This window comes from Hibiscus syriacus, unplaced genomic scaffold, assembly GCF_006381635.1.
Source record: "Hibiscus syriacus cultivar Baekdansim isolate YM2019G1 unplaced genomic scaffold, ASM638163v2 tig00111678_pilon, whole genome shotgun sequence".
NCBI lineage: Eukaryota > Viridiplantae > Streptophyta > Magnoliopsida > Malvales > Malvaceae > Hibiscus > Hibiscus syriacus.
Genome location: NW_024063153.1, coordinates 52,366 through 196,544, shown reverse-complemented (window position 1 = coordinate 196,544; position 144,179 = coordinate 52,366). Strand labels below are relative to the sequence as shown.

Below are 144,179 nucleotides of genomic sequence, written 5' to 3'. Positions count from 1 at the left end.
TTTTGCTGCGCTTGTTGTTGTTGGGTAAGAGGCGCGGGAGGTGGAGACAAAATTTGCGAGATTTGCTGTTGACTTTGAAGCGAAGGGTCAATGGAAGGAGAAGGGTTGTTATTTTGAGGAATGATCGAGGAATTCGTCGAAGGTGTTGGTGTCAACGTTCTAGTTGCCATCGTCATCGTCTCCGCCGTGAGAGGCGGCAGTGTTGGATTCGCTGTCGATAATGGTGGTTGAGTTGCGGTTGCCGATAAAGGATCCATCATCATGGGAATCGGAGATGATGATGTAGTAGGAATAGTGTTAGTAGTTTCAGCCATTCTTCTCGAGTTTCTTTTTTAGGTGAATTTTATTTTAATGGCTGCTTATATTGAAGTTGAATTTTACTAATTCAAAGGACTCAAATTCTCTTTAAAAAAAACGGTATATATATACATACATATATATACTTAAATCTGATTTGAAAGAACGATTTGAGACGATAACAAATTTAATATATATATATATATATATATATATATAAATGATAAATTCGATGGGATAATGTGGTAAAAAATAGGATAAAGTATAGTAATGGTCATTGAATTTTTTTAAAGCTTTCGTTTTGGTCGCCCAATTTTTAAAACTTACAATACAGTCCTCTAATATTTAGTTCGTTTGCAATATGGTCCCCGTCGTTACACTATCGTTAGTACGTTTGTAATATGGTCACTAAACTTTTCAGGTACTTGCATTTAGGTCCCCCAACTTTTAAAACTTACAACACAGTCCTCAATTTCATTATAAACCCCAAATTCTTTTTCGATCTCAAATTTCATTTTTCACTCCTCTCTTCTCATTTCTGTCATAACTTTTCAGTTGTGGATGCATAAAAAATTCTAATCTAACTTTGAATTATATGGAGGTGTTGACTTGAATAAGGGTATATTAAGAGAAGACCCGACGAAGGGACTATTGGGACAGTCAACGATTCAAGGTGTAATGTTAGATACAGGTCATCTCATGTGAAGCATAGATGTTCGACGAAATGCTTGTGAGAAAAAAATGGGTTAGAAATGCATAGTTGATAAATACTACTAAGATGAACTAAGTATCATTGTTGAAAGTCACCAACAAAGCTGGAATTATTTTGTATAAATGGCATATGATAATTTCTTCGTTTAATCCTTGTGGTTAAAGATTTTCCAATAGATGATCAAATATAATGAAATCCCAAACAGCGCATTCACCTCTCAGTCTCTTTCGCAACTTGAAAGGCATCATGACAGGGTCAAGTAGCTGCTCCAAATATATTACCCTGTCATGATGTCTTTCGAGTTGCGTGCATGCATAATTGTCTTCTAAAGCTATAATTCAATAAAATTCAAATGTAAAATTTCCAAAACATGTAAAAGATCCAATTCGTTCACGATATATCAGTCCCATAATCAACATTAACTTATTAAAAAGAATACGAGCTCACAAGACGCCGAAAACCATAGGTTGAATCAATACAATTCCTAGTAAACTAGAACCAATAGTCTCTCAGATTGAGCCTTGCAATTTCACTATGTCGATACTCACAATCAATTCCCTGATTTAAAGAAAAACCAAATAAGAAGATCAAAAAAATTTAGCCTAAGACCCTCTTTCATTTCTATTCCGATGGACTGAATATCTTTCATACGGAGTACTAAAAGTTTTGATTAAGAAGAACGAAAGAAAATTAGATGGTTTTGGTTCAAAACTAACACTGAATATCCAGATCATTGACATGCGGTTCCAAAACCATAAAAATTTCAACAAAAAACACACAAGCGAGCTGAAAACGGGAAGGAAAAACTAACTTCCGGATAGCCTAAAAGATAAAATAAATACCTTCTTGTAAGTGAGGGGAGAGGCTAATAAATAAACGCAGTCGGTGTTGCGTTCCAGCAATTCTTCCTCCATTTTTTCTTTGTAAATAAAAAGCTGAAAGACAGAGCACTGCTTGGGTTTACAATTTTACATGGCAGAAAATTGAAGAACAAAATCCAAACGAGACTGCATGTGAGCAAAAAAGATTGAAGGGTGAATGTGTTGTTTGGGATTTCATTATATTTGTTCATCTGTTGGAAAATCTTTAACCACGAGGATCAAACAAAGAAATTATTATATGTCATTTATACAAAATAATTCCAGCTTTGTTTGTGACTTTCAACAATGATACTTAGTTCATATTAGTAGTATTTATCAACTCTACATTTCTAACCCCATTTTTTTCTCATAAGCATTTCATCGAACATCTATGCTTCACCTAAGATGACTTGTATCTAACATTACACCTTGAATCGTTGATGGTCCCGATAGTCCATTGGTCGGGTTTTCTCTCAATGAACCCTTATTCAAGTCAACACCTCCACATAATTCTAAGTTAGATTAGAATTTTCCATGCATCCCCTACTGAAAAAGTTACGCTGGAAATGAGAAGAGAGGAGCGAAAAAGGAAATTCGAGATCGAAAAGGAATTTGGAGTTTAGAATGAAATTGAGGACTGTGTTGCAAGTTTTAAAAGTCGGGGGACCTAAATACAAGCGCCTAAAAAGTTTAGTGACCATATTGCAAATATACTAACGGCAGTGTAACGGTAGGGATTATATTGCAAACAGACTAAATATTGGAGGACTGCATTGCAAGTTTTAAAAATTGAGGGACCTAAATTAAAACTTTAGAAAAGTTCAGTGACCATTACTATATTTTACACTAAAAAATATAGTTCGTACGAATTATTAAAGAATTTGTTTTTAGATTAGAATGAAATAAATAATGAATGAAGAAAACAATTAAATCATTTAACGTTTTTAAGAGAATTACTTGGAAGATAATTTTTTTAATAGAAGTTGCTAGTATTATTAAAAAAGTGAAAATATCTGAAATTATAATAAGAGTTTACAACTATCATCGTAAACTAAATACATAATTTGAACTTTTTCTATAACATTGAAACTAACCATTTTAGATCATATAAGGACCATACATGGAAAATATTAAAAAAAACCCAACCAATAGACTAAAATAGATACGAATAAAACTGATTGCACCAGCAAACGAACCACAAAAAAAATTAAGTTTTTGAAAGACCACAGAGAACTACATATCAGAGCCGACACAACCTCTTTTTTAGAATGTATATATTGTGAATGTCAATATTAACATTGTATTAATCTAAAAATAATATTTATGTCTTTCTGACGTCTTTTTAAAGTTTTCCCACCATATTTTTTCTCACTTATTTCATAGTATTAACGTCGTTCCCACCATATTTTTTCCATGGACATGGTTCCCCTCAAATCCCCTGGTTGGGACGGCTTACATGCAGAGTTATTTTAAAAATAATGGTCTATTTTCGGTTCCTCCATTTGTCGAATGATCCAAGGTATTTTTGTGGTAATCCTATTGAACCTGATCTCAACAAGATAGTCTTAGTTCTTACTACGGCATACATTAAGGGATTTGGTTGAAATTGACAGAGATTGATTTCTTGCATTGCAATATTGGTGATATATTATATTTAAGGCATAATTTTTAGTTGCTTGTTTTAATTCGAATGGTACTGTATATATATATTTTTCTATGAAGAACAATAAAACATAGACTTTTCCAAGTATTATCATGGTATCAAGAGCCAACAACTAAAAATGACTATTACTAATGCAACATAGCCATTTTTTTAGGTCCGCAAGATCGTCCGAGAGATTTTATCACTTCGGTGTGACTCCGACTTGATAACTTTGATGATTGGGCACACGTTGTTCAAGTGGCTTTGTCTTCTCGGCGCAAGTTTGATTTTCTTGGTGGTACAATCACTGAAATACAACTACCATGCACGAAGGAGGATTGGGTTTGCATACAGTGTATGCTTGTTTCATGGCTTATGAATATAATTGATCCAGAGGTAAGATCTATGCTTTCGAATTACAACAATGCAAAATTACTGTGGGATGATTTGAATGAACGGTTCGCGGTTGTCAAAGGTCCAAGAATACAAAAATTAAAAATGATATTTCTCGTTGCGAACAGTCTAAATCGATGTCAGTTGTGACATATTATAGCAAATTGAAGGTTCGTTGGGATGAACTGAGTAATTACGAACTATCTTATGTTGTCATTGTGGTCAATGTATATGTAATCTTGGCAAGGCTCACGAAAAAAAGACTAGAGGAATAACAACTTCACCAATTTTTGATAGGATTGGACTTCGAATATTACAATCAGATTCGCTCAACTTTGTTATCTCAAGATCCTTTGCCTAACCTTAATTGTGCATTCCAACAGGTTGTTGAAGATGAAAGGATACCTGGAGTGACTCGTTTTAAGGATGAGAATTAAGAAATTATGGGGTTTGTTGTTTGCACAGATGGTCGTGGACGTGGCTGTATTGAGAAAGTCGACAAGTCAAGCTTGGTTTATTCGCGCTGCAACGCTCTGGCCATGATGTTAAAAGTTATTTCCTGGTTATTGGTTACCCTAATTGGTGGGAGCAGTGATATGGTCTGCCACCGAAATTGTACACTAAAATTTCCAATGGTTCTCGTGGAAAGCCACCAGCTTATCGTCGGGATCGAGGGGGTTCGCGCAAATGCTAGAGCTGCAACGACCACTAATAGTCCGATCAATGCATTATCTTTGCCTTCGATAAGTAAGGCTGCTTCTGGTTTTAGTGCCGCACAGTGGCAAGCCTTGGTTGCTTCTTTTGATAACCCTAAAACTCAAACAAATCGATTGAATGGTGAGTTTGATAATACATCTTGGATAATTGACACTGGTGCTTCTAATCACGTAACGGGAAATATTTATTTTCTGACCAATATTCAAGATGTGATTGCTTGTCCTGTGGGTCTTCCAGATGGACAAAATGTTGTAGCAACTAAGCAAGGCACTTTAAAACTGACGAACAAAATTCATCTTCATAATGTTCTTTATGTGCCAAAAGTACATTGCAATTTAATTTCGGTTTTGCAACTAGATGATGATATGAATTGTTTTGTCCATTTTTCTTCAAACATGTGCGCTATAAATGACCTACATTCAAGGGAGTTGATTGGAACGAGTGAGAGAAGGGATGTAATTTATTATTTTCAGCGGATGTCAGACGTTCAAGCAGTTTTGGTTGTGGGATCTTCTTCGGTAGATCTATGGCATAAACGTTTGGGATATCCTTCTGAGAAGGTCTTAAAATCACTTCCTTTTATCAGTAGTTGTAAGAAACATTTGAATAAACATGTGAAGTCTGTCATCGTGCAAAGCAGGCTAGAGATTATTTTCCTTTGAGTACCAACAAAGCATCAAGAATTGTTGAATTAATACATTGTGATTTATGGGGTCCTTATAATACTTCTTCATCTTGTAGAGCAAAATGTTTTTTGACATTGGTTGATGATTTCTCTCATGCCATTTGGGTGTTTTTATTGATTGATAAAACAAAGATTTTCAGATGTTTTATGTCCTTTATTTCTATGATTGAACGTCATTTTTCACAGACCATCAAGATAGTGCAAAGTGATAATGGTACCAAGTTTAATTGCATGACGGATTATTTCTTGGCTAATGGCATTTTATTCCACACATCTTGTGTTGGCACACCTCAACAAAATGGGCGAGTTGAGCGAAAACATCGACACATTTTATGTGTTGCTCGTGCTTTATGTTTTCAAGGAAATTTGTCAATTTTCTTTTGGGGGAGTGTGTTTTAGCGGCAGGACATTTGATTAATAGAACTCCCTCAAGCGTGCTTCATAAGGAAACCCCCTATGAAATTTTATTTAGTTCTCCACCCTTGTATAATGTTACATGTCTTTGGTTGTTTATGCTTTGCTTATAATCAAAGAACAAAAGGTGATAAATTTGCAAGTCGCAGTCGAAAGTGCGTTTTTGTTGGTTATCCTTTTGGGAAAAAGGGTTGGCGGTTATATGATTTAGACACAAGTTTTTCTCGTCGCTAGGGATGTTCGTTTCTATGAAGATAATTTTCCTTATTTACAGGATAATCCCCTACGACTGTTCATCTTGAAACCTTGGAGGTTGAACCTTTTTTGCCAATTTTTAGTGATAATGGAGAGATGCAAACACAATTGCCTTCTATGACTGAGGCTATTAGTGAGCTCAATTCGTCTTTTTCATCTCTAACAAAGTTGTCTTCTCCCTCAGTCGATGAGGTTATTCCATCAGATCATGATCCGCAAGACTCGTCTTTAGTTTCTATTGATTCCCTTGATTCCACTCTGGGTCGAGGTATGAGAACTAAAATTCCTTCTTCGAAATTGAAAGATTTTGTGACACATACAATGATTAAGAAAAGTCCATCTCTCATATCACATGTTTCCTCTCCTCCATCAGGTACACCTTTTCCTATAGCACATTATGTTAATTGTGACAAATTTATTGCGAAACATATAAATTTTCTTGCAGCCATAATTGTTGGGGTGAAGCCACAATCTTTTAAGGAGGCTTTGAAAGATGTTGGTTGATATAGTGCTATGCAAAAGGAGATTCGGGCTTTGAAAGATAATGGGACATGGACAATGGCTTCTCTTCTCATGGAAAGAAAGTGCTTGGTAGTAAATGAGTGTACAAGATCAAGAACCACTCTGATGGTACCATTGAGAGATTAAAGGCACGATTAGTTGTTCTCGGTAATCATCAGGTTGAAGGAATTGATTATAATGAGATTTTTGCACCAGTAGCTAAAATGGTAACTGTTCGGACTTTCTTGTCTGTTACTGCATCAAAGAATTGTGAGCTTCATCAAATGGATGTTCACAATGCTTTTATGCATGGTGATCTACATGATTATGTATATATGAAACTTCCTCCTGGGTTTGAAACCTCTGATTCGAACATTGTGTATCGGCTTCGAAAATCTTTATACAGATTAAAACAGGCTCCTCGTTATTGGCTTGCAAAATTGTTTCAGCTTTGAAGAGCTATGGTTTTCTCCAATCATATTTAGACTGTGTAGATTAATGTTCTTATCTATGTTGAATATTTTTAAGACTTATCTCAATAATTGTTTTCACATGAAGGACTTTGGCGCACTAAAATATTTTTTAGGTTTAAGGTTGCTCGAAGTTCTCATGGCTTATTTTGTGTTAACGTAAGTACGATATTGATATTATTTCAGAGGTTGGTCTATTGGGAGCTAAGATAATTGGTTCTCCAATTAAAAAAAAATCACATACTAACTCATGCTAAAGGAGAATTAATTGCAAATCCTAAATCCTATCGACGATTGATGGGTTATCTCATTTATTTGGCTGTCACACGTTCAGATTTATCTTACTTTGTTCATGTTTTATCTCAATTTATGCAACATCCTAAGTAGGAGTATTGGGACGCAGTTATCCAAGTTTTTCTTACTAAATTTGTCCGAACAATGGAATTTAGGGACTAAATTGTAAATTTTGTAAAATTTCAAGGACAAAATTGGAAGATGAGAAATTGTTGTGCAGCGATGATGTAAGGAATGATTAAAGCATGGTAATTTAGAAATTATCATGAAATTCAAGGGTAAATTAGTAAAGATATGTTATGTTAAGGGTAAATTGATAATTTTTCATTAAATTAATTAAAAATTCATTTATTTAACAATGAAAGATGCACAAGAATCAGGAGATTTCTTCATCTTTTCCAAGCTTTGCCGTGAGCTATACTCAAAAAGGTAAGAATAGCATATCTTCTTATGGCAAAGTTAGATTTATATTTTAGGCATGAAATTACATATTAAAATATGTTTTCATTTGAATTTCGATGGGTGGTACTTCTTTCTACTACTGCTTAAATTTTATGGGATTGATGGATTCTTGCTCGTCTAAAATTTCAAATAAGATATTACAGTCTATTTTTGCTTTATTTTCAATTCTTAGAAATGAAATGTTAGAAAACTGCACCATTAGCTATGTTATAAAACTTATCCTTTTATCAATTAGAAAACATTGTTCTTGTCTGGTGGTTGACGTTGGGCAGAAACTAAACCCACATCATAAGCTTTGATGACATTTTGAGTTTTCTTTATGGTGAATTAAATTTGAATGGTATGAGTTCATTTGATAAGTTAACAAAAATTAGTGAATAAGCTAAGAATTATAAATTAGTAAAATTTGTTTAAATTGGTAATTCAAACAGTAAGTTTATAAATTCACTATAAATTTTAAAAGAATGATTAGCATATGATTTTTATACTTTTGGATTTGTATATCAATATGGGATCAATTTCAAGGTGTATAAAAAAATATATGAATTTTTAACCGAGGAAATGTCAGAAAAAACGGGCAGCAAATTCTGCACAAAACAGATTCTGTCAGTCAACTTTAAAAATTCACCGTAAATTGTACAGATTGAATTAGAAGGATTTCTTTATATAGATAGATTCGTATTCGAATCTAGTATTCAACGGAATAAACGGAATTAAATTCCAGTGAGTGTATCAATACAGAATATTGATTCTTTAAAGGTAGTGCAAGTTGTCTGAATATGGAAATTTTAGAATTTAAGTTGAAATGGATTAGAAAATGAAGAGTAATTTTTAAATGTAAAAGTACCATTTGGGTGAGTTAGAATAATTCTGGAAATTCTGGAAAGTGTGCTGATTTTGGAGTTTAAGTATTAAGTTGGGATTGAATTTTAAGTTTATCAAGTTGTAAGGTTGAAATTGAAAACAATCTAAGTAGGATGAAATTGTAAGCTTTTGAGTGTTGAAGTATTGATTTGAACTTTTATTTTAGTTTCTGGAAATTTTATATATTTAATGGGAAATGATCATAATAGTGAAGAGCTATTATGAAATTAAAGGAAAAGTTGAGTTTAATTCTAGAAAGAATTTAAAATATGTGGTTTGATTTTATAATTGGTAAAAGTTGAAGATCATGTTGGGAATAATTATTTGTGGAATTGAATAAGTGTTTTGAGAAATTTGAAGTTTTAATGGAATTATGAGTTAGGTTGATATCGATTTAGTTATCAATTTTATTTTATAGATTTTCAAATGTCAAAAATGAGCTTATGTTAGAACGATACTAATATGTAGTTTAAACATTTTGTGTTATAATTTGGTATTGTCATATTACAATAAAACTAGCAATCCAAACAATCTAAAAGGAAAGGATAAAGCTTCTAACTAGTATTATCGTATACAAGTTCTGTAGTGAGGCAAATGTGAGTGCAGTTTATTTATTTAATTATTTTGATCGAGGATGACTTGCGATAAGTCAACCTCACATTAGTTATTTCAAATATATGAATTATGTTTTAACTATGGAAGTATATTCGTAATATTGTTAATAAGTTTTATGAATGATTTTGGACATGAACTGTCCATGTCACATTTTACGAATGTGAATTAAATATATTTTCGACTCTGATATGATGTTTATCAAATGGTTAAGAAATGAACTAAAAGCCCACTGTATGTTATATTGAGAGTCAAAGGTACAATTGGCATGCTATGAGGTGGAGTGATTATCTGTTCTGATTTTGATATAATGTGGTGTACCGGAGTGTACACTAGTATATATATATATATATATATATATATATATTCTGATCTGAATGCACTTGGTGTGCATATTGTTATTCCCGATGTGATAGCACTGTGTGTGCTTATCTGTTTCGACTGATGATCTGATATCTGTATTGCGCACACTCGTCTGACTCACGTATCTTATATTCTCTTAAAATATACTTTGGGCTATAAAAATGAAATAAGAAAGTTCTGAAAAGTGTCTGACTACAAAGAAGTATGAACTGATTATTCTGTCTGATCTGATTATTTATGATCTTGTGAAAATTATCAGATGATTATTTTTAGGTTTATTCTAAAGTTCAACCTGAGATATCTGGTTTGAATGTTCTGAAGAATTTCAGTCTGTTTTATTTTAATGATTTTATATATTTTGATATTTTATTTAATTATTCTCACCTTTAGTATTACTGCCTCACTAAGTTATACTTAGCGCGTGATGATTTTCATGCGTAGGTTCTAGTAAGGATAAGTACGATCAGTAAGGAGCTATCGGAGCATCTTTTGGAAAACGTACATATCATCAGTATCAGTAAGACATCTATGATGTTTCTTTTGACTTATAGTGGCATGTATAATTATGTCAATAGTTTCTAATTATCGTATTTATTTTAAATAAATTGTAATAGTAAACTAGAACTATTTTAGTTTATTTTACTTAGTTTAGTTTTATTGGTAACTATGCATGACAAGAATTTATTACATTATTATGTTTTTAAAAGGTTTTATGAAAAGACATGGTTTAGTAAAATTACTGAATAAATAATGAATTTATTTTCCTGTAATAAAGAAATAAATTATAATTTGAAATATACTTTAAAAATAGATTTTTAAAGTTAGAACAAGAGTATTTTCAAAAGAAATAAATTTTTACGGAAATTTCACTTCAGTAAATGTTTTTGTTTGATATGACATCTTTAACTCGTATATCGAGACATATACAGGTTAAGGGTGTTACAGTCTATCATCAACATCTGCTCCCCAACTCGCATCAGCAAAGCCTGTTAAAGACAATCGAGAAGAGGCCAAGAAATGCAAACCAAAATCAATCGTTTCTTGTAAATACCTTAAGATGCGTTTCACTGCTGAAAATGAGTGTCAATAGGAGCTTGCATAAATTAACACACGATTTACAGCAAAAGCAATGTCTGTGTGAGTGATCACAACATATTGTAACGCTCCCACAATGTTGTGATATTGCGAAACATTCTCAACAGGATTTCCATCCTTGGCAGAATGCTTGTAGTTAGTAACCATAGGTGTAGGAAGACCATTTGCATTTTGAAAGCCATTGCGATGTAATAGCTCATTAATATTTTGCTGACTTAATATAACACCACCAGTGTCATAACTAACTTCAATGCCTAAGAAATAATCGAGAGAACCCAGATCTTTTAAGGTAAACCTTTCATGCAACTTGTCAATGACCACCTGCACCTACTTGTTTTACTACCAGTGAGTATCATATCATAAACGTATACAAGTAAATAAACCAAACAATCCTCATTCTTTCGAATAAAAAGAGAAGAATTAGATTTTGCTATCACAAATCCTTCAGATTCTAGATAGCTCCGCAGGCTATCAAACCAAGCACGTGGTGCTTGTTTCAATCCATAAATGGCCTTATGTAATTTGCAAACCAGTTGATTTACACCAAACTCAAACCCTGGAGGCTGAGTCATATAAACTTCTTCTTCAAGCACATCATTTAGGAAGGCATTGTTAATGCCTACCTGTCTAAGATGTCATCCTTTAGATAAAGCCAAAGGTCAAAATAACTCGAACAGTTACTGGTTTAACAACCGGACTAAACACCTCATGAAAATCAATACCTGGCTGCTGAAGAAAACCTTTTGCTACTAATCTTGCCTTATAACGAGCAATTGAGCCATCTACGTATTTCTTTATTTTGAACATCCATTTACAAGCTACTTCTCTTCTATCAGGTGGCAGAGATACAAGAGACTAGGTTTTATTCTTCATCAAAGCTTCATACTCCTCCTGAACAACAGTTTTCCAATGTGGACTAGATAATGCTTGCTTGATACTATGTGGTTCTTCATTAATCCAAGTTGTAGCTTGAAAAATTTTGGTTTTGAAATCCCACTCTTACTCCTTGTTTGCATTGGATGAATATTTAAGGTAGAGTTGCAATCAACATCGGCAACAGTTTGACTAGGAACATCAGTAGGAATAGCAGTAGAGCTTGGCACTGATTGTGTAGCTCCTAAACTATTTCTTTCATGAACAAGAGAACTACCAGCTCATTCCTCATTGTGCACACTATTTGCAGGTGATACACTATTTCCAACCATACCATGATCGTCACATCCTTACTGAGATCGAACTTGTGGTGCAAAAAAAAGTGGCAGCTCCTACGTAGAAACATGTGAATTTGCCCGATCATGACTCTTTAACCTGCAAGCTTCAAAAGGAAATTTTCCCTCATAAAAAATTACATGTCTGGAAATAAACATCCTCTCATCATCATCTAGACAACGATAACCTTTATGTGAGGGACTGTATCCAAGAAAAATACACTGCTTAGATCGATATTCAAGTTTATGGTGATTAAACGGTCTTACCAAAGGAAAACATGCATAACTAAACACCCTTAACATTGAATAATCAGGAGGTTGTTGATGTAAGACCTCAAAAGGTGACTTTCCATGTAATACTCTTGTAGGTAGTCGATTAATAAGATACACAGATGAGGTAAACGCATAACTCCAGAATTTCAAAGGTAAGGAGGCTTGAGACAGTAATGTCAACCCTATTTTACAACATAGTGATGTTTACGTTCAGTTTTTCCATTTTGCTCAGATGTTCTTGGACAAGAGATTCGATACTGAACTCCATTAGTTAGAAACCATCTTTTCAACGCCTGATACTCTCCACCACCATCACTCTGTAATATCTTAATCTTGACACCAAACTAAACCTCAACAAGTTTGTAAAAATTGAGAAAACATTCCATAACTTTTGACTTCCTTTTAATCAAATAGAGCCAAGTAAATCTGTTGTAAACGTCAATAAAAGACACATAATAGGCAAATTCATCACTTGAAACAATTGGGTTGGTCCCCAAACATTAGAGACAACTAACTGAAAAGGAGCAGTATACTCAGTAATTGAATTCGAAAATGGCAGCTTATGAGCTTTACTTTGCAAACAAGCATTACAAACAGAAGACAAAGTGCTTTCATTAACAACAATATTACATGCTTTCATTACTATTTTTACTACATTAATAGCTGAATGCCCTAATCTTTTGTGCCATAAGTCTAACAGTCCACAAGACTTGGAGATTATTTAATTGCATGTGTTTCATATTAGGTGACAGAAGCTGATATAAGCCTTCATCCGTGAGCTTCCCGGTCAGTAATACGGTCTGCGTCCGAGCATCCTTCACGAAACATTCAAAGGGATGAAATTCAACAAAGACATTATTATCCTGAGTAAACTGAGAAACAGATAATAAGTTTTTCTGAATATCAGGCACATGCAAGACATTTTGTAAAACTAATGGCTTCGTGTTAGAGAACAAACAACTTTAACCAACATGTGAGATTTTAACCCCTTCTCCATTCCTCATATGAAGGCAATGATTACCTGTATAAGCCATACCAGTATTAAGAAGTGACACATCATTCGCAACATGATGTGTTGCCCCCGTATATGGATACCACACTGGATTAGCATTACCAGTTGACATAACTGGTCTAGGTAAGTGAGAAGTGGAGACAAACGCAACTGAAGAATTCACAAATTCTTGGGAATTTTTAACTGAATCTAAATCACTATATACTTGCATTGGAGAGTACCATGGAACCCCTGGATAAAATGATCCTGGACTAGGCATCATGAAATGTGATTAGAATAAAATAAGCCATAAGGAGATGGAAAAGATGCACACATTGCATGAGTGAATGCATGAGCATTTGACGGTAACTGCTGCTTGTTTGCAGAACCTTGTGATGGCCTCCACTCTTCACTGCTTCGAGTATCAGTGGAAATACCCGTAAAGTTTTTATCAAAACAATGATATAGCATTTTTGCACAGTGTGTCCAAATTTACCACATAGCTGGCATTTAGGACGATTCGAATTATCAAACCGTCCTCGACCACGTCCACATAAATATCACTTATTGACCTCGAATAGCATCATCTTGGTTGGTAGTGACAATGACCTCAGAAGATCTAGAATCATGCTCCTTAGTATCATTAGTAGACCGAGAGATCAGGTTAGCTGAAATACCTTCAGTGAGAATAACCTTATGTCGCGTTTCACAATCAAGCAGCATTTCAGTGAGTACATCTAATGGAAATTATCTCGAGAAGCAATTGCAATAACAGATTCAAATTCCATGGATAAACCAGTAAGAATGACACTTGTAATCACCAATTTTTGGTCCCTACACAACCCCCATACATTGATGCTCCCCATGCTGCCCACGTGAAGGCTCCACCAATTGCCTCCCACATGCACTTCATGTAAAATGGTATTTTCCAACTCCCATAACTTGTGGTTCCCCACGCAAGCACCCAGGCCCCCATGTTTCAATACCCATACCGTGCAGCACCCCATGCGGCTCCACCATAGTTTGTTTATTTTTCTTTGTAATGGGTATTTAACACCCAGAAAAACAATGTAAAAGGGGGGACGAAACAGAGCAGTAAGGACACTGTAACAAAATTTCTCAGCAATAAAACGTTTCTTTAGCAATCAAAAGAGGATCTAGATCCTGAGGTATTCTGTTTTTTAGTTTGTTTGATTAATTTTTAGATTGTAACTTAAGAAACTCAGTTTAGTATAATTTTCGTTCTTGGCATGTTTATTATTATTCGAATATAAAAAATTAGAGATTTAGGGATTACCTTAGTTTATTGCCAGTGCGTTCTTCGAGGCCAGGGGTGTCGTCGGGAGCGATTGAAGGCTAGGCTAGGTTAGCTTAGGCGGTGGCGCCGCCGCTTGGGGTGGTCCATCTCGGTTTTGTTTCGGGTGGCAGTGGAAGCGAAATGGCCACCAAATCGGTGGCCGACAAGGTTGTCGACGGGAGCTTGAGAGTGAGTGGTTGCCGCGGAGTTTGAGTGAGGAAGAGAAGGGAGAAAGAGTTGGGGATGAGGTTGGGCATAGTTGATTCTAAAAGGGGGAAGGTGTTGATATTATAGGTTTTTTGAGTAAATCACGTCAAGGTACCTAGACCTTTAGCGTGATTTTCGTTCTGGTCACTAGCTTAGGGTTAAATCACCCATAGGTCCTCTTTGTTTAGTCTGATTCACATTTTAATATTTTTTAAGGTTAATCGTGTCTTAGGTCCCTTGAAGTTTAGCGTTTTTTTGATTTGGTCACTATTTCTTTTATTTTGTGTGGTTTGTGAATTGGGTATTTGGTTTTGCATTATTTTAATTTAGTCCTTTGTTGAATGTTTTTTCTCCGAGATTTGGCTGTTGATATTTATGTTTTTCCGTTTTTAGGTCTGTATGTTTTGTTTTATTTTATTTTAGTCACTTGTTTATAAATTTTAGTTATTTCATGTTATTTGTGTTATGGTTTGCCATATTTATATATTTACATTTTTAGCCATATTATAATATTTATATACATATATCATGTCTCAAATGTACTCATGTATATTAATTTATTTTATTCCGTTCACATGTTGTATCATATGAAATTATGTATATATTTGTTAAATTATTTTATATTCTTGTATATTCATTTATGAAAATGTGTTGTAAATGTTCATTTCATTTCATTAAATATAATTTATTTTAACTTGTAAAAATATCTAGTTGTCAATATTTTTATCTGAATATTCTCAAGAACAACGATTTGTAGAATGGGCATGAAAAGCATCGCTTGATCGAAGTGGTGTAATCCGATATGATGTTTGAACAAATGTGAACTTGAAATAAAATTGATTTTATTTTGCTAATTAGTTCTTTTTTATTTTAAGTTGAACAATGCGATGTATGTTATTAAATAGCGATGTATTTTATGCAAAGGTTAATTTTCATTTTATATGCGATTCACGTTTTTTTTAAATATTAATAAGGAGGGAATATTCTTTAACTGATAAGAAATATTCGAGTTAGCTTTCCCGACGGAGATTGCTAATTTTGAGATTTCTTTTCGAGTTAAAGAATTTTCTCTAATTATTTAATTCGAAGCAAATTAATCAATGTTCGATAAATATATCATATTTCAACTTTATATTCGATTTGTAATTTCCACCATTTACGACGATGTGTAAGAGACACAGTACCAATTTTGGGCGTTGTGGGGTGTTTACCCTTCCCCACACGTAACCGACTCCCGAATCCATTTAAATGAATCTTTGGTAACGCAGACCGAATTTTGTCTTAAAAATGATTTTTCTTAAAATTGTTTTAAAAAGACATTTTCAGGTATTCGACCTACCTAACCTAAAGGTCGATGGCGACTCCTTTTCAATTTAATCCAAATTAATCCAAAATCACCCAATTTCCCAAAATAAAAGTCATAGTCGTTTTTAAAACCATAAATAATGGTTCCACCTAAAAATGGTTATGACAGCTTGGCGACTCGCTGGGGACCAGAGAGTCAGGCTGTCGGTCGCTTATATATGGTCGTTATGGTGGAAATTATAAGTTCGAATCTTTAGTTAAACTATGATCTATGTATTGAATTTTTATTTATTATTTTATATACTAACATTTTAATTGTTTTCATTTTTTCAGATATTTCTTAGTTCTCGTTGAGTTTTATTTTTTGAGTCAAAGGTTTGTTTGTTTCTCCTCACACACATCACTTTCATTGGCATAACATGAGCTCTAGACATGAGCTTCGATCCAAATTAGTTAGGGTGATTGCTTTACTCTCGTAAGAATTTATTCTTCGTATGAGTTTTAGCAAATAACCCATGGGATACATACCTTATACCTTCGTAGGAATTTATTCCTCGTATGGGTATAAGGCAGTGAATCCCCTCGAATTGGACTCGTTCTGTTTGAAACCTGTAATGGGTGAGGATTGAGGGTTTGGCAGCCCAAGGGGCACCGACATCAAGGACAATTCGAGTTCCTTTTTCCTGATAGAGCCGAAACCATGCATATAATGAACCATAGAACGGTCACACTAGGTAGAGTCATGCCAAACCTTTGTCCGTCAATAGTACCCAAAATAAGCGTACACAATGGAGAAACCTACTTAACCTTTTATTTATTTATTTATTTATTTATTTTTGAGTATGTAGAATAGATTTATTCTTTTAAAGCATGTGAAATAGAAATTATGTGCAGTTAGAATTTAATTAAATAAATTTAGGAGGGTAGAGAGCATGTTTGGGTATGACCCTTTTTGAGGAATATTATTAGGGTAATGGAGTAGATTTATTTCCCGTTTTACATATCTTTTTATGTTAAATTTATATAATTGTTTTGACTAACTGTTTTGTTTGTTTTGTTTATTTTTTATTCATACTGCATAGACATATCATTAGAAAAGGCGATTGATCTGTGAGTATCAATAAAGTGGAAAGACTTTCACGATGGAAAGGAGTTTCCTAAACAAAGAAGTGAATCCAGCAGATGTAAGGAACTGGTCCGAAGCCAAGCAGAAAGAGCAGGGAGATAGTCTATCAGGGAACTACGTGTCGGATCTGTCTGATTATACACCAGCTTCTTTAAAACAGAATGAGCTTCAGGGATTGAAAGCAATTTGGAAAGTTGGAATCTTATTGAGAGGCAAGCTTTTCAGCAGACTTATGGGGATATATTTCATCTGATATACGTGAAGGTAGACCCGTTCTCATACGAAGCATAATACAGTTTTGGAATATGGCCTATAGTTGTTTCACATTCAACCGAGAGGACATGACTCCAACCCTCGAGGAATACCACTTTCTGTTGAATTTGCCAAGCGTTAAAGTGGACAAAGTTTACTCCCGATCGATAAAAGGGCCTTCTTTTAAGTCAAAGCTTGCAAAGATCTCGGGCACGAGCGACAAATGGGTAAATGATCGCTTACAACGAAAGGGAGAAAGTGAGGGAGTGTCGTGGTCTCACTTACAAAAGATAGCTGAAGCACACGTGGATGAAAACGTGCGGAGAGATGTATTTACTTTGGGTATATATGGTTTGATAATCTTTCCAAAGTGTTTGGGGTGATCGAGCTAGCAGTAGTCGATTTGGTTGAGAAGTTAGGAAGAAAAGTGAATCCAGTTCATGCGATTCTTGCTGAAACTTTTCGATCTTTGAATATATGTAGAAGGTTGGGGGAGGTCGTTTTATGGGCTGTGCTCAATTGCTTACTGTGTGGATCAGAAGCCATTTCTGGAAGGAGGAAAAAGTCAACTATAATCGTTTTTTGAAAGATTATTCTCCTGTTGCTGAGTACCTTACGAAGGAGTGGCCTGAAGTATCTCAGAAAAATCAATGGATTGATTTCTTTCGGAATCTACAGAGTCAAAACATAGCATGGCGAACACCGTGGCTGATGCACACACAAATCTTGTTCAAGTGTGGAGATTTGGACTGGATTATATTATTGGGACTGTGGGGAGGAGTATGATACGCTCCTTTGTTGGTATTGAGACAGTATGGTGCCCGATAATTTGTTCCCGTGACTCATGGGTTGACTGGTGCCGAATTTGATTATAAGGAAGGCAATTATAGAAAGAAAATCAAAGATGTGGCTGATTCTTGGAGGTTGACTTTCAGGACTAAAGTAGTTGGAGCGGATGTTATCTTGACGCCCGATTATGAAGCCTGGAGAATCAAGAGGGTAAATGATAAAACTCCTTTAACATCTGGAGAGGGATCAAGGTCGATAGAAGAACAAATCAGAAGTATCCCTTCGAATTTGGAAATCCAAAGAATTGAGTTTGAAATGGAAAAGGCTAAAGATTCCAAGAAAATAGAAGAAATGAAGAGAGAAAACTTCATGTTAACTATCGAGGCTGAATTTCATGCCAGACAGTTTATAATGATGAGGGAACGGAAAGAAGAGGTGGAAGCTGATTTAGAAGACTTAAAAAAGGATTATCAAAGGGTGCAACAAGCGAGAAAGAGACTTGGATCCAGAGAATTAGCAACTGCAAAACGACGAATCAAAAGTCTGGAAATTGAGAACAAGTGTCAGATCAAGAAGATAGAAGCCGGAAAAGCAAAAGTATGCGAGCTAGAGGCTGATAAAAGGGAATTGATCAAACAGTATAAGGCCGAGGCTCGTAGAGCTCAAAAACTCCATGAAGAGAAAGAAATCAGCCTGAAAGAGTTAGAAGAAGAAAAGAATCAAGTCCAGGGGTTAAAAACTGAGATGAACAGTATAATTGAGGACTTTGAGGACAAAGATCGAAGAATTATAGAGCTTGAAGAAGAGAAAAAGTGAAAGAAAGAAGAGATGTGGTCCGAAAGGTAGGGATGGAATCGAATCCTCGATAAAACACAGAGATTGGATCGTGGATGCAGAGATTCGCTACAAAAAGTCAGTAAGTAGATGAACTCACGGGAGAAATGGGAGAATTACAGATGAGATTTGAACAAGAGATAAATCAATCTCGAGCTATGAATGATTAGCTCAAAAGTCATGTATCAAACCTTGAGCAATCCCTTCTGCAAGTGCAAGTTCCTCCCGCTTAAGTGGACCTAAGAGTTGCTCTCGAAGAAAACAAATCCTTCCAGAAGGAAATTAGAGAATTGAAAGGTGAACTCCAGAAATGTCGAATTCATATTACCAATCTAGAAAAAGAAATCAAACGCATCAATAAGGGATGGAAAAATACATATGAGCATTATCGATCTTTGGTAGAAGAACGCGAGCGCATGATGGGGGAAGCTATTGCTTAAATGGGTGAAGTGGCTCGGTACATGAATGGATTGGCCAATAGAGCGGAGATCATCCAACTGCGCACAAATCCGGTTTCTGAATATACCAGGGAGATCATCGCCATTATGAATGAAATTGAAGAGCTGAGTCTGAGGGCTAAGCCTTATATGTAAAAGAACTCCTTTGTAATGAGTGAAACTTTTTATCCAATGAAAGTATTTCCGAATGGTTACTGCTTGGGTCAACGCTTTTATTTGCATTTCACACTTGCATCATTCATTATGCATAAGTAAATTCATCATTTATAATGCATCACCAATAAAATGCATCATTTATAACTTATTACCAATAATATGCATTCGAATTTAAAAAGAACAATGAAATTAATTTCCAAAGGGTTATGTGACAGACGATTCTGGCAAGTAAAAACTCCAATCCTTATCACACGCGAAGTAGAGCCATGGATTCCAAGCTTGATCAATTAAAGAAAGAAATGCAAGAAGATTTACTAAGAATACAACAAGAATGGCAGGCGAAGATGGAGCAGTCACAAAAGTCAATTATAGATCAAATCCTGCAAAGCCAGGCTAATATTATGAAGGAGATGATGACCAAGATGTCTGGGTTACATCCTGAAACAGTTAAAGAACCAAACACTGCCCCTGTTGAAGTTTCTAGGCAGGAGTCTACCCCGAGACTAGTTATCTCACTGAAAAGCTAGTTGAGCATCCTGCAGGGTCTTCAGCAGTAAAAGTTCAAATGGCTACAACTAACCCTCAAAACAGTCCTTATGAGTATATTGATGTAGATCCTGAGGAAATGGAGAAACCTAAAACGGAAGTACCAGAGCATTTAAAGGACTGGTGCAAAGGGTTTTTTTAAAGAAATGGGAAAGCAGGGTTTTCAAGACGGAATGAATGCAGAGGAATTGAGTCTTGTGCCAGACCTAGTATTACCACCAAAGTTCAAAATGCCGGAATTTGAAAAGTATGATGGAAAAACTTGTCATGTTGCTCACTTGACCATGTTTTGTCGAAGAATGACAGGATTTGTGAAGGATGATGGGCTATTAATTCACTGTTTCCAGGCCAGCTTGACGGGGTCAGCTGTCAGATGGTATAACCAATTAACCCGAGCTAAAATAGGGTCTTGGAAGGATTTGGCCAATGCGTTTAAAGAACAATATCAACACGTTACCGACATGATGCCTGATCGTGTTACTCTCCAAAATATGGAGATGAAGCATAATGAGTCCTTCCGACAATACGCTCAGCGCTGGAGGGATATTGCTGCTCAAGTGCACCCACCACTTATTAAGAGGGAGTTTATAACCATGTTTATTTATACGTTAAAATCTCCTTATATTGATCATATGTTAGGAGTGGCAACTAAGAGCTTCTCTGATATCGTGATGTGCGGAGAGATGATCGAGAGAGCATTAAAGAAGGGGCAATTGTCGGTAGCCAAACTCCTGCAAAGAAACCCTATGTGAAAAGGAAAGAAGGAGAGGTGAATAATGTAAATTTCTCTGTGAATAAGCCGAAGATGGGAAATTCTTTTTCATCCCAAGGAGAGACTAAGCGCGAGCATAACAATGAAAGGATGACGTTCACTCCCATACCAATGACTTACAGTGAGCTTTTCCATGGACAAGTCTAAGCTCACGTAGTATCACCAAAATTCATTGATCCAATTAAACCACCTTATCCAAAATGGTTCAATGAGAATGAGACATGCGAATATCATGCAAATCTCAGAGGACATAACATTGAAAAGTGTCTCGCTTTCAAAAGAGTGGTTGAAGATCTAATCAAGCGAAAGGTGGTGTCATTTAATGATTCTGAAGCACCTTGTGTTGCTGCAAACCCACTTCCAAATCATCAGAATCAGGGAGTGAACGATATTGAGAAAAATCAAAGAATTAAAAGAGAATTGAAGAAGTAAGAACACCACTGAAGTGGGTATATGCTCAAATAAAGGAGAGAGGGTTGTTGAGCCCTAGAAATGAATGCTCAACGAAAAAGACGAAGAACTTTTGTGAATACCATGGTGAAAATGGTCATCAAATTCAGGACTGTCAATAATTTAGGCAAATAGTCTAAGAATTAATGAACAAGCAGGAGTTGCAGTTCTATGAAGAAAGAATGAGTGAGAATGAAAGATATATCTGCGCTTCTGAAGAAAATTCAGGGAAGCTGAAAAGAATTTAAAAAAGCCTGTCCTGGTCATATCGAAACCAAATTATGAGGCCAGCAGTGGAAGTATAACCTCTAGGGTGGTGATCAAAACCCCTGCGCCTTTTGCCTACAAGAGTAACAAGAGTGTTCCCTGGGACTATACATGCCAAGTTAATACTCCTGAAAGTAAGGAGGAAGAGGTTGCTGAAGTTGGATTTTTCACCAGGAGCGGAAGATGCTATGCTCCTGGAAAGGCTGATAAAGCAAGAGCTGTGGTTATTAAAGATCCTGATGATAAATTGAATGAACCTGTTAAGATTGAGGAGGCTCAGGAATTTTTAAAGTTTCTGAAACACAGCGAGTATAACATTGTGGAACAACTTCATAAGACCCCAGCACGGATTTCAATGTTATCTCTACTGTTGCATTCGGAAGTACATCGAAATACTCTGATCAAAGTGCTGAATGAAACTTTTGTAGGGAAGGATATACCAGTGGAACATGTGGACAGGATGGTAAACCATATTAATGCAGATAATTTCATTTATTTTTATGATGACGAAATACCTGAAGAAGGAAAATGCAGGGGCAAGGCATTACACATTACGGCTCATTGCAAAGGAGTCATCGTCTCAGGGGTGTTAATTGACAACAGATCGGCCTTGAATATTATGCCATTCGCCACTCTAAATAGAATTCATGTGGATGTATCAAAAATGAGGGTTTGTGGCAATGCTGTAAGGGCATTTGATGGGACAGAACGTAAAATAATGGGGAAGATGATTATCCATCTCAGAATTGGCCCTACAACATTTGAAGTAGATTTTGTTGTCATGGATATTCATCCGAGTTATAGTTGCTTGCTAGGGAGACCCTGGATTCACATGGCTGGGGCAATTCCTTCCTCCCTTCACCAAAAGCTCCGATTCATTGTTGATGGGACTCTGGTGACCATCAAAGCGGAAGAAGACATCATTTCCTCTATCACTACAGATGCACCATATATAGGGGTAGACGAAAATGCACTAGAGTCTTCATTCCAGTCCTTGGAATTTGTTAATTCTACTTTTATCTCTGAAGGCAAAAGAATTCCCTTTCCTCATCTTTCAAAAAATACAAAGATGCAATTAAAGGAGACATTAGCTAGAGGAGCAAAGGTAGGGAAAGGTTTGGGAAAGAAACTGCAATGCATCACTGAAGGGCTGGCTCCAGTTCCTAAAAGAAATTATTTTGGTCTCGGATACAAACCAACGTACCATGATAAAGTCAGAGATGCACAAAAGCTTAAGGAAATGAGGAAGGCAAGAGTAAAGGGAGAAGACCTTGTTTGGGGACCCATAGTCATTCCACCACTCTTCAAATCTTTTGTGTCTGGAGGATTTGTGATTGACACGCTGAAACAGTCATGGGATAGTGAAGATATAGAATTTGTTGAAGATTTATTGGGAAGCCTGAGCATCAACGTTATCACAGATGATTCTACTGGAGAATGCTCATTGGCATCAATCTGTCCGTGTCCTCCTGGCTATGTTTTGAACAATTACACTGTTGAAGAACTCCCTGTGTTCTATAAGCACTCTTCAAAGTAATGCATAATAACAAATCTGTCTCCTTTTGACCCAAATATAATAGGGCTTTTGTAAAAGACAAATTGTTGTTTGTCATTGCTTTAATGAAACGGTGTTCTCTTTTCATTGTAATCTTAGCAAGTATTTTATTCATTTCTTGAGTATTCTTTATTCTTTATTGATAATTATTCTCTTGGTAAATATTAGATAAAATTCTTGTCCACAGCCAAATATACTCTTTTTTGATTCGCAGGTCTTCAGATATCAACTGTTCGAGTAATGATACTTTTGAACCACAAATTGATTTTGAAAATAACATGTGTCTCGAAGAATCTGAGGGTTATAAAGATAAAGAGGAATGTGAGTTAAACTCTGAGCTTGTTAGAATGATGGAGCAAGAAGATAGGCAAATATTGCCCCACAAAGAGACAACTGAAACAATAAATTTGGGAACAGAAGAGGATGTAAAGGAGGTTAAAATTGGCACTTCACTCTCACCAAACATAAGAGATGATCTTATAAGCCTTCTTCGGGAATATATAGATGTGTTTGCTTGGTCTTATCAAGATATGCGGGGTTGGAGACTGACATTGTGATGCAAAGCTACTAATAAAGACGGAATGCAATCCTGTTCAGCAAAAACTTCGAAGGATGAGACTGGATATGCTATTAAAAATCAAGGAAGAAGTGAAGAAACAATTCGATGCTGGATTTTTACAAGTGGCCAAGTACCCTGAATGGGTAGCAAACATAGTGCCAGTTCCAAAGAAAGATGGCAAAGTTCGGATGTGTGTTGACTACCGGGATCTCAATTGAGCGAGCCCCAAAGATAATTTTCCACTCCCACATATCGATACTTTGGTTGACAATACGGCTGGTCATGCTCTTTTCTCTTTCATGGATGGTTTCTCAGGTTACAATCAAATCAAGATGGACCCAAAAGACATGGAAAAGACAACTTTTGTGACAATGTGGGGTACGTTTTGTTACAAGGTGATGCCCTTTGGACTTAAGAACGCCGAGGCAACATATCAAAGAGCCATGGTTACGTTGTTCCACGATATGATGCACAAGGAGATAGAAGTGTGCGTGGATGATATGATTGCCAAATCACAAACCGAAGAAGAACATGTAAAAGTCTTAAGGAAACTGTTTTTAAGATTAAGGAAATACCAGCTCAAGCTTAACCCGGCCAAGTGCACATTTGGAGCTACTTCAGGGAAGTTATTGGGATTTGTAGTCAGTGAGAATGGGATAGAAATAGATCCTGATAAAGTCAAAGCAATTTTGGAATTACCTCCCCCTAGAACGCAAAAAGAAGTACAAGGTTTTCTGGGGAGGTTAAATTATATTGCCAGATTCATCTCTCAGTTGACCGAGAAATGTGATCCAATATTCTGATTACTGAGAAAGCAAAACCCAGGAGAATGGGATGATAGTTGCCAAGAATGCTTCGATAGAATTAAGAGTTACTTAATTAATGCTCCTGTCTTGATGCCACCAATCCCAAACAAACCATTGATTTTATATTTGACTGTCTTTGAGAAGTCAATGGGATGTGTGTTGACTCAACATGACGAAACTGGAAGAAGAGAACGAGTTATTTACTATCTCAGTAAGAAATTCACTGACTGTGAGACTCGATACTCCTCAATCGAAAAACTGTGTTGTGCTTTAGTATGGACTACTAAGAGTTTGAGACAGTATTTGTTGTATCATACTACCTGGTTGATATCAAGACTGGATCCGTTAAAGTACCTGATGGAATCAACAGCTCTAACTGGAAGGATGACGAGATGGCAAATGTTGTTATCCGAATTTGATATAGTCTATATGAACCAGAAATCAGTTAAAGCAAGTGCTATTGCAGATTTCCTAGCAAGCAGAGCATTAGAAGACTATGAGCCAGTAAAATTTGATTTTCCGAATGAGGACTTGATGAGTATATTTGTTACTGAAGAAGATACTCCGAAAAATGAAGCATGGAAAATGAACTTCGATGGTGCTTCTAATGCTGTGGGACATGGAATTGGGGCAATACTAGTTTCACCTGAGGGAGATCATTATCCTTTTACTAGTAGGCTCGCCTTTGAATGCACTAACAATATGGCAGAATATGAAGCATGTATCTTGGTTATTCAAGCTACAATTAAGCGCAAAGTTAAAAGCCTGGAAGTATTCAGCGATTCTGCTCTGGTTATTTATCAGCTTCGCGGGGAATGGATGACTCGAGACTCCAAGTTGATAGAATACAAGAACTTGGTGATGGAGTTGATCAAAGAGTTTGAAGAAATTTCTTTTACTTATCTTCCTCGTGAAGAAAATCAAATGGCGGATGCCTTGGCTACGTTGGCAGCTATGTTTAAGGCCGATGATCAATCTCGAATGATGCCTATTCGGATGAGTATAAGAGAAATGCCAGCTCATTGTTGCAACATAGAGGAAGAAGAGGATGATGGTCTCCCATGGTATTATGATATTCTCCAGTATGTGAAGTATCGGGCTTACCCAGCGGAGGCAACTGAGAATGATAAACGGACCTTGAGAAGATTAGCAATGAGGTATGTCCTTGATGGAGATATATTGTATAAAAAAGGCAAGGATCAGGTTCTTTTGAGATGTGTGGATAGAATTGAGGCCAAGAAAATACTTGAGGAAGTCCATGAAGGGGTTTGTGGAACACATGCTAATGGATTCACAATGGTTAGAAAAATCATGAGGTTTGGGTACTATTGGTCCACTATGGAAGGAGATTGTATCAGATTTGCTCGAAGATGTCATAAATGCCAGATTCATGATAACCAAATACATGTTCCTCCTTCACCACTCCATGTAATGAACGCACCTTGGCCATTTTCAGTGTGGGGCATCGATGTCATTGGGGCAATTTCACCGAAGGCCTCAAATGGACATCGTTTTATCTTAGTGGCTATAGACTACTTCACCAAATGGGTTGAAGTTGCCTCTTATGCTAATGTCACAAAAGGAGCACTGCGCAGATTTCTAAAAAGAGAAATCATTTGTAGATATGGAACACCTGAAAGGATCATCACAGATAATGCATTGAATCTGAACAACGATTTAATGAAGGAAGTTTGCATCAAGTTAAAGATCAAACATCACAATTCTTCTTATCGCCCAAAAATGAATGGGGCAGTAGAGGCAGCAAATAAAAATATCAATAAAATCATCACAAAAGCAACTGAAACATATAGAGACTGGCATGAGAAATTACCTTTTGCGTTGCTTGCTTATCGCACGTCCGTTCGTACATCTACTGGGGCAACACCATTCTCTTTGGTATATGGGATGGAAGCAGTTTTACCTGTTGAGGTGGAAATACCTTCTTTGAGAGTATTGATGGAGTTGAAACTTGACGAGGCTGATTGGGTACAAAGTAGGTTTGATCAATTAAATTTGATTGAGGAGAAAAGGCTGAGAGCTATCTGCCATGGCCAAATGTACCAGAAAAGGATGATACGAGCATATGACAAGAAAGTCAGACCTCGAGAATTTCATTAAGGCAATTTGGTGCTAAAAAAGATCCTACCTATGCAAAAAGACTTTCGAGGGAAGTGGATGCCGAACTGGGAAGGTCCCTATGTTGTAAAAAAGGCATTCTTAGGAGGAGCTTTGGTGTTAACAGAAATAGATGGAGAAGACTTGCCTAATCCCGTGAATTCCGATTCGGTCAAACGATATTACACTTGAAAAAAAATTAAAAGGTTATGGAAAAATGAAAAAAAAAGAAAGAGAAAAATGAAAAAAAAAGAAAAAATAAATAAAGGAGGGTTCAAGATGAAAACCCAAAATGGGCGTCTTGAAACCAAAGGAGGATTCGAGTTGAAAATCCGTAATGGACGGCTCGAATAGCCAGAAGTTGAAATGGCGGATTCCCTCGGAAGCCTGACAGTTCAGGGAAAGACTCTCATGCTCACACATATTTTGTATGATCTGAATCTTCGAAACACATGTCAACTTTCAAGAAAGATTTGGGGTGAAGAAGTAAAAGGACTCAGCATTTGATATTCACTATATTTGTCCTTTGTTCTTCCTTTGTACTTACTTGTTTCTTGTCCCCAAAAGATTGTAATTTCTCATTACCTTTTTTAATGAAACTTGTCAAATTTGATTCATTGTCCTTGTATATATTCACCAAATTATTGATCAATAACAATAATGGTTATTATGCCTTACTCTGAAAAGTGTCAGAGTATGGGGATTTTGAAACAGGTATTCGCCAGTGAGCACATACAAAGAGACGTTCCCATAAACCATTGAAAAATGAAGGTTTAAATCAAAGAAATCAGTTTCAACATAACTTTTACCCTTCCCATGCAAAGAAGTCCCAATTTAAAGGCACAACAAGGAGAGGTCATTCCGATCGAATTTGCTCAGAAAATCAACCAGTGGCCAAAGAATCAACAGAGCGAGATAAACTTTCTCGGGGTAGATCAGAGGAACCAAGTCAAGGAATATTCAAAAAGAGGTTGAGAAAGTAACTGCAATCAAAACCCAGACATGGATGAACGCGTAAATTTCACATATTCTAATCGAAGAGCATGATAAATTCAAAATGCCAGGATCGAGCTGTGCATAACCCTTTAAACTTGCATTCAGATCATCCTTAGGGCATATTGCTAACATGAAATCATGGCATATGACCATTTTTTACAGGATCTTCAAGACTTATTTCATTATTGAAGCAATGAATCAGTCAACATCAACTAACCAGATCTCCTCGGTACGGAGGAGAATGTCAACATTAGGATAACCAGCCGTCCTCATCATGTAGGAACCGAGTTATCACCTTTCCTAAAGATGGCCAGAATTCTTCATCACGTATGAACCGTGTCATCTACCCTTAGACGACCAGACCTCCTCATCACGTAGGAGCAGTGTCAACCTCAGATAACCAGCCGTCCCCAGCAGAGTGGAACCGTGTTATCACCATTCCTAAAGATGGCCAAGAACTCTTCATCACGGATGAGCAGTGTCATCCCCCGACCAGATTTCCCCAGCAGAGTGGAACCGTATCAACCTCAGATAACCAGCATTCCCCAACAGAGTATGTTATCACCATTCCTAAAGATGACCAAGAACTCTTCATCGCGTATGAATAGCGTCATCCCACTGACCAGATCTCCTCATCATGTAGGAGCAGCGTCAACTCAGATAACCAGTCGTCCCCAGCAGAGTGGAACCGTGTTATCCTCCTCCCTAAAGATGACCAAGAACTCTTCATCACGTATGAGCAGTGTCATCTTCAGCAAATAATTTACTTGAAAGTGGCCAGATCCCTTCAACGTAAATGAGCAGCGTCATTTTCAACATCAACTGATACCTTTAAAAAGAGAGTGAAGAGTGAAGAGTTCAGAATAAGAAGAATTCGGAGCTCGAGACTTGTTGACGGTCCAAAAATTGGTGTTCTATGTCTTTGCTCTATTCCTGTTTTCACAAAAATGAGCAAAGAGGGGCAGTTGTAATCACCAATTTTTGGTCCCTACACAACCCCCATACATTGATGCTCCTCATGCTGCCCACGTGAAGGCTCCACCAGTTGCCTCCCACATGCACTTCATGTAAAATGGCATTTTCCAGCTCCCATAACTTGTGGTTCCCCACGCAAGCACCCAGGCTCCCATGTTTCAATACCCATGCCGTGCAGCTCCCCATGCGGCTCCACCATAGTTTGTTTATTTTTCTTTGTAATGGGTATTTAACACCCAAAAAAACAATGTAAATGGGGGGGGGGCGAAACAGAGCAGTAAGGACACTGTAACAAAATTTCTCAGCAATAAAATGTTTCTTTAGCAATCAAAAGAGGATCTAGATCCTGAGGTATTCTGTTTTTTATTTTGTTTGATTAATTTTTAGATTGTAACTTAAGAAACTCAGTTTAGTATAATTTTCGTTCTTGGCATGTTTATTATTATTCGAATATAAAAAATTAGAGATTTAGGGATTACCTTAGTTTATTGCCAGTGCGTTCTGTCGAGGCCAGGGGTGTCGTCGGGAGCGATTGAAGGCTAGGCTAGGTTAGCTTAGGCGGTGGCGCCGCCGCTTGGGGTGGTCCATCTCGGTTTTGTTTCGGGTGGCAGTGGAAGCGAAATGGCCACTAAATCGGTGGCCGACGAGGTTGTCGACGGGAGCTTGAGAGTGAGTGGTGCCGCGGAGTTTGAGTGAGGAAGAAAAGGGAGAAAGAGTTGGGGATGAGGTTGGGCATAGTTGATTCTGAAAGGGGGGAAGGTGTTGATATTATAGGTTTTTTGAGTAAATCACGTCAAGGTACCTAGACCTTTAGCGTGATTTTCGTTATGGTCACTAGCTTAGGGTTAAATCACCCATAGGTCCTCTTTGTTTAGTCTGATTCACATTTTAATATTTTTTAAGGTTAATCGTGTCTTAGGTCCCTTGAAGTTTAGCGTTTTTTGTGATTTGGTCACTATTTCTTTTATTTTGTGTGGTTTGTGAATTGGGTATTTGGTTTTGCATTATTTTAATTTAGTCCTTTGTTGAATGTTTTTTTCTCCGAGATTTGGCTGTTGATATTTATGTTTTTCCGTTTTTAGGTATGTATGTTTTGTTTTATTTTATTTTAGTCACTTGTTTATAAATTTTAGTTATTTCATGTTATTTGTGTTATGGTTTGCCATATTTATATATTTACATTTTTAGCCATATTATAATATTTATATACATATATCATGTCTCAAATGTACTCATGTATATTAATTTATTTTATTCCGTTCACATGTTGTATCATATGAAATTATGTATATATTTGTTAAATTATTTTCTATTCTTGTATATTCATATATGAAAATGTGTTGTAAATGTTCATTTTCATTTCATTAAATATAATTTATTTTAACTTGTAAAAATATCTAGTTGTCAATATTTTTATCCGAATATTCTCAAGAACAACGATTTGTAGAATGGGCATGGAAAGCATCGCTTGATCGAAGTGGTGTAATCCGATATGATGTTTGAACAAATGTGAACTTGAAATAAAATTGATTTTATTTTGCTAATTAGTTCTTTTTTATTTTAAGTTGAACAATGCGATGTATGTTATTAAATAGCGATGTATTTTATGCAAAGGTTAATTTTCATTTTATATTCGATTCACGTTTTTTTAAATATTAATAAGGAGGGAATATTCTTTAACTGATAAAAAATATTCGAGTTAGCTTTCCCGATGGAGGATTGCTAATTTTGAGATTTCTTTTCGAGTTAAAGAATTTTCTCTAATTATTTAATTCGAAGCAAATTAATCAATGTTCGATAAATAGATCATATTTTATCTTTATATTCGATTTGTAATTTCCACCATTTACGACGATGTGTAAGAGACACAGTACCAATTTTGGGCGTTGTGGGGTGTTTACCCTTCCCCACACGTAACCGACTCCCGAATCCATTTAAATGAATCTTTGGTAACGCAGACCGAATTTTGTCTTAAAAATGATTTTTCTTAAAATTGTTTTAAAAAGACGTTTTTAGGTATTCGACCTACCTAACCTAAAGGTCGATGGCGACTCCTTTTCAATTTAATCCAAATTAATCCAAAATCACCCAATTTCCCAAAATAAAAGTCATAGTCGTTTTTAAAACCATAAATAATGGTTCCACCTAAAAATGGTTATGATAACACTGACTTGCTCATGTTCAGTAATTGGACTTCCTGCAGCACATAACATATCACAAATGGAATTGACCTTGGCAAGAAATTCACTCACCGTCTGGCCAGCTTTGCGTTGAGAGTGAAGACTATGTCGAAGGGATGAAACCTTGGCACTAGATCGAGCACCAAATAATTGAGCAATAGTAGTCCAAATAGCCTTAGCAGAAGTGAGTCCAGTAATATGAGGTAATACTTCAGTACTAACCGTAGTGAGCAACCACGATGCTAACAGCTTATCTTACTGTTGATAGAGGTTGAACGTTGGAGTATCCGCAGCATGACCCGAATCCGTTGTTGTAACAGCCACAGGAGGCTCTCCTTCATTCGAAATAAGTCGAAGCAAACCATAACCATCAATAATGAGAGATACCTGATGCTTCCAAAGTAAATAGGTACGTTCAGAAAGTTTAACCACATCTTGTTTGGGTATGTGCTGCACGGAGGAGATCTCCATCATACACAACCTCACGCAGCAGTAGATTAACGATGCTGAAACGCCCAACCTTTGGCGACTGCATGTTAAAGTATAAAATCAACGGAGTATTTAATGAACAAAATGAATCAAGTGTGCATTCTTTCATATTCAGAAAAGTTCTCCATTTACAGTAATAGCTAAGCCTCTCTTTATACACAAGTAAAGAGAAAATATAGAATGGAGGGAAAAGGCGTTAGAAGATAAAGCGGGAGTTTGTTAGATCTAAAACAACTCTAACCACCTCACATTATTTTCACACGTAAGTACAACATGCATGAGGTACATGCATACATCATACACTAACAAAAATATTCTCCAAGTCTTCGGTTCTTTCTCTGGCCATCGAGTTAGTGCTCGAAAAACGCTACTTTACTTTTCTCCAAACCCCAACTCTCAGACCCATAGGGACATTCACAACTGTCTTGGTTTCCTATCTTATCTATGGTAGACCCAAACGCTTGGATTATAATATCATCATTAACAAAATGCGTAATCGACTATGTGGATGGGCAGCCAGATCCCTATCTATGGCCGAAAGAATTACTCTTGCCAAATCGGTTCTTGTAGCCCTACCGATATACTTTATGCAAACCTCGATCCTCCTCCCTCGCACTTTTGTGACAAGATTGAAAGTCTTATCCGTCGGTTTATTTGGGGTTCTATTCTTCTAATTCTAAGACCTCTCTTGTTAACTGGGAAACTCTTTGTCAGCAGGTTGTTAATGGTTGGCTTGACCTTTGAAAGGTTCGTAATTTTAATATAGCCTTTATCTTGAAACTTGGTTACTCTCTGGTCACAAATTTGAATGTTTTATGGGTGCGAATCTTGAGACAAAAATATAAGATGAACACCTTATGCCCTGATTCATTAGAAACAATTGCTCATCCCTTTGGAGAGCGATCTCGAATGTATGAGATGATTTCAAATATGGTATAGCATGGTCTATTGGATGGCAGAATTGTCCGTCTGTTCGATGATGTTTGGCTACCTTCTCTCGATTCTCTTCGATGATGGTATAACATGGTCTATTGGCGATGGTAGTGAAATGTTGGGAAACTCACTTCCCCCTTCTCCACTGAAGCAGTCTCTCATATTATTAGCATTAAATGCCTCGATCCAACAGACCTTGATGATTGTGTCGTCTGGCGTGCCACCAGTAAACTTGAGTTCAACCTAAAATATGCTCACACGGGACTTTCTGAATCTTTATGGGATGTTAGCCTCCCAACTTGGAAGAATGTCTGGACTCTCCCTATTCCCAACATCTTCGATTATTCTTTTGGCTCGTTCTTAAGCAAAGGTTGATGACAAACTTAGAACGTTGTCGCCGGTCAATTGTCCATGATCCTTCCTGTCTGATCTGCCATGATCCTCATGAATCGATTTTGCATGTTCTCCGAGGCTTCAGACTCGCCAAAAAGGTTTGGTCCCTTTTGAACCCGTTTCTCATCTTTGCTGGATTATACCATTGTGACCTTCTTGTTTGGATATTTACCAACCTTAACTCCAAACTCATTACTACTCGAGGAGATCCCTTGGAATTCTCTCTTTGCTTCGTTCTCTGGCAACTTTGGAAGAATCACAATGATTTTGTTTTTTAATAACAAGCTGCAGGTAGTTCACACTGTTCTCTGCGAAAGCATCACTTGGTCTTGTTATTATACTGATGCAGTCCCCAAACTACCCGTCCCAACGTCATTGCTCATTCTTCATCTAGTTTGTAGTCTCCTCTTTTCTAGCTGGACATGCCTTAATGTCGATGGCACCGTCTCCACTCTTACAGGGCAATGCGCTATTGGTGGTTTCTTTTGAGACCATGAAGGATCATGTCTCTTAGGCTTTAATAAGGCAATCGACATCACTCAACCACTCCAAACGGAACTTTGGGCTATCTTTATTGGCCTTCACAAAGCATGGGATTATGGCTTCGAATTTCTGATGATTCAGACTGAGTCTTGAAGCTGTCAAGTTCTTAAATAATTCGGACGTGGCATCCAGCTCCATCCCCCTCGTCCGTGCTATTAACAAGATTTGTCAGAAAACTTAGGCAACGATCTTTCATTGGACTCCTCGACAGGGTAACATTCCTGCAGATGTTATAGCCAAGCTCGCTAATCCTCTTATACATGAAACAAATATCATGGATGATAAGCTTAATTTGAGCTTTTTGTAAGAACCTGTTTCTTTCTCATTTGATTAAAAAATAATATATATTGACTATTAGTTTATTAATATTTTTTATCTTATAAAAATATTTTAATTAAAAATAATAAAAATTAAAATCACCTCTCAAACAAATTTTAAATATTAATTTTAACGTTATATCTTTTAATAATAGGATAAAATATATAAATAGTCGAGGGGAGTAAAAGGTATTGTTTTATTGAATTCATTAACTATTAAAAGTTATAAAATAATCTTTAACTATAGGATGTCATTTTGTTGAGTCATCTGAGTATTAAAAGTTATAAAATCGTCACTTGATTATTCATATGTTTCAATATTGTCATTTTCTATTAAAAAAATTGATAGTCGTTTGAGCTTTACTTTAACTGTTAAATGGAACATGATAAAATTATATTTTAATCATGTCTATTGGTATCACCATTGCTTTCAAGCATTGATTCGACAACATAATATTTTAAGCTCTATCTCGACGACATAATATAAACAGATATTTGATCCACAAATACAACTCAAATAATTATGGGATCATAATATATCATATTCTATTAATAAATTAAATATACTCAAACAATTATCAAATTTTCAAAAAAATAAGTTTAAAATAAAAATCAAATGACTATCTTATAATTTTTAATTAGAGAACTCAATAAAATAAATCTATACTATTTTATAAATTTTAACTAAGAGTACATAACAAATCAGCCAATAAGGTGGAAAGGTTAATTGAGATATTTAAATCTTTGAAAAAGAGGAATCGGTTACCGCAGTCCCTCAGCATATCGGACAGCTCTTCATCCCTATGAAATCTAAATGAACGGTGAAAATGAAGTCCCAGAAGACTCTAGTTACGCATCCCTAGAAAACAGAGCGTGGTCAATCTCACAATCTATAAAAAAACATATAGCACATCGCCATTAATAGTCTAAGGAAGAGAGAGCCAAACATCAACAACAAAGTCACAAAAACAACGTTATAGCTGTCTCTCTCTGATACTGTAAATCAAATCTCCCTTATATTCCTTTTTTCTCTCTCTTTATCTTCCTTTGTTGGAGTTCATAATTTTCAGAAAGAATCCCCAGAGAGCAACAGAAAAAAATCTCATCTTTTTGAAGAAAAACACATCAAAACCCCGTTGTTTTTCAGAGAAAAAAGATTCCAATTTTGCTGCTTTTTTCCTCCCCATCCCTTCGTGTTGAATCACAAGACATATCTAGTCGTTTCAAGGTAAGAAATAGAGGGGGGAAATGAATATCAACCCAAATTCATTTCATTGTATTTGTAACGTTTTAATGCTAATTAAGGTCATTGGTTAATGATTTTGTGGGGGTCTCTCAAATTTATGTTACAATTTGGTTCTTTCTAACAGAAAAAAAGGTTGCTTTTTTATGGGCCAAGGGGTCTCCAAAGTCTGTTCTTTTGTGCTTTATACATTGTTGACTCTTATGCACACACTCCCAGTTCTCTGTTTGGTTACTGAGAAAAAGTCAGAGAAAATCAAAGGAAAATCCTTTCGTCGTTGAGAACTACCATCCCTAAATTTGACGGTGCGCTGCTTTTCAGGGTTCCTCGATATGGAAGGTGATGTGTTTTCAGGGTTCAGCAATGGAACTCAGCTAGACCCCGGAGTTTACACACATTTCAGAAGAATTTCGTGCAAGTCCAAGACATTCTAGACCAAAACAGGCTGCTAATCAACGAGATCAACCAGAACCACGAGTCGAAAATCCCCGACAACTTGAGCCGAAACGTGGGGCTAATCAAAGAGTTAAACAACAACATCAGACGGGCAGTGGATCTCTATGCCGATCTCTCGAGCTCTTTCACAAGATCAATGGAGGCTTCATATGAAGGTGATGATTCATCGGCTGGACATTCAAGTCCGATGGCAAAGCTACCAGTCAAAAGAGAATCAGATTCGGGTAAATCTGCAGAATCCCGTAGTCAAACATTCCTTGAAATTTACTTTTGTAATCATGTATTACCATTGTTATGTGGATTTGTTGTCTAATAAATGAGTAGAGTATAGTAGCCATAGGGGGTTTACCTTATCTGTACTTTGCAAGCTCAATTATTGTTTAATGTGTTAAACTGTCATTAAAGGCAATTTTGAAGCATTTTCAGTTCCATCCAATATATATATATATATATATATATATTGTTTCATTTATTGAAATTGAGGGAGTTGATCTGCCTTTGATGGGAACTTTCAACAACCCCACTTTATCATTCTTTTTTGTCCCCATGTTTTGTCAAAAAAAGATTCCATAGTTTGCAGTGAAGGGATATACTGTTTTTAATAGCAAAAACACAGATTGCAGGTTTGTTTTTTTATGTTTCATGATTTTATCTGTACTAAACTCGAACATAATTTGAACTCGGACTATCAAATGATGGCTCTTCCTTCAATCCAGAAAGGGTGAATTTTAAATCGTTTAATCATTGTAAGCCCAAACTTGTATGTTGCACATCAACATTATTAGCTCTGTGTATTTGGTGGAAACTTAGTGAAATGTTATTCGCTCAATTCTGCAATGATCATTGAGAATTATTATTTGCCCCTTTAGTCCTACAACTTGATAACTTTTACCAATTTAATCCCTAAACTTGGATTTCGTCTCACCTTCTAGTCCCTACAGAACTAAAGTTCAAGGATCAAGTGTATTAAGCTTGGAGAAAGTAAGTGCTGATACTAGATAAGATTCTACCCGAGGTAGTTTAAAAGAAAGCCTGCGTCCAATGATTACTTGATTTTCTCCTTTTCTTCTTCTTTTTAGTCATTACAGTTTTCATTTCTCCCTCTTCCATCCACAAACACTTTTGTTGGTGGACCCTTCAGCTTTTGTTTAATTTTCTTCTACCCCAAGAAACCACATATGTGTGGATGATCCATGTCACTGTTTTGCTGTAATTAGCTAGTTTTCTTGGTTTAAACATGATAGTGTGTATCGTGTTAATCATGTTTAGATATTACATCGTTCTTGTATTGATCAAATGATAGAGATTACCTTAATATTTATCCCAATGCTTTGATTAGTTGATCAATAATTCGAATACCAATAATTAATTCAAAAAAAATTGCAGATTTTCCTATTGACCTTAAATCCATTTTCTAGCCAATCTAATAAGGCAAATGTAAATACCCTTTTTCTTTTCAAAGAGGTTCCGGCATGTTTAAGTTTAGGAAAAACTATCTCATTACTCACTAAACTTTAGTTCATGTATCGATATTGTTTCTAAACTTTTGACATTGATTTTTTTATTGGATAGTAAATCACTAATGGTACGATGATGTGGTTGCTTCTTCTTCTTCTTTTAATCGTCAAATCATATAATCGTTGTTGTTAGTTAATTTTTTTTCCATAATCTGTTGAATTTGTGGCAATATCAATACCAAAATGTTTGCATCTCACCCATTTTTATTCTCTTAGGGTTGATTTTCTACGGAACTTGCTCAAAATTGATGAAAATCAATCTAAAAGTTTGACATTCTAATGTTTCTATCTCTTTCGACGATCATTTGATGATGTTAGTTTTGTAGATGTTTCTCTCATCAAAAAGAATGTTTCTTATTGTTTATTTTTTTAACAAACACTCAAAAACTCTCAAATTCGAGAAAATCCCAACCAAAAAATAATATATATTATTTAATTTTGTGAATTTTAAAGAGGTTTGGGGGAAAATCAAAATAAATAAACGGATAGAAGATGATGAGATGAATTTGTTGTTGTCTTGAATGGTCACAAACACATCAGAAAGTGACAGCTTACGATGTCAATTGAAAACAATGAAAATATCACTAATTCTTGGGGATGATGAATCAAAGTACAAAAATCTTTTGTTTTTCACGTTAGCACCAAACGTCATGTTAGACAATTGTTGTTGACTTAAACAATTCAAAAAAAAAAAGAATGAATGAATGAATGAGCGTAAAAATGTATTGTTACAATTGAAGGTATTTAAATTTTAGTAGAAAAATAAATACACATAATAAAATTTAGTAACTAACACAATAATTAAATCTTAAATTTAAATTGGAAAAAAGTCATACAAGTAAAGAAATATTGCATACATTGCTTTTTTGTTTAAAATGTTAGATCAAATATAGACATTGACAATAAATTTTTTAAAAAGATGGATAAAAATATGGTTTATGACAGCTCGGACAAAATCACAAAATATTATCTGATCAGATGGAATTTAAATCATAATCTTTACAACTCTTACTACATATATTTTAATCAGCTCCTTTGCACTTTCTTCATTTGGATTGACATAAACATAAGAATGACGCCTTCAGCTTTCGGCCGTGTTTTAAATTTGGGCTTTTAGATGAGTGGCTACCAGATAGGAATAACAGTTCTGGTCAGGTTAGATTTTTGGTTAATTTGATGATTCAAACCCAGTTTAACTCTACCATCATACTCTCTGCACTGACAATAGGAGAATATTTTAATTTTGTCCTAAGTCCTTATCTTGCTGACCAAGGCATCATACACCAAAGTTCTTGTCCTGACACCCCTCAACAAAACGGGATCTCCGAAAGGAAAAATCTTCATCTCCTTGTTGTGGCTCGAGCACTAATGTTCACCATGGGTGTCCCAAAATATTTGTGGGGAGAAATTGTACTCACAGCCTGCTATCTCATAAACCGAGTACCATCAAAGGTTCTAAACTTCCAAACACCTATTACTATCTTTCAAAAGGTTTTCCCTTATTTTGTGTTCCTAATCTTCCAACCAAAATCTTTGGTTGCAAAGCTTTTGTCCACAATCACCAACCAAATCAGTCCAAACTTGATCCTTGAGCCCACACTTGTGCTTTCATTGGTTATTCTTCAACACAAAAAGGCTATAAGTGTTAATCACCTACCTTATGTTGAATGTTTATCTATCGGGATGTTACATTTTTTTAGAATGAACCATACTCCGCAGCAACTCATCTTCAGGGGGATACTCTCAATGAAAATGAGACCCTTAACACCCTCCTCATTATATCTCTTGATCCTACCACCACTGTCACCAATAGGCCTACAAATCAGGGTGTTATTGTAGTTCCATATTTAGAAATTGGTTCCCCTATGCAACAAGAAATAAGTATGATCAATGATCAACAGCCACCCGGTCCAAAGAGACAGCAAGAACAAGCTCCAGAACTACGAACTTATTTTAGACGACGACATTCTCCTAAAATCGAGACATCAGTGCCAATTTCATCCCCAACCAAGAACTATACTGAAATAGAAGTCTCACCTCTATCGACATCCATCTACCTTCCAATTGCAGTTCGAAAGGGCAAAAGAAGTTGCACTTAACACCATATTTCCCAGTTTTTATCCTAAGGAAACTTATATAATTCTTATAAAACTTTTGTGTCTAATGTTGATTTATAGAAACACCAAAAAATATAGAAGAGGCTCTCAATCTGCTGAGTGGAGGAAAACTGTGATGGAAGAAATGAGGGCTCTCAAGGCAAATGAAACTTGGGAAGTCTCATATCTATCTAGTGGGAAGAAGACAATAAGATGTAAATGGATCTTTAGTACAAAGTTTAAACCTGATGGCAGTATTGACCGACACTAGGTTCGACTCGTTGCTAAGGGTTTCACCCAAACCTATGGCCTAGACTACGATGAGATGTTCGAACCGGTTGCCAAGATAAACACCATTTGAGTTCTTCTATTCCTAGTTGTCAACATGGATTGGCCTTTGGCTCAATTGGATGTAAAAAATACATTCCTCAATGAGAGTTAAATGAGGAAGTATACATGGATTTCCCACCCGAGTTTAAGAAAGCGAGGGCCAAGTATGCAAGTTGAAGAAGTCCTTGTATGAGCTGAAGTAGTCTCCAAGGGCGTGGTTCAGACGATTTGTCAAAGCTATGATTAATAGGAGCTACACTCAGGGGCAGGCAGACCATACCATATTTTACAAGCATTCGAAAGGTGGGAAATTGCATCCTCGTTGATTATGTGGATGATATAATATTAACAGGGGATTATTCAAGCGAAATTAAAAGTCTAAAAGAATTTCTTAGTGCAGAATTTGAACTTAAGGACTTGGGGAACCTTAAGTACTTCCTTGGAATGAAATAACAAGGTCTAAAACAAGTATTTGCCTCTCCCAAAGAAAGTATATTATTGATTTATTATCTGAAGTTGGTTGTTGGGGTGTTGTTGAAAACATTTTGATGTTTCGATATAACAAATTAATTGTTAATTAATTTTAAGATTTATATTGAATTATATATTCGATTAAATTATTCGAATATGAAAATTATTACTCCAAGTTTTTCAAAAGTCTATTTTAATCCTTACTCAAGTGTAAAATTAAGTTTCAATCTTAAAATATTTTTGAAACAATTTTTACAAAGTATTTCAAGCCATATTCGAGCCAAAAATAAAAAATATTTAGTATGATATCGATACCCCCTATAGGGTACCGATACCCCTGTAAACATTTTGGTTCCGAGAAATAACAGAATGCTCGAATGGTATCGATACCCCCATGCAATGGTATTGATACCCCTCATATGGTACTGATACCCTAAGGCATATAACGGTCAAAATATTTGAATTTTACACTACAGGTACCGATACACTATGAAGGGGTATCGATACCCCTCACGCTCTAAGCTGTTTTATTAATTGTTTTCACACTTAAACGGATCCATTGACTCCACTAATCATCCCCAACGTTCAGAATCAATTGAAGGAGTATTTAAGCAAGTTCTGAAGCCTTTGATCAAAAAGAAATCATAGAGAAACAAGAGAGAAAGCATCAAACACCAAGTTTGTGCAATTCAAGCCAATTTTCCTTTCAATATTCTTTTTGCTTTCAAGAACACAATTTGTGCTCATTTGTAATCATCTTTGAGTGTTCTTATCTTGTTCTATAATTGTGCAAACATTTTACCTTGTGAGGTTTTTCTTGTAAGTTTGCAAAATTTGTGTATTTATCTTTGGAAGAGAGTGTGCTCAAGAATTGGGGTATAATTCTTGAGGGAGTTGTAAGGTTACTCTTTGTCCTCAAAAGAAAGAGCAAATTAGTGAATTTGTTGGAAAATCCTTAGTGTGGATAGCTAAGGTAGTGGACGTAGACTTTGGTTGAGAAAGTCGAACCATTATAAATCGTTGTGCAAATTACTTTCAATTTTCTACAAAAGCTTCCACCAAATTTTTAATTGCCAATTCACCCCCTCTTGGCCTATTCCATCAATCGATTAACTCAACAATTGATATCAGAACCTCACTCATTTGAAGGTTTAATCACCTTTTAAGTCGATTCGGGAAGAGTTACATCAATTTTCAAAGTCATCAATGGTCGGTACTTAAACTCCGACATCAATCTCGATTCATTGCCCGTCAACAAGTCTCTTTTCTTCAATGAAGCTAATTATGCTTATTGGAAGAATAGGATGATGTATTTCATTCAAGCAAGTGACATGGGAGCATAGAATATCATAGAAGATGGATACATCAAACCCTCCACTCACCCGAGGTTGTGGAGTGAAGGAGAGACAAGAATGTTCCAGCTCAACTCCAAAGCTATACATATTATCTTTTGTGCTCTTGGACCGAATGAATATGGGAGAGTTTCATCTTGCACAACCGCCAAGGAGATATGGGACAAACTACAAGTCACTCATGAAGGCACAAAAGAGGTAAAAGAATCTAAAATTAGTCTTCTAACTCGTAGCTATAAAAATTTCAGGATGAAACCAGATGAAGATGTCAAAACTATGACGAATAGATTATCCACGATTGTCAATAGTCTCAAATCATATGGAGAAATCATTCCAAATGACAAGCTTGAAAGGAAGTTAGTTTACTCTCTTCCAAAAGCTTGGCAATCAAAGAAGAACGACGATCATCGAGGCTAAGAACTTGAAATCCTTGACCCTCGATGAACTTATTGGCTCTCTCCTCACGTATGAAATGATGCTTAAAGAAGAGGAAGACCTTGAGAAAAGAGACGAGCCAAAGAAGGAGACGGAGAAGAAGAAGAACATGGGAGTTGCTCTCAAATCAACAAAAGATGAGAGTGACTCGGATAAAGATAATGATGACGAGGAAATGACATTGTTTGCCAAACGGTTTAGAAAAATGATGAGGCCTAATCGAGGAAGAAAATTCAAACGAAATGAAGGCTTCAAAAATGAACCAAAAGAGAAGAACCCGATCATTTGCTATGAATGTAAAAAACCGGGGCATGTCAAATATGATTGCCCACAATTTAAGAAGAAGGGTCAATCAAAGAGTAAGTACAAGGCTCACGTGGCTATATAGAGCGATGAAGAAGGTTCCGATGAAGAGGAACAAGAAGTAGCAAACTTGTGTTTGATGGCATTCAGGGAAGATTCTAAGGTAACCTCTAACTCATTTGATTTAGATGATTTATCTTATGATGAGTTATTAGAGGAATATACCGGGTTGGCTTCGGACTATGAGAAATTGTTTTTAAAATATAAAAATGATATTTTGAAATTGAAAAATGAAAAGAATCTCATATCCAAGACCAACAACGATCTTGAAAGTAAAATCAGTTATTTGCAAATCAAACTAGAAGAGTTTGAAAAGAAAATTTGAATTTGCAAAATTTACTTTCAAAGGTCAATGATGATCATCAAAATAAAATTAATGATCTTAAAGCTTCTTTCGATAAAGTTGGATCAAAACGTTTTGAAAAAGGAGAAAATTCAAAAACCAAATTTGTTAGAAAAAGTTTTAGAAACTACAATCATAGAGGTCCCCAAAGAACCTCTAATGGAAAAATCGTTAGAAGTATATGGGTTCCTAAAGGACTTATTACTACTAAAGATAAGGATATCCTACACAAATGGATACCTAATGGGACTAGGTTTTTGGAAACTAATGAATATGGACCCAAAAGAATTTGGGTACCAAAAATAAAAAATTAATCTATGTTTGTAGGAAAATGAGCATTGCTATAAGGCACGAAAAAAAATTCAAACTCATGGTACCTTGATAATGGATGCTCAAGACACATGACCAGAGACAAAAGCTGATTCATAGAGCTTAACACAAAAAATGGAGGAGAAGTGACTTTTGGTGATAATTCAAAAGGTCACATTGAAGGTATAGGTACAATAGGTAATACCTCTTCCATACAAATTAAAAATGTTTTATATGTGAATGGATTAAAGCATATTCTTTTGAGTATTAGTCAATTATGTGATAAGGGATTCAATGTCATGTTTAAAACTAATGGTTGTAAAGTTATTGACATTGCATCTAATCGGATTATGCTTGTTGGTCATAGAATAGGAAACATTTACATGGTGCATTTAGATTCCATAAATATGACTAATTTATGCCTAGTTGCTAAGGATGAGCATGATAGTTGGTTATGGCATAGGAGACTAGGACATGCTAGTATGAGTGTGTTGCAATGGCTTATTCAAGGATATTTAGTTCGAGGGTTGCCTAAACTAAAATTTGATAATGATAAAATATATGATGCTTGTGCTAAAGGAAAACAAAAGTGAATTTCTTTTAAATCCATTAATGACGTATCCACTAGTATAATATTACAATTGATCCATTTAGATCTTTTTGGGCCATCTAGAACTACTAGCTTGGGTAGAAAACAATATGTATTTGTCTTGGTAGATGACTATTCTAGATATACTTGGGTTCTATTCTTAAGTACTAAAGATGAAGTATTAGAAAAATTTATCAAGTTTTCAAAAGTAATCCAAACAAAAAAAAGTTACTCTATAACTAGTGTTAGGAGTGATCATGGAACTGAATTTGAAAATCTTGGATTTACTGAGTTTTGTAATTCTAATGGTATTAGCCATAATTTTTCAGCACCTAGAACCCCTCAATAAAATGGAGTTGTTGAGAGGAAAAATCGAACTTTAGAAGAAATGGCTAGAACCATGCTTTGTGAAAATAATTTGCCAAAATATTTTTGGGCGAAAGCCACAAATACCGCTTGTTATGTTATTAATCGAGTAATGATTAGGCCTATTTTGAAGAAAACTCCATATGAACTTTTTTAAAATAAAAAGCCTAACATTAGCTATTTTCATCCTTTTGGATGTAAATGTTTTGTTTTAAACAACGGTAAATACAATCTTGGCAAATTTGATGCTAAAAGTGATGAAGGAATTTTTCTAGGTTATTCCTTAAATTCTAAAGCTTATCGAGTATTTAATAAAAGAACTTTAATTGTAGAAGAGTCTATACATGTTGTTTTCGATGATAATCTCCTTCCAAGGAAGGATTCTTGTGTGAATGATGATGTAGGCATTATAAATACAAATGACATTGGAGAACCATCATCAAAAGAAGAAAAGAAAAATGAGGAAACTCATGATCCTCTCAATAATCCAACCATTGAAGAAAGGGTAGTATCTTACCCAAGAGAGTACAACTATGTAAAGGATGGTGAGATTATAGGTGATCCATTCAAAGGGGTAACAACTCGATCTTCTCTTAGAAATATTTATAATTATGTTGCATTTATCTCATGCATATAGCCTAAGAATATTAAAGAAGCATTAAATGATGAACATTGGATTATGGCTATGTAAGAAGAGTTAAATCAATTTGAGAGAAGTAAAGCATGGACATTAGTTGAAAGGCCTAGTAATAAATCTAATGTAGGTACTAGATGGGTATTTAGGAATAAGCTTGATGAGAGTGGTAATATAGTGAGAAACAAGGCTAGACTTGTTGCTCAAGGGTATACTCAAGAAGAGGGTATAGACTATGATGAAACATATGCTCATGTAGCTAGGATGGAAGCAATTAGAATGTTATTAGCATTTGCATGTTTTCATGAATTTAAATTATATCAAATGGATGTTAAAAGTACATTTTTAAATGGTTTTATAAACGAAAAAGTGTATGTGGAACAACCTCTGGTTTTGAAGATTTAAAATTCTCAAATCATGTTCTTAAATTGACAAAAGCGCTTTATGGTTTAAAACAAGCTCCTAGAGCTTGGTATGAAAGATTGTCAAACTTTTTAATTGAAAAATGTTTTTCAAAAGGGAAGGTTGACACTACATTGTTTTTAAAGCATAAATGTAAAGATTTATTAGTAGTTAAAATTTATGTTGATGATATAATATTTGGTTATACTAATGATGTTCTTTGCCAAGAATTTTCTAAGCTAATGCAAAGTGAATTTGAGATAAGCATGATGGGGGAGCTCTCATTTTTCTTGGGACTCCAAATCAAGCAAAGAAAAGATGGCATCTTCATCAATCAAGCTAAGTATGTCAAAGATATGCTCAAGAAGTTTGGACTGGAAAATGGGAAACCTCATGACACTCCAATGAGCTCATCAACAAAGCTTGACATAGATGAAGAGGTAAATGTGTAGATGTTAAATTATATAGGCCAATGATTGGCTCTTTTATTTATCTAACTTCAAGTAGACTGGACATTATGTTTAGCGTTTACTTATGTGCTAGATTTAAATCATGCCCTAAGGAATCACATTTACTAGCTGTTAAGAGAATCTTTAGATACCTTAAGGACACTCCTAGTTTAGGACTTTGGTATCCTAGAGACTCTAGCTTTAGCTGCATGTATTTTCTAATGAGGATTATGGAGGATGCAAATTAGATAGGAAAAGCACCTCTGGTACTTGCCAATTCATTGGAAATATGTTGATTTCTTGGTTTTCAAAGAAACAAAATTGTGTTGCATTATCTACCACTGAAGCATAATACATTTCAGTTGGTAGTTGTTGTGCACAAGTTTTATGGATGAAACAACAACTTTTTGATTATGGAATTGAAGTAGGTACCATTCCTATCAAGTGTGACAATACTAGTGCTATTTGTCTCACTAAAAATCCCATCCAATACTCTAAACTAAGCACATTGAAATAAGACATCACTTCATTAGAGACCATGTCGCTAAGGAAGATGTAGTTCTAGAATTTGTTGATACTTTGCACCAATTAGCGGATATCTTTACAAAACCTTTAGACAAAGGAAGATTTTGGACACTTAGGAGAGAATTATGTTTAACTGACCTATCTTCACTTAGTGTTTAAAATAATTTTAGCACTTTTAAGAATAAATGAAAAATTCTTATAATAATAATTTTTTATTGTATTCTTTGCTATTAATTAGGGGGAGTTTATGTTATTTGGTGAAAATTAAATTTATGTTCAAATGTAGCTAAAGGATTAATTTGATTGATTGAACATGATTAATTTTCAATATATGAGTTGTCAATACCACTATAACTAACTAATTTAGCATTTTGAGTGTTTAAAACGGATTTTTAACATTTTTGTGCATAGAGTATCGATACCCCTTAGATTGGTATCGATACCCCCTTTGAATATGTATCGATACCCCTTCAATAGGTATCGATACCATCCTTGAATGGGTATCGATACCCCCTGATGGTACTGATACCCTCCACGGGGTCTGTTTTTAAACAACCCAAAAACCTCATTCTCTCAAACTCTCTCTTCTCTAGTTGCCACCGTGCTCTCTCTCTCTCCATCACTACATTGCTTCAAAACATCAAATTTTAGTCGAAATTCGGTTACATATCACTCCCAATCCTGCTTCAATCATTAATCTATGCAAACAACATCAAATTTCACTCAATCCAAAATTTTTAAGGTATTTTTCAAAAACTTCTATTTTATCAAATTTTGAACTTAGGACTAGTTTGAATTAGTTCTAGGTTGAAATAATTATCGGGCATTGATCACATGTTATTTCTAAACTAGATTCTACAACTAATTTCATCAAAAACACAATATTTTTCAAAAATAAAAATTTCAAAATTTCGAAATATTTTTTTTATTTTCGAAAATCATGGGTTTAATTGATGTTTTTGATTCAATTATGTTGTTTTCATGAAAATCATACGTATTATAATTCTCAAACATTATTTTCAAAATAGTTTTCCAAAACTTTGCCCATTAGGATTGCTTTAGAGAACCTTTGAAATATTGAGGACTCATTTGAGTTTTGGGATTGATATATTTGCATACATGTGTTTTCAAAATTGCAGGTTATCCATTTATTCCGATTTCCTAAGTCATGTCTAACAAATGCCCTAGGTCATCCTCTAGTCGTTCTAATCGACCTCAAAACCCACCTCCAAATCCAAACCCTCCAATTCCTCCTCAAATTCCTGATTTCCTTATGACTATAGGTAATTCGTGCTTTAATGAACCTGGACGTAGGCAAGATCTCTACTATAGGCATTCTCATTACTTTGAGTCATACAAAATTTGCGAAGAACGCATCCTGTCCCTTCAAGCTATGGTAGATATCTACCTACCCTATTAGATTGGAAATTTGATAAACTCTGTCAACTCGAACCAATTGTTTACCAACAACTCGTTCGAATTTTCTATTCCAATACCGTTTGCGTTCAAAATCGAGAACAAACCGCAACCATAGGGATCCAATCCTATCTTCTAGGTCAATTTATTCACATTGATTCTCTGTATATAGCTAATGCTTTTGGCTTAGATGATAATGGTTTATACGATGAAAAATAAATTGTAGGTTCTCGTTACAAGGTTAGATCGAGTGTGAGTATCTTAGATCATCACGATCGATTTCTTCATCTTATGATCTCTTGGTGGTTTAGACCATCCGGAGGAAAATACTCAACTCTTAGAGCCTTAGATTTGTTGTGGATACATTGTATCCAGAATAATATGAAAATTAACCTTCCTCATATCATCTTTTCGGTTCTCGTTAACACTGTGAATCTCGTTCCTAATAAGAAAACTTGTCCAAGTCTAGTTTACGGTTATCTACTGAGTAATTTGTTTTAAAAAGCCGAGCTTAGGGTACAACTTGATGTAGTCATACCTCTCAAAAACCAAATTAATATTCTTTCCTTAACGAGATCGGGATGGATAAAGGATAAGGAAACTGGTGAATGGGTTCGATCCTCTGCAAAAACTCCGGGAGCTAGTTCTTCACGAGCTCCACCGGGAGCGGACGACGATCCAGAGCTTCAACAACTAATGCAAGATATTGACGAAGCTGGTGACGAGCCGAAGCAGCCTGAAGAACCAACACCACAAGAGGATCAAGTGCCTCCATATTTCCGTTCGTTTTTGGAGACATTTGATCTACGTTTTGCTTCTATTGATTCCCATTTAACTGCAAATAACGAAGCGGTGAATCGTCGCTTAGATACTTTGGAAGCTCGTCAAATGGAGTTTCAAAGAGAAATGCTTGGACGTATGGATGTCTTACTCTTGAGATGCAAGCACGATTTCCTCCTCTTCCTGATCCTTTATGGACGAGTAGACCTTGCTTGGTTTTTGTTTTGGATCAACTTAGAACTTTCACTGTTAAAACATTTTGAATGTTTTTGGATTGATGGATGATTGAATTTGTTTGGATTGTTTTACTTTGAGTTTGCTTGGATTTATGTTTGGTTTTTTGAACTTATTATATATATATTTGGTTTGGTTTTAACATTCATTTTAAGCTTAATGTTTATTATTTTTTGCATTATTTACATATTAGTTGCATTATGACCAATTTTCATTGCACATTTGTTTATGAATATTGATTATGGAACTAATGGCTAATCTTTCTCTTGATTTTTATCTTAGCAACTTAAGCTTTATTTAATCAATTGGCAAAATCTTGTTTTCTAAACCTTTTTGAGTCATCTTTTTTATTTAACAAAATGGGGGAGAAATGTTAGAGTAAGTTGAAGTAATTTTCAAATTTTTCAAACTTGATTTCCAAAATTATTTTCAAATTAGAAAATCTTAAAATTTACTAAAAATGTTTTGTTATATCAAAAAGGGGGAGATTGTTGATGTTTCGATATAACAAATTAAGTGTTAATTAATTTTAAGATTTTATATTGAATTATATATTCGATTAAATTATTCGAATGTGAAAATTATTACTCCAAGTTTTTCAAAAGTCTATTTCAATCCTTACACAAGTGTAAAATTAAGTTTCAATCTTAAAATATTTTTGAAACAATTTTTACAAAGTATTTCGAGCCATATTCGATCCAAAAATAAAAATTATTTAGTATGGTACCGATACCCCCTATAGGGTACTGATACCCCTGTAAACATTTTGGTTCCGAGAAATAACAGAATGCTCGAATGGTACTGATACCCCTCATAGGTATCGATACCCCTCAGATGGTACTGATACCCTAAGGCATATAACGGTAGAAATATTTGAATTTTACACTACAGGTATCGATACCTTATGAAGGGGTATCGATACCCTATGAAGGGGCACCGATACCCCCATGCTCTAAGCTGTTTTAATAATTGTTTTCACACTTAAACGGCTCCATTGACTCCACTAATCATCCCCAACGTTCAGAATCAATTGAAGGAGTATTTAAGCAAGTTCTGAAGCCTTTGATCAAAAAGAAATCATAGAGAAACAAGAGAGAAAGCATCAAACACCAAGTTTGTGCAATTCAAGCCAATTTTCCTTTCAATATTCTTTTTGCTTTCAAGAACACAATTTGTGCTCATTTGTAATCATCTTGGAGTGTTCTTATCTTGTTCTAGAATTGTGCAAATATTTTACCTTGTGAGGTTTTTCTTGTAAGTTTGCAAAATTTGTGTATTTATCTTTGGAAGAGAGTGTGCTCAAGAATTGGGGTATAATTCTTGAGGGAGTTGTAAGGTTACTCTTTGTCCTCAAAAGAAAGAGCAAATTAGTGAATTTGTTGGAAAATCCTTAGCATGGATAGCTAAGGTAGTGGACGTAGACTTTGGTTGAGAAAGTCGAACCACTATAAATCACTGTGCAAATTACTTTCAATTTTCTACAAAAGCTTCCACCAAATTTTTAATTGCCAATTCACCCCCCTCTTGGTCTATTTCATCGATCGATTAACTCAACAGGTGTAAACCAGCCAAAACTCCTATGGAATTTAATCTTAAATTGGGAACTGATAGAGATGGAGAAAAAGTCGACAGGGGGAGATATCAACAACTAGTAGGAAGACTCATATATCTCACACCCGTCCAGACATAACCTTTAGTGTGAGTGTTATCAGCCAGTACATGCATGCCTCAAGAGAGAAGCACCTGGAAGTTGCTTACAGAATTTTAAAGTATCTAAAGGGGACCCTTGGTAAAGGCCTACACTTCAAGAAAACTGACAATCGAAGTGTGGAAATTTACACTGATGAAGACTGGGCAGGGTCTGTTAATGACAGACGTTCTACAAGCAGTATTGTAGTTATGTGTGGGGAAATCTTGTGACGTGGAGAAGCAAAAAGCAGTCTGTTGTAGCACGCAATATCACAAAGGTAGAGTATCGAGCACTATCCCATGGCATATGCGAAGGAATTTGGATACAATGATTAATGGGAGAACTAAAAGTACTCTACACTAGACCTATAAAGATGTATTATGACAACCAAGCAGTTGTCAGCATATCTCATAACCCAGTTCACCACAATCGCACCAAACATGTAGAAATAGATCGCCACTTCATCAAGGAAAAAATTAACTCAAGAGAAGTGTGCATCACCTACGTACCTACCAAACAACAAGTTGTAGACTTGCTAACTAAAAGCTTGAGCAAAAACGTATTCGAGGAGCTTATTGGCAAGATGGGTTTGATAAATATCTACACTCCAACTTGAGGGGGAGTGTTAGAATCCCTCAAATTAAGGACATAATACTTACCTTAGTCCTAGGAGTGACCTTGAATAGTAAGATCAAATCTTAGTCTCTAATTCTTAGGAAGTTACTGAATTTTAGGGATTATTTCCTTATTTGTACTTAGTTCTTCTTATAAAGGCTGTAAATTAATTAATAAAAAGTAACAATCTTCTTTTTAAGTTAGTTCAGATTGTTGGCTTTGTGTCGAGTTTTGCTGTGTCAGATTTATTCTCACAAGATGAACAGTTGCATGTTACTTTTGTCATATTTTTTTAGATACTTTAATCTTCTGAATGATTAATATTTGCCAGGTTTGTCACAATCTGAGAACACAGAGGCTGATACTGAAAAATTAAACACACAACTTAAGGTACTCATAATTCTCATTGCGCTTTACTTCTTAACTTTAATTCAGTGGATTAATGTTTGCTTATCATATTTGCATGTAAAGCATTGCTTAGGGCTTAATCCTCTCTAATTTTTTCTTGAAGGCTTATTTTTCAGTTTGAGGGAGTTTATGTTAATAATCTACTCATGGGTTTTGATGCTTGAGGAGGGCTGAATTCTTATCCTTTTGGAATTTGATGAACTTAGATCTTGAAAAGATAATTATCTAGTTGTTAAAAGTGAAAACTACTGCATATTCTAACATGTCTTTTAGGAGGGATGATATCTACTACACATTAAGCACGTGATTGATATGAAGTCAATTGTTTTAGCATTAATTGAACTATTAATTGTCTTGTATCCCTCTTGGCCTTAATATTTTATATGATACTTTGGAAAAATGTTGCACAGAGTAAAACATTAAGGCAGGATCTGTTTAGCGTGTCTACCTCCTGATCATGCTTCTGCTTATATGAATGTAGATTGCCACTTCTCTGAAAAGCATAATTTATTCCTGAGAAGCTCCACTCTTAAATTCATTTATAGGAAATTGTTCCTTCCAGGGCACAATGCTCGAGTGATGATCACGTTACTCAACCTGGGAGTGTTTGGGTGTGCTTAAAGCCTCTAGATGGGTCAATACAAATTGGATCATCAACTTCTTCTGGTTGTATCAGTTCACAACCTTATTTTTCCAAGTTGAAGGGTGAAATATTCTTGGATAATTTATCAATTAAAGAACTTCATGAAGTTTTTAAGGCAACATTTGGGCGAGACACTGCTGTTAAGGACAAGTTGTGGCTTAAAAGGATTGCCATGGGATTGACTAATTCTTGTGATGTTTCAGCTACAACTTTTGTAATTAAAGACAATAAATTGGTGAAAATGATAAGGAAGATAGTTCTACTAACAATGTGAATCTTGCTACCAGGAAAGTATACTCAACAGTTGCAGTTGAATACAATGGGGACTTGCTCGATAGCCTTAGTAGTCAAATTGATGAGCATCAAACTATTTCAGCGGCGAGATCAGGAAATAATGTTGTGGAAAATAATTTTGCAAATGAAGATCTTGCTGCAGAACAGAGAGCTGCAAAAAGGGTCCGGAAGCCAACAAAGCGGTATATTGAAGAACTTTTTGAAGCAGAGTCCAAAGAATACAGTGGCAGGTTAATTTTTTTTATAGGAAGTGGATGCCTCATTAAAACCCCCTCATAATTAACGGAACACCAATCGGTGTTCCTTAATCAGTGGAAGAAGGAAAAGAGTTCCTCAAAATTCATTAATAATAAAAGATTACATAAAGTTTAAACCAAATAATCCCATTACAATAACAACCCTTAACACACCAAACAACATCCAGTGAACATTTTTTAATCTTGCCCATGCTAGTTCTCATGCCACCCACTTGAAGGTGGCTGATGCCCATACCATTTTGTTCCATCCCACTTGCAGCTGGATTCCCCATCACCCATGCCCTGCTGCTCCACGAGCACACAAAACAACAGCCGAGCAAACCCATTCCCTGCCCATACCTTGCTGCCAAATACACATCTACCAACAGCTCTAAAAGAATAACCAGACAAAAAGCCAAAGTATGGCCCAAAATAAAACACAATACAACTCTAAAGAAGCCAAATAAAACAGCTGACACAAACCATATAAACCAAATTCAAACACTACAGCCATAAGCTTGCACACGATAAAAATCGACCAAAACAAACTCCGAAAAAAAATTATCCGCCAATCAACCACTAAATACTCAACTTGACACCAGAGACCATCTGAACCTCCAACTCCAAACTCAAAAATCATAATCGAGTCCCTGAAAACTATTCACTACAAATTGTTTCTTTCAATCATTCCACAACTATAATGTTCCAAAATCAGAAACACTCGTGATCCTTCAAGATCAGACAAATCTTCCTCTCTATTCACCTTACTCTGATTAATCTTGTTGCGGCAGTCTCTAGATGTCCATTGGGGAGCCGAATAATTATCTTGAAATATTTGTATGGAGCTGTAATTATTGTTTCTCCCATTCTTTGCTCTACGTTTCTGCCTGGCCTCACCCTTGGATCTTTTGAATTCACAATTATTTGAATGTCCCACATTAATTACATCCTCCCCACCTTTGACTCTACCTGACCATCCAACATGGGGAAATCTATTAAATAATCCTTCATTCCCTCATAAGCATGTGCAGTCTCACAACTAATCCTTCTGTCATTTTCTGTCTCTCTCTCCGCGTGGTCCAGCACTTCCTCGTGTTCCACTACTTCCTCAAATTTTGTTTGTACCATCTCCTGATCAGCAACAATATTCCTCAGTCCCATAATTAATTCCTCCCCTATGTTCCTTTACTCCTCATCCTCACCTGATAAGTTGTTGCCCCTAGTTATGTTCCCCATACAACATAATAGACTATCTTCTTCCTCATAACACCGCTCGGATATCTTCTCCTTCGATGAGTCCACGCTTCTTCCTGCTTCCTCAGCACATTCCTCCATGTCGGAAGGCTTAACTGGCAAGTCACCAACAAGTTCCCCCACCGTGGAAACAGTGGCAGGTTAATTGTTTCACCTAAAAACATTGGGATTAGACCCTTGCCTTCAAATTCTCATGCTAGGCATGCTAGAAATTTGTCGTCAGAGGGAGAACGATTATCACGAGGTTGGATTCTCTTGGTGGATTTGGGATTCAGGTTCCATGTGTTTATTGGGTACGAAGAAGCCGACCGAGGAAGAATGTTACTGCACTTTTGGTATGTGAAAAAGATATACCAGTCTTCTATCTCAGCAATATGATCTTGGCTTTAAGTATCCAGGTCTCTTAATTTGATATTTTCTTTTGAAAAGAACATATATTCCCTGCTAGCTTTCATGATCTTCTAGGAAGTTTGCATGTGCCTTGCAGCTCTAGTTTGTTTGTTACTATATTCATCAGTATTCTTTTCTAACCTGAGCATTTTCAACTTGGTAGATAACAATTTGGATACATCTTTTATTGAAATGATGTTCACCTATTGGAATCCATTACATGTGTTACTTGTCTTTCGTTGATGGTAAATGTTGTGGTATTGATGCTACCCGAACTGCATTCTACAGAAATTCCATCCCAGTGGCATGGGCATGACAACTATGTTTATAAAGAGGGGTCTTGATGTCCATGGCTCTCAGAAGGGAAATGAGAGTATGAACAAAGTTTTGGAAGCCAAATCTACTCCCAAGCAAACTCCTCAACAGGTTAAAAAGAAAGTGATAGCTATAACATGAACCATGTTACACCTTGTTCCTTTCTTTACTTGATTGAATCTGAACTCTATTTTTAAATATTATGTTTCTAAGTTCAGTTTGTAGTTGAATCAAATAAAGAGAAGTCATCAGCTGATATAGGGCAGAATATGGAGTTAAAATATGTAGATCATCGAGAGATACTTCAGATGATAGTGTTGTTATTGTGTCAACTGCTAAAGGGGGAATTAGAAGGAAACATAACCGAGCTTGGACTCTTTCTGAGGTTATGAAGCTAGTTGAGGGTGTGTCTATGTATGGAGCTGGTCGATGGTCTGAGATTAAAAAGCTTACCTTTGCATCCTATTCGTATAGAACCTCTGTTGATCTCAAGGTATGCATAGGGTATCTTTGTCGGTAAATAAATGGTTAAGAAAAATTCAACTTCGTTGTTTGGTTAAACATAAGAATCTGTTATGACTCTGGGAAGAATAATTTTTGCTGATAAATGTTATTTTGCAGGACAATTGCTTAAAGCTAGCTTTGCCCAAACACCAACGGACGAAGGGGTGAGATTTCATCTTTTCTTTTTTAATGGATTTTTGCATACAAAATATTTAACTTGAATCATCCCCTTTATACATTTGGTTTTTTTTATTGATTCTGCTGTATGCTGATTGTAACTCCTGATATAGTTGAAAGTTGTAACTTCAATATATATATATATATATATATATATATGCATAATCCTCTTACATAAAGTAAAACTCTTTAGTTTTACACAAATTTAAGAGCATTAGATGAGTGGAAACATATGGTTGAGATTAAAAGTAAGAAATGCGAAGATATTTACTGGGAAAAAAATAAAGACTCAATCTCAGCCATCTATTTTCACTCATCTGACGGTCCCAAATCTGTGTAAAACTAAAGATTTTTACATTGTATAAGTGGATTCTAACATATATATATATATAGAGGGGGGTTAGTATCCACTTACACAATGTAAAACTTTCTTAGTTTTACATAGATTTAAAACCGTTAGACAAGTGAAAATAGATGGGGTTTTTTTCAAGTGAATATCTTCTCATTTTCTACTGTTAATCTCATCCATTATTTTTATTCATCCACAATCCTTAACATGTATAAAACTAAGAAAGTTGTACAATGTGTAATTGGATCCAATATGTATATGTATAAATAAGGCAAGATCCGTTGACTAAGTGTAAAACTTAGTTTTACACGTTTTTTGGATCGTTGAATGGATAAAAATGGATGAATGAGATTAACAATAGGAAATGATAAGATTTTTACAAAAAATGAAGTGGATTATCCTTAATTTAAAGTTTAAATCACAGCCGTTAAACTTATTTAATCCAGCATTCTGAAAAACATGTAAAACTTTTAAATTTTATTCTGTGTAAGTAGATTATAACCATATATATGATAAATATCATTTCTACCTGTTTCATATTATTATTACGAAAGAGATTGAATCACCTAACATGTGGTCTTTCTTTTCGATACATTTAAAGTTTCTCTGTGGTGGTGGTTTTAGGCAAATTCACGAAAGCATCCTTCGATGCCACCACTTTTGTTACGCGTGAGAGAGCTTGCCGACATGAATTAGGATATATAGTCGTTTGAGATTATGAGATCAGATTTTATCATATCCTAATTAACAGATAAAGGTTTAGTCATCTTGTCGTAATTTTTTTAACGAAAATAGATAAGTTTAAAATATATAAATAATTAGGAGTTTTAACAAAACAATGTACTTTAATCGGAGAATAATTTTATAATTTAATCAAGAGACTCAACAAAACAATGATATATATATATATAGGCGGGGACCATTTTGTATTTTACTTAAAAATTGATAAATGAACAATTTAATATAAGGGAGAGCTACCGGACATCACACGTTATTGTTGGCTTTCATAACAATACTAATGGTTTTTCCAAGTGTCAACGTGTACCTATAACGTCAGATTTCAAAGCAAACCTCGTAAGGCCGCCGGCGGAGCAAACGCATGAATAATACTCTCCATGTGCTTTTTATGTGAATCCAGATTAGGGTAATTGGGTTATGGGTATATTTTTAATACGAATGCATGCATTTAAAAAAATATTTATATAGTACAAATAAAATGAATTCAGTGATTAAAAGTTGATTAATATCTTTAGAAGTTTTTAATTCATATACAACGTCTGTAAGAGTGCTTCAGTGTTCTTTTTTTAATAATTGAGAGTCTTTAAAACAATATTTTCTCATAATCACTCAAGACTAATAAAAAAATACTTATACAATAAAATTCATTGAGTAACCTAAGTGGTAATAATGAATATTGTTCTCTTCAAATATCTCAAATTCGAACAACTACGTTTACATAAATTTATTTTAAAATTAAACAATTTATCTTCTTAGAATTCAATCCAGACACCGTCCATGTATACGGATGTGTGCAACAAATATATGTGTAGGTAGAAAATTAACGATGTGGTCACCTTATTTGTCATTTCTTTTTCTTCTTCTCCTTCTTGCGTCACTGTCAATATCTCATTTTGTAGGTAAAAACCGAAGGTGCAATTAAGTAGTGAGAAAATAATTTCAGTGATCGAAAATGTCTTATAATATATGATTTTAATTAATTTTTTTTGAATTTACGAAAATGACCAATAAATTCGTAACGTGAACTCTAATTTCGCAACATAATTTCCAAATACGCAACGCGAATATGTAAATCGCAACACAGTTTCCAAAATCGCGTTGCGATAGTACTGTTTACCTATATTAGTAATTCGTGTTGCGAATTTGAAAATCGCGTTGCGATAGTACTGTTTACCTATGTCGATAATTAAGTTGGGAAATTGGCGAATTCCATTTGCGAAATTCGTGTTGCGATAGTTGTGTTTACCTATATCGGTAATTATCGTTGCGAATTTGAAAATCGCGTTGCAATAGTATTGTTTACCTATATCGGTAATTAACGTTGCGAATTTGAAAATCGCGTTGCGATAGTACTGTTTACCTATATCGGTAATTAGCGTTGCGAATTTGAAAATCTCGTTGCGATTGTATTGTTTACCTATATCGGTAATTAGCGTTGCAAATTTAAAAATTGCGTTGCGATAGTACTGTTTACCTATATCGATAATTAGCGTTGCGAATTTAAAAATCTCGTTACGAATTTGAAAATCGCGTTGCGATAGTACTGTTTACCTATATCGGTAATTAACGTTGGGAATTTGAAAATCACGTTTTAATTTACATATTATCGTTGCGATTTATATATTCGCGTTGTGAATTTAAAAAATCACGTTTCGATTTTGGGACTTGTGATGCGAATTTGTTGGTTATTTTCATAAATTAAAATAAATTAATTAAAATCGTATATTATAAAATATTTTCGATCACTTAAATTATTTTCTCTTAAGCATATTGAGTAGAGCGAGGGAGTCCCTCGTGACTCAATTTTGCCCATAATTATTGTTCTATTGACGTGGCTGATTTTAGGCCGTCGTCAGTGTTCCATTGCTTTCACCATCACGTCTATTTCCCCTAATAAGAACACTGCTTCTTTCACTACATTTATGTCCGCCATGACTGCCGACATGTGAGCTTCAAGGGATATGTCGATTTATAAAAAGATTTTATGTTTGTTGGATTTTCTGTTTATATATTTCTCGGGAAACTGCCAAAAATGATGAGGGGATTTAGTTTTCAAGCCATTGATACGGAGACGGACGCGAAAATTTAATTCTTAAGTTATATTAAAAATTAGGTAAATTATACTATTGACCAATCAATTATTTAGTCATTTTATTTTTATCATCGATCTTTTAATTTTATTAATTAACTACATAATTATTTAATCAATGATTAAATTTAATAAAATAAATTAAAATTAATATCAAATTGATAGAATATATAACTATTGAGGATTAAATATAAAATTATGTCAATTTTATTAACTACCATATCATCACTTCTGTCAGCAGTTAACGACAAGTGATTTAATTGACAATAATTAAATAGTTTGGTGATCTGATTGACAAAATCAAAAGATCAATAATAAAAGTAAATGAACTAAATAATTGAAAGGTCAATAATATATTTTAATCTTAAAAATTTTATAGGATGCGAGATTATAAAATTTCAAGTATACAAAATTAGATATTAATAGAAAAAATAAATTAAAATTCTAAAAAGTACGACCATGCTCACCACTCAATCCATCCATTATTGATGCATGCTGCCATTGCCACACTTTGTTCTTCGTTCATAAAAGCACTGCCTCGCAGTCCTATATAGATCCAAAGTAGTTGTCTGTCTCAAGCGGCAGCTTTACTGGGAATTAAATGTTTAGGGTGCGAGACACAATATTTTTAAGGTTAAACTATATGAGTGACCATTAAACTATGGTAAAAATTATTTTGACCATCGATATTTCAATTTATTCAATTAGATCATCCAATTATTTAAACGTTTCAATCAAATTATTACCACTGATCGTTAACCTTTAACGGAGAATATGAAATGGCAGTTAAATAACTTGGTATAATATTTGGTCCTAAATATTTATAAATTTTATCAATTTGGATATAAATTATTTTAATTAAAATAAATTTAATCTCCAATTAAATAGTGACACATGTCACTATTTACTTGGAGGGTATTTTCTTAATATTTTTATTGATTTAATATATTTATTTTCATACAATAAAGTGGTGACACATGTCAACACCTTATTAAAGTGAGAAAATGAATGAAAACACCGTGCGCCTGGATGGATTCGAACTTGGACAATGGAATACCAAGCACACGCCTAAACACTGCACCCTCTGTTGGTTCGAAATCACAACATATTTTCTATATTTATTTTATTTATTGACAGAAAAAAAAAGAAATAAAAATGTAAATTAGGATAAAGGATTAAATTACTTTAACCATTAAGTTCACTGACATATTTGAATATAATATATAAAAAAATTATTGTTTTTAATTTTTATTAATGAAATAAATAATTCTTAACTTTTACTAATAAAAAATATTTTTTAATTTTTATTAATTATTATTTAATATTGTATATAGCTATTAAATTATAATTAATACATAAAATTAAGAATTATTTATTTGATTAAAAAATTTAAAATATAAAAAACTGTAAATTATAATTAATAAATAAAAGTCAAGAATTGTTTTTTATTAAAATCAAATATATTTTTTTATTAAAATCGTAAATTATTTATTTTTAATAAAAAAAATTTGACTTTAATTTGTTAATTATAATTTACATTTTTCTATATTTTAATTTTTTTATCGAATAAACAATTCTTAATTGTATTTATTAATTATAATTTAATAGTTATATAAAATATTAAATTATAATTAATAAATAAAAATTAAAAATTATTTTTTATACTAGTAAAAGTTAAGAATTATTTTTCCGTTAATAAAAATTAAAAGTAATAAAAAATTATAAATTATATTCAAATATGTGATTGAACTTAATGGTAAAATTCTTTATCCCAAATTGCATTTTTATTTCTTCTTTTTTTCTGTCAGTAAATGAAATAAATATATAAAACATGTGCTTTGGAACCAAAAGAGAGACTTAGTGTAGTGGTGTAGGCATGTCCTTGTTACACTATTATCTAAAGTTCGATTCCATCCAAGCGCACGATGCTTCCATTCGTTTTCTCTCTTTATAATAAGGTGGTGACATGTATCACTACATTATTGGAATAAAAATAAATATATTAAATAAATAAAAAATTAAGAAGATATCCTCCAATCAAGTAGTGACATGTGTTACTATTTTAATTAGAGATTAAATTTATTTTAATTAAAATAATTTATATCTTAATTGATAGAATTTATAAATATTAAGGATCAAACATATAGTTATACCTTGTTTTTTAATTGCCACATTACATCCTCCGTTAAAAATTCGATAGTTTAGTGGTCACATGTGTAGTTTATCTTATTTTTTAAAAATTTCAAATTATCATATATATTTTTAATTTACTTTATTATATTTTTCGTTCTTTTAAAGTTTTATAAATTAATTTATTTAAAAAAAATTAAGTTCACCCTTTCACATAAATTTATACAAAAATAAATTGAGATTTTCAAAAAAAAATTATGGTATGATCCATTTGATTAAAAATAAACTTAGAGAGAATGAAAATGTGTGTGTAAAATTATATATAACGAGGAACATAGGGTTTAATGTACCTTTTGCTAAATGTTTTCTTTTGTCTTTGATTTTTTCCATTTAACTTTTTTACCTAAATTTGTATATTTTTGTTTTACGATTTTGTTTATTTATTCACTTGATATCTTCTCTATTCATTATAAAATGAGTAAACATTCAAATTCTCTCAAACTATATCTTTAACTTTGTAACACCTTCCACCCTGATCTAGTGTGTCACACAGAACCTACAGATGTTGAAACGGATGTTGGAATTATATGATGATGGTGTTTCTCAAACTACTCAAGTCCGCTAACCTACATACAAAAATATCATTAATCAAATGTGTATATTATGAATCTCATAAACATAAACATGCGAATAAAATATGCAATAATTAAGGATATACATTATTCACACTCCAAGGCATGACATGCTTTAAGATAAGCAATATAAGTCTTTACATTTTTTTTCTAGTCTGCAACTAAAGGTTTAGCCATGTACTCTCAACATCAATAGTCAACAATGCAATTATACATCACAGCATCATCAATATCATAATATTTTTGGATCCGTATAGCATCGAATATAAGTATATATAAGTGATCTCGAAAATCTGTATAGATCTCACTATTAAGGCCGTAATAGTCATTGGTATAGTATAATCATTTAAATGGAAATGATACGTTGATATTGAGTAATATAATCATTTTTAAAAAAAAATTATATTCTTTAGAACTTATTGAGTGATCTAGTGATTGGAGTGGATATTATTCTTCTTTAAAATTCTGAGTTTAAGCAATCGCGTCTACAGAGTATATATACACTGTCAATAATTAAGAAACATTATAAACATATATTATTTTATCATCACGTATGTATATATATATTCTTTAACCATAAGTATCGTTGTAATAATAAGACAACGTTCTACTCTTAAGATTCGAACCTAAAAGCGATCTAATATCGAGTTTAAAGCCCATTCCAGCCCTACCATTGTTGGAAACAAGCGGTAATTAAGGAATTGCACATAAATTAAAGATGAGTTACTACATATTTTGTTGACCCGGCATATGTAACTTTTTGCATGGACAGCTATAAAGATTGTCGAGCCGATGATTAAAAGTAACAAGTGGTGGTCTCGACCCCTAATCGAGAACTGGTTAGCTATATATATGGTTTAAGGGTTTATGTGATTAATCGAATAAAGGTGCAAGCCAAGTGACTCGTGAAACATATAGCTGTCGTTAGAAACTTTTATTAGTTAATTTAATTCATTATTGTGTGTGAAACTATAAAAAAATAGATTATGGATGAAAAAATTAAATTAAAATAATCTTAAATTTTTATAAAAGTTATTAATTTAGGGATGAGAATGGGTTGAGTTTTCGGTAAATCTGACTCGACCCAAAAATTATATACCCTCCACCCGACTCACCCTTTTTAAGATAAAACTCAAATCAAAATGACCCGAAATAATATATTTATAAAAAACATTACTTTTATTCAATAAAAATTAGGGATTTAATTGAAAAATAATATATAGATGGGGTCTTACTGTAATTATCCTAAATATATAGGGTAAAATTATATTTTTTTCGGGTCGGGTTGGAGCGAATATTTTCACCCTAAGCCGGAACCCAATCTGACCCAAGCATAATTTCTAGAAAACCCGAATCCGAAACCAATTATTTAAAAAAAATCCAACCCGATAGGGTCAGATTGGGTCGAAACCCGTCGAGTTCGAATCCCGTGTCCATCCCTAGTTATGATCCATTTGTATGTAATGTAAAAATTTTAATTTTATACTTTTTATGATCATTGGATGAGTGTAAATAAAAAACTAAATTTATCAATTAAATAAAGATTGATAGTTATAAAAAATCAAGGCTTAATATAAAAATACGTGCCTAAATTATACCTCGAAATAGGATTTGGTGTATAAATAAATTTTCGCTAAAATATGTTCTTAACATACTTTTTAGGTGCATACTTTATATTTTTTTTATTTTTTAATAATAACAATATTATTTAAAAAAAGAAAAAAATAAACCCCTATTCTCCTTCGTCGTCCCTCTCCCTTATGTCGCCCCACCTCCGACGGCGAATGGTCACCATTAATCAGGTTTTGTTCGGAGCACGACAAAGAACATAATAGTGGTGACCGTACGTACGGACGGTTGTATTCTCGAAATCGCCGGAAAACATAAACAAAAAACCTTAAAATCATGTGACCCTTCGCAAAATTTCTAAGACGATCGAAACAGTTCACGGTGGGAGGCTGGGTTTTGGTCGCGGCGACAAGACGCTTCTGATGGTGTCAACAGTGACAATCACGGGCAGACGGTGACGGACTGACGACAAAAATATAAAATTTTGGGATTTTTTTATTATAATATTATTTTTTGGGTAAAATTATTTTTAAAATTTTATATGCGTGACACGTATTATATAACAACCAAATTTAATATCCATTATGATATAGACACCTAAAAGTATAAAGTTTGAAACGTTAGACACATATTTTTAATGAAAAACTCTTTAGGCATGAAATTGTATTTCATGGTAAAGTTTAGACACTTATTTTTTTGTTTAGCCAAAAGTCAATTATATTTTAAGTTTACACCTTATTTTATTAATTTCATGAAAATATAAGATAATATTTATTTAAAAGACTCTAATCATTTAACAATAAATGTTTATATACATAAATAAAGGTCGTGCTCGAACTTAAGACATTAAAAAAATAATAACCCTAATCTTAAATTATGAAGCCATTGTACGAGGGTTCTACACTCATTCATGTATGGATATTCTAACTACAAACCCTACACAATAGGGTAATTATCCAATAGTCTCATACCAAGATATGTATATTTAAAAAATAAATTGTTGTTATTTTTTTAGGTTTCGAATTCAAGCACTAAGAATGTCAGATGTGTGAGTATTTAATATCAAATGTTTGAAAAATTATCTTTAAATTGATACTATCTTATAATTACCATAGATTAATAAAAACATGAAATTAAGAGCGAGTTTATAATTATTACAACCCTTATCATAAAACATTAATAATTGAAAAGGTGGGAAATTCTAAGAAAACAAATTAAAGAATGGTTGTTAATTTATCGAAGAGGATCTTAAATCTTTGATTTTTTTTAGCTGATCCTATTCCCATATGTAATGGGGTAAGGGGAGGTAGGATAGTAGGCTGCCCCCAACGTCAGGTTGAGAGCAGCTTCCGTGGAAGACCTCCGTTATGAATTGCCCTCAGTGAGACTCTATCCCACGACCACAAGATTAAGAGCCTTGCGCTCTACAAAGGGAGAAAATACTAATTAACATTCTCTGAAAAAATAGAAAAAATGGCTGCCTCATTACATATATGTATATATTTGGATTAATCACTCATATTTAATCTATTGATTAATTAATTTAAATTATGTACTACAAAGATTTATTAATAGAAATAATAGTTTTAATTCAATTTATTTCATTCATAATATCAAAAAAATTGATAGAAAGCTGCTAATTTTATTAAAAATTGAAAATATTCAGAATTACAATGAAGATTTACGAGCAGAACCGTAAACGTAAACTAAATTATAATTATGACATATTCCTATAATCATTGACATAAAAACTAGCCACCTAGATCACACAAAGACCAAAGAAGGGAAATGTTAAAAAAATACATAACCAAAATGCTCGAACAAAATAAAGATACGAACAAATCTGACTGTATCAACAAACGAACCATAAAAGGGGATGAAGTTATTGAAATACCACCAACAAATCGCAAATCAGAGTCAAGCGACATGAAAAAAACCATCCACGAAACACAAAACACATATCCAAATCAATCCAATGGTCCAAAGCAGGGAAGATCAACATTATAACAAAAAAACTCCATCTTGATCAGTCGTGGCGATATCAAATCCAACCCTGATAAAAATATAAACGAAAATAACGGCCAAATAACCGAAAACTACCAAAAGACAGAGATAAGCGTGCCACAAAGACAAACTTATTATTATTAAAAAAACTAAAAAAATAAAAAGAAAAGACAACTAACGGTCGATAACCAATATCAAAATCGGTACCGTTGTCAGTTAAATAAAATCAAAAAATAAAAATCTGATTTGATCTATAGAAGATGACACAAATTGTAAATAAAAGAAAAGAAAAAGAATGGAGAGGAGGAAGAAAGCGGCTAGGGTTTAGATAGCTATTTAAAATCTATCTTTTAGATGAATTTTCAAACAATCCAATCTTTAAAATATTCCACAATATCAAAATTTAAACTATAACCTTACTTAGAAAAAAAATATAATTCATAGTTCTACTAGACCAACATATTATCGTGACTTTTAATTATTATTAACATTTATGAAATTGATAGACAATTTAGAACCTATAGCACTTTTGACTATAGGATAGAATAATAGGCTTTTCCTTTAGTCTTTGCCAACTCTAAAGGTATACCTTCTGATTAATTAATTAAGTACATGTCATGATAACCTAATTAGGATATCCAATCACTGTTAAGATTTAGTGGCCCTCTTAGGTGTATCTTAAACATCTTCATTTCTTTTGAATACTTTGGACAGATAATCATTTGTTTTACGGCTAAATACCCATTTCCTTTTGTTTAATTCTGAATTTGTTTTAAACTAAAATAACAAGCCGATCCCTTATTAAAGGCAATTATTTTTAAACAAAAAAAAATTAAATTATAATTTTAATCAGGCATAATTTTATTCTGTTGCTTTAATAATGCCATTGTGCTCCTATTAACTGATATCATTAAATTTATATAATATTTATAAAATAATCATTATTTTTTTAATTTATTGCAGTATTAGTAATCTTTAAAAGATCAGTGACCACAATGATTATTTAAGTATAATTTAATGATCTCTAAGGGCATTTAGTTAACAGAACGTGGTTATCTTTGGAAATAAGATTATTATGTGAATATTGTATTATATTGTTTGGTTTATTTAGCATGTATATAAAATTACAGTGTTTTGTTAGAGAAATATAAAATTACTTGAATGCGACTTAATTATCCTTGTGATATATATATATTTTTTAAATTTAGTATTAAACTATAAATAATTTTAAATACTCAAACTTATTAATATTTTACTAAATAAAATTATTTGTATATTATTATTATGTTTATAATTTTGAGTGAACTACAAAAAATAAGAATCGAGAAGAATCCTTATAAAAAGAATTCATTAGTCTAGGGGTTTTATTGTCTAAATTAATGGGAATCGTCTAATACCTAAGAAGTTATAGTTAATGATATTCCCACTATTTTAACAAAAAAAATGTTACTATTAGAAAAAGATTATTTCACGGTAATAATCTTTTCCGTGAACCAAACACGGGCCTGTAATTTCGGAAAATATTATTTCCCTCTGTAATGATATTTTCCGTGAGCCAAGAGTGTTTAGTGTACTATACATATAATACATTATTTTTCTATTCAAATTCAATTCTTTTGAATTCAAATTTATTCCGGTTTAAATCGCATCATGTGTGAATCTGATCTAAAGTTATTCTGAATGGAATAAGGTCAAATTAACGTATTCCAAAAACCATAATTTGGGCTTTTCCAAATGGAATTTATTTATCAAATTTAAACTTTTAATGGGTATAATATAGTAATAGGTTAATGGTGGAAATCATTTTTAACTGCCCATTAACATGGATGCCAGCCAAATTTGACATTAAGAACTTTGAGGATCAAAGATTAGATCTCTTGTCATCCTTCTATGGGGGCCATTCATATACCCCTCTCCCCTCCATTTTAATTTTTTTTTTTATTAAATTATTTTATCCGATCACTTATAGAAAACACGTCGTCTTCTACTACTGAGACTATTTATAAAATCCTTTCCATTCTCATTTTAAAAATGTCGAAAATTTGATTTCCTTTATTAAAATTAAATTTTATATTTCAAAACATGTAAATATTATTATATGTTTGATTTTTTTATATACCAAGAAAAAATAAAAGTTAAAATGTAGATGCATTTCTTGTTTGACTAATGACCAAGAGTGCTAATGTTTATGTTGAAGCAATGGAGGACCCACAAATTTGACAAGGAACAAAGCTTTTTTTTTTTTTTTTTTTTGATGATGAGATTAGAAATTCTGCCTCAGCTTTTCACCTCATTTAAATTTTCTCACCGGTTCTCTTTGAATTATTAATAGGTCAAATGCTGTTTGGTCCTTTAACTATGTTTAAATTTAAAATTTAATCTCTATATTTTAATTTAACATAATTTAACCTTGTTACTTTTGTATTTTTATTAGTTGATCCAAATAGTTAATATTATTAATTTACGATCAAATAACAAAAGGTCTCACATTATTATTTTAACGATATTAATTGTTTGAATGAACTAGTGGAATTACAAAAATTAATGATTAAATTAAAATAGAAGATCAAATCTTAATTATTAATATAATAGAATGACTAAAATAATAATTCAACAATTATTCCTATATATGAAATTCAAATGGAAAAATGATCAAACTGAAGCAAAGAATTGTGATAAGAATAGAGAAGATGGAAGTAATTAAATTGATACTATATAATACTATTATTTTTTTCGCTGTAAACCCCCAAAATGTTTAGATATTACAGAATCAAACCTTCAGCAATGGCTCGATTAGTATCAAAATGGGTTGTTTCATACACAGGCAATTCTTCTAAATATCTTTCGTTTCCAATAGCAGAAAGATGATCCAATTCAAACAGATCCGAGCTTGCATAACTAGCTGCATCGTCGTCTTCGTTGTCGTCGATATTTCTTATATCGAACTCTTCGTTCTTCTGCTTCCTGTAACTGTTTAAAAGCTCCCTTGCAGCTTCGGCAACCCTACGATTTTCTTCGATGATGCGGTACTCGATCACTTTGTTCATGACTGGTTTTCTCATGGACGCTTGAAGCTCGTTTTCATGGCGGATTTTGAGTTCCCCACATGGCCTTGAATCCTCGTCGAGAATGACGTTAACCGGACAAAACCGAACCGATCTCTTCGTCCCTGTCCCGGCATTCCCCTTTGAAGATGTGGTTTTTGTCGTCGACAGACAGGATCTCGTAAACGAGGAAGCCGAGGAACACATTGGTGTCGGTTTTTCCGAGACTGACTTCTTCGGATTCTTCTTCTTCTTCTTCGGCGAAGTGAACAACGAGTTAATGAAGCTTGCGAGTTTACTACCAGGAGATATCGGTTGCTTGACCGTTTTCAGGTCACTGTAAATCTTCATGGCCTTGGACTTGGTTCTTTTGAAACCACTACTTATTTCATGGTGATTTGGTTCATTCTGTGTTGAAACCCCGCCATGGATATATTTCGGCCGGTGGCAATGAGACGTAGACGATCTTGATTTTGCACTGCAGAAAGAATCCGACTCCGATGACGAAAACCCGCCGCCGCAGCTAGAATCCGATGACGACGAACTCGAGTTCAACAACATTGGATCCATCCCAAAGGCTTTAATTTCACAGACGCCGCCGCCGCTAACTTGTTTCTTTTGCGTCCATTTCTCGATCATGCAAGCATGTTGAACGCTGTCATTCACTTCTCCTTGTCTCAACAAACTACTGCTTTGCTTCTCCTTCCTCATGATGGTCTTGTCTCTGCAAAAAATCAGATCTTCGTATCTATTATCACCGTTCGATTCGTCGATCGAACGGCAGATGGCGTCGAGAAGGGACGAGGAGAAAGATGTGTTGTCTCTCCTGCTTTGGTACCGATCTTGTCTTGGCATTTTTATATGGCGAACAAACAAAAGGAAAAGAAGAACAGATAATGGAACAGTGGGAAGAATAATGTTGTTTGGTCTTTATTGTCTGGTTCGAAGAGTGAAGGACAGATTAATGGCAGCAGCAACAAATATGATTATTTATGTCAAAGAAACAAAGAGACAAGGAGAATTTGGAAAAGAAGAAAGAAAAAGAAGTAATGAAAGCCAAAAAGACACGCCTGATGAACACAGAAGATGATTTGAGAGTAGTAGGACTGATATTTATATGTTATAATAGTCTTCAAATCCACTCCTTAAGAAAAAATAGTTTTTTATTATTTAATTTTAAAAATTTAAGTCCACTGATTAAGTTAACCTAAGTATGTTTTTAAATTTAATTTTAGCATTTTTTTTCCTTACATAGCTTTCGAGTTTAATCCAATTGATATTATATATAAACATACACAATAGTTGACATATGATACAAGGCATGAGCGCGCAAACAGAATCATAGGTGTAAATAATAACAAATTGGTGCTTGCCTAGCTAGTGGCAAAAAAACCTTGTACTGAGCTGTGGGGAACTTGGGGTGAGCCATGCACAATATCTTTCCCTTAAGAGTGCTCGTCTATGCATGCTAAAATATAGGGTAGATTGTGTTTACTACTTAACCATATGTTCTGATCCGTTTTAATATCTAAATTTTTATTTTTTTCAAAACTATACTTAATGTTTTATATTTGTTTCATTTTAATACCCACCATTAAAATTTTAATAGACGGGCTAACATGATATAACTCCAGTGGATAGACACTCAATCCGAATGATGGACAACAAAAGAATAACGTGTCAACCAACATAATCCAATTTCAAGTCCATTAAACAACAAACTATGAAGTTCAAAGGATGAAGAAATCGAGGAGTTTATTATGATTTGAGGGAATTGAGACATTTCCTGATGAAATGGATGTTGTAATTACGTTCAGAGAATGAAAAGGTACGAGTTTGAAAAGTTTAGGCTTTATCGATCGAAAAATTCGACGACCGATGACTGAAGACGCAGTGACGGACAAGCCCATCTATTAAGTTTTTAACAGCAACAAAAACTAAACATTGAGTATATTTTTTTTTTAAAAAAATGAAAAATTAAGTAGTAAAACAAATCAAAACTAATACTTTAAGTACTAAACGCACACTTTTACCCTAAAAAATATTATGTATGGTTTTTAAAAAAAGACTTAATACCAAAATAAGTGTCCAAACTATATCGCTTTTCTCAAATAGGTGCTTAAACTAATTTTCATCTCATCCAGGTGCCTAATGTTACAAATGTTACCCATTTAGGTGCTTAGGTCGTCAACGATGTTAATTTCTTTCGTTAAGTGATCTGGTGATTTTGAAATTATTTATTTTTAAATAAAATATTAAAAATATTATGATATTTATAAAAAACTAACTTTTTTTAATATTATAAAACAACCTAAAATCTCAAACCCAAACCTTAATATGTTGTCATCGACCTTTCCGGCCACTACCACCACCACCAACATAGTCCTTGTCATCCTCTTACTCATACACCTTCGTAGTTTTCGTAGATTGGTCGTTGAAATCGTAAGATTGCAATTTTAATCCTAGGGTTCAGGCGATTTAAAACGTTGATTCGTCGTCAATAAACAGTCGATCGATCACGATTTCATGGGACTTCAGGTCGACGAGGGAATGAGAGGTTGGGTAGAACTTTATCAACGGCAAAAGAGACGGTCGACGTAAATTTAGATGTTGAAATTAAGGTTTTTAAAGGTTTGAGTTTATTTTAAAATTTGTGTTTTTTATTTCTTAATATATATATATATATAATTTTAATTTTAAATAAAAATTTTAAAATTACCAAATTGTGACACATGTCATTTAACGAAAAAATTAACACTATTACTGGACAGACACCTAAATAAATTAACACTATTACTGGCCAGACACCTAAATGAATAACGATTGTAACGTTAGGCATATGGATGAAACAAAAATTAGTTTAGACACCTATTTAAAAAAAAATTACAATATGAGCACTTATTTTGGTATTAAGCCTTAAGAAAATGGGAAAGTTTGCTATACTTTTGATATGATGAAATCATAGGTAGATATACTTCTATAAGAGATCGACATCATCAGAGATTAAAATATTATGTATATTTTCATAACAATTAAGTTACATTCAATGTTCCCTTAGTTATCTTTAGTCATCTCTGGGAAAAAAATCCGAACACGAAATGACCCAAAACATTTAGAACCTGGCCCAACACATTTCAAAATCAACCCGACTCGCCCAACCGATTGGTCTAGATCAAGTTATCCACTCAAATGAGATTTCATTCAAGCAAAGACCATGCTCCCAACATCAAGAGAAACATCACAAACAAAAAACCCTTTCAGTAATAATTCTTCCTATTACTACTAATAGTAATGATAAACAAGAGGATGAAATATATTGATTTACCACTTGAGTGATACGGTACACGTTAATGAATTATGAAAATCATAAGAAAGCTTAGGTGAAAGACTACAAAGGGTTGTAATAAGTTAGAAGTTCTTGTTTTTCCATTTTAATCAAGCTTAGGCAGATAGACCATCGATGGCTTAAAGCAATTTAAGAGGAGTTGAAAGAGATTAAACACCATTAAGCATTGAATTAACAAGATTGTGGGTTATTGCACAAAGATATTTTATATCATTTCTAAAGCTACTTCACTACTCCCTTACAAGAGAGGGTTAAGCTTGATACCATTCAGAAGTTTGATGTCCAGTTAAGATGACCCAGTTGAGGCTGTTGGTAAGCACCCAGTTGAGCTCCGGGAGCAGCTGGAGCAACGCCAAAACCAACATTAGCGCCCATTGCAGGGTTTAGATGATGCGGGTTCGCCATTGCAGCAGGTTGTAGAGGAGGAAGGTACAACCCAGAGAATTGCATGTGAGAAGATTGTGCAGCAGCGGCAGCATTAAAGGAAGCATGGCCTGTGGGAGATGGCATATAACCATGAGGTGTTTGTGGCATATTGTAGTATGCGGCAGATTGCATGTTTTGTAGCTCCCTTGGGTTCTGCATCCAGAAATCTGGAGTATCAGCCTGTCAAATAACAATGCAGTTAGCCAAGAGGCAATGACAACTGAACTAACCAAGTGAGATATATTTATATAAATACAAAGGACAAAAGAACATTATATTAAGCCACGGAAACTTATGAAGAATTACAGAAAATTCGAGGTGCATCACATAAGCACGTCAAAACTAAAGCCTACAATATTAGCTTATCTGTGGCTCATATTCTAATTATTTACCTGCTGATTTTGAACATAGATATTTCCATCTTTATATTTGGTCCGAGATGAATCCTCAAGACCTGTTGCGCTCCCAACTACTCCAGGAGCATTGATTGCATACCCAGACGGACTGGTAAAATTTTCAAACCCAGTAGGATTGCCTGCAGGAACTGGTTTAAACTGTTGAATCCCATACTTGACACCGTTTGCACCAATATGAGTACTGCCCCCCGGCATGAGCAAGTAGCTGCTGCCATTTGACGGATGCGGGAAAGCAGGATTACTGGAATAACCTGGCATCGCCATCTGTGGCAGATAAATCGGGGAGACAAACTGACGATATGGCATAAGATTAGCAAAATGGGGCATCTGAACTTGAGGATACATTTGCGCTACTTGAGGTTGTTGCTGCTGCATCATTGGTATTGTTGTTGATGCGGGGGTGTTGGCGGCGTTCAGGCTTAAGGCCTAAGTATCATTAAAAACTTCTATCAATTCAAGTGATAAAAACAAAAGGCCTTTTCAGGAATGAATACTATCACTTAAATGTGCATGTTACGGGCACTAACCTCCCGAGGAGATAGTAGACCTTGTCCTGTTGCAGTTTCATCTATTGAAGGTCTAAAATAAGGCAAATCATAACCAGTTTGGGGATCATATGCCTGCTATCAAGCCAACACCATATTAGAACGTTCCATTGCAAGGGAAAATGAAGAAAAGGCTAGTTATTCCAGAAATCAAAGTTACTTTATATCAGTTTCAGCAACATATAAATTTCATAAATACCCATTCGGGATATGACACTAATCACATTTTAAAAGGTTATGCTTACCGAAAAACCGGGTAATTCGGGAGGATCTTGCTGCTGTTGTGCCTCCGAAGGAGCATAGGATTGACTGTTATCTTGGACCATTCCAATATCGGTGTAACTGTCCAGATTCTGGGGGATTGGAGCATCTTTCTTATCAGACAATTGATGCTCGGATGCGGTACTAGAGGCTGGAGAGTCAGAACCAGAATTTCCAAGTTGATCATCTAAAATGTTAATGGGCTTGCCAACATTGTCATCACTGGAAGTGCCGGGAGAAGACACAGGCAAACTGCTTAGAGCAAATACAAGTAGAACATCAGAAACTGGGTCTTGACATCTGAATTCTAGACTTTGTCAATTTTAAGTTACTATTTGGGAGAAAGGGAAAACCTTGCAGCAGATTCCACGTTTAAGTCTCCTGCAACACCAGAGGCATGAAAACCAGGGACTAAATTCCTTGAAGAATCGTTTTCTACACCAAAGCTGCCAAAAGTAAGTCCGTGGTGATCATTCTCAGGGACACGGATGTGCTGGGCTATGATGACATTATCATTTTCATAGATGTTAAATTGAGATAACTTCTCTTGCAGTTTAGCTGTTTCAGAATCCAAGTACTTGGCATCATCAGCTGGAGGTGAATTAGATTTCTTAGGTGTTCCAATAACCCCGGGATTATTAACACTTGACTTTTGGCTTGATTTTGGTTTCCACTCTTTGTTATGATGGTTAGCTGCACCAAATATGAATGATAAGCTCTCATAAACTTCATAAATAAATTCAAATTAAGTGCTATAATAGCTACAACCTACTGACAGCCATATTTGCTAAAAAAGAGTTTAAAGCAAAACCAAACTAGGTCAAAGGAGATGCACAAAAATAGAATAAATTAGCACTGGTTTATTTTCTCTTGCATCCTTGGATACTTAACTTCGACATACATAGATGTTCCTCGGATTTTCAAGAAGCTTAAAACAAAGTGAAAAGAAATGGTACCCTTTTGATGAACTAAAACCTGTTGATGTTGTCTGCCCCCATATGGATTGTTCACAAATGACCTGCTGCCAGAAATACCAGACATGGAAGATTCAGCTGCACCACGGTGAGTATCCCGGACCTCCCGATCTGCTCTGGAAATTGCAGGAAAAGGTCGAAATGCCTCTGATGAAGTGTCCCTCCCTACAAGTGAATTTGAAAGAGTATTTGTTCCAGATGAATCTTTGCTGTCATCTTCAGGAGGATGACGGCGAACACCGACAACCCCAACTTCACGCTTGATAGCTCCAACAGCACCAGATGATCTGGAATCCGGAGAAGGCACATGAACTGGATCCGTAGATGACGAATAAACCCCAACAACTGAGCTGCTCGATGACTGAGTGCCTGAATGTGCTTGAAAGTTATTGGGCTTAACTGCCTGCGACCGCGAAGCAGCATTAGGATTAAAAATTTGCTTTTGCTCTGTTATTTCTTTCCTAGAAACACCACCAGAATTTGCATCTCGGACATGCCCGGCATGTGAACTGGATGGTGCACTAGAAGTTTGAGATGACCTTTGAGAACTAAAGGATCTCTGATTGTTTGGAGTTCCAGTTGAACTGCAGAATGTAATAGAAGAAGAATATTCAGTGTGCACTATTCCACAAGAAATATAATATCAATAAATACAAGCAAAAGGAACGAGAGAATCAAGATTAGAGTGGAACAAGCAAAAAGAAATAAATAACTACCAAATAGCATACCCCTTATCAGCAACACTAATGGGCACCTGCTCATTTAAAGAAGTTGAGCATTGCGACAAAGAAGGTTTCATATCTTTATTTGCAATTTGATTAACTCTGTTGTCCCTCACAACACGAAACTCTCGGTTGACTCCTGCATTGCCAGGCAAAGCAGCCCGAGTATAACCTCCTCTTCGAGGACCACGTTTCGGATATGTACGAAATATCATCCTTTGACCAACATTCTCAGAATTTTTTTTAGGATCCATAGAACCTTCGTGCTCAATGATCTATCATAATGAAACATCATTTCAAAACAATTTTGTACTTTAACCCTGTAGTGATTCGCATTTCAAGATGCAACAAGTAATAATCGAGGTTGTCTCAATCTCTAAGGATATAAAATCAATCATATGCATAATATCATATATAAATTAATAGCAGAAAGATATTTTTTTTCTAAGAATATAGCAGAAAGATATTGAACAACTAAGAATTCAAAAACAGAAAGAAGCAGCCATCAAAATCAGAGACAGCCAAATCTATGATTTGTTTCATCGGAAAACATAGCCCTCTTGCTAATAAAGGCAAATTAACACAGAATTTTTTTCCAAAAACGATATTGAGATGATATACAAGATCATACCTCTTTCTTCCTATCTTTTTTTCTCCTTACCACATGAAATGTATCTGAGAAGAAACAATCAGATTGGATGTAAATAAGAAACATCTATAAAAACAAATTTGAAGCTTCACCTAAACAAAAGAGTCAATCTACAAAGCTCATGCAAAAAGATATGATCATTTTTTGGACCTCGTATAAAGATCGAGAATAACAACTTCTGTTGACCAATTTACCAATTTGAAGACAGAACACACCGCACTCCTCTTTTATATTGGTAAGTGAGGAAAAAAAGGATAAATCAAACAAGCAGTCCAGTTCTGATATAAAATAAGGATTACAGTGCCATTTTCATTATGTACACAAGGATATGCTGCTTACTTGCCAAGCAGAAATTACCATAACATGGTACTTCTGTTTGCTCTTTGTCCACTGGATTCAACCAACCTTGGTAAACCTAGATTATGATCCTCAATTACACTAATAAATTTAACACTGTACTGCCCCCCCCCCCCAAATGTCTGAGCAACCAAACAAAGTTCAAGAAAGAACCTATAGATTGTTTATCAGTAGACTCAAAATTCAATTTGAAGAATGAAATACACCTGTTATAAGAAAAATATGAATTAATTCAAATATTTCACTCAGAAAATGTAGCCGCAATACCACCAAGTCAAAGCAAAAGACTAAAAGAAGTATCACCGACCACGCAAAAAAAAAAAAAAATCCAAGCACGCTAAAACATCCTGAAACAATAATCAACTTTCGCACACAAAAACAACACAAAGTAAAACAACTCAATTCCCTAAACCGCGATAAAACCCAAAACAGAGTCCAAAAGTAAGCGCTACAAGAACTATACCAATCTTGACCAAAAAGTCCATGAAACAACTACAACAGCAAACAAAACCCATTTTTCAAAACACTCAAAAGAAATGAAAAAAAAAATCAGAAGAATGAAATAAAATGGTAACCTTGATGAAGCAACTTTTGGGCAGTTTCATTAGGATCCATGTTGGCCTCTTTCAATGCAACGTAGATGTCATCATCAGAGTGATTACCGACTATTTCCTTGATTGACTGTATTGTCTTGCTCACTCGTGGTGAGAGCCCTTCGGTTCTTGGCCCACTTACCATCTCTCTGTTTCAGAAAACTCCCCCCCCCCCCCAAAAAAAGAAGACTTTCACAGCTTCCACAATACTAGCTTATTTAACAAATAGAACCCAGTTCGATAATCCAAATTCTATCCAGATTATAAAGAGGGTTTCTTCGATTTTCCGTTGCTTTTAACAGTTTTTTATATTATTGCTATTAAAAACCCTTTCAAATAGAAGACCTAGGGTTTGCTTTGAGCGGAGAACGGCTTTAGAATAACCAGAGACTGGCACCGACGGATTTTAAAATCTTTCCTCAATTCCTGATTTGGGCTCGGCTTAATGACTGATTTGCCCCTTCATATGTTGTACAGGTTGTAAAGACTAAAGAGGTTCGCGTCGATAAAATTTGGATGGAAAAAATATACGTTTTGGTATATCTAATCTTGACTTAAATGTGTAATTTAGTATTAAAGTTTTTTTTATTTAATTTAAGGGTAAAATAGATATTTAATCACCTAATTATCAGTTTAGTTTTTTAATCTATTTTTTTAATTAATTTAATGTGTTTTACAAGTGATAATATATGTTCTAAAGACTCTCAATCATTTGATAATGAACGTTCAAATATCATATAATCTCTGGTGCTCAAACCTATAACCGATAAGAATAACAATTATTTATTTAATTGCTGAGGTAGTTTGGTTCGTTAAATCATATATAACGTTACATTTTGAATTTGTTTTGGTCACACTTTGTTAAACATAAAGCATAACTGTTGATTTGACAAAATTTTCAATAATTATGTAATATTACCTTATTTGATACATAAATATCACTGTTAATTTTTAGGCGGATGGTCAAAACGTAACTTTAAACATAATTTTGAAAAATAATAATTAAATGTATCAAATGGAATAAAATTAATAGTTGATTGACTATATATGTATTTTACCCTAAATTTTAATTTGAAATATTTGAATTATAAAATGGATTTAATTTAATATAATAATATTATCTATATACACATAATAATTTCATAATGATTACATGCATTTCCATCTTAAATTTAAAAATTCGTTTTTTAGTTAAGGTGATTCAAGGTATTATCTGTTCTAAATACTCTCAAACATTTAACAATAAATGCTCAATCACTCTGCTGCAGTTGCTGATGCTCGAACCTGTGATCTCAAATAACAATAACGATTCTTTTAACCACTGAGGTAAGTTAGTTCATGCAATTTTTAGTTTGTTCATCGAGTAGATTAAAATTGTTTAAATATAATTAAGCTATTTAAACTTTTATTTTTTGATAAAGAAAAAATAATTATAATAAAATCACATTTTTAGAAGTTGAGAGGGTTTTAACCATTTTACATCATCTCATTTAGTTCCAAAATTAGAGGGGAGAGTTCATAGTATTATTATTGGTTTAAAGGAATAGAGTGTTCGATGAATTATCATGAATCGTTCGCATACGTTCATTTATGTTCGTTTGTTAAGTTACATGAATGAGTATAAATAAACTTTTATGTTCGTTTAATAAAGGAATGAACATGAAGAAATGTGTGTTTGATTCACGAATAAGCTCTTTTATAGATTCGTCTATAAGCTTGTTTACTCGATTCTCCTTTTCCTTTTAATATTTATAAGTAAAGTGAACATAAAATGAATTTTTAAGTTCAAACTGTGAAGCCTAAGAAATTTAAAAACTAATGGCATAATTTCACCCTTTTTATTTGACTAGCAAATAAAAGAATAAAAACATAGTGTTGGTTGTTGAAACGTTGAAACGTTGTTGAATAAATATATTCACGAACGTTAAATGAATAAACATGAATATTTTTTAAAATAAATAAATAATCAATAGTAAGATATTAAAACACATGAAAGCATTCTTTTCATGGAACTACACAAGAAAGAAGAGATATGTTCTTTTATTGGCATAATTTTTAGGTTATATGATTCACTGGTTTCTAAGCCCCCTTAATTATATTTAACACTAATTGGTTTTGATATTATAAGTGCTGATATTTTAGAATTAAATCTTGAAAATATTGAATTTAAACTGTAAAAATTATTATTTACTTTTTTCCTTCTTCTAAGATGAATATGAAACAAGCTATGTTTCCAAGATCTTCTGCTAATGGATTTGACCATGGAAGAGGTGGTAGAGAGGTTGGGGCTAGGGTGGAGAACAAGGTGCAGTCCATGAAATCCAATCAAGGAAGAACACAAACTTCAGGTCATCATTCTGCAATCCGATTTTCTTTCTATTTAATTATATTTTCCTAATACTACTTGGTATAGGTGATATGGCTTATGGGAGGACTGGAGGTTATGAATGTTCTTCCCGTGATTGGTTAGTTTATCTGACAAAGTGTCTTATTGGGCATCCAGTTCAAGTCCATGTGAAAAATGGATCTGTAACATCCTCAATACCGGGTTAATGACCAAATTGTAAAATTTCAGAATTTGGTGATAAAAGTAGAATAGATGAATAGTTCAATGATTTATTTGGAAATATTTCCTGAAAGTTATTAGTAAGTATCAAATGAATTAAATGGCAAAATGGTCATTTGACAAGAAATATATTTTTCTTTCTTTGATAAATATGAATCATGTGGGAGTAGGGGAAGAGTTATCTCAAAACTCTCTTCTTCTTCTTCTTCTTTTTCTTCTTCCTCTCCTCCCGTATCTCCAAGCTCAAAGGTGAGTTTTCTATTTAGTTAATTTCTGGTTAAATTTAAGGTTGAGTTATGATCATTAGATGATAATTAAGCTTAAGGAAAGCTTAATTTGTTCTAAAACAACAAGATGAAAGATATAGAAGAGATTAAAGAAAATGAGTTTTTAGATGAATTTCTGGAAAAGAGTTAATAAGTGAATTTTGAGAAGAAATTTGACTTGTCATCACTAAGAATAAGAGATTTATGAAGTTAGAAAGGATTAATAACAAAGTTGAAAGTTTAGTAAGATTCTTAATTTTAAGAATCATGATGAGATATGGAAGATAAAGATGGTTTATATAGATATAAGTTGGTTTAAGTAATGGTAGTTGAGTTTAATGGCATGATAGGGGCTTAAAATAGAAGAATTGAGTGAAGAGTTGATTATTTTCGGACTTAAAAAGTGATTTTCTGGGCAAGGGGTATCGGTACCCTTTTAATAGGTACCGATAGTCTCTTAAACGAAATTTACAGATTGCAATAGGGGTACCGATACCACCCTAAGAGAAAATGGAATTAAGCTTTTCGTTTAGTCCAAGAAATGAAAGTAACACTTTCTTTAGTTCAAGAAAGGAAAGATTAGAGTATATCAATTGGAATATTGATATGGATATATGTATTGTTATGTAGATATAGAACGTAATCTCATTCCGGAACAATCAAAGAATTAGGATCAAGTCAAAGCAAGCAAGGCTAAGGTGAGTGCAATTTAATTGTACTTATGTTATTGATCAAACATTGGCTTGCGAGGAGCCAGTGACAGAGTTACTACGGTAAGAAGTGACTCCTAAAATGTTATATGATTGATGTGAATATGTGAACTGTTATAAATGATAATGCCCATGTTATGTGATATAAGAACTAGTGGTATAGTTGGCATGTCAAGAGTCGAGGGATTACCTATGCCTTTTGGGACATATGGACAATATTACTTATGTCTTTTGGGACATATGGACAGTATTACCTATGTCTTTTGGGACATATGGACAGTATTACCTATGTCTTTCGGGACATATGGATAATTTACCTATGTTCTTCGGGACATATGGACAGATTATTATACGAGCTGTGGTGACAGCATAAGTGTGCACAACCTCTATATACTCACATATCTTTAGTTCTTACTAGTGTATCATAGTCTAATAAAGAAATAATAGCAAATACAATATATGTGATGGATATGCTTTTATATGATATGATAGTATTAATTGTTTATGCATTGATATGAGTAGAGTAATATCATATGTTTTCATGCCTCACTAAGTCAACGACTTAGCGTGTGATCGTTTTACACGTAGGTTTCGAGAAGAGAAAGATTAATAAAAGTTATGCAAGACATGTCAGTTTCTCCTTTCCACAGATCAGATCGGAAAAGAATTGAATAGATTGTATTTTGTAATATTGATTGAGGTTGGCATGTAAATAAAGATTTGAATCCGATATATATATATATTTTAATCGGTTTTGTAAAATCATATGATTGAGTTTTGTAATATTTTAAACGTATATAGGTAAATAATAAATGTATAGTGATGGACATTTTAAATTTTATGAGCTTTTAATAAGTAGACGAAATTACTGTAGCAAGGGTATCGGTACACTGTAGCAGGGTATCGATACCCATGCATCATTCTGGAAAATTTTTTAGAATCAGTACTGTTTATGGTACTGTTCATTACTGTTTACGGTATTGTTTATACAATATAATACTATTCATACCGTATAGTATTGTTCATTGAAAACGTATTTTTTCAAATTTGTTATAATGAAATATAATTCAACAATATATGATCATATTTTCTTAATATAAGTCCAAACGTTTTGTTATTTTGTAAGAACATCGTTTTAAAGAGTCAATGTGACAATTCGGACTCGTATCCGGATCGGGTACGAGTTGAAGTGTTACAGGATCAATTTACACTGAAATTTTTCATGCAACTAAGTCTGAGGCAGAAAACGATTTTGGTATGATCAATTATTTGATTCTGGTTTTTTTGTTGTAATCACGCATCTGTAATGGAACTTTGGAATACATTGTTTTCTCTTCTTAACATCCGTTTCCACTCCTTGCCTTTTCAGGACTCATCCTGAAAATGGCTCACTTGAAAAAGATGGTAGTTTGCAAGGCGACAATAGGGTTGTAAAATGTTGACCCGACTTGTAAAACTGACTGAAACCGACTTGAGTCAAAATTGTTTTTAACATGCGCTGTAGTGATGCGAAACCGACTCGAGTCGGAATTGGTGTTTACCTGAATCCGAGTTGGACCTAGAAATTGTGAATCCAAACCCGACCTGTATCCGACTGATATGAATTCGAAACCGAGATTGACCTGGTAAATAACTGGTATTACCCGACCTGATATTTACCAGACTTATATATTACAATGGACGAAATTATAAGATTTTAATAAAATTATGAGTTTTTTAGTTTATGATGTAATTAAAAAATTAATATAATTACTTTTTAAATGTTATAATAAAATATTTATTATGATAATTAAATTAATAAATAGATCTATTATATAAAATTATTTAAATGTATAATAGATAAATCATGATTAATAATGTAAAGGAAAAATAATATAGTTTAATTTATATAAATTATATAGTTTAATTTATATAAAGAAAAAATAATATTAATAATGAAAATATTTATTATGTAATATATATATTAACGTTTTATATTATTAATATAAATAATTTTGGCAATACATTAGTTTACATAGGCCCAATACATAAATTCACTCTTTTATTACAAATATATATGCATAGTGCAATCCATTTATATTAGGGTTTAAGATTTAGTGTTTATGGTTTAAAGTTTAGGGTTTAGAGTTTATAATTAGGGTTTAGGATTTAGAGATTCTATAATTTATATACTTTATTACTTTATATAGTTTATCCATAGTATTTCTATAAAATATATAAGTAATTTACTTTATATAGTTTATATATATATAGGTTATATATATATATATATATATATATACTATACATGGTTTATACATACATATTATATATTATTTAATAAAATTAATAAAATTATTTAAATGTAAATTATATAAAACATGATTAATTAAGTGTTATATAATTAGTTTTTTTATTGGTTTTAGGGTTTATGATTTAAACATAATCCTTTATTACTTTATTACTACAAGTGGATTTAAATTTGGGAGTTTGGATTTATTTTTTGATCGGGTTTCCCTCGTGATTCAAATTTGGTTTGGGAAATTTGAAATTTCCGCGCCGAAATGAACAAGAATTGGAGCGTTTTGAATGGTTTTACTTTTTCCCCAATTATTTTTGCTTTTTTCCTACTTAAGTGCATTTTTCATGCTTGAGTTGATGCCATCGCATGGGGTCCACGTTTTATTCGTTTTTCATTTTTGGGTAAACTAAATTATATAGCACCAAACTTTAGACGTTGTATCGTTTATACTACTGAACTTTTAATCTTACCAATTATAATGCTGAATTTTGATTTTTGTTTTAATTATATCACTGAATCATTAAAGACATGATAACATGGCTAATAACTACCGACATGGCTAACTGTTGTTGACATAGACAACTAATCAAAACAACATTTTGATCTAACTGGTTTATATATATATATACATGGTTTATACATACATATTATATAAAATTATTTAATAAAATTATTTAAATGTAAATGATATAAAACGTGATTAATTAGGTGTTAAATAATTAGTATGTCACATTGCATATTATATGGTTCATAATTAGTATTTTAGTTGCATGTTAGGTTAATTCACATTAATAGCCCATCTATTTTGTTGTTATGAATAAGTAATAGGGTGGGAATAGGCCATGCCAGTCTACAGAGGCCTACGACTTGGCCTACATAAAGCTTGGTCTGGCCTATTTAATAAAAAGATCAGGCTCGAACTTTTTTAAAAGTCTATTAAATTAAATAGGCCAGACTTAGGCTTATTAACAAACCTTATAAGCCTGATAGGTCGGCCTATATATATATATATATATATATATATATATATGCTGAGAAATTTTATTTATGTCTTTATCCATGTGTTCAGTGATGCCAAAGCGCAGGGGATGAGCGCTAATATCGGGCATGGTGTGACGTGGGGAACAACAAAGTATGGGAGCTGCTGTCGGCAGGGTGAAAGGATCAATTCCATACATTAATTAATTAAAAACTTGCTAATGCCACAATTAATTATCCATCTTTTAAGAATGATCGTATGGTGCCTCAAAAACATGAAAAGCTTGAGCCAAGGTGTCATTTAACTGCTCCAAAACATGGGACAAGGTAACTGCATCTCACGTAGATATGGGGTCCGTATAAGGAATATGATAAAGCTTAACTTACCCTTTCTTTTTCTCTGCAAAAGTAGCAGTAACCAATGTTACTTGTCATCCTGCAAGGTAGATAAAAATTGGTGTTTATAATACTTATATTATTTTTTTGGGTACCAATATATATGTGTCCAACTAAATTAACGATAAACAGGTTATCAGGCCAGGCCAGACATTTAAAAAGACCAGACCGAGTCAAAAATAAAAGTCTTTGATAGGCTACAGGCCAGGCCTAAAAGGCCTGAGCTTGGCCTATTCCCACCCCTAATAAGTAATAATAAAACAAAAAAATAAGTCCATTTGCATTAGTACTTGTCCATTTACATTAGTTTACATAGGCCTAATACATAAGCTCACTCCTTTATTACAAATATATATGCATTAGTGCTAGTTCATTTATATTAGGGTTTATGGTTTATGATTTAGTGTTTAGTGTGTATATGGTTTAAAGTTTAGGGTTTAGAGTTTTTTAATAAACTATATACTTTATTACTTTATATAGTTTATGCATAGTATTTCTATAATATATATATATATAATCTAAAGATTAATTATATTAGTTATACATACATATATATACTATATTAATATAAATTATAATTTATAAACTATATATTTTATATAGTTTATACATATATAGTTTATATACATACATATATATAGAAAATTAAAAGTAATTAGAATGTATACAAGATTAAATTACATCGAATTAAAAATTCAAGAAGATATTTACAATTAAACCATGACTTAAATGAAAGAAATAAAAAATCAAAAACAAGTGGAAAAATGATTATTGTTGGAGGAGCAGCAGCCTAATTAACCCAGAATATCTTGTTGGACACTATCATTGGCTCCAACTTCCCAAAATTTTATATTCCCTCTAAATTTCCCGATTTCCCTCTAAATTCTCAATTTTCCTCTAAATTCTCAATTTCCTTATATTCTCAAAATTTCTAAATTTCCCTCTAAATTTCCAAATAAAATCAAAATTTTCACACAAAAAAAATCTTTCTTTTAAAAAGTTTTCTCCCACCACTCACTTTGAATAATATATATATATATATATATATATATATATATATATATATATATGTATTATTAATATAAATTACAATTTATAAACTATATACTTTTTATAGTTTATACATATATAGTTTATATATATATAGTTCATATAAACATAATTTATATATATAGCTTATAATAATTATATAGTTTATAATATAAATATAGTTTATATATATAATTTATATATAAACTTGTATTATATATATATTATATTTTTTCAATTTTTTAAATAAATGCAATTTACTATATTTTTCATTATTTATTCACATTTTACATTTATTTCAATTTAATCCTTTTGTGTTTTTTAATTTATTTCAATTTTAAGTCTTTTACTTTTATATGTATTCAATTTAGTCCTTAAATTTATATTTGCATCTTCATTTGCCCCATTGTTAGTTGTTATTTATATTTTTTTAACTAGTCCATAACTTTTTAAATGTGTTTAATTTAGTCATTTTTATATTAATTTAAACTTCACATTTTAAATTTATTTCTATTTAGTCCCTTACATATGTGTGTTGTTTAATTTATATTTTAAAATTTTATTTGTAATTTTACATTTCTTCAATTTTGTCCTTAAATTTATATTTTTTACAAAATTGATCCATGAATATTTATTTTTGTCTTAATTTACTCGAAATCATCTATAATTACAACTTGTAATTCAACAATCATGAAAGATGACAAAATAATTAATCCAAAAATGGAAACGACCCGAGCTGAACTCAATCTATATCCGGTAAACATCCGACCTGAATTTTATATGTCAATGATGTGACCCGATCTGAACGAGATCCGACTGAAGTCCACCCGAACCTGAATTAACCTGTTCTTTATCTGCTTTGGACCTGAACTGGCATCGATCCGAACTAAAAATGACATGACCTGAACTCGATCTGGATCTGGTCTCAAATCAACCTGAGTTGACCTATACCCGATTTTACCCGACATGCCAAGATTTTACTGAAACCTGTTCGATTACCTGATTTTACAACCTTAGGCGACAAACCTATAACACAGTTTGTTAGCAAGGCAACCTCAAAGATTTTAATTGTACCTGACAAATAACTTGTGCAAGTTATAGCGAAGGTTTTGCTGATTCTCTTCTTTACAGCCCCATATCTGGCCCAATTAATAGTGACAGATGAAATGTCATGTAGTTAGTGAGGCTTCCAAAAGCTTTATCAAGTTTATTTCAGTTAGATATTTGTTAATGGTACTTGAAAATTAAAACTTAGTTAACACAGAATGTGGCCTATTTTATCTATTTTACCCTCTATATTAATTTTGTTGTTCAAAAAATGGTTCCAGGATGTGGCTGTAACCCGGGATGGATTTGCATGTGAACTTCAGCAGGAAAACATGAAGAACTTTTGATAGATTCTGCGATATCACAATCCCATCATGTTGCAGTAGGGAGGGTTTTAGAGCCCTGGGTTCCTGGTGAAGATGATCCATGGTGTACTGAACTAGAAAATGTTTTTGACAGCCCATGGAATAGGTTGCAATAATGTTCTCTCTTTTGAAAAATTGTCTTATGATTTTTATTGTTCTGTCGTCTTATTACTTTAGCCACTTGCATCCAAAGTATTTTTCTTATATCTACGGCAATCTCTGTTTCTATATATCAAACCCGGTTCCTTTTTTTTTATTTGTCGTGCCTTATTTTCCTTCAATAAATAGCTTGGGGAAAAGATTTTAGGAATTTCAAGATTTGATATTACTCTAGTCTGGTAAATGTTGCTTAATGCGTTTAGTTAGTACCGGAGAGAATCAAGGTGTCAAGAAAAACATGGAGCGGCTGTATAGTTTCTAGATTAATATTTGTTTCTGAAATATTAGTTGCTATGGAATTTCTGTTTAAATCTTGTAGCAACAAATTTTGATAATCATGTGTGCGCGTGTTTCACTTAATATTTGCAATATTCTATTTCGTGATACTAATAATTATCGATATGCACACACAATTACATAATTGCATTAATTAGGAATTGGGATCAGTTTGAAGCCAAAAAAAGTTATTTGGTGTAAAAACTACTTTCAATGAGGAACTTTACACAACAATGCTCGAAAGATTCTGGCGCCACTGATCATATGACAGGAAACCGACCCTTGTTCACTGACCTCCACCAGCCTACTGATCAGCGGTTTGTAAAGACTGCTGATGGTTCCTTAACAGCAGTAAAAGGCATTGGCACATTTGCCATTACCAAGGATCTTGTGCTTCCGTCTGTTTTATATGTTCCTCAATTGCAGTGTAACTTCTTGTCTGTTAGCAAATTGTGCACTGATCTCCATTGCTTTATCAATTTCAATTCTCATTGCTGTAATTTTCAGGAAAAGGACTCGGAGAGGATGATTGACAGTGCTGAACTGTGTAGTGGTCTTTACATTATTGAAGGTTGTTCTCCTGCTCCATGACAAGCTCGATCAGGCTGTTCCTTTTCTTCTGGTTGTTTCTCTTCCACTTTATCATCCTTATATTCTAATGAAATTATGTTGTGGCATTTTCGCCTTGGTCATCCGAATTTTTATTTCCTTCAAAAGTTGTTTCCTGCATTATTTATCAATAAAAAACCAGCTTCTTTTACTTGTGATGTATGCCAACTTGCCAAACATAAACGATCCTCTTTTCCATCCTCTTTGTATCAACCATCCCAACTTTTCTCTTTTATTCACACTAATATTTGGGGCCCCTCGCCTGTTCCTAATGTAATTGGGGTTAAATGGTTTGTGTCCTTTATTGATGATTACACTCGAACAACATGGACGTATTTAATGAAAACCAAATCCGAAACTGATAATATTTTTTGAACTTTTTATCATGTGGTTCGAACCCAATTTGGAAGCCACATCAAAATCCTTAAAAGTGACAATGGCAGTGAGTTTTTTACCAAAACCTTGGATTCCTTTCTTCGTGACAAAGGCATTATTCACATTAGCTCGTGTGTTGATACTCCCCAACAAAATGGGGTGGCAGAGAGGGAAAACAAACACCTTCTCGAGGTAACCCGTTCTTTGTTGTTTTCAGCTAATGTACCTAAACGATTTTGGGGAAAGGCCTTACTTACTGCCACCTACCTTATAAACCGCTTACCTAGTCGAATTTTGCAATTTCAAACTCCAATAGAGGTGTTACTTCAAACCTATCCATTTTTAAGCCCTTGTCTTGTACCCTTCCTGTTAGAATTTTTGGATCTTCTGTTTTTGTTCATATTCATAAACAGTTTCGGGGTAAGTTGGATCATCGGGTTGTTAAGTGTGTTTTCCTTGGCTTTTCTTCTCTTAAAAAAGGATACAAATGTTATTCCCTTACTACTCGAAAGTTTTTTGTCTCCATGGATGTTACTTTTCATGAGTTTCAACCTTATTTTCCCAATTCTGAAATTCAAGAGGAGAGTTTGAATGAATTTAAGCTCCAACAGGTTCTTTTACCCCTTGATATACTAGTTACCTCTTCCCTTTCCAACCCATTGCCAACTTTACCACAACCACCAATTGAATCTTCTTCACTACCCGAAATTGCTCTATCTCGGCCTGAAGCTAGAGAAATCAGTGTCTATATGAAGAGGAAGAAACAACCTACTACACAGTCTAGGAGTGCTCAAGAACTTGATCCGATTCCAATTTTCTTGAATGATGACGAAGGTATGACAACTTTGAATGATACGACTATTGCTCCTTTAATTGATTCTTCTGACTTACCTATAGCTCAAAGGAAAGGTGTTAGGAGTTGTACTCAGCACCCAATTCAAAAATATGTGGCATATGGGAGGCTTATGCGGGCTTTCAAGGCCTTTACAACCAAGGTTGATTCTTGCTTCTATTCTTAAAACTATTGATGAGGTCTTAAAGGATCCTAGGTGGAGAAAGGCTATTGAAGACGAGATTAAGGCATTAGAGGAAAACAAAACTTGGATTATGACTGGTTTACCTTCCGGGAAAAAGGCTGTAAGTTGCAAGTGGATATTTACAGTTAAATATAATGCGGATGGAAGTATTGAACGATTCAAGGCTAGATTGGTGGCAAGAGGGTTCACTTAATCTTACGAGATTGATTATCAAAAAACTTTTGCACCAGTTGCAAAACTCAACACTGTTCGCATATTGTTGTCTCTTGCTGCAAATTTAGATTGGTCACTTCATCAGCTCGATGTTAAAAACGTTTTCCTCAACTGTACTCTGGAGGAGGAAGTGTATATGTAGAAACCACCAGGCTTATATTCGATTCTAATTTGGGATAAGTTTGCAAACTCCTAAAGTCTTTATATGACCTTAAGCAATCGCCACGTGCTTGGTTTGAGAGGTTTACCAAAGCTGTTTTACACTTCGGCTATCGTCAATGCCAGGATGATCACACTTTGTTTGTTAAAACAACTTCCGGGAACAAGAAGGCTATTCTAATAGTCTATGTTGATGATATAATCATCACTGGTGATGATTTTTCTGAAATTTCGAGATTGAATAATTTCTTGGCAAAGGAATTTGAAACTAAAGACCTTGGTTCCTTAAGGTATTTCCTGGGTATGGAAGTGGCTAGAGCAAGTAGTGGCATTGTGATAAATCAAAGGAAGTATGTTTTTTGGATTTGTTATCTGAAACTGGTATGATGGGCTGCAAGCTTCCTGAGACACCCATAGAGTACAACCTAAAGTTTCGAACTGATGGTAGTGGTTCTCTAGTTGACAAGGGACACTATCATCGATTAGTAGGTAAGCTCATTTATCTATCTCTTACAAGGCCAGATATTGCTTTCACAATGAGCATTGTAAGCCAATTTATGAGTGATCCTAAGGAGGAACATCTAGAGGCAGTAATCAGGATCTTAAAATACTTGAAAATTACTCCAGGTCATGGAATGTTTTTTGTTAAAACTCAAGCGGAAAGGTTGAAATCTTCACAGATGCAAGTTGGGCTAGTGAACTCACATCCAGGAGGTCAACAACCGAGTATTGTGCTCGTGTTTGGGGCAACTTAGTGACACGGAGAAGTAAAAAATAGAATGTGGTCTCAAGGAGTAGTGCAAAAGCTGAGTTTCGAGCCTTGGCACAAAGGCTTTGTGAAGGAATTTGGATACAACGATTGTTGGTAGAATTGGGGTTGAATCATGACACTAGTTTTGACCTCAATTGTGATAATCAATCGACAATCAGTATTGCAAAGAATCCGGTGCATCATGATAGGACAAAGCATGTGGAGATAGATCGTCATTTCATTTCAGAGAAGGTTACAAATGGGACTGCTAAATTCAACTACATTTCCACTCACCAACAACTAGCTGATATACTCACCAAGGCACTTCCAAAAACCACCTTTGATGAGCTTACATCAAAGCTGGGGCTCTACAATGTATACTCCCTAGCTTGAGGGGGAGAATTGGTTATAGATTTTATCGGTTAGAGATCCCTAAACACTAGGCTGTTAGTTTTAATTTTAAATAGTTTGTTAAGAATTATGTGTTGCAAAGTTCTATAAATTAGAATAGTCTCTTTACTTTGTAAGTCAAGTGAGAAGTAAATAAAATTCCTAGAGACAGTTTCAGTTTCTCTAAAACTCACATAAGAGGTTGTAATTAGATTGCACTTTCGGTGCAAGAATGTATTCTCTTCCTCGGAAAGGAAAAATGTTGGTGGAAATGGTTGTTTAATAGGGTTTGTGACTGCCGATACACCAAAAGAGGGTAAACAAAATAAAAAAAATTGATTTTCTTGATGAAGAAAGTTAACTATTGAATCTGATTGTAAGCTGGATGCATCTTCCTAGTAGTTCTTTTCTCCAATATTGTTCTAAACATTTTCATTTGAAGATGAATTGGTCTGGGAGGTAGATTAGTGTGTGTGTGTGGTGGTGGAGTGAGGGGAACAATTACAATTTGAAATGCTTATGGAAGTGGATCATAAGTGACATTACTGAACAAGTTACACATGCATTGCATATTCCTGTTTTGTATTCTTTATTTATAGCCTAGATAAAGTGAATTTGCTTGTTGACAACAACGGGAGATTGAGCATGCAAGGATGTGAAAATGTTTATGGAATTTGAATATTGAAGGAGCGCCGTTCATTTGATGAGGATTTGAGGGCTTAAGAACTTTAGGTTTGTTGTTGATAGCAAACGTATTTGTCATGCATGTTGGGAGAGAGCATGTACAACTTGGGACAACATTTTGAGATGGACTCTCCTGATATGGAGTTTGTTACTTGAATTTCCTCTACATTAAACTTTCTACAGTAGATCTTGTGACTGAACAATGTCATTATTCTGAAAATTTCTTTTCACAACTTATATTTCATCATAGTGCCATTATTCTCCATCTGCAATTTGATGGTTATTTCAATTTAGCTTTTGGAAGCTTGTGAAAGTTTTTTGTCAGTACACTGCTAAATTTGAAAGATAATTGTATACAAATTTCGAGTGTTACGTACGTAAAAATATGCCCAATCAGGCATGGATGAGGAACGGTGACTCCCTTGCAATTTTAAAATTATTTTATATTTTAAGTTTTTTTCTGTCCTTTTTATTAAAATATTATTTTCATCTTTAGACTTATAAAATTTTATAAGTTTAAATTCATCCATAACATAAAATTTTACGTCCGTTCTTGTGTCTAATCAATAATATCATTTTAGAATTTTTAACAAAAAAATATTATTTTGATAAATAATGAGATATATATATCAAATTTGTATTTCGTTTTTACAATGATATATTTCGATAAATGAGCTTATAGTTTAAGTTCTATTTACCAAAACCAATTGTTCTCGATGAAAAAGGGCGGGGAGTAGAGCTGCACGCGACCTGATTGCGCGTGACAAAGTTGCTGGTGAAAATGATGTATGCAACGGTTATTGCCTTGCTGAGAGAAGATTACATTGCAGAAAGCAATTTAGGGTAACCTACAAAAATAGTCATTAAATATTTAGAGAGTTTATATTCTGGTCATTAAAGTTTTAAAATTTATAATACAATTATTGAATCTTTAATTTGATTTCCTTACCGTGATTAGTTTGATTTTAGAGTTTTTCAACTCTTAACTCTGAAAATAAATAAATAATTTACTCTAAATAAATAATAATCTTGAAAAAGCAATAATATACATGCAACGTTTGATGAAATATAGACCATTTGATGTATGATAATATGGGTGAAAGAGAATTAAAAGTAATAATACAACTGACATATGTGCATTGTGCAATGCTCTTCAACTTCATACAAGTTTTTTGAAACTTTTTGCTCCAATCATTTGAACATTAAAATCGTCCGAGAACAATTTCGTCTCGAGATCCGATTTTCTTAGTTTCATTTACAAGACTTTCGTAATGTTCATTATTCAACAAGTTCCGAGTAACACTTAGTACGATAATTACGTAGTTAAGTTTCGTTTGGAAATACTTCTCCAAATGAGTTTTTTCATTAAGCTTTTCAAACCTAAAAGTATCATTTTTTCACTTTCTTGGTTTGAGTCAATGATCACTTTTCAAACGTGATTTTTTAGCTAAAAATAAGATGTTTGAGATTGATTTTACGTTTCAAAGAGATTTTTGGGCCAAAAAAACTTAAGCATTTCCAAACGACCCGTTGATATTCAAAGTAGGAATAACCCTCAGCTTTGCAACACACAAAGCACGTCGTCCACCATTGAAGTAGTAAAACCATCAAGTACAAACTCATCCATTCCTATATCTTTATTCACATTTTTCACTACAAAAAATACCTCTAAAATCACGTGAAAAATGAGTCAAGATGGAATGAGTTTTGAATTTTATGCTATTTCATGTTTATGCTGTCTCTTCAAGTTCCCTTGTTAAGGAGCTCTAAAAGTCTCTTCGATTTCAAGCGTTTATAGTATTGTTATTTCAAATTTTATCTATTTTTTATGATGAGAAAATAGAATGAGTTGCAAAGAATATTGTGTCGAGTCAAAAGTATAATTTTTTTTAATTTCAAAATTTAAGATTATTGTTGGAGAAGACCACATCAGTATCTCATACGGTCGTGACTATAATGGAAGTGAATTAAAAATTCAATGATGATATAGTAAGTTTTAAAAATCTAGTAACCAAAATACTATCAGATAAAATATTGGGCGACTAATTTGTAGTTTATCCATCAATTTATTACACCTTGGCAGAACACGCCAATAAAATATTTAAAACCAAACCTGAAAAAGCAACAATGAGAACTGCCATTTTGAAATAGCTTAAGCGACGCTGGTGGCGGTGGTGCTGACGGTTGTAGAGGTGGTGGTGGGGGAGGTGACTGGTGAGTTCCCGAGATTGAAAAGATCATTCCTTTTCATTCTACTTTTCAAAATGGTGTTTTCATAAGATATGTAAACAATATTATCCAAGCGGATGTTTGCTCTTTTGGGTTTTATATAAAAGCAAAAGGATCCAAAACTGAAAAGTGAACGTTTTTTGTGAAACAGAAGGACACGATTTTCTATTTATTTTGTTTGGAAGGGGGGAAAACATGCACAGAATTCAAGCTTTGTAGATGGAATAGAACAATGCTCACTAGTGTTGTTTCTGTTCCATTTCATCAAAATCCCGAAGGTACATCACTTTTCTTCCTTTCCCTTTCTTTGTTTTTAGTTGTTCCGGGATTCTTGTACTTCGTTTTTGCAAGTTTATCTAGTGCTTCTTATCTATGTATCTTTCTATATATGCTTAGAAATCTTATTGTTGTGTCTAGCTATAAAGTTATAAGGCTCTGAATTTGGTTGTATTTTGATCCTGGGATGGTGGGTTGGAATGCACTTGTATAGGTTTGCATGCATGGAAAAACTTTTGTGTTTGAGATTTTGTTGAGCTTATTTGAGCAAGAATCCATTTAACTTTATCTGCCCTTATGGTCACAGGGGTAAGTTATTGGTAATATTTGGTACTTTCGGATCATATATTTCACTGTTAGCGCCAGGGATTCAAATAGCGGAACGCAAACGCGATTGCGTCCGCTATTTCACGGTCGCGCTGCCGTCCGAAATCGATATTGTTGAGTTTAGTGGTGGGTAACAGATTCACGCCGGTAAAGGTCCGTCGCACCCGCAATTTAACGGGATAACGGTGGATAGCGCTTATAATAGAACACTATCACCGTTTTCAACCGTTACTGAAAAAAACTAAAATTCTCACCCAAAAACGCAAAGATCTAACCGGAAAAGACTCACCATTGGAATAAAACGTAAAAAAGCTTAAATTATCACTCAAAAAAGCTCTTAAACTAAAAAAAAATAGAAAACATATCATCGGGAAGACTCACCGGTTACCCGTCATCAAGGCAAAGATCAAACCTAGAAGGGAACAAGCCGACAAAACAAAATTATTTTGGGGAAAATCTTGAGTCTTATGAGCTTCGTCACCGGTGAAAAATATGGTAGAGTATGTTCCTCGGCTCCTATGAAAAACGAAAGGTTAAACTTAAAAGTGAGAAGAGAATAGAGATATAAGACTTAAAATTATATTAAAATATTAAATAGCTTCTGGTAAGTTCTTTTGTTTTTATGTTTGATTTTTAATTCAAAAAACAATAAGTATATTGTTTTTGAGCCGTTTACTTCTATTTCATATTTCCTATTTTTTTTTTTAATTTTTTAATAAATTCTTAAATATTTTAAGGGATGTATTAATTTATCATCCTCCAATCTTTTAGAATTTATAATTTAATCCTTATTTTACAATATAAACTTTAATTTTTATTTAATTTAATCCTAAGTTTGTGTTCTTTAAGTTTATACTTTTATTTTAATTCTATTCAATTTAGTCGTGTTCTATTCAATTTAGTCGTGTTGTGTCTTTAATTATTATACATCATAGTTTTATGTTCTTACATTAATGATTGAAAATCTTATTTCTTTTAAATAATAATATTTTCGCAATGTCATCAACACATCATTAATTATTTTATCTTATCATCGGATTTTTAAAGTCTTCTATTTGATTAAACTATATTATATATATGTCATTTTCGTTTAGAAAACATTCTAAAGATATTGAAAATGACTCATTATAATTATAATTATATGTTTTAGTATAAGTTGTGCGAAATTTTAAAAAATTCACGATCGTGACACCCGCAGTGACGGCAATGGCATCCGTTATGTCTGCAACCGCGATAAACGCAACGCTACCGAAAACGCGGCCGCGAACGCTATTTAAAACCTTGGTTAGCGCCTGCTGTTTCTTTAGCATAACTGAGAAGATATGCTTGTGATTTGAAGTTGCTGCATTGTGATGTTTGAAAATGGGCTGGTTTCCTTCATCTTCTTCTTTTCATTTTAAAGTTGATTATTTAGTTGGCAATAACGAAAAGGGTTACTAGTTAGTAGTAATCCATGTAGCTCTCGCTAAAGTGCATGCATACATGTACAGATATTGATATATCACAAGCGTCTTTGTTTGTCGCAACATGGAGATTCGAATCTAAAGTTCCTTTGATTGTCACAGCACGAAGACTCGAATCTAAAATCCCCTTTGTTTGTTACAACATGTTGATTCAAGTCCAAAATATAAATATAAAGTGGCTCAAATCCATCTGATTTGGGCTTACATTAGGAATATAATTACACTCCTCTAGTTTTAGATTGACAGCTTGAAGGGGTTTTTCCGAAAATTTTCCAAAATTCTAATACATATTAGATATTAATACAATATCAGAATTCTTTTTCTTTAGAAAAATCTGAAATGAAGTGAAAATGAGAAATCATTTTTTTCTTGATTTTTTGCATGATAGTTTCCATGCTCGGTGAGGCATTATCACCTCAAAACAAGATTTGTTCTAAACTTCTTGTTCTAAACTACTCATGTGGTTTGGTTGCCATGTATTGTAGATTGTACCATAGTCTTGGATGTTAATTTTTGTGCTGCAGGCTCATATTCCGCTCCCTTATGCTGATCCGTATTTCAGCGGTGTGGCTCTCCTTATGCGCCACAAGCTATGGTAATAGTCATTTTGATTTTGTTACGTTCCCATATTGCATTTATGTCTATTTGATGGTGAGCACTTCACTCTAGCATGACACCAGTTCATGGAAAAGGGGCTAGTTGCTTTTGAAATCTTGTTTAACACCATAAATGATTTATTCCGGAGTCAATTATACCCTTGTCATGTATGACCAGACAAAATTTGTCTTATTTGTTATCCATTTGTGAGATATTTGTTATTGTATTGCTGGAAGATTCAACCTCGTACGATGGCTGTACTCCCTGCTCGTGTTCCACTGCCTCTGGAGCTTACACAAGATGGACCTATCTATGTTAACGCAAAACAATATCAGGCTATTCTGAGGTGAAGACAGAATTGTGCAAAACTTGAGGCTCACAACAAACTCATCAAAGCTCGAAAGGTATGTTGCCTCAAGTTTTTCCTTCTTGTTGCATGGGAATTGCAAGTGATGATAATGTCATTATTTGTCTAACAAAGATATTACCTGAGAAGTTCTTTTTATAAATGTTTGCAACCGTATCTGCATGAATCTCGACATCTTCATGCTTTAAAACGAGCTAGAGGAAGCGGTGGGCGATTTCTCAACACAAAGAAACTCCAAGAATCAAACAATATTTCTACAAGCAACAGTCTGGACATGTACATCTCCCAATCCGAAATTCATCAGCAGGAAAACTACAAAGATGCTGCTTCAACTACCTCTTATCCCAATGTCACAACTGCCTCCAACAATGATGAAATGTTCCAGCATCTAGATTTCAGGTTCTCCGCCTATCCTTTTCATGTTGGTGGACCCATGCCCGATCATGATGTCGATTGTTGGGAAATAAAACAAGTAATGAGTAATTTCCCTATAACCAGATTAGTGAGAATGCGAAATAAAAGCGAAAAAATAATACCCGAAATTGATAACGGAGTTTAGCAAATTATGCCTACGTCTCCGGATTTGCTGCAGATCTTTTACTAAAGAGATAAAATTTACAGGTGTTTACAAAACAATCACTACTCACAAACTCTCTAGTATTGGGAGAAAGAAATGATTTTGGATAATTTTGAAGCTAAATGAGCTAGGGTATTTATAGTTGAAGCTTAAGGACTAATCTTATAAATATCCTAAAGTTCAATGACTTAATTTGGTCATTATCCCTTTGTCAATTCAACAACATTGGCTACCCACTTTGAATTCAAAAATTGCCGTCTAATTTTAGCCGGCCATCTAGAATGCCAAGCAACAATTTGTCAACTTTTCCTGCCATCTAGAATGCCATGCAACAATTGTCAGCAATCTCCCACTTGAAGATTGATTTTAATCTGTTTTCACACCTCGATCAATGCAGCAACATTTCTGGTCTTGTTATTTTAGCATGCCAACTGAAGTTGAACACAACTTCAGTTTGTCCGTAGTCACCGTCTTTGTCAACATGTCTGTCGGATTTTGAGCTCCACTAATCTTTTCAAGTTTCAAAATCCCATCTTCCAGAAGAGACCGGATAAAATGATATCTCAATTGTATGTGCTTCGTCCTAGAATGAAAAGACAAATTCTTTGCTAGATGGATAACACTTTGACTGTCGTAGTACAAGACAGTGTTTTCTTGTTTCTTGCCTAACTCTTCCAATAAACTTTGGAGCCAGACCATCTCCTTGCTGGCTTCCGTAACAACGACATATTCTGCTTCAGTTGTGGAGAGAGCAACTATCTTCTGTAGTTGAGAAACCCAACTCACTGCAGTTCCTCCCTAGATTATAGACATACCCTGTAGTGCTTCTTCTGATGTCAATATTTTCGGCTAAGTCAACATCTACATAGCCCGTCAGTATCGTATCTCCACCTTTGAAACAAAGTGTTTTGTTTATGATACCCCATAAATATCTGAGGATCCATTTGATTGCTTCTCAGTGTACTTTGCCCGGATTATTCATGTACCTACTAACAACTCCCATTGCTTGAGCAATATCTGGTCTGGTACAAACCATGGCATACAGCAGACTTCTAATTGCTGAGGCATACGACACCTTCACCATGTGTGCATGTTCTTCCTCCGTCTTTGGTGACTGTTCTTTGGAGAGTCTAAAATGAACACCTAAAGATGTACTCACTAGTTTAGCATCTTGCATGTTGAACCTGGAGAGTACTTTGTTGATGTACTCAGCCTGTGATAATATCAAAGTCCCTGACTTTGTGTCTCTCTTAATCCTCATCCCAAGAATCTGCTTTGCAGTGCCCAGATCTTTCATTGCAAACTGCTTCGACAATTTTTGCTTCAAGTTTATAATCCCTTGCATGTCTGAGCCTGCAACGAGCATGTCATCAACGTATAACAATAAAATAAAGAAGTTTTTGTCGAACTTCTTGATGTAGCAACAATGATCTGCTTGGCATCTGGTAAAACCACTACTACTCATGAAACTATCGAACTTCTTGTACCACTGTCTAGGAGCTTGTTTTAAACCATACAAGCTATTCTTCAACCTGCATACCAGGTTTTTCTTGTCTGCCTCTATGAAGTCTTCTAGTTGCCTCATATAGATTTCTTCCTCCAAATCACCATGAAGGAAAGCTGTCTTTACATCTAACTGCTCAAGATGTATATTTTCTGCAGCTACAATTTTCAACACTAGTCTAATTGTATACAGTTTCACAACTGGAGAGAAAATTTCATTGTAGTCAATACCTTCTTTTTGTTGAAAACCTTTGACAACCAATCTTGCTTTGTAGTGTTTGCTCCCATTGTGCTCTTCTTTGATCCTGTAAATCCAATTGTTATGGAGCACTTTCTTGCCTGGTGGTAATTCAGCTAATTCTCACGCCTGATTTGACATAAGCGAGTCCATTTCATCTTTCATGGAAGACTCCCACTTGACTGAATCCTTCACCTGCATTGCTTCATCATAGCACTTTGGTTCACCATTGTCAGTCAGTAACAAGTAGTGTAAAGAAGGCGAATAATGTTGGACTGGTTTAGGAATTCTGGAGGAGCGTTTCAGTTCTGGTGTACCTGGTTCTTCTTGAACTGCTTCAGGACTGATCTGAACATCATTTCCAGAAATCTCCTCGAACTCAGCAAATTCCTTTATTTCAGCTTCGGTATTGGAGCTACTTGATTCTATGGTTGACCTGTCTTTGTACATCTCATTCTCATTGAAAATGAAATCTCTACTTCTGATGATTTTTCGATTTTCATAATCCCAAAACCGGTAACTGAACTCATCACCACCATAACCAACAAAGACACATTTGTTGGACTTGGCATCAAATTACTTCTTTCAGCAGAATTTATGTGTATATAAGAAATACAACCAAACACTCTTAAGTGTGAAAGGTTTATTTCTTTTTTGCTCCAAACTTCCTCTGGTATTCTGCCATCCAAAGAAACTGAGGGCCTACGGTTGATCAGGAGATGGGTCCCTATACATCAGTATGAACCAACTCTAACTTTTCAGCCTTGAGTGTCTTACCAATCTTTGCAAAACTGACTTTCTTTTGTTTGTCAAAGATACAATTCTCACATAGTCCGACATCTATATTCTTTAGATCCGGCAGCTTCCCTTTTGACAAAAGTGTCTTCATCCCTTTCTCGCTCATATGGCGAAGCCTTTGGTGCCATAGGTTTGATTTTCCATCAGCACCTGCTACTGCAATGATATTCTCTAAGTTTGAGGTTACATAGAGAGTACCAATCTTCTTACCACGAGCAATGACGAGTGCTCTTTTGGTAATCTTCCATTCACAACATGAAAAAGGTTGTACTATATCCTTCTCTATCAAGCTGTCCTATAGAAATCAAATTTCTTTTTAGGCCTGAAATATGTCTCACTCCTGTCAGCTTCCAGTGGTCTGGTTTGGCAGCTTTAATCGGATGTCTTCTTTTCCAACTATCTTCAAGGTTTCATCATCAGCTAGATGAACCTTCCCAAAATCACCACCGACATAGTTCTCCATGATTTCTTTGCATGAGGTGGAGTGGAAAGATGCCCTTGAATCCAAGATCCATGATTCAATCGGACTATTGACACTTAGAATCATGGCATCACCTGTCTCCTCTGTCATGTTGGCAGATTCTTGTGCGCCGGTATCTTTCTTCAGTGCTCAACAATATCTTTTAAAGTGACCCTTCTTGCCGCAATTATAACAGGTAAAATATTCCTTTCCCGTTCTGGATTTCCCCCTTCTGGATTTCGATCTGCTACGATTTGGATTTCTTTCTGAATTTATCCCTCTATACTCCGTGTGCAAGGCTGAGGAGCTTGATGCTTCACCCGATTCTCTCAGTCAAATTTCTTCACTCAATACCAGATCTCGAACATCGTCGAATTTTAATTTGTTGTTTCCCGACGAGCTGCTGACTGCTGTAACAGTAGCATTCCAACTGTCTGGTAGAGATGATAAGAGAATTAAAGCTTGAACTTCATCATCGAATTCAATTTCCACGGAACTCAACTGGGTTGTGATTTTGTTGAGTTCATTTAGGTGTTGAGCCACTGATGCCCATTCCGCCATCCGTAAATTGAATAATCGCCTCATCAAGTGAACTTTGTTTGAGGCCGATGGCTTTTCGTACATACTGGAGAGAGCTGCCATAAGACCCGCCGTGGTATTTTCCTTTGTTATGTTGAAAGCAACATTGCGGGATAACATCAGTCGGATAACTCCGAGGGCTTATCTGTCGAGAAGAGCCCAGTATTCATTCTTCATGCCCTCTGGTTGCTTTCCTGACAGAGGTTGATATAGATTTTTCTGGTACAGAAAATCTTCAATCTGCATCTTCCAAAAGTCAAAGTCCGCACCATCGAACTTTTCAATTTTCACCTTCCCTTCGTTTGCAGTCATCGCTCCCACTCGAATCTGGTTTCGTTTGGATTGTTTCTGACAATTCTTGCGAACCACCGTGTATTAGAACACCTCCGTCGACAAATTCGTATCGCCGACAAAATTTTTACTATTTACGAAATTCACTATTCACATGAATAGTAATGAATAGTAACCTACAAAAAATTGAAAAAATTCACAACCAAAAGCTTTGATACCAGTTGTTGGGAAATAAAACAAGTAACGAGTAACTTTCCTATAACCAGATTAGTGAGAATGCGAAATAAAAGCGGAAAAATAATACACGAAATTGATAACGGAGTTCAGCCAATTATGTCTACATCTCCGGACTGCTGCAGATCTTTTATTAAAGAGAAAATTTACAGGTGTTTACAAAACACTCACTACTCACAAGAAAACTCTCTAGTATTGGGAGAAAGAAATGATTTTGGATAATTTTAAAGCTAAATGAGCTAGGGTATTTATAGTTGACGCTTAAGGACTAATCTTGTAAATATCTTAAAGTTCAATGACTCAATTTGGTAATTATCTCTTTTGCCAATTTCAACAATATTGGTTGCCCACTTTGAATTCAAAAACTGCCGTCTAATTTCAGTCGGCCATCTAGAATGCCATGCAACAATTTGTCAACTTTTCCTGCCATCTAGAATGCCATGCAACAATTGTCAACATCGATATGCAAGATGGTGGAAACGTCCATCATCGTCTCTGAAGATAGACGAATTAACAAGCACTCATTCGAGTAGTCTCGCGTATAAAAAGCGTCTGCTTTGTTCCCATGGGAAGTCATCCTTGGCTCTATTTACTTTGCTGTTCTAGTTTACTTTCTCCTGTCAGCGTAGACTGTTTCAAAACCATGGACATGGAGTGGTTATCTCTTGCCGAGAACTCTTAAACATGCTATGTTTTTTACCGTTTATGTTTCCGTTCCGAAGAAACTTGGTGAATTGGTTGTTGATGGTGTTATTTAAAACACAGGATAAAAATGCATGGCTTGACAATTAGATCATGTCTTTTCAATTACAAGATATGCCATTTCTGCATGCATACATGCATGCTGGAAATGAAATAGCTGAAAGAGACTATGCATGATGTTTTATTTCCTCATATTTGGATTGTTGTTTTCAATTTACAATCTATGCATGAGAAGTCTCTTGCATCATTATGAACTTTGTGCCTTGGTGCTAATCTTCATTGGTCGTTCTTTACCATATATGAAGAAATAAAAAATACAGGGTGAAGTACACATATGGTCCCCGACTATAAGAAGCATGTTTTGTCGAGTCATTTGATTATTAAAAGTTGTAAAAAGATCCTCCAACTATAGGGCATTGGTTTGTTGAGTTCTCTGACTATTAAAAGTTATAAAATAGTCACCTGACTATTCATATGCTCCAAACTTGTCATTTTTTGTTAAAAATTAATGTCAGTCTGAGCTGAACATAACATACTAATTGGAATATGATAAAATTTGATTTAAGAATTTTAAACGACTATCATATCTCAGCCAACATGATTATCAATTTTGAATGAAAAAAGGATGAATTTGGAACATATGAATAATTAAGTGATTATTTTGTAACTTTTAATTGTCGAGGGCTCAACAAAATAAAGTTTTATGGTCAGAATATCATTTTGTAACTTTTAATAGTTAGAATTAACAAGACAACATACCTTAGTTGGAAAACTATTAGTGTTCCCTAGTTAGTGAACCATTTATGTACTTTACTCAAAAATATAATGGAAATAGAAGAAAGAAAACTTATTAAATTGTTTTGAAGTATAAAAAATTGATAGAATATATAAATTTTAAGAATTAAAATATTACTATACTAAATCACGTCACTATTCCATTTAATATTTAGCCACTTGAATGTTATAAATAAACAGCCTATCTGGATTGAAGTAAAGCTTCAATGGGTTATTGTTTTATACACAAATGGCTGACTATAAATCAAACCAGAACTTACATATACGTCCCAAACTGTTAAGTTATTACAAACCACAGGTGACTAAAACGTTGTAAAGCCATACCCTTTTACCGAGAATCGACTGCGATCAAGGTCGGTTCTCGAGAGCCGAGGCTGCTGAACTGACATAGCTAAGCAAACATGTATAAACCTTTTGATTCAACCTTTCAACAGTTTCCATCATTCCATTGTTATCTGAGCTCAAACTGTTTCTTACTTTCCCCAACCATTCATTCACATGTTTGAGTTGTGACAGTGTGACAGCAATGTGATTGTCCTGTTCCATCAACCGCCCCGTGCCGGTTTTCACTTTCTTCTCCTCGGAACCATTCCGAAATCCGACATCCAATGCCGCCTCTAAGAATTTCAAAAACCAAGTTCTGGTTTCATGCACCAAGGTTTCCCTCAGTTCTTTTATGTCTTTGGCACCATCTCCTTTGGCCCATTCGAGCTTCTCGGCTCCACTCAACTGTACTGAAGACTTGGTGGACTTTAATGATCTTTTTTCATGGATTAGACCTTTCTTTTTGTTAGGATTGTCTGTGTCTATCATAGATGGAAAATCAGATGATTGAGGGTGTTTATCTTTATGTGTTGTCACACTCGGTTGGTCGATTAGCTGTTGCAGGGCGAAGAACTTGGCGAGTGACAGATGAGGATTCTCCGGTGAGGTGGCGGAGCATAGATCGGAAAACATGCTGAATAAGACATGAATTATTGTTTCATACATCTAGGCATTCAAATATTGATTCTTTTAAGAGAATTTCGGGTCCGAAAAAATGTGCTTACCTAAGACATTTTACAAGATTTGCTGCCATAGATGCTTCCCTTTGAGCCTCTGCTGCAACCAAAGAAGCTAGATTTCTTCTTCTAAGTATTTCCTTTCCTGACTTCAACAGACTTGCAGGCAGAGAGTTCCATGAACCTGTTTCGACTAAAGTACTCTTTTCTTTGTTGTTCTGCGAACAATTCGAGTTCGTTTGTTCGTGTTTACTCGAAGAAAGTTTCAAAGATGCGCTCTTTGGAAGCACCATTGTTTCCTTTGTGTTGGATGCAACAACCTCAGGCTTCGAAACCGGCGCCTCCGACCTACCACGAGACGGACTTGCCGGTCGTGTCTGTAATGCTAAACCTCGAGATTATCACAAGCTGGTACTTGGTACATAGTATATGGATTACTGTCCTTACGTATGTGGAACAAGAATCTTACCTGACCTTTAGGCTCCTGTTGCTTGCTTTTTGCCTTTTTACCTGCACCACCATTCTCATTCTCACTGCTTTTGACATTGCTATTCGAATTCGAATCTGGTAAGCTTGCTTTCAGATTCGATGGCAGAACACCCTGCATGTATCTCGATGCAACACTTGTTTTTTCCTCTTTGATAACGATTTTCTTTCTCGGACTCTCCTCTCTCGCGTCCACCGGCTCCTTCGCCTTTGAACTGATACTATTTGCTTCCTTATCTATTGACACAGGAATCTCCGATGGAACCAACATTTGCATCAGATCCTTGGGATTGCCAATGAAAGGGTTCCTTCCAGGTACTGGCCTGACACCAACAAGGATAGGAACCGGGGTCCCAGATTCGACTCGCTCGACATAAAAGTACTGACCTAGCTGTAACTTGTTGTTCAAGATTAACTCATTGTCTTCCTGTGACAAGGAAACATACGTCGAATGCGATGAATCAGAGACTTTGATGAAGAAACCTTGGTTAGGCCACAATTCAGACCCTGTTAACGCAGGTACGATGCTGATAACTTGCAGGAGAACCGATCGATATTCGCCTCGAACCTTGACGTTCGAATTCATACTCTGAAGAAGCTTTAACAACACCCCTGGTGTCAACGATGCCATGCTTTTCGAAATCGAATGTAGCAGCAAAATTTTGAGGCTTTCAACAACCAAATGACGGAAGTTGCCATTATTGCACACTCGAATGAACCATCTATAGCTTTGCATGCCAGGCACGTTACCATCAATATCCCTTGGCTTAAAAGCCAAGACACATGTTTACGTATAAGACTTTTCAAAACATTTTGAAGACAATTATGCTGTTATTTCCGAAAGGTGACACTAGTGGGTCAGTTTGCAAAAGGATGATTATTTTACTCCAACTCCACAAGTTTTAACTCGATGTAATTCGGTTGAATCAGTTTTTTATTTTTAAATTTTGGATTTGAATTGGATTAGATAGAGATCTTAATAAAAATAAACTATATATATACTTAGGTCGGATTGGATAAAAATCTTAAACTAGATCAAATTAGATACGAATAAAGAGCTTCAATTTTCAAGTTGAATTCGTGTATCGAAAATCTGACCTGACCTACTCGATTAATGATAGTAGACATTCCATGCATCATTCCTATTTACAAGTAGAAAGAATGGAGTTTTAAATGGAAGGTAAAGGGTAAACCAAATGTCATCTTCTTGGTCTTAAATCATATTGCATCCCATGGTTTTAAATCATATTTTAATGGACAAAAAACTTTATTAAAGTTAGGTGCGCAAATTATGACTTTTTATATCTTTGATTATGACCACTCGTGCTTTTGAATGCAAAAGATTTCACGTCACTACTTGTAATCATAGACCCATCTCTCCTTACATTATTTTAACATATTTGTCTTGGAAAACACTCCAACATTTTCACCCTAATTGAAGAAAATGCATATCACTATAGAGAATTTGGTTGCTTTCAAGGAATTTTTTTTCATAAATAGATTATTAATATCATACTTCAAAATTTATGTTCGTTGTATGAATTAATTAAATTAAGCCCGGATTTTTATTTGTAATTATGTGTCAATAAGAACACTTGTGATTACTTTTTTTTCTAGTTTTGTCATGAAATGAATGAAAATTTTGTTCTTTTTTTCCACCCCATGAAACCATATGGCTTAGTCTTTACATAAGTTAAGAGGGATTAGTTTCCTATTAATTTTAGGTATTTGTAGGTAGGTGGAACTTAGACAAAACTATCTAACCAAATTCTAGATGTAATCCAAGTCATTGTTGTTAAGTCTATGATGCGTTAACCTTTAATGCTATTTAAGGTTAATGACAAGTGTACAAATTACAGATTCTTTCAGATTAAGTTACTGAAATGGGCTCTATCTCAAGCAAAGGCATTGGCTTCTCTTTCGGCTAGGACCAACCTAGCGTAGACGTCGTCGGCACGGGAGGCTAAAAGTTTTTCATGTCTGCCGTGTTCGACGATAGCGCCATCTTTTACGACGGCTATGGTATTGACTTCCCGGATCGTGGAAAGCTTGTGTGCTACTATTGCAACATCCCAAACTATGGGTTAGTGACTAAATTATAAAATTTTAGAATTTGGTTATTAAAGTAGGATAATTGAATAGTTCAATGACTTATTTGGAAGGATTGTTAGTAATTATGAAATGAATTAAAGGATAAAATGGTCATTTGATAAGAAAGATTTTTATTTCCTTATAAGATAAGGAAACCCACGTGGAAGTGAAGAAGAAAAATGAACTTCCAGAGTTATCTTCTTCTTCCTTCTTCTCCCTGCGTGAAAGCTCAAGGCAAATGCGAGTTTTCTGGTTAATTGATTATTTGTTGATTTTAAGAGTGAGTCTTGATCCTTAGGTGATATTTAAGATTAAGTAAATCTTAAGTTGTCTTGTAATCAAAAGATGAAGAAGTTATGAAAGATTAAAGAGAATGGGTTTCAAAGTGAATTTCTTAAAAAGAGTTAATAATGGAACTTTGAGATGGAATTTGACTTGTCATAGGTGTGAATAAGAAGTTATAAGTGTTAGAAGTAAGTTTGGATTACATGAAAAATTTAGTAAGATTCTTAGTTTTAAGAATATTAATGAGATATGGGAGATAATAAGGTGTGAGAATGATAGAAGTTAGTTAAAATGGTTGTAGTTGAGTTTGGTGGTATGAGGAAAATTAGTGAAGAGTTGATGAATTTTCGGGTGAAAAAACCTATTTTGGGCAGAGTGTATCGATACCCTATGTATGTGTATCGATACTCTCTTTAACGAAAAATCACAGAATGCAATAAGGGTACCGATACCTTAAGGAGTGTATCGATACCCCCTTGAAATAAAAACATCAAATTTAATTTGGGTACCGATACCCTAGTTATGTATCGATACCCTTCTAAAGGGAAGTATCGATACTGTACTTAGGGGTACCGATACCCCTTAAGGGGAAAATGTAAATTATGTTTATTAATTAGTTTAAGTTATTGGAATCGAGTTAAAATGTTTAGGCTTCTGATAATTGTCTTGAAAATTATATTTATGTAGATACAAAGACTAAACGAGTTCCGGAACAATTGACAAGTAGGATTGATCGAGGAAAAGACAAGGAAATATAAGTGAGTGCATATGCATATCATGGTTATAATAGCCTATTAAACTCTAGACTTGTGATAAGTCTAGTTCAATATCATTGGTACATGATTACTGTAACACCCCAACCAGTACCCGACCCGGATACGAGTCCGAGATGTCACATTGACTTTTAAAATAGTATTCTTATAAAATATCAAAACATTTGAACTCATATTAAGAAAATACAATAATATACTATTAAATTATGCTTCATTATAAAAATTTAAGGCAAAAATATATTTATGAACAATACTATATGATATGAACACTACTGTGAACAGTAATAAACATTACCATGAATAGTAATAAACATTACCATGAACAGTGCTACAGTGCATCGATATCTTTGCTTGAACTTTCACGTGGAGAAGAGAAGAAAATGAAGAAGACAATTGTCTGGAACTTATCTCTTCAATCATGCTCCACATGGGTATTATAATACCCATTAATTATTATTTAATTATTTTCATTGTTAAATGACTCATTTGCCCTTTGACTCCTTTAATATTTACTAACAATTTTATGGAAATATCTCCACATAAATCATTGAATTATTCAACTATTATACTTTTATCCCCAATTTCTAAAATTTTACAATTTAATCACTAACCTGTAGTTTGGGATGTTACAATTATATTCCATATTATGATACATGACATGAATTCACATTATATGTATTATGTGAAAATGATCTAAGTGATTATGTATGAAATGTTTACATGAGCCATGTGATAAGGTAAGAATTTATATGTCTACGAGATATAAACTATGTGAATTGTGAAAGCCCATGTTATGTAGATGAGAACTATATGTATAGTTGGCATGCCAAGAGTAGAGGGTCTACACGGTCCTTCGGGACAATTCTACGTGGTCCTTCGGGACATATATGTATTCTTTGGAACATGTATAAGGTCTTTTGAGACACCTACTTGATCCTTGATATATGTATATGATTCTTAAGGAATTTTTATGTGGTCCTTATGTACAATTTTATATGGAACTACATTACAATTTTAAGCGGCACTTCGGTGTAATTCTACGTGGCACTTCGGTGCATTTATACGAGTTGTGGTGACAACATAGTGCACAACCTCACAGTACTCACATACCTCAGGTTCTCAGTATTGTTTCATGGGTTATTGAACTTATTATATGAATTCATGATGGTTAATTTGATCAGATTATGGGTAAGATACATGGTTATGCAATTTGCATGGATTAAATATGTGATTCCATTATATTTCATATCATTATGACATTATCATTATGCCTCACTAAGTCTATGACTTAGTGTGTAAGCGTTTTACACGTAGGTACCGAAAAGCAGAAGAATCCAATATAAGCTCAGCAGAACAACATATCTTCACCTGAAGATCAGATCAGAAGTAAATTACATAGTATGTCTTGTTATGTGATAAATAGGTTGGCATGTAGACAAAGTCGTTAAATTAAGTATGTATGCTTTGATCGACTTTTGTAATGTTTTAAACGTATATATGTAAATTGTTATTTTATGGTGATGGAAGTTTAATTTTTTTATGAGTTTTATATATGTTTAGCCGAAATTACTGTAGCAGGGTATCAATACCCTTGTAGCATTCTAGAAATTTTAGTATCGGTATTGTTCATTACTGTTCACACAGTATCGATATTATTCCTACAATATTGGTACTATTCATACAGTACAATACTATTCATAAAAATATTTTTACCTTAAATTTGTTATAATGAAACATAATTCAACAGTATATTATCGTATTTTCTTAATATAAGTCCAAATGTTCTATTATTTTGTAAGAATATTGTTTTAAAAGGTCAATGTGACATCTCGGACTTGTATCCGGGTCGGGTACGGGTTGGGGGTGTGACAACTATGATTGTGGTGGCACTCTGCGAAACTCTTCTTAGAGCATTCTGGATGTGTTTCTCTGATTCCAAGTCTAGGGCACTCACTGATTGCTTCGTTTAGAAACAACACCCTCGGTTTCTTCAATATAACCCTTGTTGTTGCTATCCTTTGTTTCTAACCGCCAGATAGCTGGACCCCACTCTCCCCAACCTGTTTAGTAAGAAAAAAGGAAATTATTTGTTGGATAATTTATACATGCACCATAGTCCATAATGATAATACATGTTTCTTTGGACTAATGTTTCTACTCGAACCTAGAAGAACAAAGTCTCGAAGATTCAAAGCATATCTATTCGACAAGCATAATGTAAATGAATCATTAAATGATTCTAATGTTTCTCCATTTAATGTTTTAGATTCGAGGTTGAATCATTTTAAAGAAAGGGAGGATGATACATGCATCACAAGGCTCATATCAAAGGAATAAGTAATAACTATTCCAAATGATCCACTCTTCCAAGCCTTGGAAAAGAAGACCAGAACAACAACATACTTGCGACGACTTTTTAAATAGATCCTGATCTTATTTGGTCAACATGTCTTCTATAGATACAACCATATGTCTCTTATATTTCGAACGGTTCTTGAATTACATCAATCTGTTGTCGGGAAGTTAATATATGGCCATTTTAGTGAAGACAATGCATGTAGAAAATCTTATACATGGATTAATACAAGATTTTGTAAATATTACGAATTTTCAATAATTTTATTTGATTATTTGTAATATAATTTAACATAGGATGATGCATTAACTTTTAGGATTAGATTTCTTTGATTAATAATACAACAAGAGTTTATTTTTGCAAGTAATGATTACCTTTTGCCTTCGAAGCTTCTTCTCCTGGAGTTCTTTTAAGTTCTTGTGAGGGATATTAATCTTCATACTCCAATTTGCCTTTTCATCGCGACTATGAGGGTTGGTTAGAGCCATATTATCAAGTTTGCCTTTTCATTGCGACTAGGAGGGTTCAAATAGACACTTAGAGCCATATTATCGAGTTTTCCCTTTCATTGCGACTATGAGGGTTCGAATAGACACTTATCCATCTATTTTCCATAAATTGATCCTCACCATCATCATCTTTACCGTTCACCTTCATAAAGGAGCCACCTTCTACTATTCATCCCAATTTCTTGTCCATCGAGTCTAAAGCTTTCTAGGTTTGATTCTTCAACAATAGCAACGTTCATTAATCTTCCACTGCTTCCCTATCAATAATCGAATATATGGTGTGACTCGAACTTAATATTAATTACGTGTCTAGAAGTAGTTAACTTGTATTCCAAGTTAGACAGTACCTGAGTTTCATAGCCTTGGGGGAGATTACTAATGAATTTATGGATGTAAGCTTCCTTTGTAACCTCTTCGATCTTACCCCACGAGGCATTCGAGTTCCCGTATGCGATGTTTTCCCTTATACTTCCTGCAAACAAAGTTGGCTCTTGATCCACCTTGGCTATTTGTTTTCTCAACCATTTCAAGTTGAGCTCTTTCAAATCTATGGCTTTCATAATTACTTTCCCTTCATTTGGATCATAAAACCTTTGCACCAACCATATCACGGTTGATTTCCTCGACCCGCTTCCGTCTATCAATGCCAATATGCTACCATACTTGACATTTAAACAAAATTCCCTCAACACGATCACTTGAGGCCTAGATGGATAAGAAAATCTCACCATTTTCAATTTGATATCCAATGGCTTATATTGTTCGTGTATTCTACCTTCATCTAGGAAGTTACCGATCAATGGCTTTCGGTCGATGATATCAAACACAAAACGTATCCTTGTGTCTGCCCTGGTGGTTTCTGGTGCAAGGCCTGCTAGTTGTCCGACTGAAAACGAACTTAACACGAGAATGTGAAAGATTTTACATACATCACCGAAACTGGTATGGCCATGTTTTATAAGGTGGACACCATACCATAGTGTAAAAGTGTATGCACAATACATGGCACCTTGAGAGAAACCAAATGTGAGACCTATAAGTTTTGACCTTTTGACTGATTATTTCCTAGGCTCGGATAAAACTCTATCAAATGATTTAACTATCTCTTATTGTGAATAAAATGTTGCCACCGTCCTTATATTTGAAATCGCACCGGAAGCGATGTAACATCCTCAATACCGGGTTAGTGACCAAATTGAAATGTTTCGGAATTTGGTGATTAAAGTAGAATAATTGAATAGTTAAATGATTTATATGGAAATATTTCCTAGAAGTTGTTAGTAATTAATAAAGGAATAAAAGGGCAAAATGGTCATTTGACAAGGAAAATTTTTATATTCCTTTTATAAGATAAGAGAACCACGTGGGAAATAAGAGAATTCTCCAGAGTTTTCTTTCTTCTTCTTCCTCCTCCCGTATCTCCAAGCTCAAAGGTGAGTTTCTTTGCTTGTTGATTAATTGTTGATTTTAAGGTTGGGTTATGATCATTAAATGATAATTAAGCTTAAGGAAAGCTTAATTTGTTATAAAACAACAAGATGAAAGATATAGAAGAGATTAAAGAAAATGAGTTTTTAGATGAATTTCTGGAAAATAGTTAATAAGTGAAATTTGAGAAGGAATTTGACTTGTCTTCACTAAGAATAAGAGATTTATGAAGTTAGAAGGGATTAATAACAAAGTTGAAAGTTTAGTACGATTCTTAAAATTAAGAATCATGAAGAGATATGAAAGATAGAGATGATTTATATGAATATAAGTTGGTTTAAGTAATGGTAGTTGAATTTAATGTCATGATAGGGGCTTAAAATAGAAGAATTGAATGAAGAGTTGATGATTTTCGGGCGTAAAATATGAATTCTGGGCAAAGTGTATCGATGCACATTCAATGTGTACCGATGCACATTCAATGTGTACCGATGCACTCTTTAAAGAAGAAACATCGAATGCCATCAGTGTATCGATGCACAAGTAGTGCATCAATGCACCCCCTTAAAATAAAAACATCAAATGGGATTTATGTACCGATGCATAGATAGTGCATCGATTAACCCATCAAGGGATGCATCGATACACGGTGTAGTGCATCGATGTATACATTTATTAAGAGATGAAAATAACTTTTCTTTTAGCCTAAGAAATGATAGTTTAGAATATATTAATTATTATACTGATAAGTATCAATATATTACTATGTAGATACAGAGCCTAAACAAGTTCCGGAACTTGGCAAGTAAGATCGATCAAGGAAAAGATAACAGATCGGTATTGACTAATGAGGCCAGGTGAGTGCGTATTATTAGAATATATGAATTGTATATGGAAATTGGACTTGCGACAAGTCTGTTTGCAATGTGTTGAATATATAATTGTATGATTAGAAGTATGATTATGTTTGATATTACGTGAATATGCTTAGTTCGTATTACATGTTATGTGGTATGAATTTATATGATATGTGTTATATGGCAATGATAACGAATTATGTAAAATACCAATTACTTATGTGATAACAAGAGGAAGTGATTATATAAACATGTAAGATAAATTATATGGGAAAGATTTATAGGCTTAAATGAATTTATAATAAATAAGATATATAGTAAAAATCTATGAAGCCATAGAGAGATATTATAGGAGCTTTTGATGATAATTTATTAGAAGACTTGTATATGTGATAAGCTATGTGAATCTGAACTAGGTAAATATATGAAATTAGTAAATAAATGATGGGAGATAAGTAATTATGTAAAACATGGAGTTATATATATATATATATATATAGACTATATGAAAATGTGTACATGAATACATGCATAAGTGCTATATGTTTATAGGTTATAATATGTTACATAATTTATGTGAATATAAAAGTATAAACCATAAGTTATATTATATGAGATAAGTTATTATATTTACATAGTGTACGTTATAAAATGTGATCTATGCGATTACCAGAGAAAGGATAATAGTTATATGAGTATATGAGTAAGTTTATAGGTTAATGATAGGACATATAAGATTATATAAATGTATGATAATATGGAAAGTGAACTAAGTTTAATGATGTTGAACCTTATGAGTATAAGTTATGTGATTATGAGTAACATGGTTACATGATCATAAGATATGTTACATGACATGAGATATATGAAAGAGAAAGTATATGTCATATGAAATATTATATAACTATGTGATTATATGAAAAAGAATACAATTATTACGTGATAAGCTCTGTGATATGTGAATCATATGAAAATATTCTACGCGTAAGTGAACCATGTGTTTATATGTATATGTGATATGTGATTTATATGACAATGAGCTATGTGAAAGAACTATATGACTAGGTAAATATGTGAATGTGTGATAACATAAATATTAATGCCCATGTTATGTGTCCTGAGAGCTAGAGGTATGGTTGGCATGCTAAGAGTCGAGGGTCTACGCGGTCCTTCTGGACATATATGTATTCCTTGGAACATGTGTGATGTCTTTTGAGACACATACTTGATCCTTCACATATGTATATTATTCTTAAGGAATTTTCTACGTGGTCCTTAGGGACATTTTATATGGCACTTCGATGCAATTCTACACGGCACTTCGGTGCAATTCTACGTGGCATTTCGGTGCAATTCTACGTGGCACTTCGGTGCATTTATACGAGCCGTGGTGACAGCATTAGTGCACAACCTCTAGAGACTCACATATCAATAGTTCTCACATATGTACATGGGTTAATCAAAAGATAATAACAAATATATGTTGTGATATGATAAATTTTATAGCAAGGACATGATGAGGTATATGTATAGTATATGATTAAGAAGGTTAAGTATATGTGTTATGTGATTAAATGATAAGTGACTAATGATGATTTATATGCATGCATGTATTTCTTAATTTGATATGATTTATTGCTTGGTTAATTGAATAATATGTTGAGTAAAAGAATAGATATAAGAGGATATGTTCATGTATGTGTAAATAGTTAGAGTTCTTTCATAATTTAATGCCTCACTAAGTCGTCGACTTAGCGTGTGAATGTTTCACACGTAGGTTTCGAGAAGAGGAAAAATGGATCGAAGATGAGCTCATCAGGTCATCATCTCCTTCCTGAAGTTCAGATCAGAAAAATCTTGAATTATATGCATTTTATGAAATGTAGTTGGCATGTAAGATAAAAGATTGGTGTCGGATACGCTCTGATAAGTTTTGTAAATCAATATGTTTTACACAATAGCAATTATTTGGTTATTGAAAATGTCAAACTGAATTTTTATTTAATTATTTTATTTTTTGTCAAAGTAAATGATTTAAAAAGTCAATGTGACACCTCGGACTCGTATCCGGGTCGGATATGGGTTGGGGGTGTTACAAGCGATGTTGCTGGCTTTGTTATATGCTTTGTTATCTAACCTCGGTCTGATGCTTATAATCAAATTCAGGTAGCTTGCACCGAGAGTGAAAGGAGTGACCGTGGCAGCCACGAGAGCTAACCTTCATTCGAGGTAAAACGAAACATCAAGCCCCACAATAGTTGCACTCTCACCCATCAACACGATAGAGTACTGATCCCTGCTGACCGATCGAAAGTTGAGACAGTCAATCGAGAGCCTTGAAACGAGGATCCACGTGGAATTGTCCTCGAAATCGAACTATCCCAGTTCTTGGTTTAGTATCGAACAAAATAAGAGGTATCTCACCCTTAGTGTCAGCTTTGTTCCAGTCCAACCACAGAAACCTTGTTTTCCAGTCTAAGTAATTATAGAAATAAAGCCTAGGCCAATAAAAGCTAAGGCAAGCTTGTTAAATTCTCTCTTAAACTCTTGTGAAGTGTCACCAAAGTAAGCTTGAAGAGCTATGCCTAAAAGAAAGGGAGAAATGGAGAGAATAACACTTGCATTGATACCGAAAAGAAAACCGAGTAAAAATATGATGAGCTCCGGTCGTTGTAGAGACCATATTTTTTAAATTCGTTATTATCTAGGCTTTTACTTTTTTTGTATTTCCTCATCAACTTAATTAACTACTTGGATGAAGTTTAAGTACTTTGACCGTGAAATATCGTACTTATATGGCAATCTCAATGCTTCATAGGCTGATTTCTCATATGATGATCTTGGTTCAGGGTTTGAAATATCTTCAGAAGCAAGCTTGATAAGTTTATAATACTCTCATTCTCTTTTCATTAGCTGGTGATGGCTACCAGCCTCAACAACCGATCCGTTATCGAGAACAACAATGATGTTAGTATTTCTTACATTTGTTAGCCTGTGAGCAATGACCACTTTTGTTCTCCCCTTCGAAATCTTGTCGATTGCCTATTGGACAGCCGTCTCGCCTTCGGCATCCAGGGCACTGTTATGGATCGAAGGTATTGTTTAAGAAAGAGAAGAGAGTCGAGAGAAAAAAGAGGTTTTAAAAGAAGAAACCAACAACATATTTTTCATTCATAATTTTCTCATGGCAGTGCATGGTCTTATTTGATTACATGATACCAAATCTAAATGTGCCATCTAGATGTCCTTTTCTCGAACTAACTCAACGTCTTAATGAAGTCTAGATGGACTCTTCAATCGGGCTTAATCATTCTCATAAGTGTTGGGCTTTTCCTCCAAATTCCCCACATGCTCCTTGACTTTAGAATAGTTCCCCAAATCTTCTACAATCCCCAATTTCTCGATTGTATTTATCAATTCCTCGGTAATCCCTAACCTTTCATTTTTCTTTTCCCCTTTTCTGAAATTCCCAATCCAACATCAGTAATCCCTAACCATTTTCCCCTTTTACCAAATCAAACCTGACCTCCTTATCTCCAATTATGACAATACCATCCCCTTAAACGAATCCTTGTCCCCAAGGATCGAAGTGTGGGAAATGAGACTTCAAAACATTGAAGTCCTCACAAGAATCGTGTAAAGCATCAAGATTCGTCCATCACACCAGAAGTTGTGTTACAGGTTTGTCATTTCGTTTAATGATTTATTTTCCCAAAATCAATAATGGTAAAACCCTAATCTATCATGTCTCTTCCACTACAGGGGGTTTGAAGACGGTAAAATGGTGTTGTCGATTTTCTTCTTCAATATACTATCATGAAAGACAGGGTGAAGTCGTAAATTTGGAAGTAATTGTAAGTGATACGCTACGTTTTAATCTTCTCCAACACTTTATAGGGACAATAGTATTTAGCAGTTAACTTTATGTTTTTTCTTAAAGCCCAGGACGAGTGCATGTAGGGTTGCAACTTGAGGTAAACCTCCTCTCACACTTCAATTTTTTTTATTTTGTGTTTATCAACTTGTTGTTTCATATGATTTTGTGCTTGTTGAAGTTGATCCTTGATAATATGTCGTAGTTCCTCGTGATTTTGAAGCATACCATTCACCGTCTGTACATGCGAGTCAGTTTGTCAAGCCATAGTGGGGGGTTTGTAGCCACAAAATGCCTGAAAATGGGTGAGCTGCAAGGTTGTGTTGTACCACTACTCGGCGTGTGGCAACCATTGAGCCCATTGGTTTGGCTTTAAGAAACAAAACCCCCTTACGAACTGTTCTAGGCATTGATTTACTTTTTTTGTCTGCCCGTCAGTTTTAGGATGATATGATGTGTTGTAGAGTGAAGTTGTACCCAAATGTTTCATTAATTCCCTCCAAATATTACTGGTAAAGGTGTTGTCTCGATCTGAAACTGTGATTTTAGGGTGACCATGTAGTTTGTAGATATTGTCAAGGCATAAGCGAGCAACATCCACTGATGTCTAAGTATGAGATAGTGCCAAAAAATGAGTGTACTCCATAAATTTATCGACAACCACCAATATATAATTTTTCCTCATAGATGTAGGAAGATCTTTAACAAAATCCATAATGATTATCTCCTAAGCTTGATTAGGAATTGGCAAAGGTTGTAATAGTCCTGGTTTTTTCACGTGTTCAACTTTTGTTTGTTGACAAATGTCGCATCGTTGCACATAAACATTAACCATGGACTTTAATCGAGGCCTAAAAGAAACTTTTAAGCCATTTATACGTAGCTTGCGTACCTTAATGGCCGCCTTGTGGAGAATCATGAAGTGCTTGGAGAAGTTGCAATCAAAGACTCTCATTTTCACCAATATAAACCCGATGATTATATTGAATGATGCCTTTAGAAAACTTCCATTTATCGTGTGCATTGAGACTCACCTTAAGGATTGGAATCCATTCCTTAGCAATAGGATCATCTTTATAACTAGTTTCCACTTCAGTGACCCAAGTAGGTGTAATTGTGGTTATCCCCAACAAGTGTCCTTCTTTTAAATCATCAAGCACCCTTGAAAGTGCATTTGTTGCTACATTTGACTTCCCTTTTCTATACTGGATGATATAATCCAGTCCTAGTAGCTTAGTAAAGCCTCACTTTTGAACTATAGTTGTCAATTTTTGCTCATATAAAATATTTTAAAGGTTTATGATTCGTCTTGATAACAAAGGGTCATCCTTCCAAATAATGACGCCATTTTGAAACGGCTAAAGTATAGCGAGGTATTCCCTTTCATAAATTGAAAGGTCCTTGTGTCGTGGACTCAATGCCTTGCTTAAATAAGAAATAAGGTGACCATCTTGAGATAAAACAGCCCATGTTCCCTTCGAACTCACATCAGTCTCCAAGTAAAAACACTTAAAGAAATCTGGTAAGGCCAAAACTAGGGCCTAACACATAGCATGTTTTAACAGCTCAAAAGCTCTCAAGCCTTTCTTAGTCCATTTGAAATTATCATTCTTTAACATCATTGTAAGGTGCCTGTTAATTGCTCCATAATATTTAATGAATTATCGATAGTATCTGGTTAATTTGATAAATCCCCGCAGAGATTTAATGTTTTGTGGCAATAGCCAATTCTTCATTGTCTGTACCTTGGAAGGATTCATAGACACCCCTTTCTCAAAAGTTATATGGCCCATATACTACAATGACTTCTGGTCAAAAAAAATACTTAGGCCTCTTAGAAAATAAGTGATTATCCTTCAAAGTCTGCAGTACTAGATGCAAATGATTTTTATGTTCTTCCAAAGTGTGGTTGTACATTAAGATATCATCAAAGAAAACTAACACAAACTTCTTGAGGTAAGTACCAAATGAGGTATTCATAAGGGATTGAAATGTAGCTAAGACATTGGTCAAACCGAAAGGCATTACCTTAAATTCGAAGTGACCATGATGCGTTCGAAATGCCATCTTATAAATGTCCTCAGGTTTAATATGAATCTGCCAATAACCCGAAAGCAAATCAATCTTCGAAAAATAAACAGCCACATTGAGCTCATCCAATAAATCTTCTACCACAGGAATTGAAAATTTATTCTTGATGATCATATCATTAAGTTTTCGATAATCTACACAAAAATGTCACGAGTCATCATTTTTCTTGATAAGTAAGCATGGAGAAGCAAACATGCTTTTGTTCAACTGAATAATGGAATAAGAGAGCATTTCTGTAATTTGTTTTTCGACCTCGACTTTTTAATGATGAGAAAATATGTATGGATGAAGATTGACTTGGATTGAATATGGTTTAATTATAATAGCATGGTCATGAGATCGGGCATGTGAAAATCCTTTAGGTTCTTAAAAAATATCGATAAATTCTTCTAACAGTGGATACAACTGAATTTGAGTGATTGTCTCTTTCATTGTCATATTAATCATAAAAATATGGCCCACCTAATCTAAATCCATCACTGTTAATATTTTCAAATCAACTTCTGAACTTTTCTTTAACACGTCATAATGGTCTTGTCCTTAAATCACAATTTGTTCTTCACCTTTGGCAAAAGTCAAGGTCAAATCATTAAAATCCATAAGTATATGGTTGTAAAGTTTCATCCAATCAACACCCAAGATCATACCGCTTCCACCCTATTGCAAGACTCTAAAATCATGAGTAAATTTATGTCCTTGTATCAACCAAGTTACTTAATTACATTTAGCATAGTTGAACAATTTATCCCCATTAGAAACAGTGATAGTCAAGGGGTAAGTTGTGACTAATTCTGCTCCTGCAGTAGCCCATCTTAGGGAAAGAAAGCTATGGGTACTTCCACTATCAATCAAAATACTTAGTGGTTTACCCTGAATCGTGCCTTGAATTCGTAATATATTATGCCTAATACAACTTGTAATAACGTTGACCAAGATCTCTAATGATTCTTCTTCAGATTTAGTAATATGTTCGGTAGCTTTCTCTTGTATTTTAGGTTGTTCTACAACTTCCTCCAACATGTTCAATTGTCAAACTGTACACTGATGACCTTGAGTGTATTTTTCCCGCATTTGAAACATAATCCATTTTGTCGCCTATACTCCATCAAATTTGGTTTCGTTTGAGTTGCAGGCGAATTTTTCTAGGTATTTATATGCAAAACAAACCAGACATAAGTTTTTGAGGATGGGTTGGTTGGGTTTCAGAAATTGGGCCTCTGACTTTTTGTGTCATACTCCACAGAGAGTTCATAAAGTTTAGCTTGTCGATAAGCCTCTGCTAGATTTTTAGGACCCAATGCTTTCACTCTATGCTTCAATTCCTCTTTCAATCCACTGACAAAGATAGACACAAAAAATTCTTCACCTAAGGTTGGATTTTGTAGCAACACATAAGACTTTAATTCATCAAATTTATCTTAGTAATCATCCACGGTCTCTTTCTAAGTTAGCTTGTTGAATTCTTTAATAATATCGGTAAAAGCCTTATCATTAAACCTATGAAAGAGGTCTGCTTCGAACTCATGCCAAAAAAAAACATGAAATTTTTGCAAGATATAACCATCGAATCTTGTCTCAACCATTCCAACTAAATACATGGAAGCCACTTCCATCTTTTGTTCCTCGGGTACCCCCATCAAATGAAAATTTTTGTTGCACTTTTAAATTCATCGCCTAGGATTTGTACCATCAAATAGTGTTAGTTCGACTAGGTCTAGGTAGTATCAAACCAAAATTGCTAGAGGATCCTCCTATCCCTTTTCTTTCATCCCCACATTCCGCTAGATGCAATTTATTACTACTATAATCCTTTCTTTGATTATCAAGTTTTAAAACATGAGAGCTAGCATGAACTTCATCAAGTTTCGATTTCAAGATACCAAGCTCATCTATTTTATATGAAAAGCGAGATTTATCATTAATAACAGTCACCATAACAGGTTTTTTTCTTGTAGATTTTGTATCAGTGGTATTTTATATATATTCATTCTCCAAAACAGTTTGCTCTTGCTCCTCATTCCTGCTAGTCAGAATCTTCAAAATCTCTTCAACATAGACCTGAGTAGTGTTGATTCGATTCTCCAATGTGATAATTCTTTCATTATGTTTAGTGTCATATGATGCTTGCTTTACTAGTGTTATGAGATCTTTAATATGCTTTTGGAGGTAGACAGATTTGTAGATTCATTCATTGTTTGGTTTTTCTTTGGTGGCATATTCTGATATCAATATGCCAAGAAGGATGACTCTCAATACCAAATTGTTATAGATTGAAGGTATTGTTTAAGAAAGAGAAGAGAGTAGAGAAAAAAAGAGGTTTTAAAAGAAGAAATCAAACATATTTTCATTCATAATTTTCTCATGGCAGTACAAGGTCTTATTTGATTATATGATATCAAATCTAAAGGTGCGAGTTGGATGTCCTTTTCTTTAACAAACTTAACGTCTTAATGAAGGCTAAGTGGACTCTTCAATCGGGTTTGGTCATTCTCATTAGTGATGGGCTTTTCCTCCAAAATCTCCACGCGCTCTTTTACTTTAGAATGGTTCCCCAAATCTTCTACAATCCTCAATTTCCCAATTGTATTTCCCAATTCCTCAACAATCCCTAACCCTTCATTTTTATTTTCCCCCTTTGCCAATTCAATCCCCTTTTTTGAAATTTCCAATTCAGACATCTGTAATCCCTAACCCTTTTTCCCCTTTTGCCGAATCAAACCTGATCTGTTCATCTCCGACTGTGGCAGGTACTGGTAGGCTCATCTATGAGAAGGATTCTAGGATCTTTAATCAACGCACGAGCTATAGCGATTCTCTGTTTTTGACCACCTGATGAGATAGACCCTTATAATCCCTAGGCCCTGAAACAAGAGATCAAACAACTTAGTGATTTCATTTTTGCAATAAGCACTAGAAGTTGCACTCAAATGGAAGAGAGGTCTATACCTTCCCCTACATTGACACCAAAGAAGCAAGCAATGACATCACCTCCGGAGATCTCGTTTTGAGCAACCAAGATCAAACCATACCAAAAAGCCAATGCCCATGTTGAATATGTAACCAAATAAATAACACCAATTCCCGCACCCTTGGCGAACCCAATATTCGCCCCGAGAGGCACCGAATTTGATAATAATACACCATATCTTGCAGCCAAATTTTCCTCAGCAACAAAAGAAAATACAGTTCTGATTGAATTGCTTGCTCTGCAATGGTATCAGCTTTCCTGTAAGAAACCTGTAGTTCCAAAATATGAACCGAAACACGATAAGACCAATGAGTTGACACTTGACACTGTAAACATTTCTAGTAACTTGTGTGATATTCTTTACCTCTTCCTTTTCCGTGAGACTCCGTAAATCGCCTTGTAAACTATACCGTAAGACATCATGACGGGGGTAACAGAAAAAACTACCAGCGCCACTTTCCATGCTGCTATAAACCCGACTGCATAGCCGCATATGAAGGTGAATACATGGTGAATGAAATGTGCCATCTGCATAACATAGTTCCAAGTTTTGAGCAATCATATCAGGTTCAGTGCTAGTTGGCAGTGTAAGAAGCGAAATGTCCGAACTTTTCGGGTTACTTCTCTCCCATAACTTCCTGGATTTGAGCAACATCACTCGAAATACCATGCATAATGTCACCGGTGCCAACTTCGGTGTCGAAAAAGCTGATGTCCTGTCTCAAGACTGCTCTCGAGTACTTTGTTCTAATTCGTTGAGCCTAAAGCTCCCGACCAGCCTCCAGCAGGTAATTTCTGTCATTTGTTGAATAAGGAAGCTTTTCTAAAACTTAGGAAGATACAAAGTTCAAACAATCTATGTTTTCATTACCTAAGTATGCTCCAACCACCACAATTGTTGCTAAGAGAGACATAAATTGACATATCTGAAGAGATTTAAGCAGGAGAAAAGACAACATTAGTGTTTCTAATATCAACCAAAATTTGGGTATAAAAGACATAAGATTTCTTGTTTCAATTCTTACCCTCTGGACATCCTTCATCATCTGTGTTTTGTGACCATTCGATTCCTTTGCAATTTGATTGTCAAACTTACCAAAACGAAAAGAAAACCAAGGCAGTGAACCCCCATTGATTAAGGCTCCCAAACAACTCACAATCACAAGTACTGTATCCCAATTTGTTGAATACTTGAACAAACTCTACAAACCAACTGGCCTTGGTGGTTCTACATACTCTTCCTCCTCATCGTCGTCATCGAAATTCGGTGTCGGATCGAAGTCATCATACTTACTATCGCCACTGAATTGAAGGCTTGCTGATTGCAAGTTATGGTCAAGACCTACCAACATGTGTCTCATTTGATGATGGCCATCAAGATCACTATGAACATTGTGATGTGATAATCCATGATTGTGATCGTGATCATGACCATGATCTGAAATACTATCTTCACTGAAGTCCGTCAAAAGGCTAAGGTCATCGGTATCGTGACAATGATGGCTAGCTGATTTCCGAGCATCGTGACCTCCAAACTCGTGCTGCATTACTAGGTCAAGATCATTATCAACCCTGTGCCTCGTGTGATGGTTCCTGTCATGCTGATAATTTACCTAATGTGATAATCTATGAATACGACGATGCACTCCAAGCGAATCATCATCCTGATCAGTATCCGCATAAGCCTGGGAAACCGAAGGCCAATCGGAACCAATGCCGACACGCCATTAGGATTAGTCCGTAATAGGCCTAATCGTCTCTCAACATCTTCTTGAGTGTCATAATCTATAGAGCTAAGGTCATCCTCATCAATCAAAGGACTACGACTATTTCTTCTGCTGATTTCTCCAGTAGTAGCCAGCCTCTAAATATTGTGATGAGACCTACTATGATCTCGGAAACGGATACACGATGAACTGTCCTCATCTCTAGCAACATAGCTTTGAAGCTCAAGCCTCCCTGAAGGCACAGCTCCATAACGGGAAAGCTCGTAGCTTGGATTCACAAAGCTCTAAGTCCTCCAGAAGTGTGAGAAAGATAATATTCACTAGCCAAGCGATGACCAAATGCTTGACTATTCGATGACGATACACTCGATGCTGCCCAAGGACTAAGGGCAACACCCAAATTACAACTTTCGTGCCAACCGGAAGTCTCGAAGTGCCATGAAACTTCACTTTGCCATGACATATCGTTGTCCATGGAAAAAGGTGTCGCAGGAGGACGATGGTAGAGCCTCCGCGGAGTGATGTGGGGCACTCGAACAAAGTGGTTTGGTTTGGAAGTACTTGACGCATGGTGTGAAGCCGGCGTGTGGTAGTTTATGGAAGAGGAGATGTCTATTTCGAAAGAAGAATCGGCCATAAAAGAGATTAAGATATTGTTCATGTTTAAGACTAAATCATCATTCTTTTAGGATTTATTTTGTTCTTAATATTATCCACTTCAAGGCTTGAACTCGGATTATCTCACTGACAATGTAAATACGAAGTATACAGTAAACATTGTAACGATCTTCCATATGTAATTAAACTAAGGCAAAGCAAGGAAGCTTCTCCATTTGTCATCAAAGTACCTCGCAGATAAATAAACAATGCATGGTTGACCTGACTAATTTCGTTTTTTTCTTTAAAAAAGCAAATTGTCAAGCAATGTCCAAGATTATATTAATTATCTTAAAGTCTGAGAGCTGCAAATACATGTCCCGCCGAGCTGAAGAAGGAAAGGTTCAATATAAAGTCGTGACCATTGGAAGTTCTTTTTCTTGTTGCCTTCGCATGCTTGATTCTATCCCGTTATCTGTTGAATGATTACAAAAACATACATTTGTTCTTTTCGATATCGTATTATATTTCAAAATTTGTTGTATGGTTGATGATTCCACTGATGAAAAACTCAGCTACACTCATAAAACAGAGATTCCACTGTTGAATGATCTTCCCTCAATTTGAAGTTGACGGGTGGCGATGGAATAGAAGTACTTGGCGATTGAACTGCAAGGGACCACCAATGACTCTTCTTTCAAATCAGGTTCATATATACAACAAAAGAAAAGGAGAAGTTGTAACAAAGAAAAGAAATATATGCATCATCAAGTTCAATGAGCAAGCCAAAAATAAATTTAAAATGTTTGCATGCATGTATCATAACTTTTGGAAACCTATATAGAATAATGTTAAACCATGTATGCAATCAATTGAAGTTCATATTAGTTAAAAGATATGGAAATAAAATCAATGAATATGCTAAAAATAAGGTAATTAACATGCAACGGAAACAACAGGAGTTAACCCTGATCATTGAACTCGCTTTCATTGAAGCCATCATCGGAAGGGTGGCCTTGCAAAAATCCCATTCTCGACTTCCTCAAGTCTTCTGATGATCGATTGGCAGGATCTCTTCCATCCTCTATGTCATCATCTCCTTCAGAAGTTGTAGCTGAGATCCAGTCGACGAAATTGTCTGTCCCACGGCTTTTCCGTCCAAATTTTAACAACCTTTTGAACCCTTTTTTCACATCCCTACGTGGCTGATTATGGGTTATGTTAGCAACGTGAAAAGGTTTCTGAGCACTTCCCCATTTCTTCCTCATTCGAACTGCATCCATCTCTGTTTGAGCAAGCAAGTGAGAAGTCCAAGATGCAGGGCTCCCAATGGTGGAATCTATTGGAGCGTCAATATCTGAAGTCTCATGGGGATATGAAAATGGATGATGCATGCGGGAATTCCATGTAACAGGACTTTCGCCCGGTGAATCTTGGAAGGATGCTGCAGGATGGAAAGTGGTGGGTATTGCAGCAGGCAGCAGGCAGCACGGAAACTGATGCAGGGTCAACCTGAGATAGAGACCTCAAGGAATCATCATTCTCTGCTCTGGAATTACCCGACTTGTCAGATTCCTGGCTCAGTCTTGCCGTTCTGTTTTCCATGTCATCAAAATCGTCAATTGCTCTAGTTTCAAGTTGGTTCTCTTCATCTTCTTTTGCCATATCCATGGATTCATCTGCTTCAAATGCTAGTTCGTCATCAGACTCTACGTCTTTTGGAACCTCAGATGCCTCTGATGCTTTTGGCTTTGCAATATTTACTCCAGCACCAGGACCTATACCATTAACATTGCTGTGAAAAGGCTGTTCTTCCACATTCTTCAAAAAAAATTTCATTTAAGCTCTGTCCCGTCTGTTCTGTATCAAATTTCAAAGGTGCCAAAACAACGCCGTCCAAGTTTAAGGCATACAAATCAGAATATTCTACAGGACCAGCAGAGCTTTTTCTAAGGGACTGAGACCGTCGATGCTGGTCTACCTTGCCAAGTGCAAGCTTCATTGGTACTCTCGCTCCGAGCATAATTTCTCACTTGGGAGTGGCTAGTTGTTTTGCTAGATCCTGAAGAAGGCTTTGTATTTTCTTTTCTAAGATCAGAAAAGTTTGGAACTGATTGTGCAAGAGGATTTTCGGATGTCACTCTCCGCCTTCCGGAACTGGGAATTGAAACTTTGGCAGCAGAGCATGGAACTGCAGCTGCTGTGGTGCGAGGTGTGGATAAAGACACATTTCTATTTGGAATATGCTTCTTATTGTTGAAGCTCCAAGAAGATCCATCGACAAAAGATGTCTCATTATACGTTCTATCATGTTCAGAGTACTTCTGATCTGGAAACCCAGAAAGATTGTCTTCACTTTGAATGGAACTTGTTGAATGCTGCCAAATGCAAAACCTTATCAAAATTAGTAATAAATAATTCAATCACGAGTTTTCAAATTCACAAAACTTAAGGGAAAAATTTAAAAAGAAGGATCAGTTCTACCAGTTACGAATTTTGGCATTTATTTCCCGAAAACCTAAATGCAATAGGAGATACCTGCTCCCTCTGTGACCGAAAATCGAATGACCTCACTTTCTCTGCTGGCCGACGAGCACTAGACACAGAACCATAAATTTTGGCCTTCATCTCAGCTCTACTTTGCTCAAGGCTATCATGCATAGCCTTCAATTTGGCTTCCTTCTCAGCCCGTTTTGAACCCCATTCTTCCCTCAGCTTTGCATCTCTCTTTTGCGTGTACTTCTCATAAAATTTTCCTCTAGAGTCATCTGAAAAGGTGATACTGAAGAAACTCCGCCTCAAACTAACAGAAATATCCTGGTTATCTACCATCTTTGTGGGAGGCGTACAAAAGTTAGCCATATTACTCAAACTACCTATTGGTTCAGGAATCAATTTTTTGTCAGCCATCTTTTTGTCATCAATGGTTGCTGGTTTTTTGTACTCTAAGCTTGGTTCAGGTTCAATCTGTGCATCAGCAGGCTTGCTTCTCCTTACAGAACTGAATTGATCAGAAGGAACTCGAAGTTTGTGCTCTGCAAAAAGCTTTTCAAGTTCATTTGCCTTCATTTTTAACTCGTCATTCAGCTCTTGGTTTCCCCTTGACTGCCTTATTCTCTGAGTTTGATCTACCAGCACCGTCGGGGCACTTACACTCTCTTCACTCTGAGGATCCGTCTTGCTAAAAACGGACTTTTTATCTGCATAAACAGAAGCTTCTTCGTCCTTCCTACCCTGTTGCTTCTTGCTCGGTTCAGAACCTACTGGAACCTGATTCTTGAACTTCAATTCATGGGCTCCAGAATTATCAACTTTGCTTATTTGCTTCTCAGATGATGTTAAGTCTTTCTTTCCCACTACCTCAACTTCCCCATTAAAAGATCTCCACTGTTGTTGAGGAGCAAACTGATCTCTTCACTGCCTTTATGCTGAGCCTCCTTAGCTCTTAGTCTGACACCACCTTCAAACTGCCCTGATAATGTTCGGGAGTGGCCTTGACCCCTAAAATGTAATTGTGATACTGATTGATCTTTCCCTTGGGCCTTCACTTTATTCTTTAATTCAACCTCACGAGTATCATCCCCCACAGCATCTGCAAATACTGCATTTGGGAACCGAGAAGCGTGTTGGTTTTTAACCCCCACAATTGTCGTCCCACCAGGAACAATCTGAGACTGAACCTCTGAATCTCCCCTCTCTCCTGTTAATGAACCCTTAACCTTCTCCTGAGAAACCACTTGATCGCCCAACTCAACCTGTTCTGGCTTACCTGTAAAAGACTGATAGAGGCTGTTCTGTGAACCTGATGGAGCCTTCCAATTCATTCGCCCCTTCCACCCCGCATCCCCTTCCTTCCCCAAAAGATTATTAGCTAGCTGAGCTTGAACTTCACCCTGATCTTTCAACCCAGAATCAACAGCTCTACCAGGCACACTCTTAGGTTCAACTTTAACTGAACTTACCGTGTCACTCAAATCTTCTCATCTTTTGTTCCTTATCCTCAGATAAACCTTGAAACAAGGAGTTGTTACCTTGAGACACAGAAAATGAGGAAGGCGTGCACAAAGAGCTATCCGTATTACCATCCTTGTTATTACCCAAGTCAATGCTCATGTCACTAACAGCGCTCCATCTTCTCAACACGGCCTTTTCAGGAACTGCAGGAGCAGTTGATACATCGGATGAAAGTCTTCTCAGGTCTATGGATTTGCATACAGCGATGGGCCAGAACTTGAGCTCTCCTTCTGTTTGTTCTCAAAGAGACTGATTCTATCCTGCACACTAAGCCGCCTAGCAGGTTGACTGATTTGACTAGGCGATGACTCCTTTGTCCCCTCTTTCTTTACTTCTTCCTTGTTTTTATTTTGAGACCATTGTTGTGTAGTACTTGAGAGCTTTGGTTGATGACATGCGGCTGGCTTTGATTGGTCTAAATGGTGCTGGTTCGGCATAGTGTTTGGTTGTAGTTGTTGTCCTTGGTGCTTATTTTTCGAAGGTTGCTGGCCTGCTATTAAAATGGGACCCAACTTGCTCTTCATTGGGGTCATCAATTGACATGTCAGATTCCCACGATGCTCTGACCACTTGATCATCAACGCCTGCCTTCCATTGGCTAATCAGTTCTGGTCTTCTCTGGCACAGTGACATGAATTTGGTGCAAGCCTCACTGCACAAATATTAAAATTTGCATGAGAAATAATTATTACCAACATTTTCTTGGTATTGATATAGACAAAAAGAGTGATAGAAAAGTAAGTACAATTGTACTAATTGGTGGAACTTAGAAACTCTACATCACTATGACTCCATGTCCAACACATAACCTAACACGGCTGTAGGGATATGACCAGGGACAGACACGAGTTTTTGCTGGGGGACGAACTTATAATATTTTGGAGGAGAAAATATATTATCAATAAAAAATACAAAGAAAATATCTAAAATATAGAATCATTAATCAAATTGGTAGGAAAGGAAGAGACCACGACAGAAACTGTTTGATCTAATGTTTAAACGTATCCACCTCCTTTCTTATATTTCAGGCTAGGGGTGTAAACGAGCCGAGTCGAGCTCGAGTATTGCTAAGCTCGACTCGACTCGAAAACTTTAAAATGAAGCTCGACTCGACTCGAAAACTCGCGAGCTTAAAATTTTCAAGCTCGACTCGAACTCGAAATTCTAAACTGAAGCTCGTGAGCAGCTCGAAAGGGCTCGAAATGAAAAAAAATTCTTATACTTAACTCGATTGAAGTCTCAAACTCAAACTCGAACATGAACCTTAAATACAAGAAATCTTAATGTATTTTTTTTATAAAAAAATCAATACATAAATATTAATATTATTAATAATTTATTTCTAAAAAAAATAAAATTTTAATATATTATATTTTCGAGCTGCTCACGAGCTTTTCGAGTCGAATATCGAGTAGCTCGTTTCGGCTCGTTAAGAACTCGAGTCGAGCTCGAGCTCGAGTCGAGTCCATTCGATCCGAGTATTTATCGAGCCTTGATCGAGTCAATCTCGAGTAGCTCGCGATCTGTCTCGTCTCATTTACGGCCCTATTCAGGCTAGACATTTGGTAAGACAATTTTCCATTTACTTTTCATTCTTACTAACCAAAATCCTTGAGATAAACGAAGTCACTCAAAATCTGAGAGCAATTCGTTCACACACTGTTTCCATACCAGGCCCCACCAAAATGAAGAAACAACTTCATTTCTCACTTATAGAGAAACACAGTACAAATACTGCAAAATCTAATGTCTCGCCCAATCAAGGCCTAGCAAACCACAGGCCCCAATGCTAAAATGAAGAATAACCAAGGCTGACAAACAGACAGACAGACAGCATCACAATCAAAAGGAGCTGTAGAGTTCTTACTTCAAGCGAAAAGCACCAAACCAATTCGCAAATTGTTGGAGTTCAAACACAGTTTCAGAGTTAAAACCAGCAGCAGAAGCATGTGCAAAATCTGTGGCCAAATCCTGCTGAACTGCATTAAGACGTACATCAATAGCCCTTAAAAGCTCCATCATGTTAAATTGGAAATAAAACAAATCAATGAGAAAGCATAGGCAGTGAAGCGAATGGAAGATCCAATTGTAGCAACAACAGCTTCTTTAGCCTGAAAAACTTCAGACATTCTGAGAAATATTCCGTCTCTATGATACAAATACAACTCCGGCAATATCCATTACGCGCCCACCTTCTGCATAGCTAAAATAACATTTCCTGACCGGAGATTTATTCAACTAGCTCACATCTCAAGTGAAACTTAAACATTTTAATAGTTCTGTTTAGTGCTATATAAACTTTACTTGAACAACTCCAAGCTTCCTAGTGCTAGAAAAGACAGGCCACCCTTGATTTCTTGATCATGTAAACTGTAATCATGCATTGATTGTCAGTGTGCCCATATATGATCATTACCTCATTGACAGCCCCTTCCATGCCTAAAGCATAGAAATTTTCTAGCATGTATAAGCTTCGAAAAAATCAACTTAACATTTGCAAACATGTAAGTGAAACGGTTTATGAATCTCACAATCATCCACAGTCACAAGTTTGGATTTATGTTCAAAAAAAAGTTTGGATTTATGATAATTCAACCAAACAAATTACACCATCAATGATATGTAAAAGCTAGAAAAAAGAAAATAGTTACTTTGTTGCATCAGCAGTTGCCGTCATTCCTGCAGCATCCCCGCCTATCACAAATTATTCACGCATTATCAGTTTTTGGCACAAGATCATAATACTGCACATCCCAACATGAGCTACAAAAAGAAGGATGATTAATTGTTGTTTCAAAAAAGCAAAGGCTATTTCAATTACTTTTTGAAGGCCATACTTAATCATACAAATGACTGTGTAACACAAGATCAAGTGGATCGACTGAAGGAAGCAATCATCATAATAAATTAAATCACGGAAAATTGTAAAGTACCATCTGAAACCAAATTAGAATTCATGCAGGATGCAGAATGATGAACCAAAATAACTTGCAAAGTTAGCAAAAATGGCGGTATAGCAATTCGAGAACCAACAACATTAGAAGGCTCCTAAAATCATCTAAACAACTAAAAACTCTTATCAATCAAATTCTGCCAAGCTATAAAAAGAAGGGAAAAAATAGGGGGGGAATAAGAAGCTTATCCATCAATCACTAAAGAAAAGAAAGCGGAACCATCTAACGACCTTTCTAAAGATTTCCAACAACAAAGTAAAGGGCGTTGCTAGAAAATCAGACTTGACAAAACACATTGCAAGGAAATTTAACTTGACAAAACATGTTGCAGGAGCAAGACAACACCGCGTGGCTCTAAAATATAGGATTGTCAGAAGTACAACGCCACTTAAAAAGCCCTCATCATGTGTATGTAAGAAAACATAACAAATCTTAGCTAGAATACCATGTTACAAGAAAATAAGTTCTTGGGCATTCAATCATGCCAACCCTTAGCTCTAATATCATGTTATAAGAAAATCTAACCTGAAGAACCAGAAGGTTGATGTCCGATCCCCTGAAACAAAAGGATTTCAACATTCAACATAAATGTAAAGTTAAACTGCATCAAGCAAAGTAACATTTCTGCCACAGGTAAGAGAGAAGGCCATTACTACCTGAGAATATATTCTTCGAGCTGCTTCCAACTGAGACATCTCAGCATCAAATGTGTTCACCAACTCCAAAACCTCCGGTGAACTAACATACCTGACAAACCTACAAACAAGCAGGAACAATATCAAAAAATGAAAACAAAAGTATTTGCATGAAATAATAAGAAAATCCACAATTGTTGAATTTGTCAAACCTCTCAAGTGTACCTTTTGTGAACCATGACTCGGCATCTTTACACTTTTCAACTTCAAGCTTAATTGATTGGAGCAACAGCGCAACCTGTTCTTCTGCTACCTTGAAATGAGTAACAAATGGCTTCACTAACCCAGAAGCTACCTTTTCTGCGTTTCCATTGCTCGAAACAAACAATTCACATCTGCTCATAGAAAAATAATAGCAATGGGTATAAATAGAAAGAAAATCTGGAACAACAAAGTCAGAGAATATCTCACCGTGATATTTACAGACTTCCTAGGCTAACCCTTTACTTCTTAGCACAAGTAGAAGCTGCTGTCGGTGTCAAATCATCAAAACTTCATTCATAAGACCTCAAAGCAACAAAACAGATTCTGAAATAAGAAGCATAGAAAAAAAAACAATAAGCTAAGAAATACCGAATAAGATTATGTTATCTAACAATTTCACTTACAAATTAAATTCTAGCTAAACTAAACCCAACATGTGCAAACCAAATAAAATTCTAACTAATCAAAACCCTACATGTGCAAACCAAACAAGGAAACAATATATTAATAATTCATGTTCCAAATAAAAGATGACATCCTACTGATGACTTATTAGCCCAAAAATTGAAAGGGAGGAAACCTATCAATTCCAGATAATAACGCTTACCAAAAACAAACAAATGGATCTCAATATAAAAACTCTATGGAAAAAAAATGCAGATAGAAGAGTAAACTCTTGGACAAAATAGAAACCCATTATTATTCGAAGAAGTAAATAAGATAAATCCCAGATCCGATTCCACGGTCTCCACCCAAAAGGCCAAACTTCAAGCACTAAAACAAACCAAAACCATTTACACAAAACTCAATATCAAAGGGGGGAAACACCAAATTGCAAAATATAAAATGCAAACGAACTGCATGCTAAAATTCCCCAAGAAAGAAATGAACTTACTTGAAGTTAAAGATGGGGTGAAAACAAAATGGTGAGATCTTGGAGTGGGGAATCGGATCCTGATAATCAGCTCTCAAATGGGTACCTGCATTTGGGTTGTTTTATTTGAGGAAGTTAAATAGTTCAGTTTTATGGGGTTTTTTTCCTTATTTCTTTAAGTTTGAAGAACCTTGAGAATGACAAGATGTTTTTTGCTTTACTCATTCATTTATCAAATGGAAAATATTTTATTTCTTTTCTCTATGGACGACGACTTTGCTTTCTCTCTCTAGGCAATTATCTGTCCAAAACGATACAGCAGATCGAGAAAGAGAAGAGCTTTAATTGGAAGAATAGAAAAACAAAAAATATATTATTGTTTCTCTTCATACATGGATCAACTCTTCGCTACATTAGTGTATTAACAGATAAGGGCTTCTAAAAAAATAAAAAAAAAATTACGTATTTAATGTCTAAATTATTAATTTTAATTTATTTTAATACTTTAACTTTCATTTTTGTTGTATTTCAATGACATTTTTTTTATTTTTTCTAAACAAAACTATGCATAACTCCTAAAGGAATGCACACCAAAGATCGAAACCGGGTATCCTGGGGAAGGGTAAATGCTCAACCGTCTGGGCTAGCGTAGAAACCTTCTAGCAAAGGACGTATGTAACTTATACTAAACTACTCTACGTTATTTAATTTAGGCCAAAGAGTACTTGAGGCCCTCCGTTTTTTTTTACTTAATGTGATCTTTTGACCAACGTTTCTCATCTTTAACCAATAATTCCGTTATTTTATGTTGATGTGGCATGTCACGTAGCTCAATCTTTCGTTTAATACTATTATAAATTAGGTATATTGTATCATTCATCATTCAACTATCTCTTCTCTTCTATTTTATTCATATAAATTGGTAAATAATTATTATAATATTTTTCTTTATAATTTTCTTAATTAAATGTTTATTTTGAATCATATTAGATTATGTTTATACTCTAAGATTTTGAGTTGAATTGAATTTGAATAAAAAATGAGTTATTCGAATCACGTTAGATCAAGTACAATACATATATATTTTTTAGATTGGATCGATTTGAGTGAAAGATAAATATTATCAATCAGATTAGATAACAAAAATTTTGACCCCAATTCATTATCCTTTCGAAGTACACCTTATTATTATTATTGTTTGTCTGTACTTATTAATTTAGATGTTAAACATGTTATTCTGTGTATAAATCCATTAAATGATTTTATTGATAAAAATATTATTTTTTAGAGCATTCAAGTTTAAATAATTTATAAGTGTTCATAAGAATAAATTATTGATAGATTAAAAAAATTAAGTAGATATTATACTAAAACCAAGCTATTAAAAACTGCAAAATAAACAACTTAGATGTAACATTATATTGGGCAGTAAAAAGTTAATAAAATAACCCAACTTGATTTATTCACTATTAACCTCTTTAAATGAAGAGGTAAAAATAAATGGTTACATAGAAAAATAAACTACCAATTATATACCATCAAATCATCAATTCTCGGTTCAACATGTTTTATTGGATTATGATACTAATCATTTTATAAAGTCTATTTTTGATAAATTACAATAAAAAAATTAACTGTGGGAATTAAGGCTAATAATATTGTTATGGGAAACGTTTGGTCAAATAAAACAAATGATAGATGGGATTGAACATTTATGGCCCGCGTACCAAGCTTATAATCTTCTTCCCGTAATTCCGGTGATCTCGCCGGCTTGCTCCATCGTCATCTCCCTAATTGGTTTGAGTCAAAACCGGTGTTGATGATGAACCGGAGATGCCGTTATCGTAGCCGCCGGCTCCGCCCACCGTTGTTCCTCTTTTGATACCAAGAATCGCAAACTTTCTTAACTTGTTTAAAACAATCAGATCGGTGCCCCCAAAAAAGGAAAATGATCAGATCACTCAAGAACAATAGAATCAACAATCACGAAACAAGATGATCTATCGTGCAAATGACAACCCTATATGATTACGTGCAAGAGAAAAGCCAGGTTCCTTGCTGATCAAACTCATGGTGTAGTTGCCGGCGCCGTCATCACGCACAAACAGATATTATCTCCCTTGAAGGCCGGTGCAAATCCACAAGGTCTTAAAGAAAACCTCGAGGATGCTCGTGGCCTTCAAGGGAGATAATATCGATTTCCATGTGATAGATCTCATCAGAAGGTAGAGAAGATGGCCCCATTGATGCAGTGTGTTTGAGGAATTAGGCTCTTAGAGGTGAGGATGGTCATATATAATTGAATAACTAAATAAATTCAGATCTACCGCCAATAATACACCGATGTTGACCGACTTACAAATCGAATGCCTATCTTTTCCGGAGAGATGAGAAATCGTGAAAATTTTAATTAATTGATAATAAATATACACTCTTCGTGCACAATCAATGATAGTAAAAAGTTTGAAACTGACAGATTTTAACTTGATATGTATAATTGTGTTTTCTTAAAAATAATTAAGTTCAAATTAGATCATGTCAAATTTTGTATAAGATAAAGTTAATTCAGATTAAATGGGGTAATAATTTTTATATAAATTTATAAACAATTAATATAATATTCTCCTCTTCTATATTTTTTTTAGAATTGGACCCTTATTTTATGTTGGGTCTTGTGGAATCGGGTTTGTATTCTCAAAATTTGTGTCAGGTTAAATTTAAGTAGAAGAAATATACTCTTCAGGTTGAGTCGGGTGGAGAGTATATGTTTTTTCGGATCAAGTCAAGTTTGAATGGAGGTTATATATTTCTGACCGATTGGATTGACTAAAAATCCGACCTAACTCTACTAGTTGTCATTGAGAAAAATACCAATAACTTTTAAGAAAAATGATACTTCCTTTTATCCTTTTATCATTGAGAAAACTTAAATAAGGTAAGTTAAAGGAATGAATAAGAAATGGTTGTTTACTTGAATACTGTTGTGGAATTCGGGTTAATTTCAACCAATAATAACAAATTCACCTTGAAAACTATTATCTAGGTGACTAGTGTGAAAACGATTGTACTAAAAATCACCCCAAGGTAAATTCCCAGGAAATAGGAGGGGTCACAATGGTCCCTCTTAAAATCCAATTTCCTTAGAAAGAACTACCAAGACAAATAATATTAATAGGACAATAATTAACAACTATACCCGACAATAGCTATTAAATAGAAATAAAGAGAATACCAAAATTTAACGAGGTTAGGCCAAAATTATGCCTACCTCCTCGATCACTACTAAAATAATATTTCACTAATAGATGAAATATTACATAGAGAGAAATAGTACAAATAACCTTTAATAGTGAAAAAGGCTTATATTTGTGGGATGTTAAACTAAGGAGGAGGAGGGCTCTATTTATAACAAAAGAATTCCCCCTCCTCCTTATACAAAACCAATGTGGGATATTTGCCAAAAACCAACAAATCTCCACCTTGGTAAATTCCACACACGTCTCTCAAAAAATCCAATATTCAGTAGTGTCTGCAAATTCATCTTTCAATTTGTAACAATATTGACCAAGTCTACACATTGTTTAAACTTGACCGCAATTACCACTTTTGTCAACATATCAGCAGGATTCTCAGTGGTCCGAATCTTATGGATTATGACTCCACATTCTTCTAGAATCTCTCGTACAAAGTGATATCGAACATCAATGTGCTTCGTCCTTGCATGGTAAACTTGGTTCTTTGCTAAATGAATAGCACTCTGACTGTCACAGTGCACTTTGATGTGCTTTTGTTCCATCCCCAATTCACTAAACAACCCTTGAAGCCAAATTGCCTCCTTCACAGCCTCTGTAACTTCCATATACTCTGCCTCTGTAGTAGACAAAGCCACTGTTGACTGTAAGGGACTTCCAACTGATGGTGCTTTTGCAAATTAACACATAACCAGTAGTTGATCGACGCTTGTCCCAAATCACCTGCATAGTCTGAATCACAATACCCAACTACACACTGCCCTTCTTTTGTCCTACTGAAAGACCAAACCAACTCTACGGTGTTCAGAATATACCGTAGAATCCATTTCACAGCTTCCAATGCTCCTTTCCAGGATCATGCATATACCTGCTCACAACCTAACTGCCATGTGAAATATGGGTCTCGTACACACCATTGATACATTAAGCTACCAACAACACTTGCATACGGAACCTTTGACATGTATTCCCTTCTGCATCATCCTTAGGTGACATGGATGCACCGAGCTTGAAATGAGGAATAGAGTGTACTAACTGGTTTTGACTTCTCATTCATGCCAAAACGTTTTAGTACCTTCCTCAGATATTCTTTCTGAGACAAACAAAGCCTCCCAATTTTCTATCCCTTGATATCCATGCCTAGAATCTCTTTGCTTCACCAAGATCCTTCATCTCAAACTCAATGTTCAATTGAGTCTTTAGTTTCGTAATTTCTGTTGACTCCTGGAAGCTATCAGCATATCATCAACATAAAGAAGAAGATACATATAGGATCCGTCTTGTATCTTGCGTAAATACACACAATGATCATATTTGCTTCTTGTGTACTTCTGCCCTATCATAAACTTGTCAATCGCTTGTACCACTGCCTTGGAGATTGCTTCAATCCGTATAGCGATTTTTCTAATTTGCACAACATCTCTTCTTTTTCAGCAACTTTGAATCCATGGCTGAGTCATGTAATTTCCTCATCTAAGTCTCCATGTAAAAATCAGTTTTTACATCCATCTGAACTATTCCAAATCCAACTGTGCTACCAAGCAACAAAATTCTGATGGAGGAATGTTTTTAACTGGAAAAATACTTCATTATAATCAACTCCCTCCGTTTGAGCGTAGCCTTTAGCCACCAATCTTTGTAGCGGATGTTATTCTTGTCAGGAAATCCATTTTTCTTTGCATATACCCACTTGCACCCAATTGCCTTCTTTCCCTTCGGAAGACTAGCTAGTTTCCACGTCTAATTCTTTGAAGGGATTGCATTTCTTCATGGCAATCCTCCACTTTTTATGTTCTGAACTTTGGACTGCTTATTAAAAGTGGCAGGAACATCAATTATTGGTGATGCAAAAGAGATCATATCAGCATAACTAGGTTGTCTAATGGTTCTCTTTCCCTTTCTGAGTGCATTTGATTCATGTTGCTGTGGAGGTTCTTGGGTCTGAACCTCTTCTTCATCTGACTCTTCTTCTACCATAGGAGAGTCAACATCAGTTTCTTTATTGGTTGGGTCCAATTCTGCTTCCTTCAAACTCCACCTTGTTTGGGAGTTCCATCTGTCTGCTCCAATTTTTCTGAAGTCACCTTTCTCAACATGGTAGATTCATCAAAGGTAACATCCCTGCTGAGATTATTTCTTTGTTTCTGGACACCAAAGACGATAGCCTTTCACACCAGGTGATCCCCATAAATCACCTTCTTTGCTCTTGGATCCAGCTTTGACTTTAACATGGTAGTATGCAGTGGAACCAAACAATGTAAGGAATCATAATCTGTAGCAGGTTCTCCAAACCATTTCTCTAATGGTGTTTTTACCACCAATACAGTCGATGGTAAGCAGTTGACAAGATGACAAGCATAGACCAAAGCCTCAGCCCAAAATTCTTGCCTAACCCAGCACTAGACAATACACCGAACCTTCTCCACTAATGTCCGTTCATACGCTCTGCCACCCCATTCTGTTGTGGTGTACTTCTGACAGTGAAGTGCCTAATACCTTCTTATTCACAGACTTTAGAATGGGATCATTTTGTACTCTCCACCATTGTCTGTACGGAGACTTTGATTTTTTTCTGTGTTTGAGTCTCCACCATCTTTTTTTTCCATTTAAGGAAAAATCCTAGCACCTCATCCTTTGTCTTCGTTGTATACACCCAAACTCTCCAGAAAATCATCAACAAAGGTGACATAATATGTGTTCCTCCCAATGAAGTTGTCTTGGAATGCCCCCATACATCTGAAAAAACATAATCCAAAATACCTTTAGTATCATGGATTGTTGTTCCAAATTTCACCATCTCTTCTTCCCTTTGATGAAATGCTCACAAAAGCTTATTTGCAAGCCCGAGCACCCTTCAATAATCCTTGATCTATCAGCAATTTCAAGGATTTTTACCAACATGCCCCAAGCGCATATGCCATAAACTGGTTGCTTCTGACTCCTGTTCATCAGTAGAAGCTGCCACTGCTGCTGTCCCAACAATTGTACTACCCAGAGTAATACCATTGTTTCTTTTTCCGATTCCCTTCATTATCACCAGTGCCCAGAGATAATCCTCTAATCCCATCTTTTGCCCTCACTTTAACCTTTTGACTCTAAGGTTCCCACAGAGAGATTTCTCATTAAACCTGGTACATATGGACACTGTTAAGGTTCTGATTGATCCATCTTGATTCCTCAGCGAATTAAACCAATCCCAAGTGTGTCAAGGGGAATTATTTGCTGTGTAGACAATTCCACCTTTTAGTTCTTTAAAATCAAAGAACCATTCTCTATTGGGGTTCATATGGTGGCTACAAGCTAAATCTAACAGCCATAAACTAGAACAGTGGTTGATGGTAGCAGCGAATGCGAAATCTGAATCTGCATCATCATACTTGACCACATTTGATTCTGAGACAGCCTTTCCCCTTTCAGTTTGCTTTGTTCTTTAGCCTGGACATTCTTTCTTCAGTGCCCTTTTTCTCGATAAAAGGCACATTCATCTTTGCTCAATCTGGACTTTGACTTGATCTCCCTCTCCTTCCTTTATTCTGACTCTTCGAACGGCCTCTAACAACAAGAGCTTCTGCTTCGACACTGTGTTTTCTTGTTTGTCTTTCTTCTCAATTCATAACTATACAAGGCAGCAGTTACTTCACTAGACACATCAACTTTCCCATGAGTAGAGTAGTTTCAAGATACTCAAACTCATCAGGAAGTGATCCCATCAACATCAGAGCCAGATCTTCGTCTTCAAAAGTCACGTCCATATTCATCATATCAGTCACCAGCTGATCAAAGCTAGTAATGTGATCATTCATAGTGGTACCTGGTACATAGTTGAAGCGAAACAATCTCTTTTCCATGTAGAGCTTGTTCTGACCGCTTTTCTTCAAAATATTCTCCTCTAGTGCCTTCCACAATTTACTTGCAAAGTTTCCTTAGAAAATGCATACTTGCTCTCTAGAAAGACACGATCGAATAGTACCACATCCAATCTATTGATCCTTTCCATTCTTTCTCCTCAACATCATCTGGTTTCTCTCCTTCATAGCAATGTCTAGACCCTCTGAAATCATCTAGAATCTCACTTTGCCACATGCCGAAATGACCGTGCCATAAAAATTCCACTGCAATCTAACATTTGTCACATCTGTTGACGATGTGGATGTTTTTATTGCATCTGTCATTTCTGCTACAATTCTATTTATTCAATGCGGAATGCCAATTATCCCAAGGAAAATTTTTCTGATGTAGAAGATCAGCCTAAGCCGCAATCACAGAGCATACTAAAATAAACCAAGAGCGTTGATACCAATTGTTGTGGAATTCGGGTTGATTTCCACCAATAATAACAAATTCACCTTGAAAACTATTATCTAGGTGACTAGTGTGAAAACGATTGTACTAAAAATCACCCCAAGGTAGATTCCCAGGAAAGAGGAGGGGTCACAATGGTCCCCCTTAAAATCCACTTTCCTTAGACAGAACTACCAACACAAGTAATTTTAATAGGACAATAATTAACAATAACTATACCCGACAATAGCTATTAAATAAACATAAAGAGAACACCAAAATTTAACGAGGTTAGGCCAAAATTATGCCTACCTCCTCGAACACTACTAAAATAATATTTCATTAATAGAGGAAATATTACAAAGAGAGAAAGAGTACAAATAGCCTTTAATAGTGAAGAAGGTTTATATTTGTGGGATGCTAAACTAAGGAGGAGAAGGGCTCTATTTATAACAAAAGAATTTCCCCTCCTCCTTATACAAAACCAATGTGGGATATTTGCCAAAAACCAACAATACCAACGACTGTAGCTTGGATGATTAAACGTTTATTATTAAATGACTGAAAGTATTTAGAATACATACTGTTTTGCAATCACTCTAGCTTAAAAAGGAATAAGGTAAGAAAAGAAACGAAATTTTAAAAAATATTAAAATCAAAACTTAATTATTAGTATTATAAAATTAAATATAAAACTTAAATTTCAAATTTAAATAATATAAATATTAAAATCGATCTAATATAATAATTTAAATCAAGCTGATTTAATTTTTTTGAGTTTCTGTTCAAATTTAATTGTAATTATTTATAATATTATGGTATGAATTGATTCTAATTTTTTTTTATTTTCTCTAATCATATAAGATATACGTGTATATTTCTTCATATTCTTCTTCATATTGTAACATTATTTAATAAATCTTATAAAATTTAAAATAAATATATTTATAATATTATTTTCAAATAAGGTATTTTGTGTACAAAATACCGATTAGAGTATAATGGAGTCAGCTAATTGATATGAAGAAGAAGTTACAAAAAAATTGTAGTTTAAGGACTAAATTAATAAAATACAAAGTTAAGAGACTAAACTAAAAATAACAAATTTGTTATTAATAATAAAGATCAAAGTTTGCATAGGTTTTTTATAGTGGTAGAAGAGTATGTGGTTTAAATTTGATAAAAAAAATTAAACTTAAAATAAATGATTTTTTTTAAAATTAATTAATTAATTTAAGGGTAAAGTATATTAATAGTCTCCAAACTTTTAGAGTGTTTGCATTTTAGTGATCCAACTTTTAAAACTTGCAATATAATTATTAACTTTTAGTTCGTTTTCAGTAAGGTTCTTGTCGTTATTTCTGTTAGTTTTATATGACGCACCGTTATCCTTTCTCCGTCTCTCGTTAACCCTTCTTCTTCCTCCTCTTCTTCTTCTCTCTCTAAACTAAACCCCCCAAAAGGAAAAAGGTCATTTTTCTGTGAATTTCTCACCTGCAAACACCTCTTTTCATATGACAATGTCCCGCACAATAACCAGCTTTGTCTTCATAAAACCAAAAGTTCATGAGAAAAAAAATTGATACCAAAGAAATTAACAAAAAGTAAAATAAAAATTAATCCCAAACGGTACGCACAGGCAGCTAGCTGTAGAAGGTAACCATCCATAAATAATTTTCAAACAAGAGAGGGTTCACGAAAAGGCCTATCTAACATGTAATAACTCTATAACACGCCTATCTAAATCTGAAAATCGTTAGTGCTTGTACACTGCTGTTACAAGGGAATGCAAACCCGAAACACATAAATTTGATTTATGGACAAACAACAATATTGGTTTTTCCTTGAACTCTTCCCTGGACTTATAATGATTTATGACTATAATATACACAAATATAGTTTCTAATGTGAAAATATTTAATAATATATTGCAAGAGAACCATTTGTAAACGAAAGAACTTGGAGAACCTTAATTTTATGATCCAGCACGTTGAAAGATGATGCATGCCATGCAAGATGGGTTCACGTACGTGAGGCTCCTGCATGGGGGTTGTTCTAGAAGGCTAGGTTGTTAGCCTTGACTAACTTTGTTGACTTTGGTTGTTTGCCTAACCGATAGGCTGTTAGTCTGTTAGAGTTAGCTGTAAATGTAATTGAGTGCTATAAAAACAATGTGCAGGTTGTACTTGAAGCACAATTTTTACATTCAATAAAAAATATATTCCCTTTAATTTCTATCTTTTTCTGCGTTTCTCAACAGAACATGTGTTTGAGGGGCTCCTCTATCTGTTACATCATTGAATTTCTGTTTCCGACAACGATTTTCTAATCCTTTCTTTCAATATCAGGAAATGAACTCTTCGGACGTTATTGAAGATGGCACCAACATCAGACGAAGAACGCAAATTCAAAACGTTCAGTGGTGAAATTTCTCAACTTGATCCAGCCGAGCAATTCCTAAAACAAATGTTGCTTTTAAGCGGATGGAAGTGCTTCTTTTTATGTGTTTCTTAATGAGGAGGTTGCTGGCACAAAAGAGTCCTTTGAAGCATCAGAGGTTTGTCATTTGATTAAATTGTATGACTTGCATGATTCATCCAGTTCATGTCATACATCGAAAATGCAGTTTTAGATAGTTAATGAAATGAGAATTAAATATTGTAATTTGACAGGTTGCTTGCAAGGATCTAAGAGGTAGCCGTCTATTCCTCCAGCTCTTTGAAGCTGTTCTTAAAACCGAAATCGCATGAATGATGGAACATACCATGGCGGCGCACAAGCTTTCAAACTTTTCGTCCATATTTATATATATATATATATATATTATAGTTTGTAAACGATTTTTGAAAATACATATAATATAGTTTTTAAAATCATTTTAAAAATATATATATATAGTTTTTAAAACATTTTGAAAACTATATATTATATAGTTTTTAAAACATTTTGAAAAATATATTAGTTTTTTTAAAACATTTTAGAATATATATAATATATAGTTTTTAAAATCATTTTGAAAACTTATATAATATATAGTTTTGAAAACATTTTTGAAAATTTATATAATATATAGTTTTGAAAACATTTTTGAAAATTTATATAATATATAGTTTTGAAAACATTTATATATATAGTTTTTAAAAACATTTTGAAATATATATAATATATAGTTTTTTTTAAAACTTTTTTGAAAATATATATATAGTTTTAAAACGTTTTGAAAATACGAATAATATATAGTTTTTAAAAACATTTGGAAATTATATATATATGTTTTTGAAAATATATATATATATATAATATAGTATTATTATTTTATTTTTATTTATTATTTATTTATTTATTTTATTATTATTATTTGTTTTTTGCAGGTCCAAGTCCAATATCTTTTGGGTCCAATACGTTCATGGTTCGGTCTAGAAAAGGCCTGACCCAGCCCAAAAGAATGCTAGGGTTTCCAACGTTCGTCAGGCGCAGCACAGAGATAGTCAACTATCGCCGAGCGACCATGTGAAGTATTCAACCACAAGCAGCGAGTCCCGACTAAATCGGGACAGAACCATCTCGTTTTAGCCGGTCAAGTAAATAACAGATCGAAAAGAACGGAAACAACCCAACGGCGGTGGGGTATAAATACCCCACCATCACCGGCCAACGAGGATACGAAACATCAACAGTGCACAAACAGCACAGCCCCAAAACACCATCAACAGAGAACAAAGATCACAATAGCAAAACCATAAAAAAACCAAGAGTCACAAGACACCCAAAAGCAAATCACATAATATACAACACATCACAAACCCCAGAAAACCAAAACATTCCACATTTCTTTTAAAGGAAAAATCATTTGCAAGGCAGAAAAGAAACCACAAAAAAACAAAACATCGTTATGTCTACGGGAATCGAGAGGAACTAGTCAAGCAAAGCCACGAAGGGTCATCGGCAGCGGAAATATCGCCGGAGAAGGATAGGTGTCGAAGGGTTTCTTTTAGATCTACTTTACTGGGTTTGTTTTTGGTGATTTAGGGGGCAGATTCAGGTTCACGGTTTTGAGATGAGTTTTTTGTGGTTTTGGGTTATCCCGGCCGCCGACGGTGGCGGCCAGAGAGGCAGACAGCGGTGGTCGGCTAGTGGCCGGTCTCCGGTGGAGATCTCTCTAGAGAGACGAGAAAGAAATCTGCTAGAGAGAGGGAGAACTTGAAAATGAGAGGAAGTTGAGAATTAGAGCCCATTTTGGGGCTTATATCTATTAGATGAAACGGCGTCGTTTTGGCGTTAATCAAAACGGCGTAGTTTTGTTCCCCTCCATATGTCGTGTTTCCACATTAGGGGTAATAACCATATAGGTCCCTTATTCCCTGTAATCTTACTTTTTAGCCAACTAATGAATGTTTGGTTTATTTTTATTTTGAGCCTTTAATTTTATTTATTTTTTTTTAAGTCACTAATTTACATATTATGTCAAGTTTGATGATTTTTGAATTCGACCTTCCATTTTATTTTCTAATTTCGTCACTCATGCATATCTTAATATTATTATATTATTGTTTTTTTATTTTTTTTCTTTTCTTTATTATTCTGTTATTATTTTTTTAATATTTTTCTTTGATTTACATTCATATTTATATATATATATATATATGTATGTATCTATTTTAGTTTATTATTTTTGATTTTTGATTTTTGATTTTAGTTTTTTATTTTATTATTTTTATTTTGTATATATTTATTACATTTTTCTTATTTTGTTTTTTTCATATATATATATATATATATATATATATTTACTACTTACTTCTTATTATGTTTTTTCTTTCATTTTATTTCATCTTATATTTTTTCGTTTATTTAATATTTTCATCATCATTGTTTTTCCTTTTTAGTTTATTTTTTATTATTGTTTTTTATTTTATTTTTCCTTTGATTGATTGATTTATTTCTTATTTTATTTTTTTCTTTTGATTTATTTAGTAGTTATTTTTTATTTACTTATTTCCTCTAACATTTTAACTTTGTAGAGAAATTCTCAACTAATCAAAGGTAAGTAATTCAAATCGAATACTTTTAAATTTAAATTTTAAATTTTCACAACTAAGACAACCGACAAATTAATTAGTACCGAAAGGGAGGTTCAAGGGTGCTAACCTTCCTTGACCGTAACCGACTCCCGAACCCGACACGTTTCTGGTACAACGCAGATCAGGTAAGATGGTGTCCGACCTACCTAAATTCGTTTTAAAATAGTTTGTGGTGACTCTAACCCAAATATTTCAAGTCAAAAACCCAATTCAGGGGCCCACCCGAAATACGGCCGCGGCAGCTTGGCTCTGCTAGGGACAAGTAAGTGAGTCAGGCCAGAATTAATTTTCGGTTGTCTTTTTATGCGAAAATAGTAAATTTAAATTTAAATTTATTTATTCGATTCCAATTATTTATCTTTGATTATTTTTCAAATAAATAATTGTACTGACTTTTTTTCAATGGTTTCAGATTTTTCAAAGTTTTTCATCTCTGGCTCTATACTCGAGCTCCAAACCCTTTTAAGTGGGGGTGAAAGTGACGCCTTCATGAGAATTATTCTCCGTGCGGGCCTAGCAAGTAACCTTCGGATTCATATACCTTATGTCTTCGTGTGAATTTATTCACCGTGCGGGCATAAGGGAATGTTTCCTCTCGAGTTTAACTTAGTCCACATAAGCTTGTAATGGGCTTAGGACTAAGGGTCTGGAAAGCCCAATGGGGCACCGACAAGGATAACTCGGGTACCTTTTTTAGAACCTAACCGAGAGACTATAAGAGTTAGAGCCCACCCCAAAACTCCATTTCAAAACCTAGGATGCTTGAATTATTTCTTGCTTTTTTCTGTTCAAAGTGTGAACAAGAAATTTATACTTAGAACTTGTTCAAAATTAACTTGCGGGGTAGACATCATGTGGGGTAGGACTTTTATTTTCATGATTGTTTTTTTAATCTTTACCTCACTAACTTTTTTTTTTTGTTTTCTTTCATTTTATTTTCATCTTTT

At 34.6% G+C, this 144,179-nt stretch overlaps 5 protein-coding genes, 2 long non-coding RNA genes and 5 pseudogenes across 10 annotated transcripts in view; 5 read left to right on the top strand and 7 right to left on the bottom strand.

Moving 5' to 3' along the window:
* Nucleotides 1-359, bottom strand: part of LOC120167424 (transcription initiation factor TFIID subunit 12b-like) — a 5,732-nt gene extending 5,373 nt beyond the window's left edge. Inside the window, exon 1 of the mRNA XM_039176447.1 lies at nt 1-359. This exon is cut by the window's left edge and continues 406 nt beyond it. Coding sequence (XP_039032378.1) covers nt 1-314 — 314 coding nt within the window. The 5' untranslated portion in view covers nt 315-359.
* Nucleotides 360-35,003: 34,644 nt separating this feature from the next.
* On the top strand, nt 35,004-63,345 carry LOC120167471 (annotated as a pseudogene).
* Nucleotides 49,458-54,378, top strand: LOC120167437 (annotated as a pseudogene).
* A 3,179-nt stretch (nt 63,346-66,524) lies between the features above and the next one.
* On the bottom strand, nt 66,525-67,886 carry LOC120167423 (protein BIG GRAIN 1-like A). Its single transcript, XM_039176446.1, has one exon. It carries the CDS (start codon nt 67,672-67,674, stop codon nt 66,538-66,540), a length of 1,137 nt encoding a protein of 378 aa, XP_039032377.1. The 5' UTR covers nt 67,675-67,886; the 3' UTR covers nt 66,525-66,537.
* Nucleotides 67,887-70,308: 2,422 nt separating this feature from the next.
* Nucleotides 70,309-75,511, bottom strand: LOC120167476 (GBF-interacting protein 1-like). 2 transcript variants are annotated; one of them, XM_039176481.1, is made up of 9 exons: nt 75,091-75,511; nt 74,141-74,184; nt 73,516-73,784; nt 72,770-73,371; nt 72,167-72,506; nt 71,798-72,065; nt 71,535-71,630; nt 70,984-71,433; nt 70,309-70,771 (listed from the first exon to the last, which is right to left on the bottom strand). In XM_039176481.1, exons 1-9 carry the CDS (start codon nt 75,251-75,253, stop codon nt 70,433-70,435), a joined length of 2,571 nt encoding a protein of 856 aa, XP_039032412.1. In that variant the 5' UTR covers nt 75,254-75,511; the 3' UTR covers nt 70,309-70,432. The 2 variants fall into 2 exon arrangements, with proteins under 2 accessions (XP_039032412.1, XP_039032413.1); XM_039176482.1 differs by having other exon boundaries at nt 71,535-71,627; nt 75,091-75,509.
* A 1,784-nt stretch (nt 75,512-77,295) lies between these two features.
* LOC120167436 (polyadenylate-binding protein-interacting protein 4-like) lies at nt 77,296-80,031 on the top strand. The gene is made up of 4 exons (XM_039176458.1): nt 77,296-77,456; nt 77,522-77,632; nt 79,849-79,928; nt 80,020-80,031. The coding sequence occupies exons 1-4, from the start codon at nt 77,318-77,320 to the stop codon at nt 80,029-80,031; spliced, it is 342 nt and encodes a 113-aa protein (XP_039032389.1). The 5' UTR covers nt 77,296-77,317.
* A 4,350-nt stretch (nt 80,032-84,381) lies between these two features.
* LOC120167462 lies at nt 84,382-85,426 on the top strand. Its single transcript, XR_005520046.1, has 3 exons — nt 84,382-84,440; nt 84,663-84,852; nt 85,340-85,426. It is a non-coding gene; the product is annotated as an uncharacterized LOC120167462 (long non-coding RNA).
* Nucleotides 85,427-101,031: 15,605 nt separating this feature from the next.
* Nucleotides 101,032-103,083, bottom strand: LOC120167470. 2 transcript variants are annotated; one of them, XM_039176478.1, is made up of 3 exons: nt 102,311-103,083; nt 101,885-102,221; nt 101,032-101,793 (listed from the first exon to the last, which is right to left on the bottom strand). In XM_039176478.1, the coding sequence occupies exons 1-3, from the start codon at nt 103,056-103,058 to the stop codon at nt 101,184-101,186; spliced, it is 1,695 nt and encodes a 564-aa protein (XP_039032409.1). In that variant the 5' UTR covers nt 103,059-103,083; the 3' UTR covers nt 101,032-101,183. The 2 variants fall into 2 exon arrangements, with proteins under 2 accessions (XP_039032409.1, XP_039032410.1); XM_039176479.1 differs by having other exon boundaries at nt 101,885-102,213; nt 102,306-103,043.
* Nucleotides 103,084-114,032: 10,949 nt separating this feature from the next.
* LOC120167475 lies at nt 114,033-115,012 on the top strand. 2 transcript variants are annotated; one of them, XR_005520049.1, is made up of 4 exons: nt 114,033-114,302; nt 114,384-114,475; nt 114,567-114,595; nt 114,701-115,012. It is a non-coding gene; the product is annotated as an uncharacterized LOC120167475 (long non-coding RNA). The 2 variants fall into 2 exon arrangements; XR_005520048.1 differs by having other exon boundaries at nt 114,562-114,595.
* Nucleotides 115,013-119,509: 4,497 nt separating this feature from the next.
* Nucleotides 119,510-121,101, bottom strand: LOC120167435 (annotated as a pseudogene).
* Nucleotides 121,102-121,163: 62 nt separating this feature from the next.
* LOC120167434 lies at nt 121,164-121,942 on the bottom strand (annotated as a pseudogene).
* Nucleotides 121,943-122,449: 507 nt separating this feature from the next.
* Nucleotides 122,450-132,863, bottom strand: LOC120167433 (annotated as a pseudogene).
* Nucleotides 132,864-144,179: the final 11,316 nt, after the last annotated feature.

What these genes read in the sequence shown, in the direction of transcription:
- LOC120167476 (XM_039176481.1), bottom strand. Translation starts at nt 75,253, where the DNA reads ATGGTAAGTGGGCCAAGAACCGAAGGGCTCTCACCACGAGTGAGCAAG. An exon ending in ATTAGTGTTGCTGATAAGGG is followed by an intron (nt 73,372 to 73,515) that starts GTATGCTATTTG and finishes TACATTCTGCAG; the next exon opens with TTCAACTGGAACTCCAAACA. An exon ending in TCTATGTTCAAAATCAGCAG is followed by an intron (nt 70,772 to 70,983) that starts GTAAATAATTAG and finishes GTTATTTGACAG; the next exon opens with GCTGATACTCCAGATTTCTG.
- LOC120167470 (XM_039176478.1), bottom strand. Translation starts at nt 103,058, where the DNA reads ATGCAAAGCTATAGATGGTTCATTCGAGTGTGCAATAATGGCAACTTC. An exon ending in CAAGCAACAGGAGCCTAAAG is followed by an intron (nt 102,222 to 102,310) that starts GTCAGGTAAGAT and finishes CTCGAGGTTTAG; the next exon opens with CATTACAGACACGACCGGCA. An exon ending in AATCTTGTAAAATGTCTTAG is followed by an intron (nt 101,794 to 101,884) that starts GTAAGCACATTT and finishes TGTCTTATTCAG; the next exon opens with CATGTTTTCCGATCTATGCT.
- LOC120167436 (XM_039176458.1), top strand. Translation starts at nt 77,318, where the DNA reads ATGAATATGAAACAAGCTATGTTTCCAAGATCTTCTGCTAATGGATTT. An exon ending in AGGAAGAACACAAACTTCAG is followed by an intron (nt 77,457 to 77,521) that starts GTCATCATTCTG and finishes TACTTGGTATAG; the next exon opens with GTGATATGGCTTATGGGAGG. An exon ending in TCAAGTCCATGTGAAAAATG is followed by an intron (nt 77,633 to 79,848) that starts GATCTGTAACAT and finishes GAAGTGTTACAG; the next exon opens with GATCAATTTACACTGAAATT.
- LOC120167423 (XM_039176446.1), bottom strand. Translation starts at nt 67,674, where the DNA reads ATGCCAAGACAAGATCGGTACCAAAGCAGGAGAGACAACACATCTTTC.